This window comes from Corvus kubaryi, unplaced genomic scaffold, assembly GCF_017639235.1.
Source record: "Corvus kubaryi isolate FWS band 111438036 unplaced genomic scaffold, C.kubaryi_AGA036_p1.0 37394, whole genome shotgun sequence".
Taxonomy (NCBI): domain Eukaryota; kingdom Metazoa; phylum Chordata; class Aves; order Passeriformes; family Corvidae; genus Corvus; species Corvus kubaryi.
This window is the reverse complement of record NW_024581133.1, coordinates 13137591-13276279: the sequence shown is the minus strand read 5'-3', so window position 1 is coordinate 13276279 and position 138689 is coordinate 13137591. Positions and strand designations below refer to the sequence as shown.

General features: G+C 40.8%; 3 protein-coding genes and 3 long non-coding RNA genes across 9 annotated transcripts; 3 read left to right on the top strand and 3 right to left on the bottom strand.

Moving 5' to 3' along the window:
- Positions 1 to 11676: 11676 nt before the first annotated feature.
- LOC121669939 lies at positions 11677 to 20756 on the top strand. Its single transcript, XR_006017953.1, has 3 exons — positions 11677 to 13194; positions 13694 to 15099; positions 16279 to 20756. It is a non-coding gene; the product is annotated as an uncharacterized LOC121669939 (long non-coding RNA).
- Positions 14005 to 22809, bottom strand: LOC121669940. The gene is made up of 4 exons (XR_006017954.1): positions 22611 to 22809; positions 21616 to 21719; positions 14972 to 15070; positions 14005 to 14098 (listed from the first exon to the last, which is right to left on the bottom strand). It is a non-coding gene; the product is annotated as an uncharacterized LOC121669940 (long non-coding RNA).
- On the top strand, positions 21850 to 32163 carry MNS1 (meiosis specific nuclear structural 1). 2 transcript variants are annotated; one of them, XM_042039579.1, is made up of 10 exons: positions 21850 to 22010; positions 22406 to 22495; positions 22697 to 22824; positions 23300 to 23402; positions 24221 to 24450; positions 25175 to 25391; positions 25470 to 25577; positions 26434 to 26691; positions 27590 to 27715; positions 29336 to 32163. In XM_042039579.1, exons 1-10 carry the CDS (start codon positions 22008 to 22010, stop codon positions 29432 to 29434), a joined length of 1362 nt encoding a protein of 453 aa, XP_041895513.1. In that variant the 5' UTR covers positions 21850 to 22007; the 3' UTR covers positions 29435 to 32163. The 2 variants fall into 2 exon arrangements, with proteins under 2 accessions (XP_041895513.1, XP_041895512.1); XM_042039578.1 differs by lacking the exon at positions 21850 to 22010 and having other exon boundaries at positions 22701 to 22824.
- TEX9 (testis expressed 9) lies at positions 28422 to 52414 on the bottom strand. Of its 3 annotated transcripts, XM_042039574.1 has the most exons (12): positions 52334 to 52414; positions 52161 to 52246; positions 51280 to 51343; positions 50034 to 50104; positions 46230 to 46278; positions 45205 to 45290; positions 43533 to 43711; positions 39683 to 39765; positions 37205 to 37378; positions 33247 to 33381; positions 32624 to 32758; positions 28422 to 30977 (listed from the first exon to the last, which is right to left on the bottom strand). In XM_042039574.1, exons 1-12 carry the CDS (start codon positions 52376 to 52378, stop codon positions 30900 to 30902), a joined length of 1185 nt encoding a protein of 394 aa, XP_041895508.1. In that variant the 5' UTR covers positions 52379 to 52414; the 3' UTR covers positions 28422 to 30899. The 3 variants fall into 3 exon arrangements, with proteins under 3 accessions (XP_041895508.1, XP_041895509.1, XP_041895511.1); XM_042039575.1 differs by lacking the exons at positions 52161 to 52246; positions 52334 to 52414 and adding an exon at positions 51995 to 52151; XM_042039577.1 differs by lacking the exons at positions 43533 to 43711; positions 45205 to 45290; positions 46230 to 46278; positions 52161 to 52246; positions 52334 to 52414.
- A 13253-nt stretch (positions 52415 to 65667) lies between these two features.
- Positions 65668 to 78610, bottom strand: LOC121669941. The gene is made up of 3 exons (XR_006017955.1): positions 78359 to 78610; positions 75761 to 75896; positions 65668 to 65883 (listed from the first exon to the last, which is right to left on the bottom strand). It is a non-coding gene; the product is annotated as an uncharacterized LOC121669941 (long non-coding RNA).
- A 586-nt stretch (positions 78611 to 79196) lies between these two features.
- RFX7 (regulatory factor X7) lies at positions 79197 to 129360 on the top strand. The gene is made up of 9 exons (XM_042039216.1): positions 79197 to 79503; positions 101486 to 101519; positions 108645 to 108727; positions 109556 to 109678; positions 115688 to 115804; positions 117604 to 117688; positions 118368 to 118575; positions 120827 to 121122; positions 122030 to 129360. Exons 1-9 carry the CDS (start codon positions 79355 to 79357, stop codon positions 125339 to 125341), a joined length of 4407 nt encoding a protein of 1468 aa, XP_041895150.1. The 5' UTR covers positions 79197 to 79354; the 3' UTR covers positions 125342 to 129360.
- The last annotated feature ends 9329 nt before the right edge of the window (positions 129361 to 138689 follow it).

Below are 138689 nucleotides of genomic sequence, written 5' to 3'. Positions count from 1 at the left end.
AAATGAGGAGAATTCAGCAGCAATCCTGAGGCTGTTTTGAGTATAAAGTTGTCTAAACAAATTGTTCTAAAATTGCCATTATACTTGAATTAGAACATCTTGCTAATCCAAGCACGCTTCTGACTAGGTGACATACTCAGTGAAGGGAAATGGGATTTCATCTCCACTCTCCACAAAAGCAGGTGAGATGTGCAGTAAGGAAGCAGGGCTCCCTGAGGGCTCTGGGAAGCACTGTTCCTGTCCAGGACCACTGTGCCTCTCAGACTGTCGCTAGGTTTGTGCACTTCCACCAGGATAAAGCTGGCCCTTCGTAGTACAGTTGATTCATGAGTACTGGTATATATGTGAAGGTTTATTCATTGTTGAAATGAAATAAAATTAAAAATAATTCTGCATAGAAGTGGACCCCTTCCTGACTCTGAGCTATCACTGAGTGATTTAAGTGCACTGGGGAACTGGTGTTCAGCAGTGCTGTCTTGGAAGCTTTTAACATATTACTGCCTCTTTATTGCCATTTGTATTTTGCTAGTAATAAAAATATATCTGTTGTCCTCTCACATAATTAGTGGCTTATATTAATGTATTCTTTATTTAATGTGTTTACACAGTCCTTACAAATGTGTTGGTTCTTTCCATCAACAAAAAGTATTGTTTGAGAGAGCTTACAATCTGCTTGCACTGTTACAAGAATTTCTTGGTCACATCTGTTTTATATGTATGTTACCCTGCAAAACATACATGGAACAAGGAGAGGAAACTATGAAAAAAATGTTTAGAAGGTCAGTCTTTTGCTTATCCGTAATTAGAGTGGGTAAAATATATCCACTCTGAACTGACTCCATGCAATAACAGCCACATTCTCTTCCTTATAGGCGATGGTAAAGCTGATAGGAATTCTGAACAGAATCTCCAGAGAAAATGCAAAGCACCTAACAAAGAGTGTCATTGGATTATCAAGATGTCTCATTGCAATAAAAGATCAATAAGAAGCAGCAGCAAATGGGAACTTTACTGTGAGTGGAATATAGAACATGTACAAGCAAAATGCTTCTACTTTTAGTCTTTTATTTAGTGAGAGTTTGGTTAATGAGAGTAGATATATCTATCAAGAAGCATGAGATTCTGAGCAGCATCTGACAAAACTGTTACCAGCCACTTCACAGCACAAAGATTTGACCTGACTGTAAACTGGTAGTCTTGAGTATGATGTACACCAATTAGTTAAAGATCAGTAATTGACAAAGGTCACTTGGTCCAAACACAGTTCCTGTCCATCAAGTGAAGTATATATCATTGCAGTGTCTGGCTCAGGGGAGGTGAAAAGCACTTTCTGCACCTCACCTGTGTTATCCACTAGTGTCTTATGTTTCATTTACCCTGCTGAACATGCAGAGCAGGAAATGTTCATGCTTGCTGGAAATCCAGAGAAAACCCAACAAATACTTGGGTATAAACGTAAAAAAATTGACTTCCCTACTGTGCCAGCAGACAGAATGCTGTGATTGTAGAGGTCATGTCACAGAACCATTGATCAGGCTCTTCCACACAGTGTCTAGTGGAGCTCTAGAGGAAGTTACTGAAGCTGAAAACAGCTACAAAAAAAAGCAGATTCATCTGTTTAGGTTTCACAAGAGTGCCCTTTAAAATTCCAGTGGGTTCTGCGTCAGATGCTTATATTTTTGTTATTCCCATCCATCAGCAAGTTCTGTGTTGCAAATTGTGCATGACTAGAAAAGTCAAAAGGTAAAAGTTGATTTAAAAGAAGTTCACAGTAGAATTCTTTGTTCCACACGTAGTTGTGTGAGTAAACTGAATTGACTGGGAACATGCATACGAAAAGGTTCTCCATACAGGTGCTGAGCTGGAGCAAAGGTATGAGCAGCCCTTCTACTGCCTGGGAAAGGCTCTGCCTGCAGCTGCTGTGAAGGTGAAGCAGACAAGCTTCTGTGTGTAGAGAGATGGCTGCAGTAGGTGCCTATGAAGCCACAGCTCACTGGTATTTTCACCCTTTTATGGACTGTTGCAGTATGTGGTGGGGTAAATGAATTGCAGGGTTAACCAGTGACAGTTGTGAAATGGAGACATGCTTGACTAGATGTGATATGAGAGATCAGAACTGGAGTCCCTACAGGCAATCCAGACAACAACTTCTATTACTACAGAAGCAAGAGGGTGGTTTAGGGGTTTTTTTTATTGTTTTTTTTTGTTTGTTTGTTTTAACAATACAATATAATTTGCAAATTATTAGTGAAAATTTGGGTGAAACTCTCTGAGCTTCAACAAACTCAGTAATGGGCTAAGATAGTTTGGTTTGCAGTAGCTGTAGTGGTGATGGAGTCTCTAACCATTACAAGAGGATATTAGTGAAACTGAAAATAGGAGTAATTGGACCATCATCAGATGTTAAAAAGCTCTTTGCAAAAGGGCAAAGAAAACAACTGTAAAATATTCTGGTCTTCCTAAAATGGAATTTGAGAGTCTTCTTGTCAATGAAACATGATAGGTTTATTAAATATGCTGTAGAATGTATGAGAAAGTTGGTTTTATCTGCTACAGTTTTTCTCCTTAATTTCAGCTGTATGTATGCTACTGCAGCTTCAAAACATCTGGGTACAGTGATTTTTTTCTTTTCTGCACCTGCAAGTGTAAGTACACACATAAACAAAAAAGAAATTAAATCTTTCACAAAGCCAAAGAGAAAGAAAAAGCCCAACCAGGCATGAAGCTCAGGGGAGCAGTATGACAAGTGCTGAGCTGTAAACAAGCTTGAGAGGGATTTAATTCTTCTGACAAGTGCCAGTGGTAGCATCTCACATGGACTCAGCATATGCACACATTTCAGAGGGGGAATCACAGAGGACTTAATGCAAATATAAAAAAGCTCAGAGCACATCAGCCTATACCGTTCTAAAAATAGCCTCAAAAATCAGGATGAGCAAGGGTTGTAATTATCTTGATTTTTCGGAATTTTGCCACTTGTAGGAGGGTTTGTGGTTTATGCTCACACTATAATTAGGCTTTGTAACATACAAACTACAAACTCTTTAGGGCAGGGATTGGTTCATATATTTGTAGGGCAGGTACAGTAAGACTTCATTGGGTGGTATTTTCAGGGTGATAGTACAATACAGCCACTGAGTAATAGCTGCTGTTCTAGGTTTTAAAGAAGCTTATTTTAGGTCATAAGATTTTTGTTGCTGTTTGTTAAGGAAAGAGAAATAAGATGTAATTTGGTATCCAAATTAAATTTTAAAAGCCTCTAGTGCACACTTCTTCCCTAATTACAGTCAGGTCCTTTCTTTTTCAGATAAGCTTGTAATTCCCTCATTTCTCTAGCAACATTCTGAAAAGGACACACTACAAACCATCCCCAGCAGTCTACTTAAGCAGATTTCCCCATGGCAGTTGATGAGTTAGTGCTGCAAGATGTAGCCTGTTTTCACTTAACCTTCAGAAAGCTTTGGGATGAGTAGCACATGCTTCCTGTGCTCCAGCCACCGGATAGGTTTGGCTCATTTAAGAAATTAGACCAGTGCTCTATTCACCTTAGATCTTCAATCCGATGTTTTCTTTTCTGCTTTCCTCAGTCTGCAAAAAATTAATTTAAAGGTTACATTTACTAGCAAAGGGTTAATAATCCCTGGAGATCTGTAGGCTTAGCCAAATACTACTGTGTTGTATTGTAGTTAGCTAAAAACCTGGTTTTAACCATAGTTTAGATTTCATCGCAGAAGGTAGACTCTAGGAAGAGAGCCTCTCTTGGACCCAATCTTTCATGCTCACTTAGACGGCTGACAATTAGAAAAACATGTTCTTTTACGAAAGTTCTATTATGTTTTCAAAATGCTGAACTTTAAATTCCAGATATTTCTGGATTCAAATGTGAGATTTTGTGTGTGTGCAAATTACCTTTCATTTGTATGATGTTTCTTAACCCATTTCTGGATATGTGTTTTGGACATCCCTTTTATTGCAAGTGATTGAAAATGGCCCCGCATTTGCAATAGTTGTGAATAACCTTCAAAATAACAATTAACAGGCTTGACTTTACCAGTGGAGTAGTTTATCACCTTTGGCATGGAAAGTGAAAGCTACTCTTTCCTTCTCTCACAAACACATTAACATCAACTGCTTTAAAATATTTTTTTATTATTATTTTTATTTCTATAATTTTTCTTTTAAGGACAAGTGAGCATAGGAGGGTCTCATTTTGTTCTGCAGTGAGTATTCTAATGGATTGCAAAACTGTAAATAAGAATTATGTCGTCTTGGACCTGTAATTATTTACTAATTGAAAATTACCTGGGTAGATTAATGAAGAGAAGAAGAACACAATATCAGAATCTTTTTTAGCAAGTGACTAGAAAGAAAATTGTTTGTTACTAGAGCAGACAGAAACTCTGTCTGAAGCATCCATTATTTACAGAAGTTTTGAGAATCATGTGTATAGTTTCAAATACTGAATTAAAATCCAAGCATCTATGAATCTTGAAAGCCAAATCCTGCTGTAGTTTGGATCCTGTAGCATTTATTTTCTGTTTGAATATTGATATAGTGCTTCATATTGCAGAAAGCCACACAGTAGTTCTTGGCACAAAATGCTGGAACTTCGGAGAGCACTTGTGTGAAGGTAAGAAACGATGTTTCATAGCAGTGGGGATAAACATAAGGCAAATCTTTCTGTAACCAAGACAAATATCTCTTCTTAAGGAGAGTCTCTGGTTGTTTGGGGTTTTTTTGTAATTAACAGAAATTGAGTTCATTGAACATTATTGTATGCTCTATTATTGAAGCTTGCTCACACTTCTAGGGGGGTAACTAAAGCAAGTGAATAGCAAGCTACCAGTAGCTTACAACTTAAATCTTGCTACACTTAAGAGCAAGACAGTACTTTTAGTCCTCTGGTTGCATATATTGGTCTGAGCATTCAGAAGGTTGAAAATGCTAGATTTAATGGATTTCTCTTGGTAAAAGACAGACATTCATTCTGGGTGGTGAAGATGAGTTTTACCAGAATACAAAATTATCCTAAACCACCGACTGTGTTTAAACCTTGCTCCATTAATTTCAACCCTCTGTGGATGCATAGGCCAAACATCAGTAACCTGGAAGATTTGTTAAAGGCTTTACTCTTCTAATTCCCACTGGGGTATTTTAATGTTGACAGCTGTTAAAATTCTCAAACTGGAGCTTCACATCAGTATTCTCTTCCTCACAGACACCTGTAATGGGATTCATCTCTTTTCTTTGTTATTCCCTTTGCTCATTTAAATGTAATGTGCATTTCTCATCACACCACTGGATTAGTTCTATATAAATTACTAAAATACACACATACATGAACACACATACGTTTGTCCCAGAAGAACAGAGGATGGTATTTTGGTTTTGATTAAAAAGATGGACAAAGATAAATACAGCACTATAATTCTTGTGCATTTCTTTAAAACAAAAGACTTTTTTTATTATGTGGCCAGTAGGGTGTGGCCTCTTGAGGCTCTTCCTGAGATTTTCCTCTTCCCTATCCCTTCATCACTGAGCTATGTTCTAGGAGTGGAGAAATTAATTCCATTTATACTTCTGGTGCTTTACTACCACTCACAGGCTCCTCCCCTGCCCCTTCAGTTTATATTCATTGGAATTGCAGCTTTGCTAGTTTTACTTTCCTGGAGGGTTTAGGCAGATATTGGGCAAGTATTGTATTGCTTTAGGGATTACTAATTCCAGGGCCTTTGTTCTGCAAATTACGTGTAAATGGATGTGCTGATGGGTGTTTTCACCTGATGTCTGATTGAGATTCCTATTGAACCAGTCTTGTCTGCCTTCGTTCATCCACAGAGCAGGCAGCTCAGGATGCCAGCCTTGTATTTGCACGAGTGAACTCAAAATAACTCGGGCCCAGTGACTGGTAAAGCTGAGGGAGGGGTGGCTGAACAGTCCGAGACACAGCTGTGAAGCCGTGCAGCGTTGTCTATTGCCACAGGCTGGGTTGGCTGGGGCTTTGGGCAGCCTGGGCTAATGGAAGGTGTTCCTGCCCATGTAGGGGGGTTGGAGTGAGATGATCCCTAAGGTTCCTTCCTACCCAAACCATTCTATGATTCCATGATAATATTGGATTTTACAGCCTATATGAGGTTGGCTGCCTTCTCATCAGTCAAGGCTCACTTTTTGTGATAAAGTGGTACTTAATCACTTAGATGTTGACAAAGATGGGGATAGATTTTGGTAGTTTAGTAATTGATTTATGGTCTTGTGAGAAAGTAATGCAAGGAAAAGATGTAAAATACTTCATCTGTACAAAATCACTTCTAGTCTGTCCTGGCTTTTTATTTTAGCTACTGGTAATTACACACTGCTATTTTAACTGTGCAACTTCAGCCTTTTAATCCCAACCCTTACTGTCATTTTTCACTTCACAGCTGCATGCAGAAGCCCAACCCAGTATACATGGTATAAATATGGTATACTTTTCTTATCTAGTTAACAAAAAATCCTGTAAAAAGTTGACAGTGAGAGGTTGGAGAAAAGAAAGGATTTTAATGGATCCAAGTCTGAAATATGGAGAATAAGCAACTTTCTAAAATTAGCCCTCAATGAAAATCAGATTAAGCAGAGAATATATAGTACTTTTTGTAGAAACAAAGTATTTCCTTAATTTCCATTCCAGTGTTTTCATTTACAAGGATGTTCCTGAGCAAATGACCAAGGTGTAATTCTCCAAATACAGGGAGAAGCATCAGTCATATAGAACAGAAGATTTACTTTGGAACAGTACAGACAACTTCAGAGGTATAAAAAAAAAAAATCCCTACAACATATTTTGCATGAATAAAGAAGGTAGGTTTTGAATCTTGTTATTATTTTCGATGGTGTAAAACTCATTTACATATTTGAATAGCAAGATTTTGACATCTCATCGAAAACCTTTTCCTGACATAAAAGCAGAGTGTGCACAGTTTCTAATAATAAAAATCTTTACTCTCTTTTAACATAGGCACATAGTAGTATAAAGATACTACCTGTGCATTAAGCATAAAGAATATGTTGTCTTGTTATAATGTGTCAAAATATTCTTTAATGAAGGAAGGTATCTAAAATGTACAAAGCAGGATAAACCAGCTACTAATACCTTCGTTACTGTCTATCAACAAATGACAGTCCTATCAGTAAATGAATGAGCTAGAAGGGATGAATGGACAGGTTATAGAAATTGCTTTCACGGTGATCTCTGAACACAGAAGATGCAGTTTTAAGCTTTCAAATTTCAATGCAGTCATTTTGGCAATAGGAACATATGAACGTATCAGGTGTCAAAAAATGTCTTACTCTTTATCTTCCATAATTAAGCTTTGTAGTATTTTTTAAATTTTAAATACCCATTGTGAAATATCAGTGAGTTCTACCCTTTCAAACTGTGTGGCCGCTAGCATTATTATGGACTGTAGAATTCAACCTGCTAATTAGACTTCTAACAAGTATAGTTGACGGGGAGGGGTTGGCCTTCCAGAATTAATGGACCTCTTTGTCTTGCTTGAGGCATATCAGAGCTTAATACCATGAACAACATGCTGATCTGACCTTTGGTTCCAGGATGTGATGCTGGGTCATAATATTTTTGAGGTTCATTCCAATAATAAATTACAGTTTTAATGATGGCTCTGCAAACATATGGCAAACAGAAGACACTTTTCATAGATTAAAACAACATAGCTTCCATTAAACCTCTGGAATAACTAAACCCAGTAACTTGTTAAACACTGAAGTGTTTGTTTGTTGTACTTTGTTTAGTTATTTAACACCTGCCTCCTTCCTGCTTTTAGGTATAATCAGCATTAGAAATACTATTGCTAATCAGGTTGTCCAATCTTAAAGCATATATACAGTTCCTGCTACTTTGAAACTGTGCTGCTGCTGCTTCTTTAAAGCTCCATGTGATGTTTACCTGCGAAGCAGTGAGACTGTATTTCTCATAAATTAATTTATGAATATTTATATACCAGATGGTTTTTCAAGTGCTAGCCAAAACTGATGGTGTTTAAACCAGAGTAATTGAGAAAGATTGAAGAAACTCATGGAAATATCCATGATGGGGTAGTACATTTGTGACTTCTAACAGCCAAATTATTTATGCATTTGGAAGTACAATCCTTGAGCTTCTCATTCTTGATTGTACATTTGATCCTGTAGTTAGCCTGTGCTTTTAAGAGCATTCTTATTGCTGTATATAGCATAAGATTAGCAAAGGCTGAAGGTATGATGACGCCACTGATATGAGTATCTGTCCACAGTGTCCCTCAGAAGTCAGACCCTGACTGTGCACACTTTGAAAGACAAAGTCCTTGAGATGTGGGCAAAGAGGGAGCAGGGGAAAAGTGATGGTTTACTGTAAAAGGTGCATTCCATCCTCCCTTAAGTTGTGTCTATTTTATGCAGTTTAAATTAGCTACATGTCAGTACATATATTTTGATGTATTTGCCCAAACATTTTGTCAATTCCCAAGTAGCATTTGCTAACAGACTGAATTTTGGTGCCATCATCTGTTGGCCATGTACAATTGCAGCATGGGCAGATGGGGATCCTGAAATACTTCTTCTGTGCTTGTTTCACATCCAGTTTCATTTCTTGTGCTCACACCTTATGTATTGTGCTTTGAAAAAACAAACACATACAGAAGTCTATACAGTGGAGCAGCCGTTGTCTGTTGGGCTGGATGTCATGTGTGAATATTGGCACAGACAAAACAGGCTTTTTACAGGGAAATCAACTAGACAGTGTGGACTCTAGAACTGCATCTATAAAGCTGATTTACATAGCCACTTTATGTCAAAAACTTTAGGTGGTCCTGATATTTGGCAGCAACAGTATGTATTGTAGTTTTCTGTTTGGAAACTTTTGCTTTATTTCAGTAAAGAGTTTGACCTGCATGAGCAAAACTGTTTGAAAGTAGTTAATAGGGACTTAATTCTGCTCTAGAAATTAGAGCTAAAACTCCATTTTTTGGGGGGAGTAAAGTATCTTGCCAGTATTGTGTGCTCTCTTCAAGACTAGCTTCTGCAGAAAGATGATTAGTTTCTTTGCTTTATCAAAGTGGTGTCTTTACATCCAGCAGCTCATCCAGAGACAAGATTTAACATGATTCTTACTTGCTGGTAGTAGATATGTACACTGTAATCGGGCTTTTCTAGCTGTGAGGTGGTGTAGTAGTAATAATCCCTGTCACATTTGAAGCTTGTTATCACTAGGTGAAAAACTCTCTATTTGTAGCTTCAGCCTCCATTTATGAATTTCTATCCAAGTCAACAAAAGAAAGAAGTTTGAAGATGCTGGAGAGATGTCTGGCGTAAGAGTCACAGTTGTCACAATGAAGAATGAGCCTTGGCTACACCTCAGGGCTAAGAGCCTGATGTTTGTGAATGCAAGTCATTGTCCAAAGGTGTCTGTGTCTGAGTTGATCTTTTTCCATTAACAGCCAGTACAGAGAGCTGACATGACCTCACCCTGAGGTAGATGTTTCTAACTGACCGGCACACCTGCCTTCTATCCATCTTCAGTAGCAGGATTTCTGGAGATGCTATGGTCTGAACTTTGCTAGGATGGATCCCATACAATACAGCCATACTGTCACTACATTTCTGTCACAGAGAAAGAAACTCCATCATGAGTATTTACAAAGGATTGTCAACTGAAAATTAATTACTTGGAAAATCCCCAAGCAACGTACTGTAAACTGGCCCAGCTCTGAGCAGAGGGTCAGACCAGAACACTGCCAGAGTCCAGTCCACCCTCAGCTTGTGTTTCTGGGTTTAAAGCAGGTACCCTTTCTCAAGGGTGAGACTCGAGGGGAAAGTTTTCTGTTGTAATGTGTGTGGGATTGCTGTGTTTGATCCTTAGCAACCAAACAGATATATAACATTTATAACTCAGTGACAGATCTGTGCTGCACAGTAAGCTGCCCAGGTGGACTCAAAACTTGTCACTGATTTTTGCACTCTCTTAATCTTCCTGTTTAATCTGTGCTTCATTAAAGTCAATCTCTGCTGGACAGACTGTCACTCAGGCTAGGCCAGTCCTGCTGTCTGCACTCTCTGGGGATCACCCTTCATCCTGATAAATGGTCTATTAGGAGAGCACGTGTCAGAGAGAAACCCTTCGTGAAGCTAAATAGATTAGAGCCTCTTCCCTCTGAAAGATCTCAGTGGAATGGGGTAGGCGTGATCGTTAAAGCGGATTTAGAATGAGAAGACACTATTCCTCAGGATAGAAATTACTCTGAGTTTACAAAGGTATGGAGTAGTTCTAGTAAATATATAGAATGAAAACCCTCAACGTTAGCACTTGCCACCAGAACAGATGCAGTGTGATGATCTGGAAGTTGCTGAACTTTCTCATGGTACCCCACTGGGAATTGAATAGATCCAGCCTTTCTCTGTGCTTTTGTAATACCTTTCTTACCTAGTGCAATTGCCAGCATGAAGCAGCTATACAAATTTAATATTCTTGCAATGCAGTTTAGCAGCTGCAGGTACATTAGGACTGGTATAATGACCAGCAAAGGGAGGGGATTTCTGGTTCTTACAGACATCCTATCCCCCAGCTATGCCATTGTGTGAGTCATTGCTGCTCTGTCCTTGACCCTCTAAACACATCATGGTAACAGCAAGGCCAAAAAATCCCTTGCAAAAGCAAAACCTGCCTTTGAAATAATCTGTTTACGAGCGTGATTTATGTGGCATCACACACCCAAATGCCTCTGGTCCATCTTCTGGTGCTGCCTTTACCTGGTACAGGTTTCCTCAGGGTGGGACATGGGGAGAGGAGAAAGGGGCTCAGGTTGCTCCTCTTTGTTTCTCTGTGGAGTTTGGGTAGTGGTAGGGGCAGGAGGATGAGCTCAGTTAATGCTCTGAGATTAGTAGATGTTTAGCAGAGGTTGCATCTGTTTTGCAGACCCTCAGAAGCAGCTTCAAGCTCTCAAAGCTGCTCTTGTTTTAAATTGCTTTTTAAATAATTTTTTTCTCCCCCACTTTCATCTTCCCTTTTTCTGCATTACTGAGTGAGGGTAAAGGGAAAATGGATTCAGAGCTTTTCCACACAGCTTTCTGTGTCCTGAGCAGCCATTTCCATTGGCAGCACAAGTCTCCATATCTCTGGTCTTGAGCTTATTCACTGCTCTGTGGATGTTTGGTGTTGCAGGGATGCCTGTGGGAAAGGAAAAGCTTGTGCAAAGAGTAGGCAGGTGAGATCTTGATGCTTCTTTTTTGTTGCTTGAAGGAACATGCAGAAGCTCTGATTTTCACCCTTGTTGGAGCCAGTCCAACAGAAACCTCTCAGTTCTCTTGGCACCAAAGAGAGTGGCAGGTCCTCACCGGTGGCATTTGCACCAAAAATGGGGAGGGAGTGCTGCCAGAAGACTCTCTTGTGTGAAGAGTGGCTATCACTCAGGAAGAGGATAGAAAAATATTATGCTGAGGAAGTTAATTTTAAATGAATTAAAGGAAGATAAGTTCACATTTTCCAGATGAGCATCTTTCAGGAAAAAGAAATCAAATAAAATAACAAAAAAGTTATAAACGGCAAATTCAACATTAGTTTCAATGAAAGATTAAGCAAATATTGTAGACATTTTAATAATAGCAATAAAAACCGAACCTAAGTATCATAACAATATGCATGTTGTAAACTCATGTAATCACATGCAGTTATTGTTCCTAAATTGCATCTTGCTTTTTGCAACAGTAATATATTCTCTGTCTGCCTGGGAAGATTTGGTAGACAATGGCTGCAATGATGGTACAAAAGTTGAAGGAGGTGATGTGGGGGAGTTCTGGAAGGCTCTTTTCAGCTCTCTCTTTTGTTGTCATTTATTTAAATGCAAATCTTTCAGGGAAAAAAAAGTCCAAAATCTGATAAATATTCAGTAGCCTTGGTGCATTCATGAATGTGAGGCTGAATTTATGGAAATGGTGAGTCATACAGAAACTTGTCCAGGGAAACAAGGCATTTCTGTTAAAGGAAGAGCAGGGTACGGCAAAACTCTTAAATTAAGCCAAGGCCTAGAGTGTATTTTCATGTCTTCTAATTGGGAATTTTAAAGATATACTATGTAGGAAAACTGTCACTTTGGTCATCTTCAGGCAGACATAGGCAACACTGCATTCAGACAGCTGTAATCAGTGCAGCTTCTGCTCTCAGGTCCAAGGACAAGTGCCTGTGATAGCCCATGATGTTACTGTGAGAAAAGCAGGTGGTTACAAAGCCTGGGACCAGGTCATCACACACAACTGGAGTCACAATTGAGGGTGTAGAGGGTGGTGTCCAGGAATGTGGTTCTGCTGTGCTGTTTCAGGTTCTGGTTTGTGCCAATAGAAGAGCCCTCCCCTGTGGAGATACAGCTAGAAAGCAGAAGTGAGAGCACTGCTAAACTCATGTCAGAAGTGGACGTGCTAACGCTGCTGGGCCGCAAACCGTGGCAGGCAGTACGGCCTACCAGGAAATAGCTAGTATAAGGGAATGGCATGCTTGGTATGTACCTGTGCCGGTTAGTGCTAGCTTGTCGTTTTGCAATGTTATTAAGAAACATAGATATGGTTGTTATAGTGATTGCTGCGTATAGAAGAATCTATTTTTAGCTACTGCTCAAAAGGTATAAATACTTAGCTCTGTATCAATAAAATTGGCTTCTTGCATCCGAGCAATCTGCCCCGTCTCTTCCATCGCTGACCGTCACACGACACTCCCCAGGCCAGGATCCTCTCCCAGGGCTGGACACAGTCTGATGCAAATAGGTGCCAAAGCTCATTTTCCCTTTCTTTTCCTTGCTAAATCAGTGTTTGTACTGTGACTTTCACTCCCTGGGCAATATGCACCAAAAATGTGGCCTGAGGAGACCTTCTTTTCCTCTGTCAGTCCTGAAGAGGAATATGAGAGACAGCTCCTCCACCTGAAGAACATTATGGAATGCTATAAATATGTTAATTATCTAATTTATTAAGGTTAAAACTTACTTGACCCATTTAAAAAATGTCACTGTTTCCAGGGTATCAACAAATAAAAGGATACCTGAAAGAGACCTACAGAAAAGCCTGGGTGTATGTCATGAATGTCATGTTATTTCATGGCTTTACATTTAAGCATCTCAGTTACTGCATCTCCTTACTCTTAGAAGATTACCAACGAGAACAGGTTCAAAACTTTGTGTAAGTGAAATCTGCAGAGCGTAAAAAGAATTCACAGTAAACATCTTTTCCTTGTAGGTAGACATGACACAAAAATGTGGGGTTTGGTATTTGTTCTGTACTGATATTGTTATTCTTGTCTATTCGTTATGTTTCTGCCATAGTTCATTTTGAGTTCATTACAGAGCTTTGCCTTACAGTATGACATGACTAAGCTTATGCTTAGCATTATTATTATATCATTTGCTTGTAAGCTCTGCCTGTTTTATTGCTGAATTATCCATTTTTAGCAATATTATTTAGAAAATAACTGTCCGCAAATGTCTAGGATTTTTTTCAGGTTTTACTCAGATCAGTTTAAACTGTTCAAATCTTAGATAAAATAAAATACAGCTTAGTAGAGCCTATAGATATAACCTTAACATTTGTTTATCACTGACTAGGACTGGCCAGAAAATTACTATTTAGGGAGGGTTTCCATACATTTTGGGATGAAAATCATCTTAATTTTTTTTCACAGCTTCTTGAGGAAAATGGGACAAATTCTCTATCTGATGCAGTTGAAGGCATGGAAGATGGATCTTCTACATCCAAAACTACTGGCTATTTAGTATTATCTATTATTTAAGATACATCTCACTTTATAGTCTACATTTCCACATACCACTTTGAAGGCACAATTTGATTATTATTGGTTGGTTGTTTTCTTGCTTTCAGTTGAGGACAAGCTGCTACAAGGACTCAGGCTTCTGTCCTCAAGCTCAAGGTGTCCAGAGAAGGATTTGTGCAGGGGGACTTCCTTCTACACCTTAGGTCTAGTCTGGCTGGACACCTTTCCCATCCTAGGTTGTGTGCAGAGTAACAGGATGCTTTGCCATGACTTGCTAAGCCACCTTGGGAGCCAGGTAGGGTGGGTATTTGCTGCCTGGAAGGCAAAGAGAGTAAGTTTTTCAAATACTGAATAGCAAAATATTGAACTTCAGAAGAAGAAAGCCCCCCCCCACTGGAAATAAAATAAAAACATATAGTCCTTCAGGAAACTAGCCCATTGCATAACAAGCAGATAAGAATGAATTGTTCCTTTCAAGTCAGTTTTTAAAAGAGGAAAATATTTAGAAAGTAAATCTTGCAGTCTAGGTAAAAGCAATTTTGTTTTATGCAGCTGCCAGTGAGAAGAGTCCTGGTGCAGTGGTACTTGTAAGTCGTAATCAATAAACATGAATTATTTAGAAGACACAAGATAAAAATGAATGAGTATTAAACCAGAATTAATCCACCATATAAGCACTAAGCAATATGTATGTGTTCCTAGCAAATTGGTAGTGACATCCATTTGGAATCTCAGTTTACATGCATGAAAAAGGTATAAGTGAATGTTTCATCATCTAATTGTAAATAAATTTTAGCTAAAATGCATGAACTAACTGTTAAGGATCAAGTATCTTAAATTAGAATGTCTATAGTATATAAAAGCAGACATTCTGGCCAGATGGTGTGAGAATAAGAAGTGACTGCACTTCAAATAAATAACCAGAAATCATGTGCAATGGGGTTCACTCGAGCACCACACATTAAAACAACCTGCAAAGAAGAGATGAGGCAGTTTAGGAGAAAAGTTTTTGTGTTGGAGGGGCAATGAAAAATCTCATTTAACATAGATACTGTGTTAGTCCCACTTTTTGCTTCTTCTGTCTGCAGAAATGAGGTCTCAACAGAGCTTTTGGATCCTGAAGAAACATGATGAGAGATATCATTCCCAACCCACTGACAGAGAAGGAAGAGGAGTAATAGTACTCACATGTAAATGAAGTGAGGCAAGGCCTGAAAAATGCTTCATGACAAGAGGAAAAATTGAGGAATTAGGAGTGTCCAAAAGAGTACTTTGTAGTACAAAGACCTGTGGGATGGGAAGAAAATATTAAACAGGTAATGGAGATGACAGAGGGTAGAGATAATTCCTCCAAAAATACTAAAATGATGTACTTGAACTACAGTTGTATCTCTCTAATATACATCTGAATAGATATGGAGTCAGGAAATGGTTATTTATAAGCTAAAGCAAAAAGTCCATTGGTATTGCTTTCAAACATAGATACTATCTAGAAGGCAAGCCCATGTAAAATGTTTTCCGAATGAACTTGGTTAAAATTTCAGAAGTATGGGTGGTTGGGAATGAGAATTTCCAGCATATCTGATAGCAGAGGAAAAGTAGAAACTGCTCATCTTAACATATCCTGTAAAATTCTGTAGGTCACCCAGGTTCAGGTTGTGTGCCCTTATTAAAGCTCCAAGAATGTTTCTGGACTAATTACAGTAAAAGTGAAGTTGTTCAACAGTGGTGTTTATCTGTTACGACAGCATAGTGATCACTGATTCTTGCATGAGTGACAGAAAGGTTAAGTTAGAGATCTTCTGAAGGAGGACTTTTTTAGCCATAGGGGACAAAAGCAGAGGAAAAAAGGACTGCAAAGGTTGTATACAAAGAAGCCTTTAATGCAGATTTGCCATAAGGCAAGATATAGTGCTTGAGTGTTATGAACTGCAAAAACTGCATGAGCACATTATATTTTAAACACTTAATCTGTTTTACAAACTATATACATTCTTCTGCTAAATAAGATGAATTGGGATTCAAGAAGCAGCACATCCTGACAAATCTTCTCCTAAAGGCATCCATTAATATAAATCAACAGTAGCAATTTTGTTTGATCATTTATTTGCAAGAATCATTAAGGTTTATTAGCATAATTATTCCCTGTGGGACTTCATGTCACATAAATGAAAAATGGCATTATCAATATTTAAAAGATAAGTACGTAATGTTCAGAGTACTTAAACAGTACTCTGCAGGTGGTGTCCAGCTGTAGCAAATTAGATTAGGTTTGATTTTTAAATTCTAGAGATATAACTTGAGACAAAACTAGGCTCCTTATTGTGCAAGGCATAAGCACAACACTGAACTCTGTAGTTACTCATTACTCATGTGTGTAACACTGTTATCTAATTTCAAGGAAGCAACTTGTCCTAGGATACCAAAGGGGAAGAGAATATTGCTTACTGGTGGAAATCCTTCTATAATATCACTGCTTTTCTTACTTTTAACAGTTCTATATGATGACCTGAAATTTTCCCAGTGAAACGAGACAACTTTTTCCCTCATCTCAGTGGAGACATGGAGAAGGGCCTTGCTTTCCTGCAGGAGCTCTGAAACCAAAATCAGCTGGTTTCTCTGTAGTAACACTGTGATCATCTCAGTACTACCCATGAGGCTTGGCTTACAGGAGGACTTTTTGAAACAGACACAGGGACTGATGCATAGCAAAGCCTGTGGGTAACGCTGTGGCGGGGACATTTCATGGACAGAGATCTGTGGGCTTTGTCTGGCCCACAGCAGTGCAGAGCCAATTCACCGCTTCCATGAGGAATTTTTGTTGGAGCACAAAATTGCTGTTTTGTCAGCAGCAAAATGTATCGGTAACCACTGTGTACTCTTCTCCTCTCCTAAAGCTCTTGAATAAAACATCAATGATTTTACTAAACATGCCCCAGGACTCCTCCAGACATATCCCTGTGTGGGGCAGGGAAGCAGAGCCTGCACCAGCCTGGGGCTCATCACAAGGCTCTGCCAAGGCTGCTGGGCAGGAGGAAGAGCCAGTGTAAGAGATGGATGCAGGCAGCAGAATGACTTTCACCTTGCTCTCTGACCTTTTGGGACTGATGTTTGTTTTCTGTTACTGCCCTTCAGTTGCCCTCTCCATTGGTTGGCTTGAGGTTATGGCTACGGATTAGTTTGTTTAATACTCTGTTGTTTGCAAATGACATCTTTTTTCTTAGTATTCTGCTCTTTGCTAAGCTCCCCTTTGGAGCTCCTCAGTTTTTTAATTATTCACAAAAGCTGAACTGAACTCTTTGGAATTAATTGTGTTTGGTGGTATCTTGCAGGAATGAAAGGGGTTCTGCTTTCTTCTAAGTACGTTTCTTGGTGCTTTCAAGTCTGCACTCAAGTTAGAACACATGCCAACACCTGGACTTGGTGCTTCCCAGGAAATAGGCAGTCCCCAGGAAGAATATGCCATCTCACCCTTTTGCTTGGTGTGTACTTTTTTATGGGTGCTGCTATAGGAAGAGTAGTAAACCTTAGTACTTAACAGTTTATTTCTCAATATGTCGTTCACCTTTGGAAATTATAAATCTTCCTTCCAGAGGTGTATGTTCTGATGGCATTGCATACAAAATACTGAAAAGGAAACTGTGATCTGCTCAGTGCTTAATGACAGCCAAAATCTGCTGGGGGGATGATGATCACTGCGTGGAGGCCATGTCTGGTTTTAGTTTTCCCTCTGCCCATTCAGTTGGGCACTTTAGCAGACAAGCTTGCAGGCTGGTTACTCAAATGCCTCCTCTGCACCCTGCACAGAAAAGAAGGATAGACTAGAATAGGAAAAAATCTAATCTTTCTTTCAAACTAAAAGCTACAAATGAAGCTTGTTGTCTTGAAGGACACTTCTGACAAACACTTGTATCAGAGGTCCCATGTCAAAGTCTCAGTAAATAGATACCTTTTAAAAACCTTTTACAAACAGTACTTTCATGCTCATAAACATCCAGATTCTCTACTAAAAATCTTCTCCATTCACTTTCCTAAGTAAGGACTCGGTCCTTTTGCTTGAATTTACGATCTCTGTTCTCTTTCATTGGTTATGATAGGTAAGTGGATAAAGGTCTTGCTGCAAAAAACCAGAAGTGTCATTATAGCAATGTTTTACAACATTCTTTATAGAAGAACTATATTGCTGTACCTAGACCAGGTGTTTAAAAATAATTCGTAGAGGTGAAGCAGAAAGCCTGGTATGCTCAGCAGAAAGCACTTGCGTGCTCCCCAGTGTTTGCTAGTTGAATTAAAAGAAGCACGGTGGATGTGGCTCTCTAATTGGGTTCAAATCACTGAATGCTGGCAAAGTGGTGCCAAACTCACAGGAAAAGAAAACTGAGTTCTACAACTAAATACTTACTAAACCCACATTTGTCACATCAGAAACAGATGTATTTTTGTTGAACACATTAGAAGCACTGAGTATTTTTGTTCCTTGTAATATTTTTGTTTATTGTCTGTAATGTCATGAGTAAAAGATTGCTTCTGCCTACTGCTGCTATGGGACGTGTTTTCCCTACTACTGCAGTATAATTAAAAAAAAAAAAAATTAGTACTAAGACTTTGTTGACAGTGATAGCCCCTTAGCTCCTAAATCTGCTATCCCATCCATCACTAATCTCAAACAATGCAAGCATTAGTTTCTCTGTGACTTATCTGGATCCTTAGTAGATCAATAGCACAGCTCAGATGTTTCAGACTCTTCCCTGTTAATTTGCATTTATCTTTTCATCCAAAGAAGGTAAACTACCTCACAGAGAAGCTGTGTTATCCCCAATAGTGGTTTATAATGTTGCCAAGTCAGCATGACCCACATATCTCAGCTGGAATGCATTTGTCACTGTCTCATGTTATGATTATCTGGTAAAATGCCCTAGAAAAGATGTAAACTTGCAAAATGGCTTCACCGTTTTCATTTAATGACCTTTTCTGCCGTGTGTTCCTCCATCACCTTCAACTGAAACTGCTAAATAAAGGGAACTTACTTTTTCCCTTTAATGCTCCATTTCATCATTTTTGCCATTAGCTTTCCTCAGCAGTCTTCACTTCTGCTGTCAGGAGTTCATCAGTGGGTGCTGATACTGAATTTAAGAACTGACTCATTTATTAAGATGCTGTGTCAACCCTGAGATAGGACTGCTGAGTTTAACTCTACATTTGTACAATTGGCTGCTGATTACCTAAAGCTTTTCAGGCTCTAGGAGGGTTTAATGCTCTTAGGAAAAAGGAATGAGAATCAGGTCACTGACCTGTAGCTGTAACCAGGATGCTGCAAGAAGAAATGCTCTATGGAACAAGAGTTTGATTGCAATTATGCAGCAGGGACTCATTCCTTTCCATATTATAGGAAGGTAGATATTTCATTTATCTGGTTTTCTAAAAACTTCATAAGCTATGTAATGAAAGAAAACTGAAATATAAACACACTGGATTTCTAAGAAGTCTGACCCAGCTGGTTGCTAAAACAGTGCGTTTTTATTCTTCTTCAGAAGAGCAGAGCAACTCTGCCTGGACTGAACTCTGCTCTGTATGTGTGAAATTTGTAGGTCTTTAACTGAGAAATTAATCAGTGCTATCAAGGAGCTCTGCTTTTGACATGAGGAGAAGGTAGGTCTGTTTTCACCACAGTGCTTGATTTCTTCCCAAATAGGAAGGTACGAGGGAGGCCCCTCCAGGGAGGGGGGGTCACTTGCTGTGACTGCACAGCTGGGAAGAGGAGCAGCAAAAACAGATGCTTGCCTCTCAGGTGGAGGAGGAGCACCCAACTGAGATGACCTTGATGAGGAGAACGGGATGTGCTAAGAGGGCCTGGCACAGAAGTGCTTGGCCAGGTGCAGGTGTGTGGAGAGCCAACAGGGAGATGCAGCCAGTGCCGGAGAGCAGCAATGGTTGCAAACTGAAAAAGGGGAACTTCTGGCTGGATGTAAGGAAGGGAACAAAAAAAAAAGAAATTAAGATGCCCAAGCTTTAGGACCAGGAGTCTGCAGTTCCTGAGGGTGCTCTCAAGAAGAGATGAAACCAGTAGTTGCATCTAAATTGAGGGAAACAATTGTTTTCCATCTCTTATGTATTCCATTTAATGGAAGAACAAGACAAGGGCGTATTGGGTATTTCTGTGGAGTTTATGGGTTATTTTCCCCTCCTGGTTCTCTATGTGGGGTGACTGTGTGCTGAAAGGTTACTTACCTTCTTTTGGAAATCTGCAGGCACAGAACGTTTATTGAGCTGTCCCTGTGGCTTAACTTATGTTGGGGAAAACAATCAGGGCATTAAAGGTAAGAGTTTCTGAGCACAAACTGCCATAAGGTATTGAGGATAAAGGAATTCTCTGGTTGCATTTTTTTTCTTCTTTGTATTTTAAGCACACTTTAGCAGATGTGAAATGTATAGGAAATTAAAAGAATAGTGAGGTTCCAAGGACTGGAAACCTCAAAATATTTTCCCATTGGGAATCTTTCAGGATATTAGTCCTGTGGTCTGTCTCTTCTGTGAAAGATACGCTGCTAGCAAATAGTTTACATGCAAATATAAGCCACCTCTTAATTTTAAAAATAACTTTGTGAACTGACTCATTGGTCTCTGATATGTATTTTGTTCAAGCATTTTTACTCCCACTTTTCTGAGTACCTTGCTGTCCTGGAGACTGACTCAAGGTGCTCTCCTTTTAGAGGGTTGCTGTTCCAAAATGAGGGTGTCATGTGAGCAAAGATGACATTTTACGTCTCAAGGTTATTTGCTTTTATTTCCTAAAATGAAGGGCAGGGACTTGATTTTGTTCTTTTGTTTGGTAAGAAAGAAAATTCCATTTATTTCCAGTGAGGCTCATATCTGTTTACTGAGGAGAAGGAGCAGCAAAAGTACCTTTTGCACCTTTATCCCCCCCAGCCCTGCCACCTCCAAACCTTGAGCACTAAAAGTTACTGCTGTGCCAGAGTAGTTAAAAGATTCCTTCTTTCTAAGTCAATGCTTTAGAATCATTGGACGACTGGGGAATGGGGGGTGGGGTGGGGGTGGTGTTGACATTTATTTGTTTCCTTGCCTAATGGTGAAGAAAGTGATTTTTTTAATGTTTGGGGTGTTTCGGTTTTTTGTTTTTTGTTTTGTTTTGGTTTTTTGGTTTTGGTTTTTTTTTTTTTGTTTTTTTTTGTTTTTTTGTTTTTTTGTAAGAGAAGTATAGTGGTAGCACCACTTGCAAAGAACTAGGGAAAGTTTATGATCTTTTTCTGTCTCATCTCTTTCTGCTTGTATCCTTTTAAAGACATGGTCTCCTGTAGTTTATTCCTCCCTTCCCCAAGCATTGTGGGAAAACACTTTTCTTATTAAGAGGACAGAGAATAACCAAAGCTCCAGAAAGAATTCCACCATTGTGGGAAAATTTCTAAAAGATTTAAAATAGTGTTTTCATCCCAAAAATATATAGATATAGACACATCTAGCACTGCATCAGTAGAAACAAGCAGACTTCTAACCTAATTCTTTACCTTCTCTTAAGCTTTATTAATTTTAATTAATTTTATAAAGTAGGTGACATTAATGAGTTTGAAATACTGCTTTAAATAAGCTTAAATGTCTTTAGTTTTACTTAACTGTGTAGGAAGGAACATAAAGTTGAGGAAAGTGGGTAGGCTTGAGTTTGGGGAGTTGGGTGCCCCAAGGTTGATTTCCTTCCTGGAGCAGTCAATCCAGCCAAACTCTGGAGGGAGCAGTTGTGGTCTGTGTAAGGTCTCTTTCTGGAATATTAAAGGCTGGGTTTTCTTGAATAAATCATACTCTGTACCAAGTACCCTTACCAGAATCATGTAGAGTCATCTGTTTTGGTGATGTTCATGTTCTGTCTGTTGTGTTCTGCCCTGTGCCTGTATCTCCCACACCTGTTGGGGATCCATCGTCATAGCTATGAAGGAGAGAAATTCTTAATTAAACGCTGCCACCTGGAGTTTGTGTTTAGAGGTGAATCAAGTGCATTAATTCAAAATCACTACTCAAGAAATGCTTTTAAATAGCAACTTTCAAAGGTGCCCCTCGCCATGACGTCACGCGGCCCTGGCCCCGCCTGCTCCGGGGGTCACGTGCCAGGGTCGGGTCGCCATCTCGGCCAATCAGCGGGGGCAATTCCCCCGGAAGCGAAATCGCGCCCTGCAGGCCGGCGGCGCCACGCGTTGCCACGGCAACGGCCGGCAGGATGGTGAGGGGGAGCGGGACCGTGAGGGGAGCGGGATCGGGGGCGGCAGGGGGAGCGGGACCGTGAGGGGAGCGGGATCGGGGGCGGCAGGGGGAGCGGGACCGTGAGGAGAGCGGGATCGGGGGCGGCAGGGGGAGCGGGACCGTGGGGGGAGCGGGATCGGGGACGGCATGGGGAGCGGGATCGGGGACGGCATGGGGAGCGGGACCGTGAGGGGAGCGGGATCGGGGACGGCATGGGGAGCGGGACCGTGAGGGGAGCGGGATCGGGGGCGGCATGGGGAGCGGGACCGTGAGGGGAGCGGGACCGTGAGGGGAGCGGGATCGGGGACGGCATGGGGAGCGGGGGCGGGTCCCTGCGGCTGTCCTGCGCCACCGCTTCTCCCTTGTCGCCCGCAGGCGTCCGAGGAGCGGGACTGGGGCAGACGGGCGGCCCGGCTGCGGGCCGAACTGGAGCGGGAGCGGCGGCTGGATGAGGCGCTGCGGGCGGTAAGAACTGCTGGGGCGGCCGCGCTCGAGGGGGGTGGGAAGGCCAAGGAGAAGTGTTCGCCTGGCTTTACCTTTGCCCGTCAAAACCTTTCCCCAGTAACAATCATTTACTAACTTGTATAGTCTTGCTGACTGCACAGTCTCCTTGCCTTCTTCCAAATGTGCGTGTGCGAGAGTTGGTAAGGAAATTGTTCTGATCAGGCAGAAGAGAACAGAAAGCAGAGAGCACTGCAGCTGGAGCGAGAGCAAAAGCTGGCGGCTGAGCTGGCGAGGCGGGACCTCGAGAAAATGAAAGATGAGAAGATAAGGCAACAAGTCAGGGCAAACAGGTAATTCAGACATTTCCCAGCTATATCAAATTGGCTGCTTGTTATCATGATTTGGGAAAGTTGGAGTGGAGAGGACTCAGACCTGGAAGGAAAAGTTAGTTTGAGGTCCAGGTATAATAAAAAGTTAGTTTTAAGCAAATTTTGTCTATAAAAGATGTTGATCCACAAAATTTTCATTTTGAGGATATGTATATGTACATTTAGGCATATCCATGAGCATACATGTGTATGTATGTGTACCTGTGCTTATATAGTTAGAAGTCAAGGATGCAGAACTGTTGATAGCACATGTAGGAATATAGGAAACTCTTGTTTTTAAGTGGATTTTTTTTCTTTTTTTGCCCTTTAGCTAGAGCAGTACTTTTCATCAGGGTTGCCCCGATGAAAAATATTCTGTTTAAATAGTGATGGAAACTTAATTTTTTCCCCTAGATACCTACCCCCTTGTAATAGGATAATTTTTTTCCCCCTCCAGTCTTGAACTTCGAGAGTTAGAAAGAAAGCTGAAATCTGCTTATATGAATAAAGAACGAGCTGCACAGATTGCTGAAAAAAAAGCTATATACGATGAGAAAATGGTAATTAGTGCTTCCCAGCTCCTGAGTCCTGTAACTCTTTGTGTGGATTGTGCAGAAGATTTTTCCTTTGACATTTTTCATCTAAAATATTGTTCAGGCATTCGGTGTTATTGAAAATATATTTTGTGTTATGAAGGATTAATTAACCAGTAATAACTAGATGTAGAAAAAGGTTTACTTTGCCATTGCAATTGAAGGAGTAATGAATTAGCTGTATGACTGGTTATAGTTGTTATTTTACTGGTTTTGTAACATTTATCTGAGTAAAAACTATGATACCCTTTGTACAGTAAGTTTTTACAGTGGTGAATCCGTACCTCAGAGTCTGGTTGTTGAAAACAATGTTACTATTGTTAAACAGTGATCTGGGTAACTTCAGAAAGACTTGCAAATTTGTATTTATGTATAGAATAATATTGGTGATCAGGCAGATGCTTCTGATTACGTTAATGCTCTATACAGAGTTCAATGCAGGCAGCTCATTGAGGTTCAATGCAATGTGCTCATTGAGCGTGTTCTCTGTAGCCCAGCTTCATTCCAGTCACTGTGCTGATGTAAGTCCCACCTGTGCTCAATGCTTTGTCCCTTAAGTACTTTTAGTGCTCCTCAAGTTGGTTAAATCTTGAGGGTGCCCTTCAAGGGTTCTACTGACTAGATTAAGCTATTAAGCATGTTAAGGCTCTATATTTATAGACTGAGGTGGAAGACATTCCTTTCTGGTAATGCATCATAATTCCTTTTCATACTGTGCATTTTTTCATTACAAGTTGTAGTACAGGGAATGAAAAGAAATCTTGTGTTGCCTTTTTCCCCCCTAGAAATGGGAGGATGAAGTAGCCCAAGAGATGAAGGAAGAGTACAACAGGTTTCTGAAAGAAGAAATGTCTGCAGAACTGAGGCGAAACCAGGAGAAGAAAATGTACCATCAAGAACTGGACAAGCAGGTTGAGGAACAAGAGAAGAAGAAGCAAGAGGCTTATGAAGAGTTTCTAAGAGAGAAACTCATGATTGATGAAATTGTAAAAAAGATCTATGAAGAGGACCAAATGTTAGTTACTTTGAATTTTTATTATTTATTAATTTAAAACATAACAACTCATACAATTCTGCACAGAAAGCTGATTTGTATGCACCTATTCCATATAGAGTAAGGCCCATTTTAGTTTTCCTTGGTCACATTTTACTAATAAGAGACTGACTTGCATGAATTTTCCTGTTGAAACATCAGAATGTCCCAGTCAGTCTCGTGTCCTTGTTCCTCAAATATGAAATCCAGCTTTATTTGCAGGAGGGCTTCCAGTGGGCCCATCATGCTGGACACGACAGCATATTACATATTTCTGCCTTGCCTTGTGTCCCTGCCTTGCCACCAGATGCTTTGTTTGCATGTCTTAGGAACAGGGAAGGAGGTTTCTCAGGGCAGGGTATTGGCGGGGGGGGGGAGAGTTTTGTGTAAATAAAAAGTTTAGGAGTTGTGGTGCCATTTGGCTTTCTTTTCTTCTCTTTGATGGGGCATAAAATGCAGCAGCAGCGAGTAATTTTGTGTACAGTCTGTCCTCTGGAAAGGTGTTAGATATGAGATTCCCTTCTTCAGGCAATTCATTACTAACTATTTTCAATTTAGCTATCTAGTTTTTAGCCGAATGGTTAAGGAAAGTAATTTAAATGTTAGTTTCTGGAATATATTGTTAATGGCGAGCATCTGGTTGATTTAACGTTACTCTGCAGTATGTTAAATGACTATTTGAACTCTTTTTTTCCATCTTCTACAGGGAAAAACAACGGAAGTTAGATAAAATAAAAGAAACTCAGACATATATTGAAGAGTTTATAAAAGAACAAGCTATCTGGAGAAAAAGGAAACAGGAAGAGATGGAAGAAGAAAATAGGAAAATTATGGAGTTTGCCAACATGCAACAACAAAGAGAAGATGATTGGATGGCTAAAGTTCGAGACACTGAGGAGAAAAAACAGAGAGTTCAAAACATGGTATCAAAAATTGAAATTGTAGAAAAAATTGTTGTATGTTTTTGTCTTTCATTTAGAAACCTTTCCTTTTTGTTATAGGTTGCCAAGACCATGGAGAGAGAAGAACAGAGGCGTAAAGAACAGGAACAAATCCGCCAAGATCTGTATCTGGAAAAACAAGAAGAGGTTGAAAGGAAGAAGGAGATGGTAAGTGCTGGCAGGTACATGAAGGGTTTTTTTTACACCCTTTGGATATCTAAGTCTGCAGTGTTTTTTGTGACTTTGGGATGTGTTTGAGGGACACCTTGAGCCCGTTTTGGACTGTGAGCTATCTCAAAGCAAAAGGCTTAATTCTGATACGGTTTTAAGAGTCTTAAATGAATTTGAATTGTTCCCAATTCTGTTCTAGCACAAAGTATTTATTTTCAACTCTATTTCCTGAATGTTCTCAGTCAGACAGGCAGTTTGTACATTAGCTTAGGTTTTGGAGGGAAAAATTTGTACTTTGAGTTTCCTTTTCCATTCCTAATGTATTTGTTTTAATTTCAACCAGGAAGACAAGTGAAGGTTTTGAATACCCTTATGGCCCCATTTATACATTTACTTATCGTGTGAAGGAGAATACCAGTAACTTGGAAGTTTAGGTTTTAGCAAAGTAGTAAAATTATCTGCTTTTCTTCTGCATTTCCATTTCCTATGTGCCTGGCCACACTCTGTCTTACCTTGCTGTGGGTGAAAAACAAAACGTAACATAGGTTGAGATACCAAACACTGCTATTTTTAGAGTGTTGTTCAGGACGACTGTCTTGTTGATTCCCTTCATCATAGCGGGGGAAAAAAAATCTCCTTTTGTTTTGGACTTAATTTTCAGAATCATGTGATATTTGCCAAGCTGATTAATACTGGAGAGCACTGTCAGATATGGAATGTTTGCTCCAGTTAGTTATGCTAGAAGTTAAGAACTACAGTAAATTTATTCCAAGATAAATGGAGTAGATTGGCTGCTGCTGCTCAGAATTTTTCAATGTTCAGTAATACTGCATTTTACTAAATTCCTTTATAGGCAGAAATTGAAAAGAGAATAAGGCAGCGCCTAGACTTAAGGCAAACATATGAAGAGCAAGTTGCTCTGAAGGCAGCAGCACAACAAGCTATGAGAGAAGAGGAGGAAGCCCTCCGGCAGCAGATTTTGGCCAAGTTTGCCGAGGACGATCGCATTGAGCAGCTGAACGCGCAGAAACGGAGAATGAAACAGCTTGAACACAAAATGGCCGTGGAGAAAATTCTCGAGGACCGTCGCAAACAGTGTATAGCAGAAAAAGTAAGTGTTTCATATGCACCTTTGGTTTGAGCAGAGTGTTTAATATGGGAATACTTGTGCTATCCTAAGGGACAATGCTGGTGTTGCTAGGGAAAGGTGATGGGAATTGCAGGGGGGGAAGCAGGACTTTGTTTTGGTTTCTGACAAGAGAAAAGTATTTTTAGAGCTAACTGTTTCTTGTTGCTCAAGAGGCTGGGGTCAACACCATCCCTGGCCCACTGTGTAGCTGATGTGCTGTGCAAATACCTCTTCAGGAGCCATGAGATCAGCAACACAACTGCTGTCCAGTTCCACATCCCTGGTCAGCTGCACTGATAATGATGTCTGAGGAGTCTTTAGGTTAAGTCTCTTGAATTGAGATCTGAGGAAGAAAAGGTGATAGCTGAAAGCAAGACACAGAATCCCATACTGCTGTTTTCATAACTGTTTATAGGGTATAAATCACCTGTGTAATGTGAATTGCAATTTCCAGTCATCAATGTGAGAATTCATACCTATTGCACCTTTTCCTGGATTAGAGCAGTAGGACAGGAACAGACTAACTTGTCTGAGAGCCAAAAAGCCACCAGAACTGAACATTGCCTGCCTTCAAAATGGCTTCTGACACCAAACACTTGGACAGCAGACTCATCCCATGACTTGCCATTCAGTTTTCTGTTTTATCTAGATGAGATTGTTTTCCAGTTGCCAAACAGGTATTGTTTAAACAGTGCTTTGTGGGGTTTTTTTACATACACTTTCCATTCTTTTCAAGAGAATTTCCTGTGACCAGGAATTAGTAAGTGGAAGTTCAAAATTTACTCCACTAAAATTTTTGTCTTTATGCTGTGGTGGATAGTGGTGGAAACAAATGTTCACAAGAGCTGAAACAGAACTTGGGAAAACTTGTTTATTGTAGGAGCGTGAACTTGAAGAAAGAGAGTTAGAGAAGAGGAGACAAGCAAGTATCCGTGCAATTATTGAAGAAGAGAGACAGAAACTCTTGAAAGAGCATGCATGGAAACTGCTGGGTTATCTTCCTCGAGTAAGTGAATTGTATTTTAAACACCTTTAATATCTGTCCTGTAAATTGATATTCTCTTGGATAGTTCAAGGTGAAGTTGCAGAACTGTGCAAGTTCCTGGAGTCAGTGGATGTCCTTATTGTGTTAGCTCACTCGCACTCACCTCTTCCTTTTTCTTTTGAGGTGGGACGCATTTACAGTACTGCTCTTTCTGCTGAGGGGCGTTGGGCTCTCTGGCACTATTGATGCCTTGTACAGAACTCGCTGAAAGCTTCCACAGCATTTTGCACATCCAGTGTTTGAAATATGGAATGTGAGTTCTACAGCAGGGCTTCTCTAGCCAGAAAGGGGTCCACCACATCTTAAAACCTGTTTCCACCAAATTTCTCAGCTGGGGTTTTGGCAGCAATTTCTTGCAACTCTGGCTTGTCTGCCAAATATTCCATAACTATGGATTCTGCAGTAGTGCAACGAACTGCAGCATTTACAGAAGCATTTCCAAGCTTGCTCTGTTCGTCCCTGTATTTTTAAAAGTTAAAAAGATGGAAGCAGTTATTGCAATAGGAATAAACTACAATTTCTTTCGTATTGTGCTTCATAATTGGGAAGATCTCCTAATAGTACACAAATAAACAGAGAGCTGCCTTAGGGATGTAAAAAGGCATTTACAGTAGGGAGGGAGCTATCCAGCTGGTTAAAGAAATTCTGCAATCTGGAAAACATTAAGTAGAGCAGAGTTTCATTTTTATTCAAATATTAATACAATTATTGGTGCAGGAATTTGTAACACTTGGAGCGAGTTGTTATCTAATGTAGATTTCATTAAAGGATAACTCAGAGTGACAACATTTTGTATACTTCTCTGGTTTGAATTTGCTGCTGTAGGAAGCCTTGGCAATTTCCATGTCCAAGGTTCACATATGTGCCATGTATGATGTTCTACTTTTCTGTTCTCTGCTTCAACACTGTGTCTGAGTTGGGTGCTCCTACATCACATTACTTCACTGAAAATGGTTAAATAGCAAAGTTCTACCAAATCCAAAACTTTCCAATATAAATGCAGTTTGTAACTTTTTCCTCTTTTTTAAATGCTGCAAGGTATGTTCTGTGGGTCATACATATTTTTAGCTGTAAAATTACTTTAGAAATTTAGATTTCCAGGTGCCCCACTTCTCTTCTCAAAAACATAGTCTTTGATTAAGTTGTCCTGCATTACTTGATTTCCCAAGTTATTTCTTTGTATGAGCTAATACCAACACAGGTAAAGGTGGAGACAGAACCCCAGCCCAGCCAGGGCCTCTTTTCACTGCAGTTGCGTGATTTTACTAAACCTGCTCCTGTGCTGTACTGACTGCACTCACTCAGTGAGCAGTCACTCCTGTGAGCAAGAGAACGCAGCTAAATGTTGTCTTTTGGCAAAACAAAAAGGGTCTCTGGGTTAGCACCAATTTGTAACTCATCTGCTCAGGTTTTGTGATGGTTTTCAGGCTTGATTTTCAGGTTTGTTTTGAAGGTAACATAACAGTATTATGGATACCATTATGGATGCAGTATTTGCTTCCATGGAAGATTTCAGAGATCCATAGTAATCTCTCTACTTTGTTTTACCTTCTGATGTGTGTTTCTTTCCTATTAATGCAGGGAATACTCAAAGACGAAAATGACATTAACATGCTTGGAGAAGATTTCAGGTTGGCATACCAACAGAGAAGAGGTAATGAACTTCCAGAAGAGAGCTGAACCTTCCCCCAGCTCAGCTCCTGCTTTTACCACTAGGTGTCAGCTGCTTCCCAGTGAAAACTTCTATTTGCTGTTAACAGTGAGGAATTCCTCTTTAGCAGCATTAAAAGCCTTGCTTTTAAAACCGAAGTTCTAAACTGTGATGAGCAGTTAGTTTTACATAAGTGTGTGCTCCACTTGCATTTTTCACAAATAAACTGTTCTGGAGTTCTCAATTATTCTCAGTTAGTCATGTAGCAATGTTAGAAATGTTTTCTTCAGCAACACAGCAGAAACCTAAGCTCGCGTGTGTATTCCAGTCTGGACTAAAGGATTCTCCTAACGCACTACTTCTGGGAACATGTGGCTGTCCTGACATTACACTACTACAATCCTCATCCAAATGTAGTGTCTTATCTCCATGAAGTAGGTCTGAGGTCCTTCACTGGAAGGTTCTAAGCAGAGATGTTGTTCCATTCTGAGGTCAGAACCACTGTTTATACCTTTCTTTCAGTGCATAAACTGACTAATTTTTATCCCATGTTCTTTTTCACTTACTCTGAGGCAGGACTCCATTGCAATAGCTGAGGTCTGGCAGAAGTTCCTGCAAGCAGCACAGGCTTGTATTGCTCCTGTTCATTAATGTATGCACAACAGGCTCAGCTCATCTACCCTGAATCTGTTTTCTAGTTATTGATTACAATGATGACTAATGAAGTTGTTAAGGATGTAATGCTTGTAGAGCACCTGTGAATGTGGAGTCATCGCTCCTGCCTGTATCCCAAAGCAGCAGCTGATGGCCAGGGAAAGGTTTAATATTTTCACCTTGACTGAAGGAACACTTTTACACAATACAGCTCTATGGGACTGTGGAGGCAAGTCTCATGTATAGTTATGCCAGCCAGGGGCTAAGATGTAATGGCTAAAACAAGTTATGGTCGTTTCTATAAAAGAGCTGTTGGTGCTTAAATTAGATGCCAGACCAGCTAGCTTTGAGGGGAGATCTGTTACAGAGAACAGACAAGGCCAATTTTCCAACCATGTGTTTTAAAAAGGACATGACATTTTCTTCTCAACTGGATCACTGGTTAATTTATTTCTGTTGCAACAAGGAATTTTCTGAGACTAAATCCTGACTTCCTCGGACTGAATATTACCATAGGTAAGGTACAGTTTTAAATGCTAAAACAGAGCAAACTGATAACCAAGTTCACTTGTTGGACTATTCCTTGCATGGTCTGAGCTTCTCTGCTCCTTACAGAATGGGCAGTTTGGCCTGGCAATGAAGTAGAAATTTGTATTTCATATGACATTACAACACAAGCTATCAGGCTTACAAAAGTTAAACAATTTAAACGTAAGTAAAATCAACAAAATCAATTCAGTGGGATATACAGTTATTAACTATTAACAAGGACTCATATACAATCTCAAAATAATGTACTGGCTGACTCCTCTTTCGAACAGGAGTTGCTATTTAATGGGATCAATAATTTCCCCATTCAAGAGCTTTCATGAATTCCTCTTCGGTAAAAGAAAGCATCTTGGCAGCTTCAATGTGCATCTGGAAAAAAAAAAAGAGCAGAAGGTAAAATAGTGTGAATGACCAATACAAAATCCTGGATAACTGGGATATTTTATGTGTTTTAATGAAGCACAGAAATTCCTGAAAATCTGACAACTCTTGTCACTTCTAAAGAACACGTGTAAGAAAACTGGTCCACGTTCTTTCAAGCTGATCCATATACAATTTAACATTAAAGCTATTACAAAGCAAATCATCCTACTCCTGATATTTAATGTCTTTAGGGAATTTTTTCCCTCTATCATTCTTCAGGCTCTGTCTGCTCTGTGCATCTGAACCTGCCACACAAATACTACACAAACAGCCTAAATAAGGTTTTTCTAATTCATTCAACAAAAGGCCTGTTTGAAGCAGACTTGAAGTCCTTCCACTGATTGTGAGTATCGATCACATGTGAGCTTCAGCTGCCCTTCCCCAGCGCCTTTGGCCAGAAGCTGCAAGGCACAGGGTTAGCCCCAGTCTCATCCACGTTCCTCCAGTCACAGTCTCTTCAGAAAGGACAATTCACAGCATCCTTCATCTGTGAGTAACACTTTTTGTAAGAAAAGTTAAGTGGCTTTCTTTCCTATCTGCAGTTCTGATACAGCATTTGTAATTGTTTAAAAATGTATTTAATGCAGTTTGTGACACTTGTCTGAGACGATGGGTTTGGTTCCCAGTCAGAACAGAACAGAAATGCTGCTCTGTGACACCCATTTCAGTGAATTCACGTTCCAGAGGACAATGAACTACCTCATCTATAAGAACATATTTTGAGTGAATGCTGTGTAGCTTTAATTCTCAAAATAAACTTGCAGAGCTAGAAGGGCCAGCCAAAGGCTGAGCTAGTACTGCTGCTGTTAGATGAATCCCCAGGATCTACTCTGCATCCTGTTACTGCCAGAAAAATTCCCTTGCACTGGAAATGCACAAGCAGCCCTGGTTCCTTTTATTCCGTGTACCTGTCCTCCTTTGCCCTGTGTTGGGGAAGTATTCCAGATTCAAGGGTGTAGTTTCATATTGCAATTCCCAGTTCTTAGGATAAATGTGTGTATTTCGCTCCCTGAAGTTGCCACTTCATACAGAACTATTCTTCCTCTAGGGGCTCAACAGCTTCGAAAGTGTTTACTAAATGTCTGGTGATCACTGAGTACTCAAAGGGTAAATAAAATGTTCTACTTTCTTATCTCTAAGGCTGGCCTTTCTTAAAGGGGGTTCTGTTTAACAAGCCACCATACATTGCTTGCTTTAGCTGTCTTACAGCTTTGGTTTGAGAGTGTAAGAAATGCACTGACTCCATCACAAAATGAATCCCATGAGATTCAGCAGAGTAAGAAATTGGAGGTGACCCAGTCTGTTAAGGTCCTGTCCAGACAGCTATGCAGCCCATAGCTCTCCATGTCTCATGCAGCCTCAGAATGAAAACTGATAGAAATGGCTGCACACATCCCAAGTTTTTAAGTGAAAGCTGTGATGGAACTAGTAAGTGGAAAATTGTTCAATTTGGGCAACATCTCTTAGTATACTTTCCTCTCATTTTAATTTCCTTCCATGTAAACTCACAGTTTTCAATATTACTTTATTGGACAACAGACACATTTAGCTAGAGGTTGTTAACTGAAATACACCCCTACTCTGCTCCTTACCTTTTGTCTCTTCAAAATATCAATTAACTTTAACTGCTTTTTAAAACCTGTAATTAGCTCTCCTTTTTGTTTCTGCAGTTTCTTGTTTTCTGATTTTAAGTCTTCAATCGTTTTGAGTTCTTGGTTAACTACATCCTACCAAGGGAAGAAAAGGAGAAATGTATTAATTATGAAAGTGGTGCTTTAATCAATGAAACCTGGCATTACATAAGAAAATGACAAACAGTAGCCACACATGACACTTCTGAAAAGAAATGGGATTAATCAAAATACTCCCACATCAAAGCTTAAAAAAGAAAAGAAAATCTTGGCAGTAAGAGCTGTGGTTTGCCTTTGTATGTATTAGGTATGTATGTGTACTTCTCTTTCTAAACATGTCTCATTTTCACACAAATGAGGAAAATCAGAAAGGCTTTAACTTCATTCTGTACATCTCCTCCTCCTGCAGAGGTTGCAGTAGTGTCAGCTAAGATAACTTATTGGGCCTTTTGTGATTTGTTCCGAGTTAATTTTGGGGCTGCCTATAAGAGATATGATGCTTCCAAAGCCCATCAAGCTTTTTGTCTCATTCTAGCATTACTGAGTGATTACAGACTGGAATTTCTTTTCCTAAGCCACAGTACCTTGTTGCTTTGCTTCAGTTTATTAAGCTCCACTTTATACTTCTCCACTTCTTCCAAGGCCCTGTTTAAACGAACCTCTGTTGCACTCTGAGTGGCTGCAGCCTGCTTTTGGGCACGCTTTAGATTCTCCAATTCCTATTTAAGAAAGGACAAACCCAATAAAAACATCATGATATTAATGGTGTTTTAATGAATCCTGTATCAACAACACACTTACAAAAAGGCTCACCCTTGAAAGCTGAAGTATGTGAACTTCTTTGGCCTGCAGATAGAATCTGTCTCAAAGACAATTCTACTGTTAAAACATCCCCTTCTCCTTTGAAATCTTGAAAAAGGATCTTTCTCATCTTTTTTTTTTTTAAGCTTCTCTTGGAATAATTGTGAAGCTGATCATGTAAGACCACAGGACTGACTGAAAAACCTTGTATGATCAGTCAGAAAAAGAGAAAAAAATCACTGTGTCCACTCTGGGGCAGATTTTGGAATGGTGGCTCATGTTCCCAGCTGCTTCTTCCCACCTGTTCCTTTAACCTCTTTGCCCCAGAGATTACTACATGCAATTACCACCAAGAAGTTAAAGCAGCCTACTGAAGATGGCTGAGGGTAGTAACTATTTCATCTGGCAGAAAATAGTTCATCAAGTCTTATGGCACCCATCAAAACAGTTGTCTCTTGACTCTGCTGACAGTATTTCATAGTGCTGTAAGTGGGGAAATGAGAGAAAGAGACCAAGTTGAGGAACAGAATAATGAGACTAAAGATCAGGGAATATAGATAACAGACAAAGTAAAAGAAATAAACAATTCTGGCAGAAAGAGCACATCCTGTGTTTTATGAAAAAGAAATAAGACTTCTTCTTTAAACTATCAAACTTATAGTAATGGGCACAGAAAGCTTCTTTTAACCAACTCAAGGTAGAGAGGGGGCTTCCTGATAATGAGGCAGCCCTCAGACTGCCTCATTTCTGAGTAATTCTTCTATTTTCTCAATTCTACACCTGCTCTGTGGTGGTTACTTAAGACTTCGACATCATTTATCCAAGAAATACATACTAATTGACCTCTTTGTCTTGTATCAAGATGATGGAGCTGTGAATTAAGTCAACTGAATCTTTTGTGCTATGTATTTTATTCTGCATTAATATGAAAAGCTTTGGAATATAGTCTTTAAAGCATTAAATGACCAAAAAAAACCAGTCTATATGCAATGCAAATTACTTATCCACTAATCAGATCATTTAATGAAAGAATTCTAAGAATTCTTTTAGGGATTTTTGTCATTTACTGTCACACGTAACACCTTATCAAGGACTTTTCTGCAAGTCATCCAGTGAAGGTATCTTGTTAAATATAGTCAACTCCAAGTTTTTAATCTTAAAAATGCCTGAAATAAGTGTCTTATTTTGTAACTAGGCAAGGTTTCTGCCTAAGTCAAAGCTGGATTAGTTTTCTCACATAATGTTTCTCTAAGAGGGGAGAGAATAAACTACTTTGTTTTAAATTTGTATCCCATTTCAGTTGCTGGATTTTCCCCACTGTTCTGACAGGGCTGAGGCACATCATGGGACATCAGCAGGGGCTGTGATAGCCTATGAGTAACCCTCACCAGGCCGTCCATCCTCCCAGCAGCAGTGCAGGCAGCACTGCTACCTTTAGGAAGTTCTCCAACACCTCCCCAAAAAACAGTTGAGAGAGAACATGTACTTAACATCAAGCCTTTCTTCAAGGCAAGTGATAAACCCCTGCACAAAGGCCTAAAAAGAGTAAGAGAACAACTTTGGTGTTCCCCTGACTGCTATCTAATGTTAGAGCTGAGCTGAACACACAAAGGAAGGAATGTTCTTGTAGACCAGTGGTGAAAAAGAGATGGGAGAGGTGATAGCATTTATTAGATCAACTAGATAGAAAAAAATTTGAATGCTGGAAAGAAATGGATGAAAGTTTCTGGGAGCATCAGAATTCAGCTGCTGCCTTAGGTGAGTGCTGCAGCAGAAATGTTTACAGAGACCAAACACCAAAAAAATGAGATGTAAAAATAACAAAGTAGTTACCATGTTTCAGGTAAATTGTGAAAAGCAGGTGAGAATCTTTGCTTAGGCACATACAAAAAGTACCTGGGGCATTAATGAAGTTACAAAAACTTGATAATCTAGGGAGTATGGGGACGTATGTATCACAATGTAGGTCTACTATCATCTACATTGCAACAACAGAAATAGCAATAAAAGCCCCAAAATCAGAGGTTACATTTGTGCTCTCTCAGCTATACAGAAAACTTTCTTTAGACCGCAAGTAAGATTTGTGAGAGTTTAGCAGCACAGTAGCACCATTTCAAGCCTGTGTTCACAGGAAATTGCTTTTAAATGTCTAGAATTGAACTACACTACATTAATTAAGTAGGGTTGAATAATACTTCATATCTAAAAAATAGAGCAGTTTTCAGACTCCTAAGTCCACAAGAGATAAAAGCAGTTACTGCAAAATTATTTTTACATGCATGGTCTTTGCAGTTAGATAATTTATTATAGCAGAAAAACTATGTAAAATAACTTCTGAATTAGAGAACCTTTCATTACATCCATTTGGTTTTTTTGCTGTCTTAGTATTTTAAAGAATTACCACTATTTTTCATGATCATGACTGATGGGTAACTTTGGTGAATTCTAGAAAACACAACCTATGGGGAATAATTGAAGCAACTGAGGATGGTAAATCCAAAGCAAAGACCAGTGAGGGAAGTGACCATATTCTGGATATGGTACCAGTACACTGGAAGTGAATAAACTTTTCATCCCATTTCCTAAATACTTTGTGACTGTGTGCAAGGAAATGGTTGAAATTGCCATTCCAGAAGGCTTTAAGTACAGGTTAAACAATCTTATGTCCAGGATGGTTTGAATATAATTTGTTCTGTCTTGCTTTAAGATAAGGGACTAAATGACTGTAAATCTCTAGGCCCTATTTGCTGTGAGCTGATGAGTAGGATAAATACTGGTACTGAATATTTTTTCTGACAGAATCACAATCAGTGTAAGGGAACTTAAAACCTCCAAGTATCTGCACAAAAAGAACACGAAGACCATGTTAGTGTTAAAATGCCAGAACTAAGGAACAGTAAGATACAAGCATACCCACACAAATCCATAATATGATTTAATGGAAGTATGAGACTTTGATGGGCTGAGTTCTATTTCCCCCAAATTTTTAACTGAAACATTCTCCTGGTTCTATTACATGTACTACACAACATTATGTGTATTACGTGGTTTTGAAGTCAACCCCTCTAGCTCTGAGGAATTAAAGAAAAATATGTGCTGCCCTTAAGATTAAGTTCCAAACAAACAAAGCTGTGTATGCAGCCATCTGCTGTGCCAGGCACGGGCACCACTGTTCGTGTGTGGGACAGCAGCAGCCACGCTCACTTGGCCTCAGCCACTCTGGAGTGCCTGCTTGTCCAACAGTCCATTTGCAACAACAAAGACATCCCTTCCTTTACCTGCAGAAGATACTATTATAAGCTGCAGGTGCTTTTTAAGAAAATGTTCATTAGGTTCTACAGCTTACAATAGAACTTACAGAAGCAATTTTTAAAAAATTATAATTAAAACCCGAAAAATGGAATTTCCTTGCACTTTTCAGGATTCCTTTTTATATTTGACAGCAGTTTCTGAAAAGGTAGTTTTGTCTCTTGTGGGTCTTTTACATAGGAATTTAATTTTAAAACAAAGAAATATATAATGGTAGAAGCAGAAGATGAGCAGTTAGCAAAATATATTATTTCTTCCTTTTAAAAAAAATTATTAGGCCATTTAAAAATACAATTTATAAAGCTATTAACAGACATTGAGACGCTAATCAGGTCATTGGATACAGCTCTTACCAATCCATCAGGGAACAGCGGGTAACTTGATGTGGGTTTTTCCCTTATTTGAGATAAATGAGACTAATATCTACAATACCTTTTCTAGTGCAGTGACCTCTTGTTGTAACCCTTCATTTTTTTTGTTTGCTTCTTGTGACAACATTTTGTACTTCTCAGTCTGAGACTGCTGCAGGCTGATTGTTCGTTGCAGTCTTGTGTTTTCTTCTTCAGTATCTTTAAGCCGAGTTTCTAAATTCTGATTTTCATCATCCTGTATGGCAGTAATTAGCAAAAAAACCCAGCTAAATTATTGCAAGGAAGCAGAAGGGTAATGCAGTAATAATGTCTTGTAAATAAAAGGTAGTAAGAATATATATGCTGTAGATCTAGAAATAGCAACAAGTAAGACTAAGGAAACAAAACACTGTTGTACCAAGCTAATACTTTAAAAACCAGTAACACTTGTCTCATTTAATTTTCTGCAGTCTTTTACTTGAAAGTGTCTTGTAGCACTATGTAAAACATTTCTCATAGGCCCAAAGGTTTTGCAAATAATCAAAATGTTATAGAGTAATATGAATAACAGTGGCACATAGGTATTTTGTGGCAATTTCATGAGAATAGCTAAATGCACACATTAGGAAAAATTATGGGAAAAGGAAGAGAATGTAATTACTGATAAACCAATCCATTATGTTTTAGGATATTATCTGGTTTTGACTTAAAAGCAAGCTAATGATCCAGGCTACATCAAGTATTCAAATTTAAGATTCTCTTAACATGAAGTGAATCCCGTACTAGATTCATGACCTACTGGCAATTACATCCCACATTAAGCATTATAATTCAAGGCATTTTTCTTTTATAACCTTTCAAACTTTATAAGTGAATACTAATTTAGATTATTTCAGAGACACATTATGCCCTGCTTTTCTTTAAGAAAAAGAAACCAGGCACGTACAGAAATGGAACTTATGTGAAAAAAGTCTCTGCTGTTCTCTCAGCCCCTTGGAATACAAGCTTCCCACCTGGGAAATCTGTGCTTTATCCTAAGCTTCTCATGACTTCATGCACCTCAGAAACTCCCACCTCTTTATATTTAAACAGAATTACTGCTTCCTTATAACAACTGGACTGTGAATTGGAACCAAACTCAGAATCTATCTCAAGGCTTTGTCAAAATGAAATTTTTGGGACCTTCTATGTAATAAAGTTACTTTCACACCAGAGAAACTAGAACCCAAAATGATACATTTACATACAAAGTGCTAAGGGAACAGGACAAGAATAAGTACAAGGTTGTCTGTCATCTGCTACAGTAACTGAATTCTGTAGTGGTTTTGGCATGGAATGATGAAGTTCAATAGCTACTGACAAAATTATACTTGATTTGAAAATGAAGATGTCTTTAAAATCTAATGTAACAACTTTCTTCCGATCACAGCATAAAAGTATTGAAATGCAGAAGCACCTGTGTTGATAAAAATAAAGTACAGATATAAAATATCAAAATCTAATTACTTCTGAAGATCTTCTTCATGTACTTATCTCAAAAAACTCATTTAATATCATCCTGCTCCTTAATGCTAAATTAAAAGCTTGTAAGAAAACATATAGGTGTTTTGCCATATGTTCTTAATGTCATAATCACATTTGGGCCTGGGGAATAGGTGGGAAAAAACATTCTGAAGTTAAGAGACCACAACTAAAAATAATCCAGTTATGTAAAATGGAAAGTTTGTTCAAAAGCCTTGCTTGATTACAAATACATGAATAAGAAGTGATCTCTCTGGCAGACAGATATGAACTACTTAAGGTTTTACAGCTCAAGAGCTGTTTGAGCATCACTTTAAAATATATTGCCAGACAGTGCAGATCATAAAACTCACTTGTACATTCTAACTGTGAAATATCAGTGTAGCTTCACAATGCCTTAAGTTCAGTCTAATCTGCCCAAATATGTAATTCCAAATATTGTCCTCTGCATCAACTGTACTACTCTTGAGAACAGAGACTCATCTCTGTTTGGATTACAGTACTCCACTTAAAATGGAAGCTCTTTCCACACTTGATCCACTGAATACACCGAAAGCACCCAACTGTATTTTTCAAGCTTTTGTATTTCTCAAGCTGTTCTATTTCTCATTCTACCCTAAACATCCATCTCATCCCAGCGGCTGGCTCTGGGCACCACTCTCTTTCTCTCTGCATACCACACTCTGCATTTCACTGCTACTGTTTCTTCCTTCTTTTTCTCAGGCTCTGCTCTCCTTCCCAGCAGTGATGGTTTAGGACTTTGCAGCACCATACTGGCCCTACAGCTGGGGCATATCTTCATTCCCAGTGGTTCTTTCTGGCCCCAAATTATTTTCCATTAAGTGCCTTTTGCAAGCTTTTAGCCCAAGATCACATACAGAAACTACCACCCCTGACCCTAAATTCATAGGGTATTTAAAAAAAAATAGAACTTTTAACTCTTAATATTTGAAAAGGAAAGGTTGAGAGAATTCTGTTTTGTGTTTATTTGTTAAAGAGGAACCTATTCCATTTCTACATTAAAAAATTAATCTCTTACCTTTTTTCTGCATTCAAACACTACACTTGCCAGGTCTTCCTGTGTCACACGTAACTTTGCCTTAAGAAATCTGATTTGGGCTTCTGTGAACATAAAAAGTTACATTTAATATACTTATACAAGTACTCATTATTCAATGCAGAAAAGAACCAAAACTGATGCAAGAACTCACTTTCATCTTGTATTTAAAAACACAATACATTGTTTATAATTATTGAAGAGAAATAGACAAAAACTCAGATTTCTATAAAGGTGTTGTGGGTTTCTCACTCTTAGGCAGAGCTTTGTACAGATTTTTTTCTTTTAATGACTGAACTTGACATCTTTAAAAGACTCATAATTCTCAAAATTGAAACTTGCATCGTACCATGCTGTACATGACAGAACTTACTGAGTTTGAAGTCAACAAAACTATATTGTAGGGCATGCCTACCTTGCAATCCAGCTGGAGCTGCAACTTCTGTAGTTACAACCAAAGTAATTTTAAACTCTGCACAACAAGGAACTCGATGTAGACTGCAAACCCCTCTTAACAGGTAAATATCCCTCCCACACAGTAGTCTATGCTTTTTTAAAGTACACTGCTAACATTCTTCAACTAATAGTTTAAAATTAAATCCATTTAATCAGATGGTTTTTTCAAATGAAATACTTTCTTGCTCCTGGACAGCTAAGAAATGGACTGGCATGATGAAACAAGCTGTATGTGAACAGTCTGTTCTCATACTTCCTATTCCCCAGATCATTCACAAGGAACTTCCACAGGCATAAAGCATGGAAACAGTCTGAGGATCAAGTTGACTAACACAGGAATAACCATTATTCACAGTAGCTACAAGGGGAAAAGAATAAAGTGGAGGAGGAATATCTGGATCTAAGAGTGGAGAAATGGATGGGTACATGTGTTCATTTGCTGTAACAGGAATTCATTTACTTTCCCTCACCTTCCCTCATCAATTGCAGCTTAAGCTCTAACTCTGCAGAGGCCAGTAGTAAGTACAATTTAGGAAAACACCATGAAAAAATACGATACAGACTGACTTTTGTTCCTCCCATTGTATCCTTGCTAGCTTCTGGTAACTAGTGGCTATCAAGATGGAGACTATAATGAAGCCTTCATGTTCCCACAATCTCCTTTCACGTACTTCTATACAATTGTTTGATTTACTTCATAAAACATACTGTAGTTTGGCATTTACCATATCCTTTGGCAATGAGCTGGCTAATTTAATTATGCATTATGTGAAACACTTAGTATAGCTCCCTTTAAATCCAATTTAATGTGGCATTTACTAGTGTTTGCACTAGAGAAAGACAGCTTTCCCTTTACCATTACTGTTTTCATTACAGATCTTTCATATTGCCTTTAATTGTTTTGTTTTCAAACTAAAGATTCAAATTCAAGCTGTTCTACACTTCTAATTGCACTGTACACTCTGAACTGTATCTTTGCTAGTTCTACATCCTGGATTTGAGATGGGGTGTGCAGAACTCTGTGCCATTCTCAAGATGGGGTAGCATCAATTATATAATAGCATAATGGTAACAGTACAATATTGTTTTCTGTTATCTTCTGAAGGACTTCTAAAACTTAATTTGCCTTTTCCACTGGGAACAGGCAATAAGTTTATGCTTTTGGAGATTGTTTAGTTATCACTAATTAAGGTAAATCCACTCAGTAGTAGGTGTAACTGGAGCTGTGTAGTAGGTGGGATTGGATAGCTGTGTTTTCTGTCAGTGTTACTCAGCACTCTTTAATAGAGAATACAAACTTGTACTCCATCACCTCACTCAGTACCATGAGATTCTTTTGCAATACTTCAGCATCAGTTTTAACTACCCTAAAATCATTGTTTCACAGACAAATTTCTTTACCAGCTCTCAATGTAAGCTCCATGACAGATTCCTCTAGGGCTATACCACTACCTGTAAAAACTGGTTATTTTTCACCATTTTGTTTCCTCTTTTACTCAGCTATTAGTCCACAGAAAACTTCTGTCTTATCCAGCTGTGTGTCATTAAGAGCACTTCGTAGTAAAACTTGTGAAAATTCAAGGGCACAACTAGAACCAGATCACTCTTGGGAGGTGCCTATAATCCAGATAATTTGAATTCTGACAAGGGGTAAAGATAATTAAACAATTAGCTTCCTAACTGGTCAATTTTAATCACCTGATGAGGCTGATAAGGGGGAGTATCCCTTCATAGGATGGTCTTAGGTTATAAAGTAACCAATGATTTAGGGACTGGTAAAGAAGAAAAGGACATCTGAGAGACTCTGATACCCTACAAAAAAGAATCGCTGTCTTGAATTCTTGAGATAAGCTGAAGATTAACATGAAGTGCAACAATTCAGATAGTTATTCATATGTGTTTTATCATTAGATAAAAATAGACTTTCATGTTTCAGCCTTCTTTATGTCTGTGTGCTTCTATCATTGCTGGTTACTGCAGACTTGAATTATAACCCACAAAAACAGTCCCAGACTAAAATGATGTCTGAGCTACTGTGTTGGCAGAAAAATGGCTGCACTGTGCTAACCTGTGATCATGAAATACAGGGAACCCAATTCTAGGAGGAGTGCTGCAAGAAACTCAGGGAAAGGACAGTGCTATGAAATCTTATCAGCACGTTGGCCTAAACAGATGGGCACAGGCACACAGGCCTAAGGAATCCATTATGGATTATACCTCTCTGTAACAGGGCCTGGTTAATACCTGTGTCTGCTTCCTTGTGAACACTCTAACTGTTCGAGGAGTCTGGCACTGCTGGAATGCTCTGTAATAGCTTATTCATCACATTAAGGAGACATTCAGAGTGTTCTAAACAGTCAATATCAAATTCAAAATGCAAAAATTAATCCAGAGGATTTTTATTTAATCATTAAAGTTACAGAAACAATCCTCAATACTCCAATACATACCCTTGGTCCCTGATTACAAGGCACTAGCAATAACTCTTCTTGAGTTGCCTTGAATTAATTTGGTTTAAGTTTCCAATGCAAGGCAAAACGATTGTTTTTTGGTTCAGGAAGAGAACGATAAAAAAGTTATCTGAGGGTATGGTTAGGGAGACTTGGTAACAGAAGATATGCACAGAATTATATGAGGTTAGAAACCAAGCTACCTCTATGTTGGCATGCTTGTTGACATCAAGCTGTTAGATTAAAAGGAGAGGGCTCGGGCACTTCGTGCTACTGCAGTGAGTCTCTGACTTCATGCTCACTTTAGCATTGTAAGGAACTACACAAACTCACTTTTATCACACCGGAGCCACAAAGACAGATGTGTGTCATGCCTTTAGCCTTGCTGGCAAATGCTGCAATCCCTTCCCTGCTCTGTTTCTAGGACAGACATTAACACACCATTGGGAGTGAGAAAATATCTGGAGGATTCGAATTCAAGCACTGTAGCTGAAACATTACCTCGTTTCAGCCACTTGCTAAGATCCACAGCACTGGTCTGAGGAAAGGCTTTTGCCTCTAAAGGCAGAGTCTGTGCAGAGACTGAAGCTCATCTTTTTGGAAATACAAGCTTAGCATCATGTACTTCTGTTTCCCCAGTGAAACGAATCAAATGTTATGCATTTATTCAACATACATAACCATCCAAACACCCCCCTACAAAGGTGAAAAGGAAGATAATAATTCACTTTTCCACATAATCATTCATATGTGACCTGATCTTCCTCTAGGACTATGTAAAGAGGAAAAACCTTCTTTCCCTTTAAGTTAAGGGCTTTAGAATTTCTGTAATTTTTACAGAAACTCCTTTTGTCTCTCCCCAGGAAAACCCATTTCTAACAGTCACGAAGCAAGAATAAAGGTAGTAACCATGGAAGGAAACTTACCCATTCCCATTTCATTTCCAACCCTTGGAATAATATCATCATCTTGACAGTCTGGTAAGACTCCTTTCTTTAGTTTTTCTTCAACTTTGCTTATTGTTTTTGTTAAAGAAAAACCTATGCAGTCTTCCAGTACTGCAACACCATCAGCACTTTGTACTTCCATGTTTCTTATTTTTGAACTAAAAAATGAAAAATCTAGATTTTAAATTTATAATACATTATATTTTTGTAATTTTTTTTGTATTTGCTATTTTTAAGAGTGTAAAGTTATTTACATAGTGCAATTTCATTACCTGCATTCATATGAAAGATGCATCAATGGCAATTTCTCATTTTCTTTCTGTAAGATACCTTTACCATATTCCACATAAATAATTATAGGATTCTTACATACTGTAATGTAGAAGACACAGAAACCACTACCATTTTCAACTGAGAAGATTCTGGCATGGTCTTCTCGTCTCAACAAATCTGTAACTAAATCAGAGTAAAGCAAAGAAACAGAGGAATGTTCTATTGGCTTTGGATACTATCCTCTGTTTTAATTTCTGCTCTTTCCACCCCCCACCACATAATCTTGTAGAACTCTGTTGCCCCTGGATGTACTCCTACCCTACCACAATTTCTGCATCATTATGCCCAGCCTAGGAAACTTCACTGATCCTAGAGGTTGCATATCAATATTTTCATAAAACCAGAACACAGGGTAACACATCACCTACACAGGGTATCTCCTCTGCTTTCTCCTATAGAAAGGTAATCTTAGTTCTCACAGGATCTGAAGCTCCTAACTTCTTATTCCAACATATGCTCATTCCAGTGCAGCCTCCAAGCTCCTTCTAGCTCCTAACTTTCTCCCATAAATTTGGGGTTGCCCCACAGGCTCTTCATCTGCACAATTCCACTTCTAAATCTCATGATGGGGGGTGCCAGCATGACAGCCTCCCCTGAACTGCCCAAAGGAGGTCTGAAGGGCCTCCAGGGATTTCCAACTCCTGTAAGACAGTCTCGGCCTCTGTCAATTCCATGTCCTGCCACCTTGAAGACAATTTTCATCCTATTTTGGTATTATGCCATATCCCATGGGAGTTTTAATTTGCTCCCAGGATCTTATGGATTTTTTGACTCTTCTCTCTTTGTCCAGATCTCCATTTTTTGGTTTTACAACCTTGAATTTGCTACCTACAGAGCTGAAGCTTCTCAGCTTGGAGCCCCTGACAGCTGTGTTGTATTACTGAGCCTCTTGTCCTGTGAGCCCAAGATTCACTACAATAGAGGAGGCCCTTCAAGGCCTCATGTTTCCCAGCACCAGTCTGATCACAAATCAGGCTGTAGCACCCAAGTGTGCTCTCCCAGGTTGCCTCAGGCGCTCTATTTTTGCTCGTTGGACTTCCTTTCATTGAAGGAGTTTACAGAATTTAGCTGTCAGCCTTGAGAAGTGCTAAAGCAGAAAGCAACAGTTTCATTGGTGTATTATTAATCACATATGTTCACTGATAATTTTTGGTGCAAGTAAACAAAGATAGCCACATGGTGGAGCTGACTGAGGAGGACCAAAAGTTTGATACATTTATTTGTATAAATATAAAAGCATACATGTATAAAATAACTTGATAGACAAAAATAGCAACTACAAGATTTCATGACAAACCAAATGAGATGTTTGGTATACCTTGAAGTTGTTCTTTTTCCCTTACTTGCAGACCATGGTCTGTTCTGACCTGTGGGCGCAGAAGGAAATTTCTTCTTGTTTTCTACCTAAAAGTTTTTTCAGAAATGAGTGGGGCATTATTATTACTGAAATACTTTTTTCTAGGGTTTTTTTATGGTTTTTTTTCCTTCTTCATATATCCATACTCAAGAATAGTTTTCCAAGTATGCTTTTCAAACTTTCAAAATGACGTCTCAGTTTTATTTGCACTCATCTTTAGCTTGCAACTTCTATGTCTCTATGCCCTAAATGTAGTATACCCAATAGTCATTGGCTTGTGAGAGTTTTTCCACACATACTCATAATAAATCTATGCACAAGCAAGGCTCTGAGCTTTTATCAAGGTATTAATTACTGGACGTCATTATACCTTCAAAAATATGGTATTTTATGAATTATTTTAATCTTATAATGTCCCCATTGAAGGAAGACTTAACAATATTTCTGTTACTTTCACCCAAATATTCTTAAGAAATAAAAGGGTTTTCGACTGTATTCTGATAAATAACTGCAGACGGTATTTTAGAAGCTTCAGCTCACCTCATGAAAGCTTCAATATAGTTGTAGTTAGAGACTATTGAGATTGTTCCTAATCTCATTTTTCCATTATATTTTCTAAATTCAGTTACTCTGACTGTTTATTATTACATCTAGAAGACACTAGTACTGCCTTTAGTAGTATACAAGTGAGGGAGGAAAGAAAGCAAGAAATTAATTATATTCGAATATTTTGCACTTGGAATTCTTAATCTGATGTTCAAAACACAGTATTTCTCTCTCAGCTGAAGAGACAACAAAATATAAACATTAAGCATGATGTAAGTTCCCTTGACCACCAGTGGCAGTGAGGAGCCCTGGTAACATTGTCCCTGCATCACTTCCCTTTGTCTTGCCACCCACATAAGCCCCAGTGTAGCCTCAAAATCACTAGTTATTATATATTGAAATTATGCTAGAAAATAAATTAACCAGGATAGTTTTGGTACCTTGGCAAGTGAGTGTGTAAGAGATGAAACTGTGGGACAGAGTGGATCTCTGCATTAAAAAAAAAAATAAATTAATTCACTGAACATCTATAATACTGTAAAAACACTTTGCAGTTAAAATACAACCCCCCCTCTCAGAATCAGGAGAATAACATTTTATATGTCTAGAATAAACAATACAGCTAAGGTAGGAACATACTGAGGTCAAGCATAAATTCAGTCTCATCCGCTGTCTGCCCAGTCTACCTCATCTGCGACCCAAATCACCTGGTGAGTCTATGGTATCTAATACAACAGTACTTATGTACCAGAATCCTGATCTTGTCTCTTGGAATTCAGGCTACTGGCTTGTTAGATCAATGATTCCCTGTACCAGGGAGTACTCAGCCAGGAAGCAGAGAGTTACAGCTTCCCCAGGACAATCCAGTACCAAAAATTGCCAGCAGCTCACTGAGTAACACCTACCTGACACACAAACCCCTAAACTCATACAAACGAAGTGAAGATAAACCAGCATCCTCTACATCCTGTGAGCAGGTAGCTCCACCTGTCCTAGCAGGGTCAGACTGACTGTTGTCAGGTCAATTGACAGGGACTGTCAAAGGAATATGAGGTGGAGCAATTTATAAATAAAGCCTCACAGAATTTTCTCTGAAATAAGTATTATAAATATGGTATGCATTTTACAGGCACGGAATAAAACCAGGAATAAAAAAAGCAGCTTTCTTATCTGCTTATTTGGCTGAAAACTGTGCTTCTTAGTAACTGAATTTCAGGTTAAATTATTATTTTTCAAGTCTATTGAAATTAAGTAGAAAGATTGAGCATGCTGTCTACTAGTCAGGTCAAATACCTTGTCAGATATAGATAGATATATATATATGTAGATAAATACATTAAATTTTGCTTTCAAAATGAGTTACGTGAATGTATATTATTGCAATGAAAGGCTATTTTTTAACTACCCTTTATAAATTTTTTACTTCAATTAAAATGCTGGCTTATAAAAGATTTTGAATAAAATTTTAATTTCTGGCTCATCAAATCACCTAATTTTTTTGCCAGGCTGATTTGAGCAAATGTTTAGATCTTGCCTTTAAAAATTTCACAGACATTCATCAACAAGAATTATCTGCACAAAGCTCCATATTTTATTAATCCAAAAAAAAAAAAAAAAATCCCCAAAAACCAACCCCCCCCCCCCCCGAAAAAAAAAAACCTGGAGAAATCATCTGTGTGTAGCTGGCAACAGACTTCAAGAATAGGATGATTAGTTTTTCTCTATTTACCCTATTTTCCTCATGCTTCCTCCCTATTGGTTAGCTCTAGGAGCATGCAGAAGGTGAGGATTTGCTGCCACAGAAATAGCAGTTATATGTTATTCTGAAAAAACCTGAAAATACAACATGCTCTATACTCAAGAAAACAAGTATGTTCTTTCCCCCAATAGACTAATTTTTTCATACTGTATCTGTTGTCTTAGGGTCGCCTCAAAAAATACAAAATAGAAAAAACCCAAACACGAACAAAGCAAAACAAAAAACCCAGCCTCACTGTATCTCTCAAATCCTCTAGCTTGTTTAACCCTAATGGTTTCTTTCCTGTTCCCCATTCCTGACACCCCATTTTGAAAGCCTGCTTTCCAGCTGTGTGGCTGTACGGTCGGTGAAATGACTGTGTAAATCCCACAGAGGCACACAGACAAGCAGCCCGGGCTGTGGAAATCCCGCAGAAGCGCACAGATGAGCAGCCCGAGGCCGTGGCAGCCGGGGTCACGCGCTGCTGCTCCCGCTCCATCCCGATCCAGCCCTTTCCGCCGCCTGCTCCCGGCCCGCCCCAGCCCCCAGCCCGGGCCGTGGCTGCCCATGCGCGGCCCGGCCCAGCGCCCGCCGGGCGATGGCTGGAGAGGGAAAGTGTAAACAAAAGCTCATTGCAGTGCGCTCTCACCGGCGCTGCTGTGTTGCTACGTAAATCAAATTTCCCTGCAAAAAATATCCTGTAAGAACTCCAGAACAACTTCATTTAAAATACACGCTGACTTGGAGAGTGACTCAAGTATTTGTTGTCTTTTTTTCTACTTCGCTTACTCATTTGTTTTTTCCTTTCAACCTGTCATTTTTTTCCCCTCGATACCACCTCTTTCTTTGCTTCAGTTCCTCCCTTTCTTTCCAGTTGCTTTAGTGTTCATTCTCCTTAAAGGAATCAATAGAAATTTCAAGGAGATATTTCAAAAATACCTCAAGTGCTTCCTTTAGATTTAAGGCCCATCTGCTTGCACACTTCAGAAAGAAAAGAATTTTTAATTAAATATTAAATGCTTGGAACTAATCTAATTGAATGGCCTCAGTGTTCACTCATGGATAATCAGTGTGCCTAATTGCTAGCACACATTTCCAGTTTTTTTCACAACAGCATGCGATTTCCAATCTTCTCTCACGTAAATGTTTATCAGAACACTATGTTTACCAGACTGTGGTTGTTTTAAGGTGTTTTAATTTAAGTTCGTAATTGGTAGGCCAGTTGATACTCTGACATGCTAATTGCCCTTCTTGTTTCTTTTTTTAAATTCTTCCAACACTTTAATTTCTAATGTGTACCATCAAAGCTAGTAATTCCCTTTGTGCGGCTGAATCTTCCAATCACATTACTTAATAAAGCAGCCCTAAAACTCAACTCCAGTTTGAAGTTCTTAAAAATTCTCCGTCTAATGTTCAAAATCTATCTAACAGAACATAAAGTGAGATCCAGAATTTGTTTAAAGAGCATGATTATACAGATGGATAACACATTAAGTTTCTTGCCCATCACTCCCTCGGCTATGGCTTTAAAATAGGTCAGGAACAATTTTAATTGTAGTAACAAACTTTTGCTGGTAGTCAGGCTTCTATCATAGAAGCTGACTTGCTGTCACACCTTTTTGTGTACGGAAAACTCCTTTTACTTTCAGAAAAAATGTCTTTGCTTTTATTCTACACAAAAGTAACTATTTGATCATCTTTATCAGACTTTCATATACACTATTTGAAAAGTTTCCCAACTGCAGCTTAATATTTGAAGCATTTTGTAGTCTGTTCCTGTATCCTTCTTATCCCGATTAGTGGCATCATAAATTTAGGAACCTACAGATCAGATCCTTGATAAACTGTGTATTAATCTATCTTAAATTCACCCATTTCCCACACTACCAATATACAAACCCTTGAACAACTAAGAAATAATAATGCCCCTGAATGACTAAGAGAATACAGCCATGTCCCCACTCCTGAGCTGAGGGGTTTGAACACTCAGGTTGTGATCATCCAGGCCAAAGGCATGCGGGCCCCAGCACTGTAATGGTATCCACATTCCAGAGGGTGGCAGCTCAATGTTTTCGGGTCTTAGGGTTTTGTGTTTGTATTCATCAGGCATTTCCTGTCCCAGGAACACTTAGGCCAAGTTAAATGTGAACCAGGATCTATTCCTTCACTTTGTCAGCTGAATTGTTAAAAACCATCCACTGCCAAGTGCCTACTGTTTGGTACTGCAGTGAAACCTGTTACCTTACCTTGCTCTTTTACAAGTAGTAAGTATCTTAGTATCTTAGATAGAACATTCCAGCAAAATTAAGCCTTCCTTGAAATAACAAGGAACAACACTTGCTTAGGATCACTTTTTTTTAAATAATAGAAAAAAATTTAAGACTTCACCAATGCAGTATGCAGCAAAGACAGATAAAACAGGAGCATGATTAGGACACAATTTAGGGTGTGCAGAATCAGTGTGAGGTTCCTCACCAATTATGCACAGCAGTTGTAAAGCACATACCTTTGTCTGTCATCTTCAGGTGACTTACTCTGTACTGAAACTGGCTGGGATAGTATCTTCTGTTGGCCTTTCTTCATTAAGAAAAGAAAAAAATCTGGTTGATTTTGGGGGAATATAATCTATTAAAGATGAATTACCTATTTGTAAATCACAAATCACAGTAACTACAGTCTACTATGAAAAAGAATGGAAGCTATAGTCTACTGTGGAAAAGAACTTTTGAAACACAGGAAAAGATGTCTAAAAATGAAAATGCTGTTGCTATTTTGTTGTTAAATGTATATCTGTGCAATCTGGCAGTGCCATGTGGTATATTAAGTGTCCTAAGAATATTTCATCTTCTGCTATATTTAGAGAAGAAAAAACCAGTGGTTTTGTTGTTGCTGTTTTCTAAAGGAAAGAGACTAGATGCTATTTTGGCTGTTTCATCCGCTCCTGTACAAATGCCAAGCATTTAGGCTCAGCTTGTCACTGCTCAAGAGAAGAATATGTTTTCACAGGCCATAAAATTGAAGTTTCAACAGTAGGAGAAGTACATACAAGTACAACTTTCCAGAATACTTACTAATTTGCTTTTTAAGCCTTGTTTATTTGAATGAATGTACTTACAATGAATATTTCTAATATGCAGAACACCTTCTCCAAACTGTTTTGGGTATAAACCGTAACTTCCCCGTTCCCTTTTTATTCATTTTTCCAACTTTCATATAAAGTCTTGACTCTCTCTGGTACACAGCCACACCAATGTTAAACGATAATACTGATAATAAACAGGAACTTTTTCTGTTTTGAGAAAGTTTCCTTCTTACAAAGTTCATGTTACCTATTTATGTTGCTTATTCTTTGTATCTCTTTCAGCTTGAACAATGTAGATCCTATTTCACTAGGAGGTTACTGTAACAGTATCTGGTTTTCAAATACTAATTTTTAGTATTTAAGGCATAAAACCACCTACAGATACTTTTCTTAAGCAACTAAACAAGTTTTTTATGAGGTTTTATGTATGTATCTGCACAAATGCTGTAGGCAGCTGTGTGAATACCTACCTGATGAAATTATATAGAAACTATTTTTGAATGTGTTTTCAATAGAAGTTTACAACTTTGAAAAGAAATAAAGTAAAGCTTACCTTGCATTTGAAAGCAACATGCTTTTAGTAGTCATGGTCTAAATTTCTTTTGAAGCTCAGCCCTGTGTGCATGCGAATCCAGACTAAATTATGTAACAGTCTGCATAATCTACTCACCATTAGTTCTTCAGCCTGACGCACCAGTTTTTCTGTTTTGGCTTCTAATTCTGCATTCAGTCGCCTGAAAGAGTAAGAATATTTGTCACTAAGTTTTTGAAAGATTTAAAAGGAATAAATATGAGCATGACAGTATTTTTGCCTGAACTAAGTGAAATTTTAATCATTCCTACAAAGGAATGCCGAAATACACTTCAGGGTATTAGCAAAGTTATGTTTCAACAATTTCCTGTGTTTCAGCCAAATCAGTAGTAATAAAACATATACCCATTAAACAGCAAGGTTTAGACTATAATTGTGGGAGGTGAAGGATGTCTTTGGTTTTGGACATTCCATTTCTTAATACACATTGTATGTCTTTATTTCCTAAAGGTTTTCCGCGTTTAACACAATCCTTCCCTTCAGTATACCCAGCAGCAGGGGTTGGGGAAGGACTCATGTATGACATTGCTTATCATGTAATTAAAGAGGTGTTGCTATATGGATGTACAGATTACAGTAGTGTGGTGTTCCTGCATGTTCACACACAGCCCCTGGTGCTGTGACTGCCAGAGTTTGAGACGTAGCTCTCTGTACACCCTCACCATTCACAGGGGCTGAGCACTAACAGGTAACAGGGCCAGAGCTTCCATGCTTTTAAGCTGTTTTTAACAGGCTTAAGCTTTTATATAGTCATAATTTAGAACTCAAGTCAGTGTTCAAAGTGCAGAAGAACCTCATGTCCGGGCCTAGAGCCTGCCTGGGGCGGCGGTGTCCAGCGGCGCTGGGCGCTGTGCCGCGGCCCCGGGCAGTGCCATCCGCCCTCTGCGGGACCCGAGCCGCGGCACCCGGGTACAGGGGACCGACTGTGCGCTGGTCCCAGCGGGGCAGGGCCTCCTTACTTGTACTGCTCCTCCTTGGCCAGCCATGCTCCGCTCAGCGCGCCGGGCCCCGCGAACGCCGGGGGGCTGCCGGCCGCTCTCCGCACCTGCGGGGAGGATGCGATAGTGAGCGGGGCGGGCCGGGCACGGCGCCGCTGCCCCGAGTCCGAGCCCAGCCCGAGCTGCCGCCTTACCCCGGGGAAATCCCCGCCCCGCCGGGTCGCGCCGACCGCCGACATTTTGTCCGCGCTGAAGCCGCTATGGCGTCGCCTTCTCCCGGGCAACCGGCGGCCGCCCTCCCCCGCTCCTTCCCTCCTTCTTTCCCTCTCTCCTCCCTTCCCTCCGTATCAGGGTCCCAGCGACAGCCGCGGGGACAGGATCGTGCGCAGGGACCGGCTGGCACCCGGCATGGTGCTGGGCTGCCACGGATTCAGGTGAGGGGCAGGTGAAAAGGGCTGAGGGGCCATTACAATTGTTAGTGTAATAAATATTTATTACAGCCCTTCTGGACTTGCTAGACGTTGTCCTGCCAGCGTCCCCTCATTTCAGTGCATTAAACTCCTGTTTGCGGCATGACGGCAACTGTGCCACCCTCTCTATAGCTCTACGGTGCTGTCATGCCTCTGCATTTCCTGTACCCACTTTTCTGTGATTGTCGCCTGGTTTTAGTCTCGTCCTCCACCACTGGTTTGAATCCCTCCATTATTTTTGTCCCTCACCCCCACAGAGCTTGATTGTACAGAGCTTGATTGTGCTACATTTCTCCTCCAATCACCCATGAGCCTGTTTCCACTCTGGTCTGTCACAAAGTCTGAGAGACACAGAACAGGTCAGGTTGGAAGGGACCACAGTGGGGTCATCCCTGAGCGCGTGGCACAGGATTGAGTCCAGATGGTTCTGGAATATCTCCAGTGAGGGAGACTCCACGCCCTCTGTGGGCAGCCTGTTCCAGTGCTCTCTCACTGCGCAGCGGAGAAGTTCTTCCTCAGTTCAGCTGGAACTTTCTGTGTGTCAGTTTCTGCCCGTTGCCTCGTGTCCCATTGCTCAGCACCACGAAGGAGGTTGCAGGTTACTTGCCCACTCATCTGCTCATTCACTCCCATGTCCTTTCCCAAGTTCCTAGCGGATTCTGCTACTCCATGTGACAGCAGGCCAACTGTCCTGCACGAGATATCTATAGAGCAAGAATAACATAGTTCAATACTGAGTTACGTGGGCTGTATATGATTTTAATTAAGAGATTTGCACAAGGGAAATCAGAAGGGCTTAGCTGGCTGGAAATAAAAGGTCTGTGCTGAAGGATTTCTGCAGAAGTATTACTTGCGAGACAGAAGAAATACTTGGAGATTTTGAGCATTGAGACAGGCAATGTTATGGGATAAATAAGGTGAAATGAAAGGACAAATGTGATTAGTGGAAGGCAAAAAATAGAAATACCAATATAGAAAATGAAAGTGTTTAACACTAATGTTGAATCAAAAGTATTGACACATGGGGAAAACAGTGAGCCTATGAAAAATGTTATGGGGATTTTGAAAAAAGTGATCTATCAAGAAGTCAGTCCATTTCCATAATTTTTGTGTTTTTACTAAAAAGAATAGCAAGAGGTTAATGGTGGCATTTAAAAAAAAAAAAAAACAACAAACAAACCAAACCAGAATTAAACTCCATAATTTGTGCTTTTGGTTTGGAAAAACAAAAAGGATGAGGTCAATAGTAGAGATTTAACCTCCACAGGGAAAAGACAGATTTTGTTAAGAAATAAATTGTAGATTCTATGAGACATTAACACATCATAACCAAAGCCACATTTTAGAAACCTCTCTAGTGACATCCTGGGGGATTTTAAGAGAAACAGAGGAACTAGAGAAGGAAACAAAGGTTGGCAGGATGAAAGCTAAGAGGAGAAATATGCTCTTTCCAAACAGGAACTTTTTTTCCCCAAAAGTACTATTTCTTTTTGCAGAACTAAAATATTGTCTTATTAATGTCTTTACTGGTTTTAAAGTTCTTGTACAAAATAGCTACAAAAGCATGACACCTTAAAATGCCAAAAGTATTAGCTAGAAGATCTCTGCTAGTTAGATACTGAGGAAACAAAATCACTGGTTGAGATGAGAGAGATTAGAGCAACAGGTTTTCTAGCCAGCTTTTAGCTAAGACTTAATAAACAAAAGAGGGGTAATTTATTATATCATAAATTATTAAATATGTTAACAAACACAGCAAACAAGGTTCTTCTTGTTTAAAACCCCCTGGGATTAATAACATATGTACATTTTAGGATTGCAGATTTGCACAATATTTCTAAGATCCACAGCATGATTTATTTAATATGATTTATTTTTGGAAATATTATATCAATTGGATTTAGAATTCAACTACCTATATTTGAAACAATATTATAAGATCAGTATATTTGGATATGTATTTCTTAGTCAACTTTGAAGCATTTCTCCAGAGATGTAGAAAACAAAATTAGAAAAAATAAGAGATTTCGTTACATTCTTGATCCCTTACTCCATTAAGGTTTTATCACTTTAAAGTTGACCTAATGTGACCTTAACAGTTGTGGTTAATTCTCTAATACATAGTTGGTAACTGGGTAGAGAATAGGCTTATATTAGAGACCCCAACCAATAGGAAGATACATACGGAGATAGGAAAATTTATCTCAGTATTTATTTGGAGGGAAAAAAAAAAAGGCACTTGAAAGCATAGCATTGGTAAATGGTATTAGATTTAGCCAACAATATTTGTTAGCAAATTCCCATTTTCCGTTTAATCATTTTTAAGGGTTGACTCAAACATAGTGACTGTAAAATGAAAATGTTTTTGTCATTTTGAGGTGAAGTGTACAGCAGGTTAGAGACAGGTTTTGACCAGAGTGATATTTGTGATCATAACGAGCTGTACTTGGGACCTCTTTCTAGGGACCTCGTGATTACAGTAGTGATTAGAGTAGTACATCATAGAGTAGTACATCATCATTCCGTATTTTTCAAGTGTTTCAATTTTTATTTTCTGAGGATTATAAGATCCCAGAATTAAATTACTCCAACAGAAACGTTAGATTCAAAATGAAGTTGTTCACTATGTTGCCTTTGTTTTTCTTCCAGCAAAGGAGGAGATAGGATAGAGAACAGAAGAAAAGTAAAGCTGCTGGGAGTGGTTTGGGACAGAAGGGTGTGTGTAGCTGCTGGGATGTTAGAATAGTTTACTGCAGAGGACTGCTGAGGATCAATATACAGTGTTTACTTTTGATTAAACCACAGCACATGCATTATTTAGTTGTTACCCATGGCCCTCTTCCTTCCACAGGCACACTTTTTGTGATCTCTCTTTCCTCCTTCAACAAAAATACAAAGGCATGAAATTTTTATATGAGCCTATTATCTTCATGCTTTTAGACACAATTTTTCTTCATAATATCTTCTTATTGGCTTAGAGATTCATTACACAGAATTTTCCTTTCTTTTCATAAAAGTTGTGATACTTAGTAGAGACCTAGAAAACTATCAATGGGGAGGGACAATGACAGGATTTCACTGTATATCACCTTACTTGTCAGAAACAGAGGAACAGTAGTGGTTTGGCACAGTGTTTTCTTCCATAAAAATCGTTGCAAATGTATCAGGCCAAAGAGATAACAGCTGATACCCTGGCGCAAGCTCTTTGTTTTTGTGGGTTTTTTTATTTTAAGGCCCGTTGTAAACAAATAAATAGCACATATAGATGCTACAAATGCATACTATTTTTAGACCACGAATCACATTAAGGGCTATATATTGTCTTTGGTATGTGGTAGAGCTAAATTTGATTAACCTTCTGTTACTACAGGCCTCTCTCATTTGTACAACTGTTGATTCCACTTCTAGAAGAAAAAGTCTTTCATAGGACTTGCTGCTGCCTGCTGTACCTCCATCCTAGGGAAGAGGGATGCTTCACTGAGGCAGTATGATTCAAAATGTTCCATGCTTCCTTGTCAGCGAGTTCGTTTGCCCAGGACCGTTTTTACTGCTTAGATTACCCTGCTCCGGGCCAGGCAGCCCCAGAAGGACTGTTTCCCACACCATATTTCCTCTCTCAGGCCCGAGCACTGGTGCTTCCCTCAGTGAGCAGCCCTGTTTCCAGGCACGGGGCTCCAGAGCAGAGCGCTGAGCCCTCGCAGGGGTGTGTGTTGCCACGGGGCTGCTCCATTGCATCGCTGCCACGTCTCTGGTCGGCGTGACGTGAGCTGCTCTTCACAGCATCCTCCTCCAAGAAGGGCATGCACAGGGAGCTTCACACTGCACAAACCCCACAGCCTGTGCAGGCTCAGCCCAGCCACAAGGAAGGAAACCAGAGACAGGCTGACTGCAGCGCTCGCACATGAAGGCAAATAATGTCAAGCTAGCAGGCAGTTGTTTGTTTACTTATTTATTCTGAGTGTGCAACAGAGGATGTCAAATCCAAAGCATATCACTGTAACCTAAGCAACTGTAACCATTACAGCCACTTTACCCTTGAATAGTTTCCCTTCCTTAAATTTCTCCTTCATTTTTCTAGTTCCAATTTCCGGGAGGGGAGAGAGGGAAGAGCAGAATTTTGGAATGAATTGTAAGTGGAATTTAATACTTAGCAGATTTCTGGAAACCTGGATGGGTTTTGGTTGGTTTGGTTTGGTTTGCGGTTGGTTTTTTGTTTGTTTGTTTGTTTTGCTTTTTGATTTTTTTTTCTTGTTAGCTTTAAATACTTATCTTGGTTTTTACTTTAAAAGATAAAATTGCTATTTCATATTTCTGTTGTGTGGAGTGTATAATAGCTAATCTCGAATTCACCTAAAAATCAGACTGAAATACATTATTATTGTGCAATCATAGGGGAAAAAACCCAAAAACTTGTGTACAGTATTTTCAAACATTAGTGGAATGGTAGGATCTAGACAATATATAGCTATTAAATCAATAATCCAGATGTCGAGGGAATTCCCCAGACAGCTGTTGGATATTTCCCCCTAATCAGTAATAATAATCCAATGGTGTTTGAAATGGCGTGATTATATATTGGAACATATTTTTGTGCTGATATTTTCTCATGCGTCTCTAATGGCTCCCTAAAATATGAAGAAGACCAAGTATTATTCATAGGCATGGATCTCCTGTAAAAAAGCTGCTGTTTGAATACATGAAGTCCGTGCAAGTTTTTTAGCCCTTACTTACAGACACTAAGCTGGTTTAGCACCACTATACCCTGGTATCTTTTGTTTCCTGGCAGGATAACCCTGATGGATGTCAGTGGTGTATGCCAAGTTTTGTGTGGCAGAAGTCAGGGAGGTATGTGGGAACCAGGTACACAGATTTTGAGGGACAACAGAGCTGGGGGATGGGCAGGCTGACCTATTAAGTCTCTTCCATCTCCAGTGTCTCCAGTTTTGCTTTCATATCGATTTCAGTGCCATGGAAATGTTTGGGTTTTTTTTTTCTATTTCTAGTACTTGTGTAGACATATACAATACCTAGTTTCTAGGCTGGTCTAATGTTTTGGTTTTTTTTTTATGTAACTATAACCAGCATACTTGTGCTATCCAGATTCCTATTTAAAAATATAAACATTTTTCTTTGTTCTTCTCTGCTTCACTGCACTATGGGGGCTTACTTATTTCAGTGTCATCCTTCCTAACCTAATCCAAACAATAACCTTGGCTCAACAATTTAAACATATTGAATCCCCAACCAGAGTAGTTTTCCCTAGTAATACTCTGATTACAGCAGCTTTTATGTCTGAACAGGAAAGGACCTTAAACACTAAATCTCATCAGTACTGTAAAAAATAAGTGGTGAGCATCAGTCACATTTTCTTGAAATACCACAAGTCTTTTTTGAGGCCTAATCCTTTAATCTCTGGATTTTGGGCACTTCTGTTCTGATTACTAGGGATCAAAAGGTTTGGCAAATACTCTTCAGACCACTCTTCAAAGTGGCCACTGTAATATTATCAGGTTGTTGTGACAATTGTATGATTTTTTTGTTGTTGTGGTAGCTGGTATTTTTGGAAAAAAAAAAAGTTAGTTTATCAATGCGATGGTCTGCCACGTGGAAAATTTTTAAAAAAGCAGATGGTCCTCCAGTATAGAGGTTCAGAGGATTTGAGAACATGGCAATGTCAAAGTAAAGGAGAAATACCTTTCACTGATGATGGAAATTCCTCCTACTGTGTAAGAGGCAACCTTTCTAATGGAGGGTACCCTTAGAGGGCTGCTGCAACATATGCTAAGGCTTTTCCAAGCTTGTTCCCAAAGCTACAGAGTGACCTTTCATTTCACTGCAAATGGAAATCTTATGCCATTTCCTGCCTGAAACACTGTCATGTGTGAAGTTACATAGAAAAAAGGAAAGAATTTTGTATGTCACTCATGGACCAAAATCTACTTCTTAGACCCTCCTACCAGATAGTTTTGTTAGATGTTCATTGGTCTGCTCTGGAAGTATACAGTTTTTCCCTAAATGAGATCATTTCCTCATCCTGTTTTAAACAAAGGCAACATGAGTTGAAGCAGATCAGTGACTCCTCCACAAATTTAATTTTACTTATTGCAAACTAGAAACAAAATTAAACTGAATTTTTCCCACTATATTTGATCACTGAAATTCCAAAAGACTGTCACTTTACATCTTAGATCTCTGTCTAAGGAAGACAACCCCTCCTGACTTAAAGAGAGCTACCAAGGTGCTTTTAAGAAATCACTGATTTTCAACAGAGAGGCTTTCAATTAACAGGGTAGATTTGGAAAAAGAAACAATCTTGTCACCTAGATGCAGGGCCCTGCAGTTATAACAGTAGCAAGTGCAAATCTCTCCATGCTATTCCTGTTCATTACAGCGTTCATTGCTGGGCTGCATTTATTGTTTCTGTCCCTGCTGTTGTCAGTAAGAAACCCAACTGAGTATTTAGAACCAAAACCCCAGAGACTGAAAGAGCCAAATACTCTTGTGCTCATTATGAATATTTTATCTGCATAGGTGTGTCATCACCTGCATCCAGTTCCTCTCCACTTGGAAGATTATGTTCTGCTACACAGCGTAAATTCATTTGGAAAAAGCATTTTGTACTGTTGCTTTCATGGGATTTGCCATGTTATATATTTGAGTATGTATATCAAGGGTGAATGCAGGTGAGGGCTTTCAAAGTTACTTTGCTGTGTTGACAACACCACAACAGATCTGGCCTTTACTATCAAATTGCATGTTTTTATTAATTTTTCATTCAGTGAAATATTCTGAAATATTCAGTGACTATAGTGGGCTATGGCCAAGCAAATTAATATTATGTATCAAGTACAAACAAGTTCTAACATTTTCAATGTGCCAATGTTAGCATCCAATGTTAGCCTTAAACTAGAATCACACATGTTTTTGTGCATACTGTGTTGCTTGATAAAAGAAGTGCTCGTTGAGCCTGTAGTGCCAGTTCAGGCCTTGGCGTCCCTGATAATGCCTGCTCTCTGTGAGAAAACTTGTGCCAGTATAAGAAAAGGAATTAAAAGTCAAGCACTGTGCCCCTGTGTAAACCCCCAGTATGCATACACATGACTTGTTTGTGTATTAAACTGCACTGAAAAGTTTTTTAGCTTGTGGGAGGTAGGAACTTTTTTGCTAGCTGGAGGAAAAGATGTGCAGCTCCCTGTCAGCTTGGGGGAGAAGGCTGGTTTGTTATCTTTTCCCTGTTTTCATAAACAAATGCCGACAGCAATTGTTGTTTTTGCAGAGCCAGCAGAAATTCATAGGAGGTTTCTTTTTGTTGTACTGCCACACTAAAAAGAGATGTTATTTTAACAACAGAATGTTTGATAGCTTTTAAAAATACAAGGCCTAGTTTTTAGGCATGCTGAGCCCCATAATTTCTATTGAAGTCAGCTCTTGCTGCAGATGCCCCAGAGCACTCTAAGAAGTCCCTCAGATTCAAGATCCAAGTACAGCATTAGGGAACATCTGTGATGTGAGCACAGTCACCAGGAAAAGCACAGAGGCTTTGTTTTCTCTACATGAACACAAATTGGACTGAGTCTTTTGGGAGATGCATATATTGAATGTGTTCATTAAACTTGCCGGGTTATCATCTCAGCAGTCAGCCTTAGTAGTAAGGTGCAAGTTAGCTTACACTAGAGCAGAATTTCTCTAATGGGAATTGCTTTGTGGGATGGAATGGAGAGGTAAGATTGCAGTATAACCACTATGGGACACTCAGGCACAGGGAAACATCTGTCCTATGAAGAAACTATCTATGGCAAAAATAACCCCAGACTGAACATTGAGCTCAATTCCGAGGCTAGACCTATCTGACAGAGCTTTAAAGATTTCTGTTGTGTGGTCAAAATGGTTTTTTTCCCTTATTGCAACTCAGGTTTTCCCAGGATTTGTGCCTCATGAGGTAACAGTTAGTGGAGAAAGTCTTCTGTGAAAAAAAACCAAACAAAACCAAAGTATTTAAGATTTCAAATCTGTAACAAAAACAAGTACATAAATACAAAATGTATTAGTTGCATATGCAAATAAAATGGGAAAATTCCCTTGCTTCCATCCCATTACTCCTTACTGTTTTCTTTCTCAAACAAAGATTAATCCCTGCTTAATTTAGGTGTTGTATATTCATTGAGTGTTTTTGGACAGATATACAAACATTGTAGTAACAGATAAATGACTCTTCAATCCTTTAAAATTTGTTGTCAACTGGTTTATTAGCATTATTAAGTGAATGTCTGTGTTCAAGTGTTCTGAACCTTTAGATAAGAAGGTAGGAGAGAATAAAACACTGGCTGAAGTTCATTTTGAATGAATTCAACTCTTACACCTTTTGCTATCCTGAGTAAAAAGAGCACTCCAAAGGTGTTGAAGTTCAAAGACTAGGTGGTGGGTTCTTTTCCCTAAAACCTGATGAAAATAAAAAGATCCATTGGAACAGCTATTTTGTTTACTTAGATTTGGACATTCTTCTTCAGTGTTGGCAGCTCAGATTTTGCAAGATCATGCCATTGCATAAGAAGCAGCAAGGGGAATGTAGAGATAAAAGCAAATGTTTGCAATAAAAGAAAAGTTGAATTCTTACTGTAAAGAGATAGCTTGAAGAGTGAAAATATTAATTGCAAAATTATTGCTGGTATCAATAAATTGAAAATTTGACACTTGGCATTAAGTGTAAAGTTGCATTTAATAATTTTTAATGCTTATTGAACAGCTCTGGTTATAAGCATAATTCTGTAGTACATATTTTCATTGTAAAATGAGTCTTAAAAGATACTTAAGTAGAATTAAAACTTAAAATTATAAATTCTGGATTGAGATTGTCATAAACTGATACCTCCAGAATGACGATTTCACTTCTGTGAGGATCACCTGCCTATCATTTCTTAACCAGGCTGAACTAAGAGCTGTATAGCAGAAGATAGCCTTAATGCAAAATTAGTCCAAAAGTGCACTAAAAACCCCCACAGCTGATACTGTGAAGCATGAAAAGCTACTGTACTCACTGTAAATGCACTGTTTATAGAGGAAGTCATTATCTCTGACATGAATTTTAATGCATTCAGTGGCAACAAACATCAAGACTTTTCCTAGGAACTATCTAGTTAAAAGTAATGTGTTAAAAGTGTGATGCTGGTCATGGAAAGTTGCTGAAGTCTATTAATTAATCTTTCTCCTCTTTTTAAATATTAGAAGATTAGTAGTTCAAGTAGAAGTGGAGTAGTTTTAAACTAAAATCAGGTTAAGGAGATACTGAATACAATAAAATCATCGTATTATTTTGTACAACCCAGTCTAGCAGAGGAGTTTCTGAGACAGTATCAGACTCTCAGGGGCTTGCTCACAGTGTGCCTGGTTTCTGTTCTCTTGCTGTCTAACAACTCTGCAGCAGGCCTGAGTTACTCCTGTGTTCTTCTGCTCCATTCACTGGCCTGAGGCACCGTACAATACTGTCTGTCCCATGTGCAGAGGAAATCAGAGAACGAACTTTCTCTGGCTGATTTGGGAGATGATGCTAGAGATCACACGAACTGAGCAAAAGGAAAACAGATCCCCAGAAAGGGTTGTCAGAGCTCATTTAGCCTTGGTGAATGATCTAAAGAAAGGGTCTCCAAAGCCAGGCTGGGACAGCAAAGAGAGAGCTGTTAAGAGTTGAGCACCCAAGTTGTGAGTAGCAATGAGCAGAGTTAGTGGAAGTTTGCTTGATGACTCTTTCAAATCAAGCACATGAAGAGAAGAAATCACTTAACCAGCACACAGTGGAAAATTAAGGCCTTCAAAAATCTTTGTAACGTATTGCTTATGAAAGAAGAAAAAGGCAGGTAATGGCAGTAAAAAATAAGTTCATTTTTCCTTTTTATTTTTGAAGTCAGTACAGCATTAACAGCAATCATGCATCCTTTCTCTGTGCTCCTCTAGCACCATGAGCAAGTGCTGGCCTGTAGGAGAGAAACCACCTCCACTAAGGCTGTAGTTTAATTTCCAGCCTTTCCAACTGTGTTGACATTAACCATGAAGCTGCATGTAATGTTATTCCATGCTATGTATAATTATGTTTTTCTTTATGTGGTCAGCTGTCCAACAGGAAATGAAAATTAACTTCCTCTTTTCTGGGCTGTGTTGAACAACTTTTTGATAAGTGCCGGCCGCTTGTGTGTCTGAGCATTCAGTGTTTCACAGAGCAGCACCCAGGTTTATGTCAGCAGAGTTTTACAAAGCTACCCGAGTGACAAGGGCATTTGTCCACCTGAAGGGGCTATGCTGAAGAAAGAAATACTTGTGTAAACCTGAAAATACAGTTTTCCCAACTTGCATAATATTTTTTAGATTTCATCTAACAAAGATTTGAGTTTTGTTGGAGATTCATTCTAATGTTGGAACTCTGTTTGAGGAAAGTGGTTAAGCTCCTATATAGTAATAAGCATGTGAGCTGTTACCTAACTAGGTTGCTGAATCAGATTTGTTTCATTTCTTTTTGACTGGAAATTGATCCATCTTCTGAAATACTGCTCACGCTAATCAAAATATATTTATTTTTCCAGAAAGCCATGCTAGTTGAGTTAATATTTGCCTTTAAAGTTTGGTTTCTCCTGGCAGAGGGAATAGTTTAAATTGTGTCTGGGCTACAGTAGAACAAATTTCGTAATGAATATGTAAGAGATCTGAGAAGCATGTCTAGTTCCTGCAAGTAATATGAGGCACCCTATTTTATTGTTTTAACTACGGCTATGCTGTACTGTTTGAAATTAAAAAATATTTCTTATTTTGCTTTAAATCTGTTTGTAATGTTTCAGTTTGTCAAATTATTTATCCTTTGAGTTAGTAACATGGTATGAAACAGTACGGTCTCTTTCCAAGTTCTTTTAGAATTTACTTTTTTACATGAGTTTAGCTCAATTTGTAAAAAAGTGTTTATGTTAACTGTTTTCTACCTGCATTCCTTCACTTGCCTTATCTATTTGTCAAGTTTTTCTATTCTGTATGTAATTTTTGTGGCGGAGGCTAAGATGCAGAGACCCACTTTGGGACTGGTGCTGTGTGATCTGGAGTCTTTGCAATGCATATTGCAGTCATTGAGACAGGGTAGACCTGAGCTCATTAACTCAGCTTTGCAGTCATGCTGTGATATTTGTGTCTAGGTGACTTTAAGCTTTTACTCTTAAAATATCTCATTGTTGCCACCGCTGGTTCAGCTTCATGAGAGCTTTAGTCCACAGACAGTTCATGTAACAACCAAACTTTTGTGTTGTAGGTCAGCTGGTTTTCAGACATTCATCACTAAAGCAGACAAAATAGTGGCAGAAATAGTGAGAAATTGCTCCTTTGGTAGAGGGAGAAAAACTGAAGAATGGAACGGGCGTTTCATTATCTCAAACACCAGAGTGCTGACACTGCGATGTGTTGGCACATGCGCATGGTTTGACAATAACAGCTATCATGCCCAAATTTCCATGGCATTTATTCATAATAATCCCTCTTTCTCAGTAAAAAAGCGAGGTTTTGGTGACTTACCAGAATTTGTTTTCTGCCAAAAACTATGTATCTTAAAATCTGGATTCAACTGAACTCCCTGGCTAAGACTGATCTGTTTGTTTGTTCGTACTTTGACCAAAGGATTATATTGATGGTTTCCCAGGATCCAAAATTACATTTAATCTGTTTACAGAGCTACAAATATTATTTGAATGAGAAAGAGGGAAATGAAAGTGGCCATATCTACATCAGCTGGTAGCTGTTCACAGGAAGCAGCAATTACTGTCTAGCCTTCTTCCCCAGGAAAGGCCTCCTGACTGCTTCCCGTACCACGGAGCTGCACCGTGCATTGGCACACAGCATGGCCACACAAAATAGCAAATAAAGCACCACAGAGCAAGAAAAACTACTACATTGGGATAGATTAATAAGGATGACAATAATTCCCGCATGAACAGGACTGAAGCTAATTTCACTTGCAGTTGTCAAACCGAGCTAAACTGGCAAGGGAAGGAATGTGTGTTTGTAATCAGTAGCTGTGCGCTTGCAGTGGAGGAGGGAATTGGGCATGGCACACTTGGACATGGCACATTTGGAAGAGTCTCACCTCTTCCAAATTTGCTCAGCCTGTACAGTACCCTGCCTTTTTCCTCTTTGCTTTTTTTGGTCCCAGCTCACATATGTGTGAATCATCCGGGGGGAAGTTTGAGAGATGCTGTGTGTCAGGTCAGTCCAGGTTCATTCACCGTTTATCCTTAGAAAGCCAGAAACACTGGTGTGTAAACAAGGGGGGAGGGGAAAGGAAGGTTTAATAAGACAATCAGGGTTAATCTTTTCTTTCAATATTGCATATAATTTGGTTTTCTGATTATACACTAAACAGCCGTTGTATTTTCTTTAATTCAGTTATACAAACACAGCCAATTAATATTCTTGCTCTCTCTATGTTGTGAAGGGTGCACAGAGAAAACCTTTGTTATTTTTCTAGTGCTAAAGCTGTTCCTGTTAAACCATATTCCTCTACACAGCAACAGCAAAGTAAATGACAGCGTTAATTCAATCCAGAATGCTTGATAAATTGAGAGGAGTTGTTTACCTAGTGTATGAAAAAGTCCCGTGGGGATGGGTTTTATTGCGATCTGCATAGTCATCCGTATTCCTATACTGTCTGTGCTCATGTTTGTGAGTTAAACATATACAGTAATTTAGCATTCAGATAATCCCATGGCTATAATCCAGACAGATTTAGCTCAAATTTCTCTGGGATTTCTATTATCTAGATTTAGCAGTGTGGTGTTGACTGGATATTTTAAATTGCTGCAAATGCTTTTTTTCTGCAATAAACAACATATTTTGATGTTCTCATAATTGAAGCTGTAAATTCTTTCTGGCATTAACCACACGTAAAAAATGCATCTTTTTGAGGACAGTGATTGCACAGCTGGAGCATGCTTTTAATGGATTCCAGCTATTTAACTACATACTACATAAGATCATACAGTGTTTATATGAAAACCAGTATAGTGTATGTGAAAATAGTAATGAGAATAATCTGAAGAACGTTTATCTCCACACATTATCCATTTGAAAATGAACTCAACTGTTTCAGTTTTAATGATGTTTTATTACAATATATTGGACAGTATAATAATATAGAGCCTGGCTCTCTTACAGCACTTTTCCTAAGTAGACCATAGCTTTTATTGTTTTCAGTTTCCTCAGACAGAACTTCCAGTCTTTCTCGCTCAGCAGTTTTGAGGAAAAGAGAGAATCTGGGGGGAAGAAAGAGCATCATTATCCACATGAAATGAGGGGATATTAAGTCCAAGTGCACTGGGTACCTTTCACAGCAGACCACCCTTTGTCATACGTTGCTCTGATTAAGTGCAAATGTATTCAAGGGAGCAGAGCAGACACTATAGAGGGTCCAAATGTTCGTGTACCAAAAGTGCCAGCCCTCCCACAGGCACCAGCATTGATGGGGCTGCAGGAGTAAGAATGCTTGTGTGGGAGATTTTTAGGAGGGAAGTGTACTGTGGGAAAAATTGTAAAGCTGCTTCTTCTACCCGAGTAGCTCAAGTTGAGAGTGTCTGAATTGAGGCAAACTGCAGAGCAGGGCAATGCATGCTCTGTCCTCTGCCTTGTAATTGTGTTGCAAATGCACCAAACACATTATTCACCCCCGGGCCAGATCTTCTGGGAAGAGGCTTGTGCACACTTGGCAATAATTTGATGCTAAGATTGTGTCATCCATAAGTGTCTCAGAAATTCAAAATAAGCAAACCACTTGGAAATATTTGGAAAACAAACTATTTGGAACCATTTATGGGATCTTTGAAGCTGTGTGTCATATTTTTGTTCCCTGAACTGGAGGATTCAGACACCAGTTCAGTAAGTGAATTCAGGTATGCTGTCCCTGAAAGCACCCCCATCATGCTGTGTTCCAGAGCCTTCTCTGACTGTGAATTATTGCCAGCCCCAGTAACTGTAAAAATTTTTAGAAGTATTTTCAATGTGAAGAAAGAAAGAGGATGTTCATTTAATCAGTTGTGATAAAACTGTTCCATGTATAAAATTTATTTGCTTAGTCTCCAAGCAGCAGGTTTGCAAGAATGATGGAAAAAAAAACCCCAACCAAAACTAAAAAGCATGAATGAGAAAGACTTTTATAGCTAACAACCATACTTCTGGGTAAAAACCTTCTGAAAGAAATATGCCGTGTCTGTGTGGCAGTACTTTTGGTTTCATACTTGCTCTGAGTTATTCTTTGCAATACTACAGCAGCTGGGTTTCAGAAGCAGCAGCAGCACTCAGGTACTTGCCACGAAAAAGAGTCTGAGCGTTCACTGGCCTTGCTTCAGTGCCCTGCTAAAGCAGTGGGCCCGCTCCTTTCGCACTGAAAGCCCCCACTTCTGGTCTGAGAAGTCATGCTTATGCTCAAATAGCTATCAATATCTGTGTTTGATCCCTAATAAGTCAGAACTATGAAGCTGTAATGCCGGTGAGATGGAAAAGCCATCTGATAGCTCTTAAACTGCTCTTCTTCCAGACAATGCCTGTGGCACCAGCTGTTGTAGCTGGGAGTTTTCAAGGTCCAATCCTTTTCTTTCTCAGGAGAATTTCTTTAGGCCCCTAAAGAGTGATACCAAAACCCCAGATGAGCAGAGGAGTTTTAAATGGACCTGACATAGCTATGTATTAGCTGCATCTTTTTTGAAAAGAAGTATAAATCAATTTAAAGTTTTACAGTCAGTGTCTGAGGAAGTTGCCAGTGCACCCACAGACCTTCTCATTGCTGCACATAGCAGCTCAACTCACCAGACTCACCAGTTGGATTCTGGCTGCCTGCTTTATTTTCCTTTGCATTTTTTTTTCATCCTATTATATCCTGACCTCTCATTCAGCAATTATTTTGAATCATGCTGAGGACACTTCTCCTTACTCCCTTTGGATTTTCTCTTGCTGATGCAAATGCATCTCAAAATACCATCTTCCCAAGTTATTAGATCCAGGGCTTGGTGATGCATGCTGGGCTTAGCTGAAGTATCAAACCAGCAAAGAAAGACCAAGAAATGAAAGAGCACCATGTAAATATTGACAGATTGTTTTTATGACTAAGCTATGATTATCCTTCATTAATTTGTCTATGCTTTCAGAAAGAGAGGAGATTGCTGAAAAGCAGAATAATATTTTTTTGCAACAGACAACTGTGTGCTGTGATTGTTGAAATTTCTATTCAAGAAATCCCTCAAAATGAACACAAAATCAGAAAAAAACCCCACTCTCTTACAGAGATGCAGGTCTGCAATGTTTAAAAGTAACACCAGTGTGTTCTATATCTACATCTATAATTTGAGATTAAATACACTGTGGATAAGGTTAAAACCAGAATCTTTTCTAACCACCTACCAGGCATTTATGCAGTATATTGTTTCCTTTTTGACAGTTAAATTACTAGTAATAAAGCTCTGTAACTGTGCCATGACAGTGTTTGTCCTCTAACATGGCTGTGCAACTGCATCACCTCCTCTAAGCTGCACCAGCGGTGAGGGCAGAATCTAGGCCTGTAACGTTTAGTTAATCAAACCTATGTGCCATTAGGAGAGCTGATACCTTTCTACCCCCTCCCTTACCTTGGTGCTGGAGGAATAAAGCAACTCAAACTAGTCAATTGTGCAAATCTGAAAACAGATTTTCTGTGCACAAACTTGCCATCTGCACAATCATCCTTTTCCTCTTCAAGCAGCAAACAGCCAGAAGGTATCAAGCCGTCTCTCTGTGTTGCAGAGGGAAGAATCCCAGACATGGCTTTGGTAGCTGAGACCTGCTGGTTTTTTTAACCCATTGAAGTATTTTCTAAAGATCTTCTTTCCATGTGCTTGGCTGGTGTTATGGTGACCATGAGTGAACGTATCAAGTTACTGGTATGGGAGTAGCCCTGCCAGGAAGCCAGAGGGCACGGTTAGTGCAAACTGTTTTTAGACGCCTGAACAGGCACAGCTCTAAGTTGGGTGCCTGCTAAGTTAATAAAAGGACTAAACAGTATTTTTCCTACATCCTGCATGTGGACAGAACACAGCCTGTATCTGAGACAAGCCTTACTTCTGGGCTGATGTCACACTTGGCTAATTGGCCCTTACAACATTGTGTAAATAGCAATATTCTAAAACTGTGGTTGAAATTTTTGAGCTTGGGTTCTGCTAGAATTTGAGGAGAGGACTTTTGAAAAACTGAAAGGGGAAAATCTAAGAAAAGAAGTGAACAAAGAAATGCCCCAACATGAGAAATTTTTATGAACAAAATGTGATCAATTCATTCTCAAAGTTAAGGCAAGTGAGCAGAGGGAAAGCTGCCCCTACATCCTTTTTCTTAATGCTGAAAGAGATTTGTTCCTTGCTTCATGAAGGAAAGAAAATTATTTGTGTCAGGAAAATCAAGTTAAAGGTGACCTACCAATTTATTTATTTTACTCTTTGCATGGTGGTATAAAAGATCCAGCTGCAAAGTGTACTGGTTTGTAAACTGGGCCACTCCACTAGAAATTGTTCAGATTAGAAATGCTGAAGAACCCGGAGCACCATCCCGAATAGTAAAGTCCAGTATTTTATTAATTATAAGCTACACACTTTCCTCCTATCCCCAGATCATATAAGTTGTAAAGTGGCAGCTTTTTATGTAAATTTCCATAATTTCACACATATTTCTTAAAAAGTTATTTAAATACATGAGTCATCCCTTAGGTTCACTTAAAAACAGCAGAGGACATGAAGTGCTTCTTGTATTGAACTTTATACCTTTTTTTCTTTCTTCTTTTGAATTGTTAGGGCAATGTTAGAAACCTGATAGTGTGGGAGCAGCTTCTTTCTTGGCTGTATGCGGTATTGATTTGTAAGAGTAGTGATACAGAACTGTTCCACTAATTAAGTGGAAAATTGATAAAGCATCTTGATAAAGGATGCCATTCTCTTATCTGAACTGATTTGATACTGGGTTTCTTGCTGGGTTGAGCATCCAACCCAAACACAGTTAAGACCACAGGTACTGAGAAGACCATAACCACCACTGCTGACTCATTCACTGCCATGCTCATCTGACATGGGAGCTGCTCCCCAGCCTTTTCCTGTCACCCTGTTCACATGTTCTTATCTGCCCAGGGACCGGGTTCTCTCAACAGCTTTCTGGCTTCATCCCCATCTGACTGGTACCTCTCTTGATAGTCTAATTTTGGCTCTGAACTACATCTAGTGCTTAGATAGGATAAGATTTCAGCCAGATGGATTATGAACAACATTTTCTTTTCAACGTTCTTGGCTCCAACCCCACAGATGATTGCTTTAGCCCAACAGAATAAAGTCCCATCCTTCAGAGAGCTGAGCCAGTTCCCTCACTTTAGCATGCAGTGTAATTATTCTGCATGTTCCACAGAACAGGCATTCCACTCACAGCTTCTGTTTTGCACCTGGAATCTGAATGTGCTGCTGACATCAGGACCCCACAGTGCTTTATGAGGGCAGATGAAGGCATGAAAAATCTGGACCTTTGTACAGTATCCTAAATAAACCATCTTTCATTTCTTATATTTCACCCTGATAAGAGAGTATAATGTCTCTGCTCCACTGAGCTCTATGCTGGTGAGTAAAACTCTGTGTGAAGCTTATAAATTCATGCAAATAAATAATATGACTTTTCCCCACCTTGATCCAGATTATAAATTAATGAAATTTAGTCCACCACTCCTTACTGAGTAATTCTGCTGTCACATATTCATGCTGAGGAAAACTTTTCAGTGAGATTCTTTTCAAGATAAGTCTTTGCCAGCTAGTGGAAGTGCAATCATTGCAGAGCCACTAACATTTTCCTGCTCTATATCAAGTGCATCACAAATCTGCCCAGCATCTTTGTCAATCATTTAAAGTGTAGCAGACAAAAATAATATTCTTAGAATTATTATTGGAAGAATTTATGTTTTCTTATGAAGTGAAAGTGATTTTGATATATGAACAGCATTGGGAGGAACTGCCAGTGTGAAAACTCAAACCAAACCTGTGTGTGTAATATTCTTGTCTCACAGGAAGTAGTGGGAGTAGTATGTGAAAAAAAAGTTGTTCACAAGTCAGAATCCTTAGGAGCTCTCTAGATGACTTTTCCTGCATTTTGTGATATTCTGCTAGGAGAAAGTTCCTCTTTCTCCTTCTTGAGCCTTTTTATGTCACAAACTGTGCACACAAAGGCATGTGTGTAACAGCTCATACTGGTTGCTCAGCAAAGGATGTAGAGTAGGATCAGGTACAAAACAAAGGTTCCACTCATGATGGTGGTTACAACTACAAATCTCTGTGCAAAATAATGATAATCATTAAAAGAAAGGTATTCTTAAAACTGTCTCCATTATTAAAGGTTGATTTATCTTTCCACACTATAGTGAGATGAATACCAGAGAAGCCTTTGCATTGCCTTCACTCACAGCTTAACTGGAATCACAAACAGTTTTCATAATGAAGTATACAGCCTGCAAAAATTTTGTATTCCAAGTGTGTGCACAGGCCCTGTTGTTCCAGACTGTACTTCTTTCCCAAAGTGTGCATTGACAAGCTCTTCAGTGTGTTTATTACTGTACAACACTGTAAGCCAACTGATGTTTACTATTGGCTGTGCAGTAGGTCAATCCAGAGTTTCACCACAACAAGGTACATTCTAAATGGCTGTGCCTGAAGGGCACTATCCCTTATGGATCAGCTTAGTGGGGAGAAAAATGTGCATCTTAGTAGGGATGTGCTGAGCACCCGTCTCAGCCTCAGGGGAGAGCAGGTAAAGTGACAAGTCCTGTCCTTGTAGTCTCCAAACACAACCACTCTTGATTTGTATCTGGCCTTTTTTCAGGTCTCTGTGGTGGAGGAAATCCTCCTCATGTCCTGCCTCACTCCATATAGCTGCACTAAGGCCACCTGCAATTACTGGTATGTGTATTATGTGGAATAATTAAGTCTATGTAACATAATAAATACATATGTATTATACCTGTTATGTTCATAGAGCAAAGACGCAGCCATTAAAATACACACCAGACTGCTCTGTACAAAGAAGACAGATGGTATTTATTCCATATTAATTAATATTGCTTGCAGAATTTCCTCCCTCTTTAAATATCTTGAACATCCTTTTTCAGAATTTAAATGTACACATACAGATTCTTTTTGTTTTGACAGCTGACTGTTGTATTTTATCTCCATTCAACATAGGTGGCCTTGGTTTGTTCTTACAAGTGCTATCTTGTGTATCTTCAGTCTGCCTGTCATTATTATAGTTCTCCGTTCTGCTTAAATCAAGTTAATCAATTGATTTAATCAATTTAAAGATGGAAAGCAAACAACAGTGCAAACCCTCCTGAAATTTGGAGGGTTAATAGATTAGGTTTGACAGGATTTGTGTCTGCAGGTTTTGGCTTCACTGGCCATGATCTTATTTAACAGTTTGTTTTTTCTCAGTCGCTTGTTTCAGAATAACATTACCCATAAGGATGAAATGCAGCCACTGCTGAGATTTTATTGTTCAGTGTAACTTGTTCACAAATACTCCTGGAGATATGTGGTCTTTGCCATCAGAGTTTTACACTGGAACATTTCTGTGTTACAACTAGACCCACACAGAGACATGGCTAAAAACAAAAAAAAGCAATGGCACTATCATGGATATTCCAACCCCATTGCTTTAAGGGATGCTCTAAAGGAAACTAGGCCAAAAACTTGACCTATTTTAAAAGACATGGCAATCTGTTCTTTTAAAAAATCTTTCACACTTCATTGAGTCCTCCTCTCTCTCCTATACCATGAAAAATATTGTACAGTAGCAAGATTCAGAACTCTTCTCTCTGTACTGTTACCCATACAAATATTTCAAGCTGAAATCTCCAGTTTAACAAATTTATTTTTCTCCATCGCTGATCTTGAGAAAGAAATCATCTTAAAAATTACCAAATGCATAAATTGAACTAATTAGGTGTAACTAACTAAAATTGCTACATCACTGCACTTTCTCCGTAGTGTTAGCTGCAATGGATCCATTTGGCAACCAGGAGGTCTTAGGATCCATAAAGGATTTTTGCTTCTAGGGACTTCAGTGTTTTGAATTTGAAAACCAGAAGCAGCGAGCCATATTTCTCAGTTATTTTGCTGTTTGAAATCTGGCTGTGAAACTCTGTTTACTTTGTGTTGGACTCCTGCCAGAGGAGGCCTGGTTTTAGCAGATGGTCGTGGAGAGGAGGCCAGACGTTTCCTGCTGAGTCCTGACGAGGCACTGATAGCACCGCTCCCAGGCACAGCACTGATGCCTTCAGCAGCCACCGAGGCTGGAGAGCAGGCGCTGCTGACAGAAAAGTTGTGAAGAGTCCATGAAGCAGCCCCTGGGGCAAAAGCATTTGTGGAAAAGAGGGTCCTGAAGTGGTGCTCAGAAGTGGTGGAGCTGTCAGCCAGAAGATGAGCAGGGGAAGGACTGGACTTTTGACCAAGAGGAACTGAAGTGTTAAAACGAGATGGGCATAAACCAGTAGTGAAGAGATGTGATTGCTTTGATCTTTGACAGGGCACGCCACTGTCTTGTCAGGGAGAGAGCTGAAAGAAGAAGGTCCGAATGGAAGGCTTTACTGTGGTGTGGGTTTACCCGTCTGCTCTATAGTCAAAATATGCAGGGAGCATTTTCCTTTCCCCCATTTCTGGGGGCAACTTCTCTCAGAACAAATATCCTTAATATGTCCTCAGGCTGGGTTTGATCTTTCAAGATGCTACCTGCTCTCAGGATGGGGAATCAAAGGGCAATGCCATAATCGCAAGCACTTGAGTATTGCTGGATTGCTGCCTTGGCAATTTGCATACAGGAGAAAATGCAAACAAGTTTCTCAGGAGGCTGTATGACTTGGAAATCTTGCAGAAATCCTTCAGGCGTCAGTAAGATTGAGGACATCCATAGTTTATCTGAGGATTCAAATACTGAACCAATGTAGCTAAAATTCATGGTTCCCATGCCACGTGGCTCTGTGTTTGGGGATTTGGTGCTCTCCCATTTCCTGCCATCAGATACCTGGAGCCACTGCTTTACTGTGTCAGGCTAATTTGGGTGATGATTTTGTGCAGGTGGCAAGGCCCCTGTGAACTGTAGCTGACCCCTTCCTTGCACTCCAACTGTTCTGCAGGTAGGCAATGTTGGATTTTTTTTTTTTTTTTGCTTGTACCTCTCCAGTTTACTACTGGATCTCAAAAGGAAAGAAATCCCAGGAAGACTGAAGTGTTGGTTGCTTTGTTACATGTCACTTGCATATATTTCTCCCTCCTTGGCCATTATTCAGTCAAAATCTCCCCAGAACTGAGTCTCTGGGTCAGCACAAGAGACAACTTACAAGATCAGGCATCTACATAGGGGTCTGACTGAAAATATTTTTCCCTGAGCTTCTACCTGCAGAACATTAACATTCAACAACCCCAAAAATGGGGGAAAAAAAAAAAAAAAGTTTAAAACCTCATTCAGCCTAGTACCAAACTTCGGTATTTCTTTCTGTGACAGCCCTTCCTTTCTACTTAACAGGACAGTCTGAATCACCACTTTCCTGACCCACTGCCCTCTTTGATGTAGTTTTCTTAGGCTGTAGTAGTTGGTGCCTTTTTCTACCTTACTGACTTCCAGCTTGAAGACAAGAATGCAGTGTCTAGGAACACCACGCTCCATTTTTAACAGCTCGGCAGCTGAGCCCGTTTGACATTACACTGACACAAAGATTTATTGTACTGTACAGAGAAGACAGTCTACAGAAATGAAATTTCAAACTGTCTGTATCAGCAAAGAACATGGATAGACCTTGGGAATTTAATCTGGTCATCATAACTTACGGAATGCAAGTGATCTGTGTCTTACCCCAGCAAAATGCCACACCCTCATCTGACCAGCCATGGCAAGCCATAGCCAGGCTGGGAGCCTGGGCCTCGCTGTCTTGCGCCTTGTGATCGTCCACATCCGCACAGAGGAAGTGCTCTTTTAGGCACTAGTGAAAGGGATATAATGAATATCCCTTTCACTAGTGCCCTAAAGTTGCCCTGCAGAGGTCTAAAGCCCATTTCCATCACTAGGCAGAGGGGTGGTCAATGCTCATCCTTTGCTGGAGATGGACTCATGATCACGGGGCCTATCTCAGACTTCCCTGGCACATTTTTAACATTTCTGTTTGCCAAGTGGCCATACTGTGCACCACACAACTCTCCTTCCCACTCCAAACAGATGCTGCAAGACCCAGCAAAGCTTAGAAAATTTCTGGTCAAGCAGGCTTTCATTGTAATTAAAGGAGCCCTCTTTTCACTGCCCAGTTTGAACACAGACCAGTTTCTTCTGTCAGCTGGGATGATGTGAGTTTGAAGCTGGGAAAACTGGCTTTTTTTTTTTTTTTTTTTTAATAATTGAAACCATAAAAGCTAGAGTTTTCATTAAAATTTGTTAGGTGAATTACTAGTTATTGCACTTTGATTTTACAGATACTACACATGAATGGAGGTAACAAAACAAACAGAACCAGAGCTAAATGTCTTGGGAATAGCTCAGGATATACAGAGACAGATCCCTAGGGAAGGAGAGTTGCAAAAAGGCATCAAAATGGAGTTCACTGAACTGGTGTTTAAAGCTTTTGGGAAGTGTCTTTTTTTAGCAAGCCTTTAAAGTCAATTATCCTCACAGAATGTGCTTCATGTTTGTCTTGAGGATAAAGATAGTGAGATTTCATAATTTATCTGGCTCATACCTCAGGTTAGCCTCTGAGCATGCAGGTCCCTGGCTCTGTGCTAGACAAGAGGCGGCAGATCCCTCTCTACTGACAGGGAAAAGCGCCTTCCCCTCTGTGCTGGCTGTGAGCTGGAGAAAGGGCAGCGAGGCATTCCTCCCTGAAAGTGAGAGATGCTGTATTCCCCAACTGTCAGACACAATTCATAATGGAAAAAAACCAAAACAAAGCCACGCTAAAGTGCAGTAGAGAAAATCCTGGGAAATCGCGTAGACAATACTTAAGCACAACTTTTCTCCACAGAGAGGGCTTGTGTTAGATCCCAAGCTCCAGAAATGGAAGGGAAATAAACAGAGCTTTTGGAATTAACCTGGCAAAATGGAGTTGGTTCTCACCTGTCACAGGACTGCACAGTGGAGATTGTCCTCATGCAGACAGCCAGCTCTTTCTTTCTCCGAAATGGCTCTTTCATTTTCTTTTGAAGATCATCCTTGAATGAATATGTCTGTCCAGCACAGGACACTTCCAGTGCTTTTGAGTTAGAAAAGACAGGAATTTTTAGTACTAGTACAGCAACAACAGTTTCTAGACAAGTAAAATCTGTCTGCAGAAGGAGAGAGGAAGCCCCCACCTACTCAACAGTTCAGCTGCTGTGCTCTTCAGTAAGGGCAGATATTTGGAAAATGGGAAAGAACAGGAAAGATCCTGGTCGTGCCAACACTAGTCTGATTTCTGACATGCTTAAACTTTCACACATGTCTTTCTTTACAGTAATGGGTCTTTAAATGAACTCTTTTGTATTACTTTTGGTGTGTTTCTTATACAGTGCTGACCAGGAGCTAAATCTCTGCATCAATGAAGATCTTCAGAGCCATTAGGTACAAGAACTCCAGCAGGTGGTTATAGTGGTCCTTGGTGGATAATCCCTGGAGATGTCCAGTCAGTCCATATCATAGCTGTTTATCTCATAGCTGTTAAATAATTCCCTTCAGTATCTTCAAGTTAACTCTGTCAGCATGAGCTCTTTGTCGCCACAGTAATTCGGGATCTATTTGTTCTTTGCTGCAGTTATGGCCATGTAAACTGTGTATGAGTTACCACCATTTTTGCCCATTTTGCACAGGTGCAGGGATGGTACCAAACACAAGGCAAGTTGAGCTGGTTGTGTGGGAGGCAGCCAGAATGGCCCCCATTTATGAGCCCACTGCTGTGTAAAGGGCAAGACTCTCTGCTCAGTGTGGAAACAGGCGTGTAACAAACCTGTGCCAATGCCAGGAAAACACTGAGGGAGAATTACTCCTAACAGGAAAAGGCTCGTGGAAAGCAGAGTGTGAGCTTCTCTGCTGTACTTATACACAACACAGCCCCATTTCTTCCAAGTATCACACTGTGAAAAAATGTTGAATTCTTTTTTATTGCTAGGCCTGAGAAGGAAATCTCTACACAAAATAGTACCTCGATCTCATTTTGGGCCTTTGTGGAGTCTTATTTTGGGCCTGATGCTCAAACCCAGCAATAACAGGCTTACAGCTGAAAGGCTTCACACCAAAGGGCACAGAAAAAAAAGAGGTTTTTTTTATAGAACAGTTGATTGATGGTGAGATATGGGAGCATAAACATAGCTATTGAAGCCCATGGACCATTTTGACCACAGAAATGCAACCTGGGAATCTGGCTCACTTGTTTAATCTCTCTGCCAGTTTAATCCCGGTCTCCCCTAAAACACCTGGTGTGATTTCAGGGTGGCACTGGTGGCCCTTGGGTGCCAGCCTGGCATGGCATTGCAGATTTTGCAGAAGAGAAGTGACTCATTAATATTCTTTTTGTCATATGATGCCCATACAGCTGTAAATAAACATGCTTACAAGGACGTATCTGGGAACTAAATTCATAAGGAACTAAATAATAAACTTGTCTTCAAGCTGCTGGTTTAGACTGAAAGCAACACTGAAATAATGTGTATTTTTTACAATTTATTGTAATAGTCTCTGATCCTACAAACATTATGCACATCTGTCAAACTTTATTCTGAGATGTAGGGCCATCAGTTTCAATCTGGGGCTAATAGATAGGCATTGGCCAGAATGATTTTATGGCTTGGATCCCTGTGGCTTAAGTTCTGACTAGGCAGATGTGACAGAGTCCAACAAAAGATCTCAACAGAAGCAACCCTGGCTGTGTTGATACAGTTGCTATTAAGTGGAAATTGCCACAAAACTAGAAAATATCACCAAGGACATTCACCCTTGTCTTCCTGTGCTAGTTTACCTGCATAGTGATGCAGTTTTCTTGCAAAAAGCCTAGCAGTTAGAGATTTAAAATTGATTACTTTTCTGTTTACTTCTGATTACAATTTTACTTGTATTTTTTTTTCTTCTTTATTTTTTGGATGACCTTCAGAAATTTTCAATTAACATTAAAAAATGTTTTTAATAAGAGGCAAGAACAAGAGAGCTTAGGTTTTTTTCTGATGAAAGGTTTTGTAAGGGTAAGATCATCATTGTCATAGCCATTAATGTTCTGATTTTGGAGCAGTGGAGACGTAAGCAAATATTTATTTTTGAAAGGCCTTTGCTTTGGTTGATGACAAAATACTCATCTCCTAAATTTAGCAATGCTGTGTCTCCATGTGTATATTTATATTATTAGTCACCTTTAAGCCCACATTTTCTGTGATCTGCACAGGCTGGGGAGTCACTCCATCCTTGTGTCAGAGGGGGGTACCTGCATGTCCATGCCCCTGCCAAGTGGGCTGAGTGTCCAAGTTGTGAATTCCAGTGGGAACAGACCAGAACTGGAGTGGCTGGGAAAATAGGGGCAACAGGGGGGGCAGCTTGAGCAGTCTTTGTTTCCATAACCCTAGTAGGAAGAGAAACAATAACCATGGAATACCCAGAGTTGGAAGGGACCCATATGGGTCAGCGAGTCCAACTCCTAATAATTACTTTAATAATGGTCACCTTGTATCAGAGTCCCTGAATTCAGGTATTTACCTGTCCACTATCCCAGGCTGTGCAGTTCCTCTGGCTTTTTACATGGAAAGCCACGATCCCGAGGAGCAGAAATATGGTTTGTGCCCGTCGTTCAGAGAAAGCAGTTGTGCTAGCTGGACAATTTACATTTTGGGAAAACGTTGTTAACAAAAAGGTTGTGAGTAAAGGCAGCCCAGCCCCACTTATGTTTAGGGGACACACAGGGAGCCCGAGGACAAGCGATGACCCGGCCTACCGCCGCCCGTGCCGGTGTCTGGCTTCCTCAGGGCCATGTGAGCACGGCGCCACCTGTTATTTTGTGGGGGGGGGCTGCGGGGCGCACCCGGCCGCGGTGCCGCAGCTGATGTAATGCTGCTGCCGCCGCAGCGCCTTCACGTGTCTGCGGCGCGCCCGGACAGCGGGGCAGCGGCGTGTGCCGCACGGCTGTGTGCGCTGTGACACACGGGGACACACACACACGCAGGCAGGCACGCACACACACACACACACACGTGTGTTATTTGCGCCGCTCCGGGCGCAGTCCACCCTCTCCCCACCGCGGCCGGGGTCCCGGGGCTGGCGGAGGGGCCGCCCCCCCGCTCTGGCTGCACTCGCCGCCCCCGACTCCAGTCGTGGTCCCGGACCCGGCCCCAGCCCCCTCCCCAGCGGCAGCGGCGGCAGCGGCGCGGGGCGGCCCGAGTGTCGGGCACGCCGAGCCTGCGCACTCGGCGGCCGGGCGGGCACGGCGTTCCGCGGGGCGAGGAGCAGCGCGGGGCGGGCCGGGGCGGGCCGGGCCAGGCCAGGCCAGGTGCTGCTGCGGGGCGGGGGAGCGCGGAGCGACCCTGCGCGGGGGCGGCGGGGGCCGGGCGCCATGCGCCGAGCCGCGGGCCGGGCTCGCCATCCTGCGGCGTAGCGGCGGGACGGGTTCCGCCCGTGATGTCCCCCGGGCAGCGGGGGAAGGCGACTCACTCGAGCGCTGCGGCAGAGGCCTAGTGCGGCCAGCGCCGCTTACGTCCCATGGCCGAGGAGCAGCAGCCGGAGGGAGGGCAGCCGCCGCGGCGGCTCGCCGGCACCCCCGCCCCCGGCGGGGCCCTGCCGGCCCTGGTGCCGGGGCTGCAGGGTGGCGAGGCCAGCGCGCTGCAGCACAAGATCCGCAGCTCCATCTGGTAAGGGCCGGGCCGGGGGAGCGGGGCAAGGGCCGGGGGGCTGCGTGGGTGCGGGGGGGGGGCGCGGCCCCTTTGTGTGGGCAGCGCGGAGCACACGCGTGTTCGCGGGCGGGGGTCGCGGCCGGGCCGTGCCCGCGGGTGATGCCACCCGGGCAGGACCAGCCCCGTGTGCGGGCGGTCGGCGGCGCTGCCCGGCTGTGGTGGGGCGGTGGGCACGGGTCACCTGCCGCGGGCGCTGGAGCCGGGCGCATCTTCCGCGGCGCTCCCGGCCGTGTTTGTAGCGCGCACATGAGCCCCCACCACGGCGCTGGTGCAGCGGGGGTTGCGGAGCCGGGCAGGAAGGGTGCGATTGTCCAGCCTTCTGTAAACCTCTGCTCTTCTGAAGTCCCAGTCAGGCAGTTCAAATGCAGTTTCGGCTGGAGCTTACGATGGTTTTCAAGTTTCTGCATAGGAAGCCAGGTTATTTTTTGTTGATTTTTTCCCCTAAAATTTCAAATTCCTAGTAAAACCAGCATTTTAATTAAGAATTTTATTTTATGTGTATTGAGGGAACGAGGTGAATCGAGTTTAGCTTGCTGCACATAAAGCACTTTATCGTTTTTTGTTGTTTTTTTCTTAAATACCTGTAAGAGGCTGTCGCCTGCAGCATTTGTATTTTATGTATGTTTTTAAAAGCTGCTTTTGGCTGAGGGCACTGATAAAGAGTAGTGAAAGTTAAGAGTTGTGAATACAGGTTACTCATATAATGTTTTCCTTTATATACACACACACCATGTGTATTTTATACATATACTCATCCCAAGAAAAACATACTGATCTGTCTTGCATATTACGTCATATTACAGTTAGATTGTATGGTTTGAATGGATGTCACTAGAAAATAAAGAGAATCTAAATATAATTTTACCTTCAGATTCTTTTATTGTATGGCATACTGAAATTGCATTTATTATTGGGATGGTAGTTGTTTTATTTTTATTTATTTAAACGGTAAATAATAGTTCATTCTCCTTAATCCACACTTGCTACCTTTTGTTTTGGTTTTCTCTGCAATGTGACCTAGAGAAGGAATATGAACTGCAGAATTTTCTGTCTTTCTAGATCATGAAATCTTCACACCCTCCTAATATATTATGGTATTTAATGGTGGCCTTTTCATGTTTTCTTCTCTTTGCATGAACATGCTGTTTGGAAATGAGCCTCGGAGAGCATGTTTACATTGCATTCAGATTAGGTATCATGTCCAAGTTGAAGACAAAATGGCTACTAAGTAAAACCTCTGCTTTTATTGTGGGTTTTCTTTTCAAGGAAAAAGAGCACATATGTTAGCTTCTGAAATGAAAGCTGCTTGTTTGATTCAGGTGAACTTGTTGAATAGCCCAAGCCCACATTTGCTACGAAGGAATGTAGCGTTTTGCCCGGGGTGAGTGGCTTGCCTGGTGCCAAGTGCCTGTGACCAGCAGAGGTTTTGCCAGCACCTTGCAGCCCTGTCTCCTGGTACTTTCACAGGCGTTCCTCACCTTCACAGAGTGTTCCTCCTGGCTACCTGCTTCCTGCACCGGGCTTCAACTTCCCTGCTGCTCTCAGGCAGCATCCATTCCCTGCAGGCTGTGCTGTTGAAATGCAGTATTTGAAGATAAGGTTATTTTTTTATAAGAAAAGCTTTTCTTTTGATGTCTTCAAATCTTACGTTTCTCTGTTGTGATTAAGCAGTCTTCATTTGAGGTTGGAGTTTAACGTTAATTTGCGTCTTCCTGGAGATGCGGTGGTTGTTCTGGAGCACCCAGGATGAAGAGCACTGCTGGAGCCGTTGTGCACACTGCGCCCCAGTAAACAGTGAAAAGTCTCCTGTTCTGGCAGTCTGGGGTCTGCTCTTTGTTCAGTGGGTGCTGGTGATGGATAAACAGCGGGAGGGATTGTGGAAGGCTGGTTGTGAAAATGGCAATACGCTGCTGTTAACAGAACGAGCTGTAATGTGTGGAGCAGAGCTTCCTCTTTTCTCCTTCCCTCCTCTTCCTCCCCTCTTCCCTTGCCGTGCCAGTTTCACATGCTGGCAGGTTGGTGCATTCAGTTTCCCCCTTGCTTTCCAGTGGGTTTAACACATCCAGATCAGTACTCTGTTGTTTTCCCCCTACCTCCTTTTTTCCTACACGTGTTTGTGCATAGTGGATGGAGGGTTTTAGTTGGTTGTGTTTGTTACAGGGTTGTTTTGTTTGGTTGGTTTTTTAAAAGGATTCAGTTTTCAAATTGTATTGTCAATGAAAATAGTAGTATAGCAAAATATAGCAGCTACTGAAATACTGGACTTGAGGATCACAGACAAGTCTGTGCTTGTCCCTCTACTTTACACACAAATGTAAATATAGAGAGTGATGCAGGCCGCGAGTGGGACAATGAGCTATTCATTATCTCAACTCATACTTAGTTTATTCTGTTTATTAAATTAAAATGTAGGTTGACAAAAACATATTAAGTAATTGTGTACATCTGGAGTGCCTTGTATGAAACAACAGGTTATGTCCTGCTGGTTGCATTTGCAGACGTGGTGAGTGAAGACTTAAAAATGTGCAATTTAGGTGTCCAGTCTGTTGGGTTTGGTGGTTTGTTTTTTGGGTTTTTTTTTGTTTTTTTTTTTTTTTTTTGGTCGGGGTGGTTTTTAGCATATAAAGTGACCACTAGTTTGAGCTAAGGAGGGGAAGATAAAGGAGTGACCTAGCTGTGCTTAAGAACAAATCAGGAAGTATTTATTTGCATTGCAGCATCCCATACAGGTATTTAACTGCTATTTGGTTACAGTAATTGAAGCTCATCACTGTCTATCTGTATTTGTGTCCTGCCTGCCCCACTGAAACACATGCAGCAAAGTGGTGTCTGGTTTTGTTTTGTGCTGTGCATGTGAGTTGCTGAGGCGGTTGGATGTGTTCTTACGGTGTGGGTGAAGCAGGCAGAAATAATACTGGATGTCTTTTCCCATTGACGGATTAGAAGTCTAGACAGAGAGAACACGTCTTTGGGAGCCCAGCCTGGCTGATTAGTGTCGGCATGGGTGGGTTTGTAAATTGCCCTGGTCCTCGCTGGACACTGGGCCTTAATCTGTCTGTTTTTATTTCTCTTTAGATTCATTAAACCTTTCATATTTATTAATAGCTTTTTGTCCAGACGTTAGAGCCCGAGGCGGGAAAACCTCCCTAGTCAGCTGTCTGAGCATATAGACTAATGGGGTTTCAATTATTTCTTCGGGTGAGGGTGCTGTATTACCAAATGTGTGTTATTTGTATATGATGTTTCTGTACCCAAACATATGGTGGTGAAGACAGAGTCTACTCAGTATCACATTGACTTGCCAAGGAATATCTTACAGCTGAAGACAGCCAGCAAAGTATGGATGTAAAAGCAGCGTGGCATGAGGATTGAAATGCAGAGATGGCCCAGGGAGGGTGGTGTCAGCTGAGGGTCTGTCATCACTGGCATAAAAGAAAAAGACCAACAGTTTTAGGCAATTTAATCCCTCCACTCACTGTATTAATCCAAAATCCAGTAGCTGTGAACACTGAAGGAACAGACAGGTTTGTTTTCTTGTTCACTGTTGCGAATAACTGGTGATGATTCTGCAATGAGCACTTGTTTACTGTTGTAAATAGTAATCTGGTGCTTGCATCTGTGCATGGATTGGCCCCAGCTTCTTTCACCTTGCCTGCATCTCAGCTCTTTTTGTCCTAAAAGCATCTGTTAGGATTTGAATATAGCAATTCTGCTCGAGAGATTAATTTCTGTCCTTCCCCGCCCCAGTGTCTCGTGTGTAAACCAAGCTGAGGACCAGGCAGTGTGGAGTGGCAAACACAAAGCATTGCATTTGCAGCCATTTCAGCTGGACGTGGGTGTGGGTTTCTGACCAATAATTTTTGTCCTCAAATCACTCTTCTAGCTAGAAGTTGTATTGGAAAACCATGAGCGAGTCCAGGCAGTGCCGAAATTATGTGTCCTAAGGCCCAGTTTGTCTCATGTTGAGAAGGAGTAGGAGGTGAATTGTGCCCTTGTTAGTTTTGGGCTCTTGGTATTGTGCTAGAAAACCAGATTAGCTGGTTGTAACACCAGTGTTTTCTAATCTTTGGAAGGCTCCATTCTTTCTTATGACTTAGAACATTCCTGCTCCCTCCTGCAGTTGCATCCATCACTCCTCATTAGGCATTGTCAGCAAACATGGATTGTCACTTAGCTGTTGGCAGAGCAAATGTTCTGCAACTTGGGAAATGCAGTCAAGGTTTTTCATAATAAGAATTGCTACTTATTTGTATAGTTAGGTCGGCAGAAAAAATTGATATCAGTCTTGATATTTTTGATAAAATGCCTGGCAATGAAGAGGGAAGCTTGAGGGGTATGTGTTTCAGGCTTTTAGCAAATGCAGGTGGATATACCTTTCTGGTAGTTTTTTTCTGCAGTTGAAATTTCTGTATGTATTTTTTTAAAACAAATATTTCTTGAGTCAAGTTGGATTAACATGTAAACCAATCCATCTGCATTTTTTCTCGTAGCTTGGGAGAGGGAGACAGGAAATAAAGGAAAAAAACCCCAACGTAACCTTCAGTATTTTGTTAAGTAGCCTGTCAAAATTGAGAGAACTCAAAATTTCCTCTGATTACAGAGTAATTGTGGTTATTCTGTGTCCTCAGCCCAAAATGCAATGGCCGTCATTCCCTCCTTCATCCTGGTTAATTCATTGTTGGAGGTGAGAAACACAGGTTATAATTCTTCAATTACAGATTACTGATTTCTGTGAGGAAAATCAAATCATTATCATTGACTGGTGTACAGGCTGCACTCATTTCACTAAATCTATGCGACATCAGAAGTGTGTTTATCTCCTTTGAAAAAGGACCTTGAGCTCCTCAGCTGAGAGATGATGTGTAAAACTGCAAAGATTTCTTGTCACTAACTCAGTTTTCCCTGGCTTTTTGGTTCCACTGTTTCCAGGTGATGGGGAGGTTTGCCTGTCCTGAATGTATTGCCTGCTATGGTGTATAAGCAGTCAAATACATAGGAAAAAATTGAACTGTGGACCATATTTTAGAGTAGTTCATGGTAATTTCAGGGAAGGTCACCCCTCCTTGGGCAAAGCATTTAGGAGCTTGTCGTTCTCCTTCACACTCTGCTTCCCCAAATGGATAGGAACAGAAAGTGGAATTTGTTTCATTTCACTCCACCTTGTTCTGTACAAGTTCCCATGTAGTTATTGTGGAGGAAAAAAAATGCATTTCTGAGGTGAGGGCCAGCTCTTAGGAAAGATGTTTTCATAAAACAATCCATCCCATCACTTCATGTGCCTAATTCTCTGACTGCAAACAAATTTTAAACCGGCATGTAGCCATCTGTGGTGCAGAACTCATGAATTGGACAGAATAAATCCTACACCATTTGTCACTTTCTCAGCTCGACGACTTCTCCTGAAGATGGCCTCCGTGGGTTGTTTGGAGACCTTCCACTCCTCTGAACAAGGGCCAGGTGCACCCGTTACCTGTTACTACACATTCCTGTGTACAGGAAACTCTTCTTTTGGGGGGAAGCCTTCCAGAAGAATTCCTTCTCAGCAAAGCAGCATTCAGATGCTTTTGCTGTTCCCTGCTGCAGTGCATCCCTGTGCTGTTGGGAAAGCCTCCGGGTGCCAGGAGCGGGCAGGTCAGCGGTGCAGCAGTCGGTGCCAGGGCGGCGTGGGAGGAGAAGCAACTTTCCAAAACGGGGCACGGCTGCCACAGTGGTGGAGTTTCTAGGTCAGCAGGTGTGGAAGCCAATTTGGTCTGCAGGCGTTTTTACAAGGTTAGAAAATAAACCTGAGTAAAATGAATGGTGACCTTTATGTAACCTTTGGAGAATGGAGCTGAGGTTTTATTGAATATCCTGGCTCCAAGTTGGAGGGAATAGCTTTGCAGAAGAAAGGTCTTTATAAACCTGCTTTTAGGAAGAGTGGATTTTTCACTCTTGTTTGTGGGTTTTGTTTGTCTTTGTTTCTTGAAACAATAGAATCTAAAAACTATACAGGGGGAAAGCACTATTCAAGTAATAAAAGATTTGGAGAAGTTTTACTGCTGTTCATTTGGAATGCATTGGAGTGCATGGAATTGTTGACTTCACAGCATCAAACATACGCAATTCCTTGTTTCATAAACATTTTACTTTCCACTGCAGGAGTTTCTTCATTGAAGCAAGTTAGATGGTGTGACTTTGTGATTCAGAGCAGCAGTTCTAATGAGTTCTTAATAAGCACAGAATTGCAGGATTGTCATCCCAGGCCTCTGTAACTGGGTTGCTTGCCACTTGGGAGAGTTCTGTGTGATTTACATGTGTCTGTATGCCCTTGCCAAGTAGGAATCCAAATCTCTACCTGAGAAGAACACTTGGAAATCCTCCCTAAAAGTTTCTGGGTACTGTATAAATTAATCAGAAAAAAATTGTATAATTGGGTGAGATGACAGTACTGCTCAGGTTGGGGTAATCAGACTTACACTGAAGCACTGATTAATCTTTTAATTAATTGGAGCTTGGGGTGGTTTTGTTAGTCTTTTTCTCTGTGTGTGTGTGTGTAGTTTTGAGAGCAGGGGTTGAGCTTAATGTTTTTATACAGATCCCATAACTTATGTATGTTGCCTTCTCTTGTTACTCTCCTCAGCCGCTTGCCAAACAGAAGTATTTGGAGAAGGGCCAGAGCTGCAAAATTCAGATCGGAATCCAAATTTGGATTTTTGGTTCAAGCCTTTCTAATATCTAATATTACAAAGCCTCTTATATAAATAAGGAACTCTTTATTTTTAAACTGGCAACGGGGATAGGGAGGAAGCTTCCTGGCTTCCCTCTGGAGCAGTCCAGGTGGAATGCTGGACTGTGTGTTACAAAGCTATCAGCAGGTGATTCAAAAGGTAAATTGAATAGGTGAAAAAGCAGTGAGTGCACTGTCACCCAGAAAGAGCCTGAGCAAAAGGCCAGCACAAATTGGTGCTTTCAAGCCAGCAAGAAGAATCCCCTAAATCTAAAAATTCTGGAAGTGGCGGGATGTTTTATGGTGTTCCATTAGATCTTTGGGAATTTTGAGGGTTTGTTTTGTTTTGTTCCGAATGGAGTTAGCCATATCTCAATTTTAATGCTTTCTTGATTTAATGGAAAAAGGATTATCTTTCATCAAGTAGGATGCTTGTTAACGGCTGCTGTGCCATCAAGAGGCTTTCAGTAAGCTGCCAAGTGTTTTGTGTTGTTGAATGTTTAATCATTAAGACAGTGGAAAAACCATTCAAAACTTTCCAAATATTTTCCTTGTTGCTTCTTTTTAATTGCTTGTGGTTGCTGTGGTGACACTGTACCTGTCAAAGGGAGGGGAGGCCGGGTGTTGCTGCAGGGCTGAGGATGGGGTGGCTCTAGCTGGTGGGACCTGCACTCAGTGAGGGGCATTGTCTTTATTGTATTTATTGTCTTTATTGCTTGTGTGACGTGAGCTGTTGTTCCTCCCCAGCTGTAACCCACAGACACCCTGCATGGGCAGCACTGGCTGTTCCAGGGCAGGGGGTGTGTCCGTGGGTTTCTGGAGGTGTACCTGTGTTTCTCCGCAGCAATGAGTCCTGCTTAGCTTTTCCCTGGAGCTGGCTGGGACTGCTATCACTTGCCCATTGTCAGGTACTTCAAGTTTGGGAAGAAAATCTTGTTCCTGGGGAGAACTTGTTTATTAAATGAGGCATGTTTGTATCTCCCCCTGAGAGGAAGTTTGTGGTTAAATGTCAGGGTCCATGATCGATGGCTGTCCTTTCTGATGGATGGCCTTACAGGCATGCAGGCAATCTGTATTTCTTTGTCAGAAATTCCTAAGTGCCATTATAAGGTTGTTGGAACACCTGTGCATAAAAAAGTTGGATTGCACTGGACAGTAGGAATTACAGTTCATGACTTTGCCTATAAAGCAGTGAATTATAACTGTTTTTAAAGTGGTCAGCAATACAAACTGTTGGAACTTTTTCTTAGTATGAACGAGGTTGCCTTGTAAGTATCTACCACAAGCATCCTTTGGACAAACAAGAATTAGTTTGTCAGCAAAGTGTGCTCTGTAATAGGATGGGGAGTTTGTTCTCCTGTGTTTGCCTTACTGCCTTCTTGAAAATACCTGGAGTAGTCTTTCTGACTTCCTCTTCAGAGACACTGCTACAGTAAAATACAGACTGGAAAGGCACTTACTCAGTACCACAAGTGGTAACTCTTTCAAGGCCTCTAAACTGAAAAGCTTTAACATTTATTTAATATTTTTTGTGGATGGAATTTTAGTCTTGTTTTTTAATCTGCTCTGAAAAATGGTGACAACTCCTTTTTCCAGAACCACATGTTAGTTTTATTGCTAATTCATTGGAGGGAAGTACTCAAGAGGCTTGGCTGCTTATTAAACCAGGGGGAGAATTCTGCAAGGGGATTCTGGATCCTGTGTGAATTCGGTGTCTGGAGGCAATCTGAAATTGAGACTCAAAGCTTCTACTTCTGGGCTGGACATCCTCTGGCAGAACCAGTTTGTTGCCTGTGCTGAGGGTGTGAAGGCAGTAGTTTCCTGGGAAGAGCACACAGGATGCTCTGCCAAAGAGAGCTGTGCTCGTTGGTGCTTGGCACCATCCACTCAGGGCTCCCATCTCCCACACCCTGCTTGGTTCAGATGCTTTGTGCTTCAGTGCAAGGTCAGTGATTGCTCTGTGGTCCATGCGCTGCTTCTGTGGAAGTTGGTTGCTGTGGGTGAGACATCTGTGAGGCCAGCCAGCCCTTGGTGAAAGCTGCAGCTCCTTCTGCTATGATGGGACTGTCTGAAGAAAAGGCCAAAAATAATTTTGAACTAATCTTGTGGGAGTCAGACTGGGCCACAAAAACCTTTTATCCAAGCTCTGACAAAGTGTGACAAAATTCCTTTCATTAAGGGCGTATAAAAAATTGGTCTATTTTCTTTATGGTTTGACTTTTTTAATGTATTAGCATGATAAATGATGAGGGCCTACAGTTGCTGTTAGTGGTCATATAAACTAAATGAATTAGTTGATATTTAAAAGACAGTCGGGTTACTCACTGGCAGTAATTGGAAGCTGCACACCTGGAACCACTGTTTGCTGAAGAGCTAAGCCAGCTTTTGGCTCCAGGAGCCTGCTCTGCATTACCTTCATTATGCTTGATTCCAGTGGTATAGTTCAATCACTGACTCCTAAAAAGTTGAGAAATGAAGTGGCAGCTGAGGGAAAAGTGTATTTTCCTCTTCCATTCAACAAGTGAGCGAAATTGGAATGATAGATATAGTTTTAAAATGCTAGAAATATCCCTGGAAAAGGATATTTTGAACATAATCTATCAAATTTTGGGAGATAGCTTGCTGAATCAAATAAAATATTTGGAAATGCTGGTGGTTTGTGTGTGTTTAATTACACTGGACAAAGGTTTGTCTAAATGCAGTTTATAGTGAATTTTCAGTTAAAAATTAATCTTGAACATCATTTTATCATTCAAAAAAATGCCAAAATGCTGACCCTTAAGATTTGGTAACCTATATAATTAAGTCTGTGTTCCACAAAGATATCCACACACCTATCTCTTATTGATTACTTCTGAGTAGAAGCCAGCTGTCTGATTACCCTGTAGATCCATGCCTGAATGTACTGAGTAGTCAGTTTTCAGTTAATAGCAGCTAAAAAAATGGTAATAGTCCTGAGCTCTAAGGCTAAGAATAAAAATGAAACACAAAATACTTTGTTGTGTTTAGTACCAGTGAGTTTAAGCAGTCCCCCTTTAGCTGTCATGGAACATATCTGCATGGACTGCTGCTTTTTCTTGCTAGCTTGGTTCTCTTGGAGGAGTTAGGAATGTGGGTTCATATATCACCATGGTTTGTACAATAAAGTTGGTGAGACTTGTAACTTAATTGAAAACCAAAGTTTAGGTCATGCGTACCATGGTTCACATGTGTGGAAGCCCTTCTGTGAACGCTTAAATCACCCATGTGTGCACTGGGGTGCTGTTGGTGAGTAGCTCCAGCTGTTCAGGGTGAAAATACTTGCAGTGGGTAAGTGTTTGCAGTGCGAAACTAATAATTGTTATTTGTCACTTCACAGTGATTCTTGTCACTTTAGTGAAGTTCTTAGTTACTGCTGAGTACTTTAAATAGCAGTAGCTTTGTGGTGAGGTCCAGTGTAGGATCAGGAGATAGCTTGAGTGTGTTGTATTCTTCTGGAATTTGTCAAACTCAGGTGAGCTGCAGTTTTGTCTTGATTAGTTCAGCTGCTGAGCAAAGGAGTGGCAAAGCAGCATATAGTTCACCTTGAAAATTGAAATCAAACTGTGTTAATAATCAGGAAAGGACATTTTCATTCTCTTAATGCGGACATCTGCTCTCCCACTGGAATGTTTACACATGATGTGATTCACAGGAATGAAAATCCAGACTGATTAATTCTGTTGTGCTCTTAAGCAATGTCTCCTTCTGGAAGGACCCCTCAGACAAGTAATTGTGGGTGACATTAGCATGAAACTTTTACAGAAACATAATTCAGTGTATTGTTAGATGCTGAAAACGTGCTGCGGCCTACAGGTGAATGTCAACAGTGTGGCGACCTCAGTTAGTATTGCTTTAGAACTGTCTACATATATCTTAAATATAATTCTCTGGCGTTACGATTTTTGGAAAGTCAGAAGTTTAGTACAGCTTTTCTGAAATCTGATCTAGATTTAATCAAGGACAGCCTTTTCTGGTTTTGACTCTTTTACTAAGTAAGTTGTGGTGTAATTGTGCAGTTCCCTGGGATGTTTGGAGTATAAATGCTATGAATAATGAATCTATGCAAGTGTTCTGTAAGTTGTCTGAATAGGGTGCTAAACTCAGTGGCCTGTGTGGCTGTGGCTTCAGTACTTTGTACTAGAATGGGTCACATGCCCTCTGCTGCATTTTCAAAAGAAAACCATGACAATGTGAAAACTTCTGAAATATATATCAAAATGCTTATGGATGAGGCTGTGCCTGCAAAGCAGGTATGTTACTTGAGAAGAAAATGGCTAAGTTCTGAGGTTTTTGGGTCCTGTCCCCCTGGTTGCCTGTAGAGGCACCAAACTGGCTGCATGCATTGTTCCCTGTTCTGAGGACTCAGAGAACTGAACGCTAAAGTTGTGGGTATTAAATACTCGTCAGATGCTTGCTGTTTGTAATTTCCATTCGTTAACAGGTTTTAGATGAAGTATTCTGATAGACTCACTTGTTCATTCATCATGGCTGCAGAGGCAGCCTGGCAGGAAAGGAGGCAGTGGGTGGAGTGGATGGTGTTGGCCTGCCCCACGCTGCAGGTTCTGCAGTGCTGCTCTGGAGCTCTGTGCTGCTGCTGTGGAGCTGGGCTGGCCTGATGGTTGCAGCCCCAGAGCTGACAAACATGATCCAGGTGGGAGCAGCCAGTCCTGCCTTGCAGGGCTGTGTAAGGTACCTGTTGGACAGTTAATTTGCCACCTAGGAGTGAGTGCAGTTGTGTTTAAACTCAGCTTTGTAGGTGCAAACTGATATGGATGCATGCACATATGAGCTTACAAGGCTTTAGGCTAATTAAATTTTGTGCAGCTTTAATTTTAAGCAAGTGCAGCTTACAGGTTTAGACAACCTTTGAGTCTGCAAGGAAACTAAAGTTTACCTGGTTTGTAGGCTAGGGGAACTCAAATGTTTCAAAATAAATCCATGAGAATTGGAGTAGCATGTGTTTGTAACTCTTCTGAAGGTACTAGTTTAGGGTTTAAAACCATTTAAAAAGCTGCCACGTGGATTATTTTTTCTGTCCCCCAGAAGTAGAGGATGGAAAGCTGATGAGTTACATTGCTTTAGCATTCAGTGAACTGACCTTTGAGATAGGCAAGAGTCTTCTGGCTACTTGCAGCTCTTTATTTGCCAAGACCAGACAGTTTCTGTGCCTAGAGTGGGTTGAAGCTGATAAGCAGAGGTGAGTGAGAAGTGCCTCGGTGCAGGTGCAAGGCTGAAGGATGGATGCCTGTGAGAACCTGTGGGAGGTCGTATGGTCACCATCAGGCAGCAGTGCCATGTTCATCCTGCATATGTTCAGCTTTAAATTTTCAGCTGACGATAAAAGTCAAGGACAGGAGAGGGTTCTGCAATGTACCAGTGAGCAACATGGCACAGGTTGGAGAGGGAAGTTGCCTTTCCTATGGCAGTGAAGCCATGTCCATCTAGCAGGAAAGAAGTGAGTGACCCTTTTAGTAGGCAGGTGCTTGGAGAGTGCATGTAGATACTCAGAGCATTACTCAGCACAGGGAAACCTAAGGGGTTGCAAGAATTGCATTCCGTGGGAGTCAGCAATCGGGTACAGGTTCCTCAAGTGGAAAAAAGGGTGCAGAGGAGCTGTGTGGTGGGCAGCTATGAGAGAAAAGGGAGCAAGGAGAAAGACGAATGCATGTGTCCAGAAATCAGGGCAGAAGCAGGGATAATAGGATGTTGCAAGCAGCATTGGGAGGAGAGGGCTAGATAAAAGCTGGATTTGCTTGCAGAAAGACAGGCTGATGCCTATGGGGGAGCTGTTCAGTGTGGAAGGGAGAGATGGATCTCTGTGGCATGGAGGAGGGACGAAGAGTGTGCCAGGGAAACCCTGTGGGTTAAGCTGGGCCTCCTCAGTGCAGTGTCTGTGAAAGGCCTGGGCAGCCCCAGATTGCTTCTCTGCTTCTCCGTGCGTGCCAGGCCCAGGGAGCATCGAGATGGCAGTGCCTTGTGGAGGCTGGGGCTCCTTTCCAGCCTGACAGTGGGACACCTGCAGCTGCTGACCCTGCAGGTGTTGGAGAGGGGATGGCTGTGTGCGGTGTTTGAGTGCTGGCTTGTCGTGACTTGAGCGGTGTGTGGGCTCGGCGGGGCAGGGGGGTCTTGTCTGCTCCCTCAGGATAAAGCCACAGAAGGGCTTGGAGGGGACTGGGTTGTGGCACTGCAAAACAGATGACACCCCCCTGGGTATCAAATGAATAGGGGAAATAAAAAGGTACAACCAGTAGCAGCAAATCTCTCTGTTAATAGAACATAACTAGGATAGCTGTGGGTCATGAAAATGTTGAAGGAAATAATGTGAAGTAAAGAAGAAACACAGTTTTTATCAGCAGGCTTAAATCTGCCATCTGGGCACCTGTGCCAGCATTGGAAAACGTGTGGTAGGAAAGCCTTGCTGCTGCAGAGCTGCTGACACTGGGAGCTGTTCTGCTGTTCTGTTGGATTCCGCTGAGCTCTGAGCTATGTACGACAAACACAGCCCTATGCAGACTTGTACATTCATGGGTGTGTATTACGTGTAAACAGTGTAGAACTCTTCCTGTTTTCTTGCATGAGTGTTGTTTTGCTTTGCCATCAGCTGTCTGTAGCCACCATTTCCCAAGGGAAAGGCAGCAGAGGACCAGGTCTGTGCCCCGTGGCTGGCTGTGATGCACAGCAAGGTGCTGCCTTCCTCCTCAGCTTGTTGGCTCTGCAGGCATGGAAGGGAAACAATTTTGTGCATGTGTTTTATAGGTACACTTAATTTCCTGTTTGGTTTTCAAGTGCTGCTGAGGAGTGTCACCCCCTTGGTTTCACTAGGCATCCTTTTTGGAGCCATGTGGGACAAAGGCTGGAGAAGAATGCCGGTGTCTCATAGTTGGCTTTACAGCACCTCGAGTTCAGACCCTTCAGTAATAATGTGATGGGGCTTCTGCTGACCATGGCTGAAAATAGCACAGCAGATCTCTTAGCTATCTATAGACTGGATTCTGAAGCAACCAAAGGTTGATTTGTTTTTTCATAATTAGTTTTAAACCCAACAGTTTTCATTGTGGAATACGTGAGTTGTTGGAATGGATTATTTGCTGCTTAGCCACAAACCTGCATGTCTGGTGACTGTTTCTGTCTTTCTGCTTTCAGTGGGACATTCCTGAGATAAAATTTCTACTGAAACAATCTTTTTTCATACTGCTTTGTTGAGATCGTAGATTGTTAGTAATAAATATAGGCTGCGGCTCCTCTGAAGTCATATTATCTTCCCACATCCTGTACAGAGGGCACCGCATCCTTGGAACAGAATCTCCTGCCTGAATGTAACAATATGTACTGATTTTAATTCAGAGCAGTGCTGAAAGAACCAGGAGAGCGGTGTAAAAGCATTTTCTTTGTCTCTTCTCAGAGTTCATTACAGTAACTTGTGGCTTTTACATTTAAATAAATGTAAAAAAAACCCCAACTCCAGGAACTTAAATGACTGTCTTGTTGGAATAGAGCACCTGGCAGTGTGTGGTTGTTGCAAGTTCTTCCCAGTTATTTTAAGAACAGTGGAACAAGCCTTTAGCATTGAATACAACTAGATTTCTTCAGAGAGCTGAAAGAGATGTTTATAGACCTACATTTCAGACGCAGGTATTCTGATGTCTGCTGGCTAATTATTTCTTGGCAGTTCATTACAATGGGCTACATTTGAGATTTGGGCATTTCATTAGCAGCCTTATCTTCCTTCTTTGTTCAGCTGTTTGTATAGTTGGCATTATTTATACTCATAAAATGATCATAGTGTCAGAAATGGTGAAGGGATTAAATTTTTATCCTCTATGAACTATTTTAATTGCATTTATTTTAGTAACAAGTATTGAAGTCACGTGTTTGACACATTTTAACCTGCATTAACTTCAAGGCATGCCTAACCGCTACATTTTTCAGCACTGTGATATAGCATTGCTCCTTCCTGTGTCTGATGGAAAACTGGTCTGGCTTATTCTCTCTGGCAAGTGGAAGGAGGTGGATTAGGTTACAGGGAGGATGAAGTAATTGCAGCTCACCCTTCTCGTTGCACTCTTCTATTGGCTTGCTGAGCTTTTGCTTCCTGATTTTGCTGAGGAGGGTGGTTTGCCTGGGATTGAGTAGGAATCTGCCTTCAAACTGAAAGAGACAATATTTACCAGTTGGTGAATACCTGCTTTGTTTATTTTTTGAGGCCTGCGAGTTGGACACTTTTCTACATTTCCAGTGGACACTGCTCTATTTTTATACTTCAGGGAATTAACGATACTTCATCATGATTCTAGGATGCAATTATGGTCCCTGTGGCTTTTATATGGAATAAAAGTATATCTGCATTTGAATCCTGAAAGACCTAATTTGTCCTGTATTAAATGTTTTGCCGCTATTTGCCTGTGTTTGTGCTAGGCTCAAGTGCCTGGTGTCTGGGGCATGACACTGGATTTTCCCGGGGGAGGGAGCAGTGCAGGCAGGGACAGAGCCCCTAGGTGGCATCAGAAGCCACCTGATTTTTGGCTGCTGCATGCCCGAGGGTGAGAGATGTGGATGGGAGGGGAGTCCTGGCCCTGGGGTGCAGGGCCTTGCCCGGCTGGGGTGTGCTTTCCTTTCTCAGTGCCCTGTGCTAAAGCTCTTACACCATTAGCTGAGCAGTATGGATAGTCGTCATTTTGCTAATTCAAACATGTTTCAACCTTGTGCAGCTCTGCTTTCTAAATATTTAATTGAAATGCTTTTACAGCCATTTTACTTCTTTATCACCGTGAGCCAAGCCAGACAATGTAACATGGCATATGTTAAGATGTTAATTGAGTAGCAGCACACATAGGCGGCTGTTTCATAATTTTCTCCTTAGATGATCCTTGGCTCCAGTTTAACATTTCTTTGTGCTTCTGAGTGGAAGGTTATATAAAGATATATTTAGAGCTGTTAGTCTAAGAAAGAGAAGCATTAATTCAGTAAGATTAAGAATTAAGAGCTGATTCCTGCAGGCGCTGCTGGGACACAGTGCTTGTCGTGGTAAGGATGTGATAATAGTACCTTTCTGATAGTACCACTTACTGTAATGGGGTTGGTAATCCTTTTATTGAGTGGTTTCTCACAGCGTGCAGAGTAAATAGAGAGATTTTTTTTTTTTAATGTCACCTGATGTCATCAGAGTTGTGGAATTCAGATTGAATCTTTCCAAAAGGATACGTGGTCAGTTTAATAATGACCCACCCTATTTTAACATGGCTTTTAGAAACATGACTTTGCCGAAACTGTCACTGTTGGTACTTTGTAGTGCAGTCTGACTTGCTTTCCTTGGGGACTTAAGTGGGTTTTTGCAAGAGGCAAGGAGGCAGCAGGACACTGCACAGGAGAAGGAGTTCCCGGGTGTTGTCAACACCCAAATGCCTCCTGTGCCTTGGAGACACGTGCCTGGCAGTGCTGCTCAGGTGCTACTGCTCCCGACAGGAGCAGCCCTTCCAGACTACCTGCAGGCCCTGCTGCTAAGAGGTTTGACAAACAGCCTGTGGGGATGGTTTGGGGGAACAACTGATACAGTGGGAAATGGAGGCTTTTTAGAGGCTTTCCTCAGTAATTTTTGAAAGGCCATGTGGCCAAGACAATCCTCCTTGGCAGACAGCTCTAACTGCTGTCTTGGGTATCCTTCTGTTGTGGAAGGCTTGTTTTCAGGTGTGAGAAAAATACCAGGGCAGCAGTGTCACCATGCACTGTCAGGGTTATGTGCGCTGCATGTGAGCCACTCAGAGGTTTTCTGTGGCCTGAACAGATCCTGGTGGGTTTTTGATTTTGTTTTGGTTTTTCCATTTTTCCAAAGAAAGTTTATTTTTATAACTTTGTAAACATTTTCTCTCTCAGATGGCTGAAAGGGTGGTTTGCAGTCTTAACGATAACTAGGTAACTGTGCCCACAGTAAGTAACTGCACACTAGGCTTTTCCATTAGTTGCAACTTTTTGCTATAAGTCCTGCATGTTGGGTAATAATGTAACTTAATACACCAGTACTGGAAACTGGAACCCTGCAGAGGGGGAACCCTTGCTGTCTGGTCAGGAGTTAGGCCCTGCCTTCCTGATGTATGGCTCAGCTCTCAGCAGTGATGGAAAGTAGTTCCTTTTCATCAATTGTGTTATGGTTTGGCAGAAATAATATTTTCTCTGGGCTGTCCAATGAGTGCCAAGCACATGAAGCACAGCTATCCGGAGGCTGGTTTTGGGAGGATTTTTCAGTTCATGCAAATATTTTCAGTCTTGGGCTGAATGGGATACAGAGTATCTCCGGCAATTTCACTGAATGCACCAAACTTCTAATGATAATATCACTCCAGGCTTCCAACATTTGACCACCCACTCAAACCATTACTAAATTTTGCACAATAAATTGTAGCTCCACTGCTCTTCTGAGTTTGGTTGAACTGGATCTGTTGTTGACATATTCCTCCATTTGAGGAATGAGTCCACTGCCAGTGCCTGAATGGTGAGAGCCAGGTCTTGTGTGACTTTTGGGGTTGGGAGATCTCTCCTGACTGAACAGAACAGTGGTGTCCTGGAGGTGCTGCTGTCCCTCATCAGCCCGTGAGCCCCTTTGGCAGCATCCTGCTCTGCACACGTGTCCCAGGAGAGGAGCTGTGCTGCGGGGTGGGTGTTGAGAGGTGTGTTCACTGTGCTTCCACAGTGTTGGTTATGCTGCTGCCTATCGTAGGGGCTGAATGCTCCCAACTAGAAAGCTGCTAAGGGTTACTTTCAGTGCTGTGCAGGCTTTGGGAAGGCTCAGGGTTAGCTAGGCAGTAGCTAATAAACTTGAGGGCTTTCTTTTACTTCTTCCAATGACCTCCCTTCTGCTCTTACAGACATAAGGCTTCTCTTATCCCTTGTGGTTATATGGCTTCTAGTATTTGCAACATTAAGGAGGTACTTGGTGTGCTCAGAGGAACTGAATTCTGCCACTTCTGGTAATACAATAGTCCCAAATTGCTCAGTGCAATTCAGCTGCCTATTCCTGAAAGTAAAGTATTGCTTAATTAGAGGAAGGTTGGCAGCATCTGGTTTACGCCGCTTGAAAAAAGAGTTGCATCTCCTTGCCTTATCTTCCTGCTTTTTTCCCCTCTCTCTCCATCAGTTCAAGGTAAACTCAGCAGCTCACCTGGGAAGAGAACACACTCCTCATTCTGCCCATGCCAAGTTAGGGCTGTTCTGAGCAGAAATATATAAATAGGTCAGGGAAAACAGAAATGCATACTTTGGCAGAAGATAGAAGAGGAGTTTGAGGAAATACTTTCATCTGATTTCTCCCCGTCTCATTCTCCCAAAGATAATTTCAGGAGTTTGTCTTCAGCATTTAGAAACTTCAATTGCTACAGCCTTCAAAAGTTACCTTCAAGAATCCTTCAAAGGTCTTGGTCCTAAAAGTCAAAAGCTGAGGCTTTTAAGGTGGGCTGGAGCCTTTCCTGTAAGGCTTTTTCTGCAGACCCAAAGCAGCCAACACATGTTCCCTGGGAAGTTGTAGGTCTGGGGTTCTCCATAAAACTCCGCAGCTTTTGCAGGGAGCTGCCCTGCGTGGCTTTTTCGAGCACAGCCTAAGAAACCTCCTTTCTCTGCTGTTTTACTAATTAGTAGAAGTGGGGTGCATGTTTTTGAGTGGCTGATGGGTCGGTGACTAGAGGTGACCAAAGGTGACCAGATTGATTCACACTGGTGGTGTTTGGAGCAGAATTGACATTTTTTGAGGACCGTTGCTGTAGACAGTACAACAAGGCACACTCAGTGTGCCTTGACTTTGAAACAGTCAATAGGATGGTACCCACTGAATAAATGTATCATTGTTGTGATAGCATCTCTAATTTTTGGTTGGAGAGGGGCACATACAAGGTTTTGATATAAAATTCTATGCTCCAAGGTTCTTGTGTTGCATCATTGGGCACAAGTTGGTAAATTCAAGGCAGCTGTAAAAGCAGCCACCTTTGTTACTACTCACAAGAGACAGCTACCCCCAGAATCATAAATCTTGTCCTGGATAAAACTGCATGAGGTAGCCTGAATTAAGTTTTGTATCAAGTAAGTGAACTAGTTTAACTGGAGGGAGACTGTCATCATGAAGAGCTACATAAGAGAGAGTAACACCAGCTGCACTTCTAGATGGGGGTGAATCTCGATGAGCCCCCAGGAGCAGCTTCAGGAGGAGCAATGCTGGCTGTGGGCTTAAGGTGCAGTTTGTGAGTTTCCAATGGGCTCAGGTTCTGAATAGATTCAAATGGTTATTTTCATTAGAAAAGAACATCATTCCTGCTACTCTCCTGCAGCTACTCCTAGGCTTACAGCAAAGCATGTGGGTAATGGCCTCTAGATGTTAGAAATGGCTCTGTGTAGGGCCTGATTCAGCCTGGTTGTTAGGATTGCTGGTTGCAGGCACTGTAATTGCAGTAGTAATTAGGTAAGGGATGCACTTGACAGAGACAGAAGCAGACTTACTTGTAAATGAAACTTCAGCTTTCAAAGCATGTATGTCCTATTAGTGAAGAAGAAGCAGGGCAAAATAAACAAAGGTGGCAGGTATAATCTGGGATGGCTGTCCCCTTCCCACCTTTATCACTTGTCCTTTTATCTCCTGATGTGATGTCCTGCAGTGTCACCAAATGGAGTGTTTCTGTACAGTGCTCAGGACCATGAGAAGGTCACTGTCCCAGTACCATCCCAGTCAAAGGGCTCATTCCTCAGAGTTGCCACTGCTTGATTTTGATGTGGATCACCTCCACTGGAAGGGAAATAAGAAGCATTTTAATCGTTAGGCACAAGCTTAATAAAATGAAACAATGTTAACCTGTGCTCTGGTTAGGAAGCGAGAAACCTCAGTTTACCACTAATAGATTTTAATTATGTCCTCCCAGTATACTCGAGAGCATGGAGCAGGAGATGAAAAAAATTGCTTTTTAAATAGAGATCACACTTATCCCTGCTGAAGCAGTGGGACCTTTCCCTTTTAAAATGTCACAATATCTGCTTGCAGATTGGAGGACATGAACTTGACTGTCCTTTTCGTGCCACCAGTTGACGAAAAGGAAACATAGCGAAGCTGTACTTACTGGCCCTATTATTGCTCCTCTGCTGCAGCTTCTCAACACTGTTGATCAGTGCTGTAGGAGCAGAGATCACAGCTGGAAGAGCCTGAACTAAATTTGAGAGTTTATATTTCCTGACTCAGACTGATATTTGGAGATAAAAGGACAGCTCTAGGGATCTCCTGTCCAGCTGCCTTCTGGCAACTTGCCTCTTTCTCTTTGCAAGAAGAAAATGTTAATGCAAATAGGCATGCTGATGCTCAGTTTGGCAGAAGGGAAGCTGTGCTGGCTGGAGTGTGCTCTCCTGAAAAGCCCAGTGCATGGTGTTGTCTGCAAGTCTGTAGAGGCTGTATTTGGGCTAAGTTTGCTATATCTTTACCCTGCATCCCCTTGTCCTTTATGCACTCTTTCTGCATAAGCTGTCATGTGAAGCTGTAGAAGAGGTTTAGGTAGAAGAATGAGTACACAGGCCTGATTCTTGTTGCCTGCTGCTTTGTAGGAGAGGCTGTTGATCTGTAGCAGCATGGGGACTGTGGGACCGTGCTAGGGGTTGGAGGCAGTGAATAGGTGGAGTCTGGGGTGAAGAAGTGCTGCTGGAGCAGCTGTGTCCCCATGAATTTGGTCAGCTTTGGGTCAGACACACCCTGGCAAAGTTCAGCAGCAGCAGGTTTCTGTGCTTGGTGTCCTTTGACTTTTCTGGTAAAACGGTGGTTTTTGATGAGTGAAATGACATTTAGGTTCCCTTCTTCAGTTGCTACAGTATATGTGAGCATCTTTTCCAAGGCAAGGCAAAGCTTCCATTTTACCATCCTTAGTATTCCCTGTTCTTAAAAATCCCCAGCAGCTCTGCTTTACTGTCTCTTTGGTGTTCTGAGTGTCTACCCACCTGATGGCTTCTCCTACACAAAGTCAGCTGGAGGGGATGTCTGCTGACGTATCTACTTCAGTGAACTTGTAAAATATTTTTACCTGTTGAAATATTTTACTGTATTCTGTCACTCTAACATGAGCAGTTCTTGTATGGGAAGGGGCATCACTATTAGCAGCCTCTACAAACCAGATTTTTAGACTGTCTTGTTCCAAAATGGAAGTCATGTAACAAGCAGGACAACCAAACTCCTGCCTCTGAGCATTTAATGCAACAGTAGATGCTGGTTCCTATCACCACCAGACACTAGAGGCGTTTGTTTTGCTTGTTTCTTACAGTTTTAGTATATCCATCAGCTGCCTTAGTCTAGCTTTGTATGTGATAGCATCCATACAGAAGTAAAATAACTTCCATGAGATGTTTTGTTGTGTGAGGAGATTGAATTATGTTTTATTTCACTAGGAAAAGAATTGCTCTCTGAACTCAAAAAGATGGTTGGTTGATGCTTGTTCAGTGTTCAGGTGTTCAGACTGGGGTTTTCTGTATGGGAAACCTCCTGCTCCCCTTCAGAGCAGTGATAAAATGCCTTCAACTAATGCTGTCAGACCAAGCATGTGAAGTACAGCACCCTTAAGAAGCACAAAAGCTGCTCATGGGTGTGGATATAGGAAGTATAATAAGTTCCATACTGATTGCCCACCTTGGCACATGCACTGAGGTCATTCATGGCACATTTCAATTCAGTCCCCACCCAGTGTCATCTTAAAAAGCCAACTGGGAGGTAGAGAGATTAACTTGGAAAACTCCAAAGTTAACAGTGGAATAATAGTTGTGTGCCTTGTAGCAGCTCTTTGGAAAGCTAGAAATAAGTGCCTTGAAGTGGTGGGATTTACTGTAATATGGGGAGAGGGGGATGTTAATTGTGTTTACGGATAAACAAGTCAAATGCATTTGAATTGTGTAAGAGCTACAATAAAAATGTTGCATGCATCCAGGATGGATATCACTTTGGGATAATAGCTCCTAGTTGCAATGGTATTTCATTAAAAAAATACAGTTCTTATGTAAAAGAACAGAACAGCAAGAATTCTAATAGTTATGTTTGGGTGACATTATATGTAAAAATAGCTGACTGAGTATTATTCTGTAGACTAGCAGGATATTTCAGAGCAAGATATAAAGCCTGTAGTGCAGTGATAGAAATTCTAATATGTAATGGTTTTGTCATTGATTTTAGACTAATTCAGTATTTCTTTTCTCTCTTTCTTCCCTCACATCTAGCAAAACTGTACAATCTAAAGTGGACTGCATTTTGGTAAGTACAACTCCAGAATGCTTTTCAATATTTAATGAGCTGCAGGACCAAAATAGATGACTCTGGAGACTGACAGCTATTATGAAACCTTTCCTTAACAGTACTTCAAGGTACTACCACTAAATGTGATCAAAATTAGTTACCATCTCAGGTACCTTCCCAGAAATGTGCAACACTACAGGTCCTGTTAACTCTGCTGTGCTGCTTAGGGCAGAGAGATCGTTTTTTGAAGAGGGGAAAGGCCCTTGGATTGCAAAAACATCATCTTCATTTGTGCATTAAAATAACAGGATCTAGGCAGTGATAAGAGATTATTTTTGGGAAGCACTAGTTCACAAAGAGGTTTTATTTGGTTTTAATAGTGAGCAGGTTGCGAGTTTCTTTAAATCAGAGTCTGGAGTTTATAAATCTTAGGACTGGAAGGGACTGCTTATCCTGACTTTCTGCCTTCAGCACTTCATCCAGAAGTACCAGTGGATAAGATAAAAAAGTGTGATAGACAACCACCTGGATACTATCAAATAGTATGGCTGAGTTAACTAAGAGTACTCCTCAAAGTCACATTATCAAAGGCTAATTCAGACAGTACTGAATTCTCTTGCCTTAAAATGTCTTAATTTATTGTTGTATAAGATTTAAAGCTGTATTGTGTTGCAAACAAACTTTGGACCCCATTTAACCTCTGTTTAAAAGTTCTTGGATGCACCCAATGTAAATAGGGATGCAGAATGTAATTTTTTTCAACTTTATTCCTCATTGACATTTGTGAACACCAAGCAGGTGCCTTAAGATCTTAACTGTTTTGTATGTGAGTCTTCAGTGCATTTGTAAAACTTTTAACACCAGGTATTTCTGTAGAAAAAAGATGGGAGTTGGTGTAGGTGTTTCTAAGTAGCATTGGAGAGGGAGTAAATAAATAGGAGATTAACCAGTCATCTGCTTTTGTCAGTCTGTTTTAAGAAAATGGAATTACACTAGGACTATTTTTGCATTAAATTATGCAGATTTATGGACTTTATGTACTGAGGTAGGGATTATCAGTTTGTGTGAGGGTACTGGGTAGGTCTCATCCATTGGATTGACAGAGAAGTCTTGGACACAAAGCCGTCTCCATGGCTTGACTTGGAACAGAGCAGCAGTGTCCTGATGATCTAATTTTCTGTTCCAGATGCCTCCTTGTCTGTCCTGCTGATGAGTTCAGAGGAGTCGTGTCAACAGTGGAAAAGCCACTCTAGGTTAGCAAAGGTAGATCTAATGCTGTTCAGGTAGTTTAAAAAAGAAAAATCCAAGATCAGAATAGTTTGACGAAATCAAAATTTAGCTGAATTCTAGCAAAATGGTTTCTGTGTTTTTAGGTGCTTTGGAAAGCTGCGAGCTGCAAGACAGAATCTAAAAGCACGTTGAACTGAAAAGCTGTGGCTGTGTAGCTCTGAATCCCTCTTTTGGTAGCACCAGTCACAGCCCCCATGTGCAGAGCCACACACAAATGTTTGTAGGCTGCCAAGTTCAACACAGTTCAGCAAGGAGAGAACTAGGAAGAAACAGAGGTTGGTGGCAACAGCCTGTTGTGGAGGTTGCCCATAGCAGAGGGCTGTGGAAAGCAGCCAGTGCAAGGGCACTGGGACTGCAACTGCTCATGCAAGAGTCTAGAGTTACCTGCCTTTCACTTGTTACACTGCACCACTCACATTCCGACATACTGTCAGTTTCTAGGAGATCATAAGAAAATCATTGTATACTGTGCAATCCAAAAAAGATAATTAGCAAGAATTGTGGTGTAAACAGTCATTAAAAATTCATTATAACATCTTTTTAACTGTAGTAAACATGTCTAGCAGTAGATTCTCTTAAGACTTTGTTTGTTATATTTGTAGCCACATACTAAGTGAACTTTTGAACCCGATTTTTAGACTGGGCTGCTCCATATAATCACTCAGCAAGAAGGCCAAGGTTTCTTTCCTTAGTCCTCTGGAAAGAGGTCAGTGCTGGTGTGAGAGTGCTGGATCGATGGCCATGGAAACCAGAGCTGCTGGTGGTGCAGGGTGTGTTGGGTCAGCGTCCATCGGTCCTGTGGCAGCAAAGGTGCCACTTGTCTGTTGGGCCCTACAGGAGACAGGCAGAAGCTCTATGAAGCCTTGGCAGCTATGCTTGGGCATTGTCAGAAGAAAGCTGCCATGTATTTTTAGGGCTTGTTTGGAATGTTTAGCACCTGAAATATGTTCCTGCTTCTGCTCAGATAAAGCATATCAAATGTGTTTGTTAGATGCTTTCTAGAATAAAAGGGTGTTTACAGTATTAGTTATTTTCTGTCTTGGTAATATTTCAGACAAGCCATCTGACCTAGAGTAACTTATTTAACCTTTGCTTTTTGTTTCTCTATTCATAGAGTGGGGAGATGATTGCTTGACTACTTCGCTATTTTTAGTTCTAGTTGTTAAATAATAGATGTTTGTTCTGCTGAAGTATGACAAATTTTAGGGCCTTTCCGCCCATAGGTGCAGGTTACATTGCCATTGGCACAGCCTTTTTTACTTTGATTAGAGTGTAACTATAAATACTCAAAATGTGGAAAGAAATAGAGCAGTCCATGCTCTCTAAAACAGTAGTCTTGTGTAAAGCTTGCAGAGTCCCCCTGGCCTTCAGCTCTCCTTACCCAAACTCGAGGGCAGAAATAACCTGTAATTCTGCTTTCATTATGGACATTTGAAATAGTTCAAATTTGAATGACATTTGCACTGTGTACATTACAGAAGTTGCAGGTCTTCTGACTGTTCCTTAGTATATTCTTCCTCTATCTTATTTAAAGTTTGGCCTGACTAGGTAAACAATCCAGAAAAAGCACATGCTTATTTTCTTGTCAACATAGGAGTTGTCCTATGGTAATCCCTTCTGACAACTTTAAAATGAAGCTTGACTAATGTTTGTGACCTGACAGTAGATGAGCAGTCAGAGAAAACAAGGAGAGAACCAATCCACCAAGGTCAGGAAACCTGAAAGATATTAGTTGATTTTGGGGACTCATGTTCAAATCTCTAGGTTCTCTGGTTCAAGCAGAAACATGAATAAATTCTGTTTCCTGAAACACAGATGAAGTCCTTAACCTCATTCTACGCTGAATAGGTCTTTGTCTCTTTGTGCTGTGGAAACCTGCAGTGGCAAGTTAGTGTCTCCCAGAATGGAAACAGATAATCAAAACCTGGTATTTTCATTAAAAAAACCCCTACCCCACAACATTTTGGTCATCCTGGTTTATTTCACAGGTGTTTATTTAGCTCAATCAAAATGCCTGTTAGAAGGAAAAAGAAAGTTGCATCTGTTTATATGAAAATCTTGTTCTATGTCAGTCTTAGGCAGCAAAAGGACATTCATTTGGAGCAGATCTGTGTGGCCATTGATTTGTGGTTTAATTTGTTTGCTGCTTATTTTAAGCATTTCTGTAGTTACCTATCTATATTTGGTAACTGTCAAAACAGAAATAGTAGATATCTGTTCCTTTATATGTTACTGAAAGTCTTTGCTTAGCTGTGACTTGAGGTTTCTAATTCCTTGTTCTTAGTTTTTCTGTCTCAGAATATAAGATCACTGAGATATTTTGAGTACTTGATAGATTTTTGGCTACATTGAAGCCAAGTTGGGAAAATCAGTATGAGCACTGCCTTCTCCCCATCTTCATTGAATCTTCCTTTGTTTTATATGATTGCAGTTGCAGGAGATAAAGGTAACATGTGAAGAGCAAGAGTACCAGAGGCGATGCTTTGTGCTGGCTTTATACCTCAGTCCTGCAAGCAGTTTAGCATGCTTGTGCATTTTTCTAATGCAACTTCAAGAAATATGATTTATAAGTAGCCTTTGGAGAATTAGACCGTCTTCATCTGATGTGATAGAACCTGTCAATTAAGGTCAGGATACTTCAAGCAGGATTTTTACTTAGATCCTTTTAAGTAGCAGAAAAGGTTTCCCCAGACGTTGCACAGGCTCTGTGGTTTTTAGAACAGTAGCATAAACTTCAACGGGCTGAACAAAGGGGAGTTTGTCCAAGATGGTGCCAGCATCATGTTCTTCCTTTTGATGCTGTGACCCTCTTCCACTCTAATGACCTATTTTTTCCACTCTATTGACCTATTTGGAGATTGGGGAGGGAATTTATAGTATATTTTGTGTTGTTGTTTCTTTTTATTTATTTCCACATGCATGCAACCTAGCACAAAGAAAAGCTCAGAATGAATGAACCTTTTTCTTGGTCAGTTAGTAGGCCAGCTGAAGTGTTCCTCCAATTTCCCAAATTCTGTGATTCTGATTACATTAAAAAATTGGAAAGTTTTGATGCTTTGAACAATTGCAGTAACAGTAACTGCAGTTACTACTGAATTCACCAGACCTTTAGCATTGAGAACTGGTGGATGTCAGCTGAGATTGAAGAAGAAACTGTACTTAACAAGACTAACCAAGTTTTGAGGGTTTCAGAAATGTGTAGAGAAAACAGCCTAAACAAAACAACGTTTAACAAATTTTAACTAAACAAAATGCAGTGTTTCCTGAATGTACTTGCACTGACTGTCACACTCCATCTCCTTGCTGCCACTTCTTCAGTTTTAAGATGATTTTCTCTAAATAGATTCAGTCTCATCTAATAAGCTTAGGTTTATCTAATTATCACCCAGGTAGGATTACTTCTGTGAACTGCCTGTGACTCCTCTTAACTCTCCTGTTCTGAGGAGGTCCTGCCTTCCCAGGGCTTCTCTGCTACTGTTACTGAAAGCTGAAGGACTTGTGCAGAAAGTGCTGCCTTGGGCCAGGCATGGAAAGGAGTGGGGTGTGAGTGCAAACAGTGAGATACCATCACTCTCCAGCTGCCTCTGCTAAAGATGTGAGGAAGCCATAATCCTCAGCCACCTCATCTGTAGGGATGCAGTTTTGCTCATGGGAGAGTCACCAGCTCACTCACATCCTTTGAAAAAGGTTCTGCTAACATAATCCCAGTCAAATCTTTCCCTTTTTGTTGGGGATTTTTGAAGTTTTGTTTTTCTTTAATTAGGGGGGTTGACAGGTGGGACCTGTGTAGTAGAGTGGCTCAGACAGGGCCCTTCACGCAGCCCCTTCCTCCTGCCATGACACAGGAATGGCTTCAACTGCGGTGGGCACTGAGACTACTGCAGTGTATTTTGATAAAAGGTTTAATATTTCTTCTAAACCCTTGCCTTCTGTGTTGTGCTCGGGCACATTAGATTTGGAAGGGAGAACTTGTCTTCCACTTCAGTGTTGGAGTCATGGGGCGGGGGTGGGGGGGGAGGGGGGCAGGATTTATTTTGCCTGGGATGCTTTTTTCTCATGGATTAGTGCTTACCATGCAAGGTAATCCTACCCAGAGAGTGCCCTTTGGTGTGCTGCTTGGGCTTTTGCCATTTAAAACAAAAAGAGCTAAGTTCCTTGGACAAGAGAATGTCTAATAATGAAGTAAAAATTTTCTTGTTAAATTTCTGTCTTCTCAAAAATTACTAATTTTCTGTAAATTCTTTCTTTGGAGAACATTGACTTTGCAGTAATGGGCTTGCTAAAGTAACACCCACCAGTTTAAATGCTGTGATTCATACAGGAAAGGAAGAACAGAGAATTTGACAAAATGCACCCATTATTAAGAAATACCTCTCTGGATACTTGGTGGTCTGAGTACCACTGCGGTGTAAGCTGCTGCAGAGCCACACAGAAATTGATGTCAGCAAATTTCAGGAGTTTGAGGAAAAAAACCCCAACCAAATGGTGTGGTTTGATGCAGCTTATAAAAGCAGCACATCCAGTGTCTGTTACCTGTGTGCTGCTGGAAGTGTTTCTCTTGGCTCTGGGAAGGTCTGTTGCATCGCTGGTGGCCCCATTCTGTGCAGCAGTTCTGCAGTGTGGTTTGCTCGCCGGGATTATTGAGGCCCTGCGCTCTCCCAGCATCCTTCCCTGGATACTGTGTCCCACCAGTCCTTTCCCAGGGTCTGGGGTTAGGGAGGAGGAAGTGGGACCTCCTCTTTCTGGTACTGTTGTCAGTTTTGTCCCAGTAAGGTTGGTCTGGACATGACTGGGTCTGGTAGGGAGCCCCAGTTTAAAGTGAAGTTTATGTTTTTAGTTTCCCCACTCCATTCTGCTGAAGTGAGCCACTCCATGTTGGTCCCTCCTCTTTTCTCTTCCTTCTGGAAAATGTTACATTGGCAGTAAGACACCAGTAAAGACAAAGAGAATTAGCAGTAATCCAGAAGCTGCATTCTGACTTAAAAAAGGATCATGTGAGTCTCCAACTCTACTGATGGTGCACCGCCTTGGGCACTGCTTCTGTAGCATCTTCCCGAAGGAAACCCCCTGTGCTCCCTGCTGCATGGCTTTCCTTGCACTGCTGCCAAGCAAGCCCTGAGCATCTTACCTCAACTGATTTTCCTTCTATTTCTAAGTCCATGTAGCTGGTTTCAAATGACCAAAAGCTGGTCTCTGTGTAGGAATCACTGGCTGCGTACACTGGGTAAAACCGCCCCTCATGTCTGATCCTCAGCTGGTGTCCTCTGGAGGACTCTGGCATCACTGAGATGGATGTTAACTGAAGGGCTTGTGTGCATTAACAGTTTCAAATAACTGATTTCCAGAGGAAACAAAGAAATACATGTGTATATAGATAGGTTTTAAAATGACTTCATTAAAGCCTGTGACACTTAACTATTAGTAAATATAGTGGATCACTGTGTCAGGTCTGGTATTCCATGTTGTTACATCATAGCTGGATTCTCAGAGGTGCTTCATGTGTGCTCTGACAAGACCAAGTTTTCGTGTTACATGTCTGGTTACAGAAGTGATCAGTTGTTGACATTTTTTCAGATTCTACTTTTATTGCATGTGAATTTTGTAATTGTAACAAGTGCTTTCTGGTGTGTGATGATGTGTAAATAAAATAGGAAATCACATTTCTAGTCACATAGTGCTCACAGTCATGTTCTTTCATGTAAGTAAATATATTCTTGTTTGAAATTACATTATTTAGGAATACACTTGTCAGATGACAGTTTTTAGCTGTCAAGCTCAACTATTCTTATTTGCTTTTTTCTCCCCTGCCTCTCTCCACCTTTTGTTTTTTCCAAACCAAAACACCTTATCTAGCAAGAAGTTGAGAAGTTTACAGATCTAGAGAAACTCTACCTCTACCTTCAGCTGCCTTCGGGTCCCAACAATGGAGACAAAAGGTATGTGTGTGAGTGGAAGGGTGAGCAGCTAGTACTGAAGAGTTGCTTTACTTCCTGTGGCACCTAACTGCTGAGGAGTCATTCACATGACGTTGGTAGCAGAAGCAACCTTTATTAAACATTAAGTACTCTTGTTTTCCTGAAGATCAGGTGTTGGGGTTTTTTTAAAACTTTAGGTTATTTTATTGCATGAAAAGGTGTAATTATAAATCTCCTAAAATGCAAGAGTCATCAGAGAAAGTGTTTCACAGTGTAAGTGTAATTGTTCCTTCACTGTTTATGTATGAAGTCATAAAATAGCAACACAAATGTGATGGTGGATGAAAGAAAAAACTGATGGTATTTCTGGTAATGCTTGTTTGACTAAAGGAAGTTCTAGAAAACCAACCTGCAGATCAGTGTCACAAAATAAACGTGTTCCTGGTAGGATGGTTATAGGCAGGCAGGTGCCTATAGGAAGCACATTGAATATCTCCTGGGAAAACTGGGTGATTCCAGAGGACAGCTGGCAAACTAAGTGGGCAGAAGCTTAGAGGTGGCCAGTAAGGAATAATAAATTTAAGAGGGGAGGTAGACCTCTTACCTGTCACTGTGTACTGGGAGCTGTGTATCAGTCAAGAAGCGGAGCATGGAGTCTCTTTGTTAAACTGTGGATGAAAGAGGGAGAAACTGCTGCCCATGGCTCAAGGAATAGGTAAATGCAGGAGGTGCAGGCCCTCTTTGTCTCTGGTGTCTCTCCATCTGTGTGGGCAGACAGTTATTAAGTCTTGTAAGTGAGGAGGAGCTGTAGAGCCATGTCTTCATCAGCACTTCTCGTTCTCTCCCCAGTGATCAGATCTCCATGTCGTCCAGCCGTGCCCAGCAGATGCATGCCTTCTCGTGGATACGCAACACCCTGGAAGAGCACCCTGAGACATCCCTTCCCAAGCAGGAGGTTTATGATGAATACAAGTGAGTGCCATACATAGGACTTTAGCCAGTGCAGCGTTGTGTGACACTGACTCTGCAGGTACCCCACTGGTGTGCGTGGATGCGGCCTGATGGACCATGCTGCTGTACCTGAGAATACGGTAGCTGCTCTGTGGCAAACTATATTCATTACTACTGCCTCTGGAGATAAGACTGTGGTGTTTAAATTGTGCATTACATGTACAATTGCTGAAGGAAGTACTTCTTAACAAGTAAATATCTGTATGAATATTGGTTTTGTGGGCAGTGTCACAGTTAAAAAGCATCGGTTACTATCTTACAATATGTGTTGGTCTGCTTGTTTGCATACGTATATGACTGCCTTGACAAGGGTGAGGGGTTGAATTGTTCCCTATAGATGCAGCTATTTTGCACGTACAATCTTGCCCATCACACCTTTCTTTCCAGAATAATGCATAAATATTGGGCCTTCCTGCAGCAAGCCTGATTTCTACAGAGGCACAATGTATCTGAATATGTATGAAACCAGTAACCAAGGCCACTGTGAGTCTATGTTGTCAAGTCTCAAAGCTACCGTGTAATGAGAAAGCAATTAGAAGCAAGGGAGAGGGAGCTGTCTGATGAAAGCTGGATTTGAATTCATTTACAGAATGTACCCTGTGGGGGAGGGGGAAAGAAATAATCATCCTCAGCCCAGTTGCCTGAAGATGAGTAACAGATTTATGATCTAGTATGAGTATTTCCATAATCTGAACGATTACAGTAATTTGCAGGGAGCTGAATCCCTTCACCTCCTAAGTGCCTACAGGATTCACCCCATAGTAATTGTTATTGCAGGGTTGCCTTCTGCAAATATCTCGTTTTAATTAACTCTCTCTGCTGAAGTGTTTTACTCTGATTGAGCTGAAGCATGATGGCATTGGCTTGCCTGGGGTTGATAAACATGCACACACCTATTTCTGAGCTCCTGCCACGGCCGGGAGCGGTGACGCAGCCTGGCAGTGCAGCCAATGGCACAGACGTGCCGGGGTGGCCAATCCCTGAGCAGCAGCCACTCGCACAGACACAGCAACAGTGGCAGCTGCTGTGCGGGAGAGAGATGGGAGCCTTATTCTTAAATATATTTCTTATTAAATAATTTATGGCCTGCTTCAGCAACAAATCTGCTTGGCTTCCATGCTGTGCCAAGCTGCAGATGCCCGGAAATATCATCATCTACAGATTGCGGAGTGTGAAATTTGGATGGCTTTGTATGTAGCTGCATCAAGTATTTGTGTATTGTATTTTTTTCCCTAACAAAATAAGGGTGGTAAGCAAATATTCAGGAAAATATCAAATGTTTGGAATCTGTTCTCCTTTGAAAGCTTCTGTTCTGTTTTTAAAACATTCAGTTTCTTTGAATATTTTCATGAGCTATTCTTACACACCAAAGGAGAAGTAGTCTTGGAGTGCGATGTGGGGAACAGGCATATAAATATGTGAGTTAGTTTTGATAAGTCCTTTTTCTTTACCTAAGGGTGCTAAGACCTCTCAAAATTCATTTCTGTTATATTAACCAGTTACCATTTCTCTCTTCTGTGTGCAGAGATGGATGTTGCATGAGCTCACAGTGAGTAAGCTTATGCACTCTGCATGTGTAAATCAAAAGTGCAAGGCTTCAGAAGAGTGCTGCATCATACCAGCATCTTCATTCCTGCTGTATATTTTGGTCGAAATAAATTTTGCAAAACTACTGGCCTTCTGCATCACCTTTCATATGGTTTGGGTTTTTTTATGAAGAGGGAAAGACAGAAGCTTGCACTCCACACAGGTTCACCTTTGGCAAGTGTTGATAGTATTTTCAGCTCCTCCACATTTCAGTAGCCTCTTCTCACTGGGCTTATTCCGTACAGCAACTCTTCTTTCTGTTTTGTTGCTCTTCAATTTAAGTGTGAATTCATCTCTCTAACTGGATAAAAGTGAGTGGATTCATCTTTCTTTTGAAAGGGATAAAATAACTTAAAAATGCATCACAGTATAAGGCAGTAGCACTTGGGAAGGCTGAGAGCTTGCAGCTGAATTTTAGAAAGGGGGTAGATGAGAGCTGGTTCACCTCTTGTTGGTGCTGTGATGCTGCTTGTACTGACAGAATACATTGAGCTGTAAGAAGCTGGGTTTCTGTTGGGTGCTCACAGTTCTGTCAGTTTCCTCTGGGAGTTATGTGGGAATACAGGCTGGAAAGTGTGGGAGCTTAAGGGGAAGTGCCCAGCATGTTATCCAGTCTGCAGTGAATGGGTGCTGCTTCCCATCAGATCCTTTCAATGTTTTCTTGTAAGTCAATTTTACTTGGATATCTTGTCCCTGTTAAAAAACATTCTTCTGCACACAGCCATGTATAGATTTAGCTGAGTTTATTATTTCAAGTCTAAATGCAGTCCTGCAGTACTTACGCAGCCAAAATCCCTATTTGCCCACAAAACAGTTTGTTGAGCCTTCAGTAAACACTTGAGTCCTCTTATCTTACTTTACTGCCATGACGCAAGGGAAGAAAGTCATTCATATTTAAGTGTGGTGTCCTGAAGATTCACTTGATACGCTTAATATGGATTAGGAGGTCTTTGAGTCATCCTGTATCTCCTTCCTTTAGTCTGTAAATCATTAATCCTTGCTTTACTGGCTGCTGGGCCACTTGGTGCCACCTGATGCATAGATTACATGTACTAAGTGTTAAGAATATTAACCAACAAGTTAGAAGAACATTCAGAAGCTAACACAGAAAAGGGCAGTAGGTATAGGTATACCATGTCTGTTGAACACATAAAGGACACACGGTACATACTAATCTTGTTGGTTAGTGCTTATCCAGTATTTTTATATAAAATTCCCGGATAGGAATAGGATGGGACCTCTTGTGTTGCAAAGTCTAGTCCCATGTCATAAGCAACTATCCATATATTCCTTTGAAAGCCAATCAAACTCCATCTAAAGCAGTTGTTTCTCACCTCTGCTGCTGTTCTTGGGAGTCCACCTGCAATTTCATTTCTCTTATGGTTTTCAGACATCTGGTTTTCATCCTACCTGATTATTTGGACTGATTTATGTGCCAGCATTGTTTGTCAGTTTAATGAGAGCCTACCTCTTTCTAAGGTTCTTGGCTCTAACCCATTTTTGGAGACCAGTTGTTTTGGGGATTGGATAAACCAAGAACTCTGTTTTGTTTCATTTAATAGGTTCTTAATCATTTGCTATTCATGCTGTTTTTTTCTGCCCAGGAAGCTGTGTAAGCTGGGCTGCATAGCCTGTCTTTATCAGCTTTTTGGTTAATTTTTTTTTTCTTGTGGTTTAATTGAGGTGCATTGCCAGAGTATTTAATGTCTGGAGTACATTCAATTCAAACATCTTACCAAAAAAAAAAAAAAATCATTTTCTTCTTATCATGTAGGGGAGCTCTATACAAAGGAACAAAGTGTCCGCGTGTCTGTTGTCATTCCTGTCTCTGCTTAGACCTTCCCTCCAACCCCCCCCCCCCCCGCCCCGGTCTGTTTCCCTCCCACCCACCCTTCAAAGAGCAAAACAGCTCCTGGGCTCAGCGATGTGCCAAGAGTGCAAGTAGCAGAGAGAAGAGCTTCAGGGGAGAGACTCCTGGTATGTGTTGTCAAGTCAATGAGAGACCACAGATGAACATGGAGGTCCTCGGCTAAGCCAGGAGGGGGAGGGGTGATGTGGGATGATCTGTCTGAAAACTGAAATTCCATTATAATACTGATGGCTCAGAAATTACAAGCTTGCAGGAGCTGCCACTATGGATACAAGGGGACTGTGTAGACTGTATGTTTTTGCTGCTGGCAAGTGATTGTCTTAAACCAGATGTGCTAGACTTGAGGAATGGATAATTTTATTCCCTTTTTATTTATTTATTTTCTCCTAGGGAGGGAATAATTTTAACTTTGAAGTTAATAGATTGGTAGGTCCCTAATCCTGGTGTTTCACTAGCTTGTTCTTTTGGGTTTTTTATTTTGCTGACATTGTTGAGTTTCAAAGATACTGCTGACTGTGGCAGAGAAATTTGGAGAGTCCTCCTTTGAATGGTATTTGAGACTTAAAGTCTTGTAATCAGTATCAGTAAGCAACAGAGACCCACCTTCCAGGAATTTTCAGACCAAAGTTTGAATCCATGGAGGCCTGGCAAGATGCAAGGGACAAAAACCACACAGAGATCTATTTGCATATCTTTACACAGAAAGCAGTGTGATTCGTGTGAGGATACAGTGAAGCAGGAAGAGAATTCCTTTGTAATAACTTCAGAGGGACATATCTAGAATCCAGCTTCTGAGTGACATTCATTGAAATGTGTAGGTATATAAATTGGATATAGAGCTTCTTGATGTTCCACATAAAAACTAGACTGATGCCTGACATAGTGTACCAGGTTGTAGGCAACGTGTCCTGGTTTGGACAGAGTGGCCCCAAGACATGGGGGGAGGCTCTACAGGGGAGTGTCAGAACCAAAGAGCGTTGGTCATCATCAAAATCATTACATCTGTGGTGGCGCTTTCTGAGCGGAGGATACCAACCTACAGCCAGGGAAAAAGCAGCAGATACTTGCTCTGTAGTAACTAGTGTTTTTACTGAGAAAGTAAAGGCAATGGAAGTATCTCAAGAAATATGTACAGCTTTCTACAGAGCTACAGATTGAAGAGAAAACATTTTGACTGGCCTCCTTGGATGCAGGTTGTGACTAGGTGATGCTGGGGATGAAGTATCTGTTTCAGACTGCTGCTTTTTCTTTGCATCTGCCTGAGTTTCCAGGGGTTTGTTTGTGTGTATGTACCTGATTAGAGCAGCAGGCAACTCTGGGGTGTGAAGTCATTGTTTTTCTGCTCTCCTGCTGATAACCACACTGGATCATGTACAGTCACCTTTTCAGAGGCAGGTTGTTTTTGTATATTGCTGGTAGGATTTCTCACAGGAAAGGAGGTCATTGCTATCTGGTGCTGATGCTGTGGCTGTTGGAAATCTCACTGAGAAGGTTTTACTGGTACGTTTTAGGCCACAGCACATCAACGTGAAACAGTGCAGGGAGTTGCTGTCTTTGTGCAGCCTTAAGCACTTCCAGTTCAGGTCCTGGTTTTCTCCTTTGCTTTATGTTTCTGATTTTCCAGAACATTCACCTTCTGCAGCAAAATCAACAGTTCTTGTTCTCTGCCTCAAGTATTTTTTAAATGTCTCAGATGCTGAAACAAAATTCTTCCTGCTGCTTTTGAGAACTGAAGACAGAAAACAGTGCCCATTTGACTAGAATAAGTAAAGTTGGCAAAATAATTACTTTTTGTTTCTTTATTCCCCTATATCTTCGGGTTGTATACTGAGTCGCATGATGACGTTCATTTGCAGCAGCAGTTGGAATCTCTGTTAATTTAGGACTGTTAAATAGGGTCCTGTAATCAAGCAGCTCTCATGGTTCAGTAGGGTCACAGTGGTAGGAGGACTGGGTCCTCAGTATGTGCTTATGTTACACCTATAAAGCTGGTTCCCTGGGAAGGCATCTTTTAAGTTTAGTTCTGTTAAGGTCTATTAAATTGAAGTTGTATATGCAAAATCTTTCTCTGGACACTGACACATCTCTTACCTACTGCTTTTCAAATATTCCTGCAGGACTTCAGGCCTTACCACACTCAAGTTGTGCTTCTGGCTAGAACAGGGTCTCTACTTTATCATGTCCTGAAATAAGTGAATTGAAACATATGCTTCAAACTGAATTGTGGAAGTAAATCTTAACTGTGCTCTAGATAATGCCACTACTTGTTATTTCTTCACATGACTTGTCTTTGAACTCAGTAGAGAACAAGGCAAAAACTATGGTATAAATAGCTCTGTTTATACATTTTTAATGCATTCAATTCGTTGTGGATAGCTTCATTAATGTTAAATGTGGTTCTAAATATGGACGGGGATAAGTGTTTTCTTTTGAAAACCTTTGGAGTCTAGCATGTAGGCTGGCCTCTTGTATTAACTTCGATTCCATTCACGCTTTCTTTCTCTTTGTTGCAGGAGCTATTGTGACAATCTTGGCTACCACCCATTAAGTGCTGCTGACTTTGGAAAGATCATGAAAAATGTCTTTCCAAATATGAAGGCCCGTCGTCTAGGCACAAGAGGCAAATCAAAATATCCTTTGCTAGAACGCTTCTCAGTAACTTGTTTTGCACTTGCTTGGAGAACATCTGTCGTTATGGCTTAACTACCAGCTAAATGTAGAAGTAATGTTGAATAAAAAATGCCGACACTTTTCCAACGTTCTTTAAAAATTATTAATTGCAGTAGTGTTAGGTTGCAAGATACAACTTTGGAAACGAGTACTTATATTTAGATTCTGACACTCAGTTTTCACAGCAGCGAGGCATCCAGAAAGTTTTATAATTTAGTACAAAGAGATACTGGAATAAAGGAACCAAAATTGTTAGTGATTTTCAAACCATTTTTTTCATTGGCAGCAATTTTTTCTTTTCCAAGCTGAGAATTACACCTTCCCATGAAAACCCTTAGAAGCTGTGGTGAAGTAATGTACTACCTTCTGCATTCCCCAGGACTGGCTCTTGCTGCATCCTGACATACTGGGTAGGCAAAGCCACTGCAGTAAGCAGAGAAGGGAGAGCGTGAAGAGGCTAAAAGGCACTGAGGTGTTCGTAGGTTCTAATTAAAAACCACTCAAAAGAAGTAACAGCAATGATACGGGTGTGCTGTAATACTGGTCTTTGCCAGGTCTCACTTGAAGCATGCACTTAAAAAGAGAATTAAATTCTAGCGGGCAGCCCAGAATTGCTTGTCTTCCATTGAGGGAAAAAAAACCTTCCATGTCATAGTAAATGGAAAAGTTACGTGTCAGTTAAACTGTTTCATAAAATACAGTGTTGGATTATCTAGTAGTGAAATCCAAAACTCAGTACTCATGTTCTGGATAGAGCTAGAGAAATGTTAAGGAAGAAATCATATGATGTAATTGTAGCTTGACCCAGGGGATCTCTTTAAGTTCTATTTCCACTGTTTCTAATTCAGAATGATTGAAGTGTGACCTTGTCTCACACCTACCGTAATTCCCAGGCTCCTTAGATTTCTTTTACTGTAATTATGCTCCATCCAGATTAATGCAAGCAATGTCAAGCTCCATGGCCTAGGACAGAATACAGACATGTTTACAGAATGTGAAAAATTAGTGATCCTGGAAGGGATTTGTGTGTCATGGCAAAAAGACACTGTGTGTCAACTCCCAGAGTAATGTTGTGGAGAGGAAAAAAAAGGTTGATTTGATTTCTAGACCTATAAACAAGTGAGTACGAGTAATAAAGGGAGTATATTTTTGTGTACCAATTTGATTAGATCAGTGTAAGAAAAAGTCTGGGTCTTTATGTCTGTGTTTTTACAGAAAAATTATCATGAGTGAGGAGAGAGTGCCTCAAAAATTGTGTGAAATTGTAGGAAGAAATGTACTCATCAGGCACTTTGTCTTGTCCTGGGAAACTCCAGTTTGAGGAAGTCCTTTAGGAGAAGGAAATAAAGTAGAACCTAAATTCGAGAATGCATTTTTTAGTAGTGATTAACTTTTGGAAATTTTTTCTCCCATTTTGTTTTAGAAAGAGAGTTTAGTCCAAATTTATGTTAATGATTTGAATATTGAGTAGCTAATCGAAATTGCCTGGCGTGGTTTAGTGCTTGTTCTAAGTCATCCCATGAAATTCATCATACCTAGCATCTTTGCATAGATGGAGAAGCCCAATGACCTGGCCAAGAATGCAGCCATTGATAGGCTTTTGATTCTGGCTGGCTGTGAGATCATGCTAATGACAGGAATTCTTAGTTCTGTGTTGAGTTTGCTTTTAAAGCTTATGAGGATTATCGGAATAATTACTGCTCTTCTCTCCTATCCCCCAACTAACAAGCAGACAATTTAGACCTTAATTGTTGTTCACATATTGCTACAGTGGACTGAGGAAGAAGGCTTTTGTGCATATGCCAACACTGCCCAACCTTGACTTTCATAAAACTGGAGATGGGGTATGATATATATTTGCTTATTTATATATCTTTCTGCAAGTTAACATTTATTATGCTGTTTTTCTGTCAGAACTTTTCAAAACAAAGTGAAGATCTCTGCAGCTTTTAAGATTTTTCTTTATGATTCTTATATTCTGAATCATTGTTTGATTTTTTTTTTCTGTAAAGTTCACAATGAATTGCAATACTCTTGAACTAATTTTAATTTAGCAAGTGAAGTAGACTTCCACAGTGTTCCCATCCACCATATACATGTTTTTAACTCTGACTCTCTTTTGATTTTACTGTATTTTTTTAAGTCAATGCTAGGGAAGAGATACCCCAGTGAAAGTAGCAGTTCCTGGGTAACAGTGATTACTGATTTGATAAGACTCTGGATACAGGGAAAATCAATTGTTGGTGGTCCAAATATTAGGATTCTGTCTGTGATTTTCTTCCAGAAATGTCAGTTCCATATAATGCCTTTGGAAACAACCTGTAGATTATTGTCAAGACATTTAATTTTGAAGGATATTGATGTTGTGATCTCATTCTCATAACTTCATGTAAAAAAAACTGTGAACATACTATTCAACCTTTTGTGTGATTCTGATAATAATTTGCTTTCTATTTTTGTTTTCATGCCTTAATGACCCTTATTAATTAAAGTAACCTTTCCTCCTTTGTTTGTTTGGTTTAGTTGGATGGAGCAGAGCCATCTGGGCAGCTGCAAAGTGCTGATGAGGAAGTCGTCTCTGCAGCCTGTCGGCTTGTTTGTGAATGGGCCCAGAAAGTGCTGAGCCAGCCTTTTGATACAGTCTTGGAATTGGCTCGTTTTCTTGTCAAAAGTCACTATATTGGTACCAAGTCAATGGCAGCTTTAACAGTAATGGCAGGGGCACCAGCAGGTAATGAGATAATGCTGGATGTTGAAATGGGGGATCTTCCTACTGAGAGTAGTAACAGCTTGCTTTGAGGAAGCACTTCTCTTCAGGGCAAACTTTAACACTGACTCTGAGCATTGAGCATTCATTTACCTGATTTTAGTCACATTGCTGCAAATTACTGTTCGTGCTGGTAGTCTGGATAAAGATCTGAAAATCAACACTGGTCTCAGGTTTAGTTGATGATCCTCCCATTCCTCTGGTGAGGACCCTGGTCTTCAGGGCATGTGAGTACTTTTGCTGAATTTATATACTTGGCTAGAACAGGAGTTTGGTGCTGCTACAATGCTGGTTTGTAGACAGACTGCTCGTGTAGCTGTGTTTCTGTCTGATAACTTGCCCTAATTCGGAAAACATTTTCTGTCAAGAGCAGATTTTTTCTGTGGTTTGTTTCCTTCTGCATGCTCGAAATCGGTCGCTTAATCATTTAAAGTGTGTTTTGGTGACTGTGGATACAAAAACGAAGGATGAGAAGGGAAATGCAGGTGCACAACATGCCCCCAGACTTGCCTCTGAGAAGTTCTGCTTAGGCCTATCAAGCAAAATGAGTTCAGATCAAGGCCAGCCTCTTGAGACTGGCAATTTTAAATGGAGGAGTGGTGTTCAGATGATCCCCTTCTGGATCACATCCTTTCTCCTTCCGGCTCTCTTTCCTTTATTCCAACTTGGACCTGACAGGTGGCAGTGCTGGGTGGTTTTTTTGCTGCCTGTGTGCTCTATTGTGACCTATTGCTTGGCTACACTGGTTCTGCTTGCTGTGCTGCTAGAAGGGACACTCAGTGTATTCACGTAGCTTCTCCCCCTCACTTCCTTCAAGACAAGATGATTTCCTTCAAGGAAAAGGGCACTTACTTCTAGTGCATGCCTCTATGGCTTGGATAGTCATTTTAGAAGACGTTCTTCCTGGCATGGCAAACAAAATATTTCCATTCCTCTTGCAGGGAACTGCAGTGTCTCTGTGCATTAACTGAGGAAAAAGCAAACTTTTACCCTCAAAGAAAAGTTTGAGGTTTTTTTCTTATCAGTATTGCTTGCCCATATAGAAGAATTGTGTGCCAGTAATTGCAATATATTTGGGCATTTCACTGCTCTGTGAAGAAGAAATTGTGAAAGTGGAGATGTGTTGTGACATTCAACCCCTTGTGGTACATGCAGACTGCTCCTGAGAAAGTGGGGTCCCAGACCACAGTTGCTAAGCATGTGCTGGGCATCTAAAACCAAACAATTTGGTTTAGTATTGTAAAATTAGTATTAGTAAAACTAGTAAAGTAGTAAAATGGTGTTGATTCATTTATAATTAGGAGTTACTTTAAAGCTGTGTAACCTCAAAGTGTAAATGAAACAATATTGGAGCATTTCTAAAGGGGTATTTCAGCAAGGTTATTTGGTCTCTAAAGAACACGCTAATCCTCTTGACTGTTAATAAACAAAAGATCATAAATGTGATGTGATTTTGTAAGGGAAATTATTACTAGCTGCACAGAGGACACTAATTCTGTTTTCTCCCCGAAAGCAGCACTTGCTTGCTATGTGATCAGCAAAGTAATTTCTCAAAAAAAAAATGTTCTTCTGTTCTAATTTTCATTGTTTTTTCAACTTTTTCTTCTTATCTTTTTTCTTTTTTTTTTCCTGAACACTTCTCTTACTGCCCTTTTTTCACCATTATCCCTGATAACACAGAGGCTTTGATCCATTCTGATATTAGATGCACCGTATTTAATGCCTTGGCCATCAGATAATGTCATCTGCTCAGAGCTGCTCCTCTGTGACACAGGCCCACAGCTTTCTGGAAACATTTTTCATTTAAAGCTGCCTTAGAAGAGGTAACAAAACAAAACCACAGCAGATGATGGATTTTAAAGGCTCATCTGAAACGTGCCCGCCGCCCTCTGCTGCCAGTTCAGTGAAGTGCACCGGGCTCAGGTTGTGCTGACACACGTTGCCATTTGACAGTACTAGAAACAAGAGGCCCATTAAAAGTATTTTAGCAGCTAATGCCCAGCTTGTCTAACAGACAGAGATTTTGCCACAAATGTGGAAATAAACTGAAGCTGAATAGAATTAAGCATGAAGTGGATGGGAGCACCTCATGGAGGAGGTGTTCTCAGAATGGTTTTGGAGATGCCTGCTATGTATTCTCTGTTAGAGACAGAAGCAACACCACAGCGGACAGGGTATGTTTGGTCGTAATTCATTCTCCTTCTTTTGTTTTCAGGAATAAAAGGGATCCCCCAGCCCTCAGCTTTTATACCTACTGCTGAAAGTAATTCCTTTCAACCACAAGTGAAAACTCTGCCATCTCCTGTTGATGCTAAGCAGCAGCTGCAGCGTAAGATCCAGAAGAAGCAGCAAGAACAGAAACTGCAGTCTCCTTTGCCAGGAGAGTCTCCAGTAAAGAAAACAGAAGGCGCTGCAACCAACGGTGTGACCAGTATATCTAATGGAAGTCCTGCCATTCTGTCCCCTCCACCTATTGGCATTGTTGTGGCTGCTGTCCCCAGCCCCATACCGGTAATGCTCTCCAGCAGTTCTCTAGAGAATCCACCCTATGAAATTGCTGTACACTGCCAGTACCTAAGCAGTGATGTCAGTGGGATAGAAGAACAATTTCCATTCAAAGGCTTGGGTGCCTTGACGCTTCTCTGTCTGGGCTGTGTTGTACCACATTAGTTACAGGGTTGATACAGAGGCAGCAGAATTCTGATCACATAACATAGGCCAAGTTCATCTCTGAAGGCATTAAAGTGAGCCTTGAGATGAAGTTTAACCAGATGAGAGAGCTGACACCAGTTGTGTGGGTTACTGAGACCCTAATATGGAATCTAAATTACCTTTTATTGGTCCAGTACATTTAGTGACAGGTGCAATTTTATTTTGAATGAATTTCTGTAATACAGAACATTTTTGTCTTTCAGTCATACAAAATTGGGCTGGGGAGCACAGCAAGGTTATTTGGTTTTAAGATGTTCACTGTGCTGTTCATTTCGATAGGTAAGCCAGTTCTTCTGCCTGATAGTGAGTTTGTATTTAAATCACTTTTGAAACCTTAACAATGAGCAGTATTTTGAACACATCCTCCCCTCTTTAGCCTTCGTATGTCTGTCTTTTTGTCCCAGGTGGTGAAGGATTGTATGAGAACGACCCTTTCATTAGCAGAAGAGCAGACTAGTGTGTAGACCAGTGCCTCACACCTTAAAAATAGGAGGCATGTGTCTGACTGCCAATCCTTAGGCAGAGAAATAGAAATCGTCTTGGATAAGAAGAGGAGCTTATTTTGTTTCAAACTGACATGCACTAGCTTTGGTGTATTGAGCTGTGTTGTCTTTCTCACCTTTGAAATGCTTAGGGCTGAGGTGGTGTGTGGGCTTTGGGGAATTCCTGCTTCATTGCCACACCTTTTCTTTTTCTCTCTCTACAGGTGCCAAGAACCAGGCAATTGGTGACATCTCCAAGTCCTATGGGATCATCTGATAGCAAGGTCCTGCCGCTCAATGTTCAGGTGGTCACTCAGCACATGCAATCAGTCAAGCAGCCACCAAAGACTCCCCAGAACGTTCCTGCCAGCCCTGTTGGTGACCGCTCTGCCCGGCATCGCTACCAGCAGATCTTACCGAAGCCAGCAAACACCAGTGCTCTCACCATCCGCTCTCCCACAACGGTGCTATTTGCCAGTAGCCCAATCAAGACTGTTGTGCCAGCTCCACATGTGAATTCCTTAAATGTGGTGAAAATGACAGCAATATCTCTTGCCCCGAGCAGCAGTAGTGTGCCCGTTAAACAGTCGCCTTCAGTTAGCACTAGTGCAGGAGCAGTGGAAGAAGGGAGGACTGGTCCACAGATCAAAAATGGATCTGTTGTTTCACTTCAGTCTCCAGGATCCAAGCCTAGTACTGTTGTAGCCACACCTGCAGTCAAGATCAAAACGGAACCGGAAGCATTGCTGGATGAGAACTCGGTGCAGGGCCAAGAGAGCTCTGACGTGTCTAAATCCATAAAGGCAACCCCTGACCTGCCTCCTGCACAGCTAATTAATTTTGAGGTTGCAGCCTTGAAGGTTTCAACAGACGATGTCATGGACCTAAAACCAGGTAAGGGCTGTGATCAGGAAGCTGAAGAAGCAGGGACCAAATATAAGACACAGTCTAATGAAATCACGCCAGTTTCTTCAGCAGGCAATAATCAAAGCACTCATAAACTCACAGTTGCCAGTCAAAACTTGTCCAGCACCAGCATCAGTTCACCTCCTACTGGTGAGTCTATGATTAAAGACAAAATATGCACTAAAAGTCCAAGAAAGCGACAACCTTCCACACTTCAGGATTCCCAGTTACCACCTGTAAAGAAACCACTAGTGGAGCAGTTTTCGACTGGTAATGCTGCGGAGGGTCAAAAAGCTAACAATGTTAAGAAGGCTCTGAAGGTTGGATCATTAGCTAACAGTGACAATACAGCAACACTTGCTCAAATTCCCGGCAAGGTACCTGTGACAGTATCTGTACCTTCTGCAGCTGCTGCAAACTTAGCAACAGACCTTTCTCTGAGCACCAATTTAAATACCTGTGATCCTGCTTTAGAACAGCAGCTTGCATCAGCATCATCTCCAGATATAAAAGTAAAATTGGAAGGAAACTTGTTTATCATAGAAAATGATTCAAAATCTGATGGCAGCTTTAACCCAAATACGTGGCACCATATCACCAAAACCTCTGACTTTGCATCTGTGAATTGTGATCAGCAGCAAGATATCAGTGTTATGGCTATTGCTGGGCACTCTGGCTCTAGTGACTTACAGGAATCGGCGTGGGAGCCGGTGCACTGCGAAGGTATACAGCAGGATGTGTACAGCCAGCAGTTACAGAGCCAGATCCAGGACTCCTTGGATCAAATACAAGCACAGTCTTCAAATCAGTTACCTCTGCAGTCTGAGCTGAAAGAGTTTGAGCATACAGTCCCTCAGTCAAATGAAAACTTCTTTTCATTTGATGATGACCTTACCCAGGACAGCATTGTGGAGGAGCTGGTGCTCATGGAGGAGCAAATGTCCATGAATAATTCCCATCCTTATGGTGGTTGTCTAGGAATGGCACTTCAGAGTCAGGCCACAGCTCAAGGAGCTCCTGTGTCATCTCATCCAAGCAGCACGCACTTTTACCATTCGATCCATAACAACAGCACTCCAATTCACACTCCCACCCCCACCCCCACCCCAACTCCCACCCCCACCCCGACTCCAACACCCACCTCCGAAATGATTGCTGGATCTCAGACCATGTCTCGAGAGAGCCCTTGTTCAAGACTGGCTCAGACGACTCCTGTAGACAGTGCCCTAGGAAGCAGCCGGCACACACCCATTGGCACGCCCCATTCCAACTGCAGCAGTAGTGTCCCTCCAAGTCCTGTGGAATGCCGAAACCCATTTGCATTTACTCCCATCAGCTCCAGTATGGCTTACCATGATGCCAGCATCATATCAAGTAGCCCTGTGAAGCCAATGCAGCGGCCTATGGCTACCCATCCCGACAAAACCAAGCTCGAGTGGATGAATAACGGCTACAGTGGGGTTAGTAATTCATCGGTTGCAAACCATGGCATCCTTACGAGCTACCAGGAGCTGGTGGAAGATCGCTTCAGGAAACCTCACGCTTTTGCAGTTCCCGGCCAGTCATACCAGTCTCAGCCGCGCCACCACGACACTCACTTCGGTCGCGTGACTCCTGTTTCACCTGTGCAGCACCAGGCAGCCCCTGTCAGTAGCACTACCAAGCAGGAGGGCTTTGCTGTTCCTGCTCCTTTGGACAGCAAAGGAACTGGTTCATCTCTCAACAACAGTCTGAGATGCCGAAGTGTGAGCCCTGCTGTCCATCGCCAGCGTAATCTCAGTGGAAGCACTGTTTACCCTGTGTCAAATATACCACGCTCTAATCTGACACCTTTTGGAAGTCCAGTGACTCCTGAAGTTCACAATGTATTTGCTAATATCCATGCAGACACCAGTGCCAATAATATAGCACAGAGAAGCCAGTCAGTCCCGTTGACTGTGATGATGCAGACGGCCTTCCCGTCTCTTCAGAAACAAACAAACACTAAAAAAATAACCAATGTGTTGTTAAACAAACTTGATTCTGATAGCGATGATGCAGTGAGAGGTTTGGGAATGAACAACATGCCCTCAAATTACACAGCCAGGATGAATCTCACTCAGATTTTGGAGACATCCACTGCTTTTCCTAGTGCCAACCCACAAAGTATGATCAATTCCAGCACTTCAGTTTATGAATTCCAAACACCAAATTACCTCACAAAAAATAGCAGCACCGATCAGATCAGTTTTTCTTCTGGAGATAACCAAGCACAATCAGACATCGGAGAGCAGCAATTAGATTTTAGCAGCACTGTAAAAGACCTTTTAGGGGAGGACAGTCTGCCAACAAACCAGCAGCTGGTGAATCAGGTGGCATCAGATCTCAATAATGTTGCATCTGTCTTTCCCAGTGACATCAGGTTGTCTTCCGAGCTCTCAGGCAGCATTAACGATCTGAACACTTTAGACACAAGTCTACTGTTTGATCCAGGTCGTCAGCAGGGACAAGATGATGATGCTACACTGGAGGAATTAAAAAATGACCCCTTGTTTCAACAAATCTGCAATGAATCCATTAACTCAATGACTGCTTCAGGTTTTGAGTGGATGGAGAGTAAGGATCATCCTGCTGTTGAAATGTTGGGTTAATCTTGTTTTATAATATGTATGTAGCACACTGTATCTAAAAGACAGACGTATTGTATTTGTCTTAATGGAAGTGCCTCCTGCAGCAGAAACACTTGCTATGTATTGTGGCATTTTTGAAAAAAGTTTGCTGTACCTGTTTGCTCATTCTTCAGTAAGGAAAAGGCAGTCTTACCAATTTTAAACAAATCTGAAGCTGATAGGCTATCAAAGAGCCAGTATTAAAATTTGAATTTTGGAGTGTTTCCCATTCAACATTTCTTGTTTTAGCAAATAAAGAAGTGGTTAATGGCAGCCAGTGATTACAGCTCTGGTTGATGCTTTGGGAGGGTTTTAATTCAAGCTCCTTAGTAGGCTTTCCATACTTTGTATTGGTAGTTACTTCTTAGTAGGTGATCTTTACTGACCTTTGTCATCCAGGTTTGCAATGCAGGGTGCCTGCAGGTAGGTAGGTGGTGGGGAGCGGGTACAAGTGGACCAGGTGACATGCAGATGCCTGATCATTGTGTAGCTGTCTGGAGCACTGCTTCATGGTGAACTTCGGGAAATCTCTGTAGCACTGGTGCCACTGGCATCTCCAGTAAAACACAGAGATGGGAAAAGCTAACAGGAATGATCAAGGAAAAAGATGCACTAAATTTTTTTATTTAAGAGAAATAAATCCATGTAGTTATTCATTAATATTCATGACATACTTGATATTTTAGTTCTCATGTCAATGTTTTTATATTAGGTAAAATTAATGCAAAAATATTTTGAGCACTGAGATTTAATCTAGGCATAACACCCTATTTTAAAGTGATAGGTACTGTTTATCAATGCTAGAGAAGGAACATGATATTTTCCCTCTTTTTTTTTTTTTCCTTTTTTTTAATAGAGAGCTGCTGGAGCTCATTAAAATACTGTTTCTAAAGGTTTATTTTTTTTTTTAAGTTTGCTCTTTCCTAACCTAGTGGAGGGTGTAGGAAGATGTTATTTTCTCTCTCTTTCGGTAGGTTGAGCCTTTCTGTCTTTCTTGCTCACTCTCTCTCAAACAAAAGATTATTAAAATATTAGAAAATACGGTTAATCTAAAAACATTTCATGTAGAGCCATAATACTGCCAGGCACTTTACAGATACACAGTAAGACGTGTTCTTTCTTTTGGTAAAACTTCTTTTAAAAGTACTTACTGTTTTAGAAGCCTGAATTCCATTTTCAAAAGTGATTTGACAGGGTTGATGAGTCTAATTTTTATTTTTTTAAGATAAAAAACCTGCTGCCCCTCTAGAAAATGAGAATTAGACTTCTGCCTCACTAGTTCACTCAAACCAAAAAGACCTTTTATTTTATCAGCATGGCACACATGGATCTCTCTAATGGTCAAAAAAGAGAGGTATTTAACCAGCCATGGCCCTGATGCTACAAGGAGGACTTGCAAAGGCAGGTTTTTACAAAAGAAGTGGTGCACTGAGTATGCTACAATATCGTCCCTTAAGCCTAGTATAAAATGGATTACTTTTCCTGTAATCAAAGTAGAAAATAGAGCAGGAAAAATTTTCTTCTTTTACGTTTCTTTGAATGAGTGGTCATCAGTTTATGAAGGGGGAGATGCAGTGAGCCCCCCCTAGATTTCTTTAAGGGGAAGATGCTCAGATTTTTCATGTGATTGGTGTTTTTAAGTGTCTCAGTGGTCTTCTGTTTCTTCAGTTTTGGCAAATGACTCAAGAGCCCAGTACTAGTCAATTTTTTTTGTCAGTGCTGATTCAATTTGTGCTGCTGCATTGGCACTGGAGGTGCTGGTATATCATGGCTTCTCTTGCCCTTGCCCCAGTTCATCACCAGTTCATGGCCTCTTCTGCAGGGACAAACAGTTGTGCCAAGCTATAGCACCTTATGGGGGCCTGATTTCACTGTGCTTGCATGAGAAGTTTTGCCACTTCATCAGGAACAAACTTGGAGAGTTCTGATCCCTCCTTGAAGCACAAGGATGTTTCGATAACGTGGTTTGCTTTAAGACCAAGTGATTCTTCCAAGGCAATGGGGAGGAGACTAAAAGCTGCATAGTAACCTTCTGCTTGTTGTCCTGCCAGGTGTCTGTCAGTAAGACTTGAACCATTTTTCTTGTAGACTAAAGTTGCTGAAGGCAGGGCTTGAATCCTGTACTTGCCCATGGCCTTTTGACAGAGATGTGCTGAACATACTCTCACCCTGGTGGGAGGATGGGTCTGAGAGACACTCAGCACCTTTTTGTTTCTGTTTCCCGACCCTGTGTGAAGTGCCAGCACTACTGTGAATAGGTGAAACCTGCTTCGATGAAGGGGGGAGGGTCCCGTCCAACTGGGCTATTGTGTGACTCTGTGACTCAGTGGCAGCGCTGCGGGAGGAGCTGCCCGGGTGCTTCAGCAGCCCGTGTTCCATGGCGGGCTGGCCTCACCTCGGGTCGCTGACACTGACACTGAGGGGGGCTTGGGGGAAGGAAGGTTTAGCCTAACTACTAGTTTTTTTAAAAAGATTTCTCACAAAAGCAAGAGTAGGTTTAATGTTGATGCATTCTAAATTATGCAGCCATCACCAAAGGTTTTTAAAAGTGCATTTAAAAGTATCTTTAAATGCAAGCATTACATTGGGCCTAACATGTGACTTAATTAGCAGAAATATTCTATAATCAGTGAGTTTAAAGCAAATATATGTTTAATTTTAAAAGTATTAAATTCGTTAAGAATTGTTTCAAGTAAAATCCAAGGCACAGGCACAGCTTTGTACATTGGTATGTATCATTTTAGAGATGTTTGTGTGTTGGTGTTATAATTAATGTTAGGTCCCTGTACTTAGTGCTAGTTAGTTCTTTATGATACATTGAGACAGAGCACTACTGCACACCAAAGTATGCAATACCCAAAGGAAAATTCTGTGATCCTAACAAATGGAAGCCTGTCTTTGTCAGATACTCCAAAACTATAAATTTGAGACAGTTCTGACCCCTTGTTTACATTATTGGCTTCCTACTAACATAAGAAATAAATTATTTTGATAGCAGTTTTTGAAGTATACAAACTAGTGAATTTGTACCCTGTGTACAGTATTGCAGCAAACACTTTAAATTTGATTGCTTGGTTAGTCCAGCAAACTTTCTGGGTTCATATATTGCACTAAAATTCTGTTGAACCTGTGGCAGGCACATTCCTTAGGATAAATGCAACAAATACGGCCCACAGATTTAAAAAAAAAAAAAAAGGCAAAACAACAAAAAAAACTTTTTAATGTGTTTCATTATTAAAAGGCAAAATGTCATTAAAAGTGACAGGTGAAATTGTCTTATGTAGCAATGTGCATTGATCTCAATGAGATATTTCTATTTTTGATTCTCTTACATGAGAATATTGCAGCAGGAAAAATTAAGTTTAGTTTGCTTCACCATGTTAATACATGATCACAAAACGTGCATGAGTGTTAATGACTTAATCTTGTACAGTACTAGATATATTCCTGTAACCACTTTTATTTTTTTTATTCTTTTGCTGTATTGAAGCTGGTTCAGTGTTAACCAGGTGAGCATAGTTATTCACAAGTTATTTACTTTTTTTATGTTAACTAATTCAGCTTAGTTATTGTTGAATATGTTCCTTTCTTGGATTATTTTTTATTGTTCTGGTGTTGAAAAACATTTTTGCATCATTTTATCATGATAAGAATTCATGAAGTAAATAATTTGCAAATAATTGCAATAAGCACTGACTTCCGAACTGAAAAGAAGGAAAGCGTTTCTTGTGCAGTGCATCTGAGGATCATATAATAGTCTTGTACTATACTGTGCTTTATTTACTGCACCGTAAGGAAAGAAAAATCCCTGTTACACATTTTCATTTAGTGCAGGAAATCCAGTTTCTCCCCTCTTCCCCAGTGTTTTGTTGTCTGTTGTACTGCTGAAACTACAGTAGTTGAATATTGCAGTAGCATTTCAGTTATTTTTTTTATTGAAAGTGCTCAAAAATTGTTTTTTAAATGTTTTCAAAAACAATAAAAACATTTTATATTAAAATTATTTCTGGAGTTTTTTCTTTATGTGGAAAATGTGCTTTAGGGCTGACCTAAAATACAAAACTTTCTAGTTTGTGCGATGACAGATGACAGCTGCCCAGTTGAACCGTTCTGCATTTGCTGAGCCCAGTAAAGCTGAGCATGAAGGTAAATCTTCCTCGCTGGGGTGCCTTGGTCAGTCTGTCTTAGCCTAAGTGTTGGTTTCATGCCTGGGTGCTGGCTCTTGCTGTTGTGACATACAACATCCCATTGCTGGTGTTGCCATCCACTGTGTTGGTGCTTGCATGCTTACTCTGCTGGTAAGGCACTCTTACAAGATGGTGTTAGGGTGGCTTGACTTGCTAACATAAAGAGGAGAATGTGTGCTTTGATCTATGGAGTCCTGTATTTGGATTGTAAAATTGCATGTAAACCCATCAGTGTACCCAGCACAGTCTGTGTGAACAGGATGGAAAGGCATTGCCACAGAGCAGGAACTGGCTACAAAATAATGAGGATAAATATTCAGGTTTTCATGCCAAAGAGATGGCACTGGTTGACAGACTACATCCCACACTATAGAGGTGCTGAGATGAGCTGGTGGGCAGCAAGATTTGATGGTGGCATAGAATCACTTAGGCTCATCAACAAAGAAAAAGAATTACCAGGGAGACATGAGACAACATACATGAAAGAGAATCAGAAGGAGATGAATTTTAACATGTCATTGGAGGAAATACTGTTAATATATCTCACTGGATTCTAAACATGCTTTACAAAGAGTTCTCAATGAACAATTGACAGACACTCTTTATGTTCCACAGTCATAAAAAATGCAAATTAAAAACCCCCAAAGTGTGAGATGAAATATAATGTAGGAGATAATAGAAGAATACTTTAGAAATGTATAGTTCATCTGAAGTGATAATGGGTTTTAATTGGCACCTCTCAGCTGTAAATTTGAAAGAATATGGCTTAATGGTTAATAAAAAGATCAAAATAACAAACAAATCTGTGAAGGGAAATGTCCTAACAGGAAAGATTTAAGAAGGTAGAAATGTTGGAACTGAAATAATGAGCTTTGTAGGTTTCAAATTATTAGATGCTTACATGCTTAACAAAGACATCCAGAGTAAGTCCTAAATAATTGCTTTGAAATATTTTTACATCTCCAGAAATACAAATCTGTATGTATGAATGCAACTGGTATTCCAGTAAACAGAATTCCACCTCTGGGATTAAGGATTGCTGTGTCACATGAGGCAGTGGTTCATGTAGTCCATACAGTGTCTCTGCAAATGATACCACCATGTTCTCTAGAGAAGAAGACCTGCATTATTAGGTGGTCACAGAGTAAGTGGCCTCTGTGGAAACTGTTCTAGACTCAAGAGACAGAAGCTCCATCTGAAGACAGTGCATTAGAGCTGGCATTAGAGTGGGGAAATGGGTTAGGAGACCTCTGGAGCTCCCTTACAACCTCACTTTAGCAGCATGTGCATCTAGGCAGGACGGTTGAGTAAACCTAACTGGATCTGACTGTGCAGCATGGCTGCTCTCAGGTAAAGTTTAAGCATAATATTTGATGACTATCAAATTCATTTGACAGAAAACTTGTAAATATCTGGGCCTCCTCTGATGCATTAAGTCAGAGTTAACCAAGGCTTGGATCTTGCTGCCCTTCTCCCTCTCTTAAAAATGGTACCAGTTAAGCTTGAAAAGAGACAAAATTGAAGAAAGATATATAGTGAGGCTTACAAATTGGAGCAGTACTGGGAAGTTATTCCAAACTTAAGGAAGGAGCAGTGACCTGACTGTATGCTTAAGCTGCTTCTGAGCTGGGGATCCACATAATAGTTAACAATTAACCCAAATGTGCCCAGGCCTGGGCTATGCTGTCCCTGTACTGTGCTGTGTTTGTCCTCTGGCTGCAGGGAAACCGCGGCTAGGTAGCCATAGCAGCAGAGCCTGCAGGCAGCTCCCACTCAGTGCCAGCAGTGATGCCACTTGTGTGTCCTTGCCTCTTATCTTAAAGTGCAGCTAGAAGTTCTCATGTGAATATCCTTTCTGCTTGACCTTTGAAGTAATGAGCAGAGTTGTTTTCTGGTAGCAAAGTCCTGTAAAAGCTCAAATAAGACAGCCCTTCCATGGACAAGATGTGTGTGTGGATTGGAGGCCCATTCCGTGCTGCACAGTTGGGGGATATGAAGGGGCGTAAGGCTGTTTCTACTGTCCTCTCTTTCTTTGTAGTGCTCACCCCAGCAAATGGCATTTTAAGCATTACTTCACAGGATCTGAGCGCCTTTGTTACTGCTGTTGTAACAAACCAACACCTCCTAGTGCATAATTAACATTACCTGATGAAATCACAAATCTTTCAGTCTCTTTTGCTTTTCCTACCCAACTTGTTAAAAAAAAAAAAAGAGTGAAATATAAACTCAGGAAAGCCAGATCAATTAAGTTGGAAGTGAACTGAGGACATGGAAAAAATTGTTTAGAAAGCATTTAGTGCTAAAAAGACAGCTGTTTCTTGCAGATTACAGTGTTTAAATACCCCAAATAAAAGACCACCTTGATATAATGCAGAATACATAACTGAATGATTATAGTTCGTGATAGGTCATAACATTTCTGCTATGTGCTTTGGATATGTAGGAAATATCCTACTAGTGATGTAAATACATTAAATGTGTTCGAACATTTGCATATCTATTCTCCAATGGCTTTGTCGTGCCTCCTCCTGAATCTGTTCTTCCTGGGCCTGCCTACCCATTTTCTATATCTGGTAATACCTCAGCTCTGAAATCATTAAAAGGGTCCATTTTTGTCCCTGTGGCTCATCTTTTCTCTGCTGTCAGCTTCCTTTTAAATAAACTGCTTTTATATGGATTATAATAAATTATGTATCATTGGAACTTTGCCTACCCACACTACCTAATTAGATGAGGCCTATTAGAATAAAATTTTCAGTGGATCTCAAGCTGCTGGTTCAAGCAATGTTAGCAGTATGCTACTGATCCAAAGCATACGCTGCTGTGTAGGGGGGTTTTGAGTCAAATGTTAAAATTGTACTTGAAAAATTGGCCCAAGGACAGAAATGAGCCTCAGCAGCTTGTTTCATTTTAGCGTACCTAGGCATACAAGGGGCCACTTTTTGATGGAATTATTTTTAAAGTTGTGTATATATTATACCTAATAAGCTGAATGTGCTTTTAAAACCTTCATATGTGATAAAGGTAGGAAGAAGAAGGTGCATAGGAAACTGAAAATGCCTTTTTATTTCTTCAGGGGTTGATAGCCTTATGTCCACTTATTAACTTGTTGGTAGTGGATTTTTGCGATGACTAAACAGAACAGGGCATACCTGACTGGTGCTGGGGCTGAGTCCATCTGTAGCCTCAAGTTTTCGAAGCACTTTGTGGAGGAGGTGGCTAGTGGGAATCAAGAGAATCTGTCCCTGCAGCCTTCCTCAGGTAGCCAACCTACCTGTTGCTTCAAATCTGTACTTCTCAACATACTTACTTTAGAGAGCTGTTGAGCTCTCTTTTTGACAATATTCTCCTTTTGTTTCTAGTATAGAGGGGAAAACACAGCCCTGTAACTTATACTACATTATAAACTAACTGATAAGGACTTGGTCATTTCCTTTCCCTATCAAGAATACCCTTGAGTGTTCTATTTGCCTGCAGTGTATCAGTACTTCAAAGCAACACTTGTTCCAAGGGCTACGATAATTTCCCAGAGAGATCAAGCCAAATCACTCCTTGCTCAGAGACAAGAAGAGGCATATTGAAATGTGCTGTTTAAAAAGCTGTGTATAAGCAATGATTATTTCTGACTGGAAAAAAAATTTTCCTTGATTCTATTTCAAATTGCTTTGAAAAATTAAAACCATCTCTCCTGCTACATATATAGAGATGAGAAGGATGATGAAGTGCCTGTGTCCAAGAGGCCCTGCTCAAAGACTCTTGGTTCTTGCACCAATGGCATAACTAAAATCTACTCTGACAAGGATTAGTTGTGGACAGCAAAACTAATGCTGGGGCCTAAAATGGCTGTCTCTGCAAAAGCTAAATAGGCGATCTCAGTGCTTACTAATAAGGAATTGCTGGAGACCTGTTATGGTGCACGTAACTTTAAATTACTTTAGTGTTTTAAGAATTATCTGAGGTTACCTTTTTATCAAAAACAGTGGCTGTATAATAACAGGAGGATATTTGCATTTCCCTTTGCTTTTGGCAGAGTAATACTCTAATAATTAATAAATATCATTTTACAGCATGCACAAAACCCTACATTCTTCTCAGTCATCCTGGTTTTTAGGAGTACCTTCTTGTGGGATTACTTTCTATGCCAGCCAGACCTGAAGATATGTGGACATTTCTTGGATAGTGGGCTATTAAGTGTCGTTTGGCATTATTGGTAATTAATTCCCAGTGACAAAACTTTCAAGGTCGTTGGAAGTCAGTCAGTGGACCAAAGATAACACATTGAAAATCTGTGTAGTCAAAAGTATTTGAACATAAAAAACACCTCAGAACTAATTCTAACCAACTAAAACCAGCAATTATTTACTATTCCCATTTTCCTAATGAAATAAGAGAGAAACACTGTAAGAAGTGTGAAAATTATGTGAAAATGGGTTGTAGAAAGATAGGAGTGCATTAATGATGCTCAGTCACACACCACATCAGAACATAGCTTCTCCTGGTCTTAGCAATGTTTTAGGCACTGGCAAAGAGCATATAGCACATATTACTTCATACACATATGGAGAAGGATAATTTCAAGGTATTTAAAGAAGAAAAGCCCAAGTATATGATGCCCGGAAAGTTCTTACTTTTCTAACATTGCAATGGGTTGAGCTGTTAGCAAAAATATCCACAATTACTGTGTTAAACATGGGATCACTGGTGGATAATTAATCTGGGAACAGTGTGACAGCAGTTGACTGGAGCTCAGCACCTCCGGGTTTCTGTTCTGGCAGCTCTCCTCCCCCTCAAGCTGAAAATAGGGGGAGAAAGATGACATCTGAGTGGTGGTGATTCAGACAAGTGTTTACCATTTCATTCAAATGCATATGCACAAAATGAGTGTGACTTTCCACCTCCACTACAGTTGCTCTTCTTACTATGCAAGTTTGCTCATCAAGACAGATATTTCCAAAAGAAATTGCTTGTAAACTGTTATACTAGTCACAGAAATTAGGAAAAACATTTTTTATATCTTTCTCTTCTACCCTGTGGGAGGTGGAGATCTCAGCATCTTTCCTGGGAGACAGGGAAGAAGGGAGCTGGCCCAGGGCAGGTGTTGGTGCCTTGGGAACACAGGCCCACGCTTGGAGAGCAGTGTTAAATTTTGTCTGCAGGTTGCCCTGGAAAGGAGCTGTTTGAGCAGAGGATTTCTGGTTCACATCTGGTCTGTCCCTGGGTGATGGTCACACCTTGCTGTCAACCTGCAGGAGCAAGTAGAGCTGCAGGACTTGAGATAGCTGAAGGCAGTGACCTGGCTTCAGGCAACACAGAAAGCAAGGATATCCAAACAAGGATATTTTGCTTTTAAGGGAAAGAAGAAAAGCTAAGGAAAACAGAACCCGTGACTTTGGAGAACTGAGAGTGAAAAGGAGCAGGAAGGGGCTGGTGAAAACCTGAGAATGAGCTAACACCAGCCCAGTTGCAATGCAATGCAGAGACAGCTGCCAGCCTGGAGTGACTATCAGACTGAAGTTCTTGCTAACAAAATTTAAGCCTTCATGTTTGTATCAGTTTTGCATCTTGTTGTCATGGTGTTTGAAATCTAGTACTAATTGCCAGGATCTAGCCCATATTTAACAGTAGAGCCAACAAGAGTGTTAAGTCTTGGGCTCTTAACTACATCTCTACATTAGTCTCTTTACTGAGACATTGCCTTGATAACAAAGAAATTTAGATTAGGATACCAATAGCTGTTTACTTCTCTTAGTCATAGCAATGACTCATGGCCAATACAAATTTTTTCTATTAATTCCCTGTTGTACACAGTTTTCAGTTTACCTGTCACTGTGACATTGTGAGTGGCTCATAACATTTTCTATGGTATGACTCAGTAGAACAAAAGACAATAGGACAAAAATCTGTTTCTGCCATTTGTATCTTTTTTGTTTAGTTGCAGTTAAAATGACTTCTATTCCTTTGGTTTAAAGGAAGACCAGTGAAGATAATATATCCAGTTTGATTTAAAACCCTCTGTAGCAAAAGTGTATCCTATATTTAATAAGTTAAAACATACTTTGATGTTACTTGATGTCCTAGCTTTTGTCACTTAACCATCACTGTAGTTAACATATATTCTTAAATGAAAGACTATTGTGATAATCCTTTGGAATTCTGAAACAAATCTCCTTTATCCACATAATTTCCTCCTTTAAAAAGAAACACTGTTGGATTTTTTTCAAAGTAGTTCAGTATTATGGTGTACAGGTTCTCTTTGGCCTAGAAAAGCACTTGTGATAAGGAAAGACACAAACCATATATCATAAGTGTCTATAAAATTCAAACCACAAACTGGGTCTATCAGGATGAATGCCATCAGCTTAGAAATGGATTTTTTTTTAAACTTTGTAAATTTTTGATCTTTCATGGGACTGAAGATTAATTTAGACGGGAAGAGAAGTCAAATTTGTTACCAGATAAGAAGTCACTATCGGGATGAAGTAATGAGATAAAATATTAACAGATTTTTAATGGTGCGGACATGCAAAGTGCTCCATTGCACTCAGATGATCCAAATTCAGTTTATTCTCTGCAACTGCAAATCAATTATTTGCTTTCAGAACAGCTCTTTTCCACTAGTAGTTTGTAATAGCATAAGACCATAAAATATTAAATGCTGGAGATATATATCTAACATAAGAACTGAATGTTTGTTAACGAACATATTGTGGTTTATGTTCCCCTGTTTTTTAAGTAAAAGAATAATTTGGGTGAAGTGATAGATGTCTTGCTGGAATATTGGAGATAACTATTGATCCCACTGAAAATGCACATAGGCCTTACCTTAATATATGGATGCCTCCGGGTAACAAACCCAGAAACACAAGTTCTGTTTTTCAGAAATGTTCATAGCAGGTCATCTGCTTATGGATTTGGGCATTGACAGTGTTCTAACTCCTATTCTGGACAATCAGTGGTCTTTCCACACAAAAAATTAGTGCTGTGTTACTCTGCTACTTTAAAAAAATAATATAACAAAATGACTGTTAATGTCCTGTTGTGAATTTCAAAAGGACATTATTTTAAATTTCAAAGTTATTGAAAAGAGACATTACTTAAAATTAAGTGTTTGAATTTTGATGTCCTACAGAAAAGCCCAGTAAGTAATGTGCTAATAAAATATTCATAATGAAAACCTTTATTAAACAAGAATTTAGGATGATTCTTGTTATAGGCTTTACTGTACAGAAAAGCTGAGACTGCAGAAAGCCAGACAGAGTTCTGGCTAGTGACAGTAATGTGTAGTAAGATATTTATAGGGAGAAATAAAAGAGCATCTTTTGTTATACTAACCAATACAATTCTGAAAAAAAAATTAACAAAAAACCTCAGCTGTGAGCTTTTGGGGCTCTGATGCTCTCTCTCTGACATGGTTTGTACACTCTAGCAGAGTATAAGAGGCAGCACTGCAAAACCCAGTGTTCATGTTTGACAGCCACAAACCCACATGCTTTTTCAAGCAAGCTGTAACAACAGTTTACTAATCATCGTTATACTCAATCCCAAAAAAACTGGACCTGGAAATCATGCCTGCTGTAACTTAGGCAGGTTTTCCTTCCTTGGCTGTCACCCAGAAACTTAAATTTGGACAAACCTCTAAACTTGTGCTGGAAGACTCACGTAGGCAAAGCTGAGAGAAAGGAATTGGAAACTTTGGGTGTCCAGAGGGTCAATCCAGAAACAGAAGAGGGCTGTTTACTTTGAAATACCCAAAAAGCTTTTCTGGGTCTTTTTTCCAAACTTTTTTGGTTGGTCTTATAACAGACACTGTTTCCCCAAGTAAATCTACCAATTCATATGAAGCCACTTGCCTGAATGCCACTCTGTCTGTCAGATACTCGCCTGAATTTTCGTGGGTAATACACTACATTGATTTTGGGACGTGCACAAACTGATGTTGCTATTGAGATTGCCTTTCCTTGGAGCATCTGGTTCGCTTCTGGAAGGAGAATGTGAGTGTGTGTGATAATGGGCACAGGTTTGCCTGAGCCTTTCTGAGGAGGAGTTACCTGAGAGTTTCTGTGATCTGCTTGCGGCATAGTCCAAAGAGCTGAGCCTGGGTCTGTGTTTGTTTTGGAAAGGGAAGAGTTTCTCATCAGATGATGATGGCAGAAGTAGGGCCATCAGGGCGTGAGGGGCCAGGCTGGATGAGTTGAAAGGCGGCGCAAGACCCTGGTTCCTTGCCAGTACAGGTGCTGCTGTATTTGTTTGTTGTTAGTGACCCGTGATTTTCAACATGTTCATCCTAAGAGGGAGGTATGCTCTTTGCACTCCTAGACTGTGCAGTGCCTGGAGGAGTTTGGCTTAGGCTTGCAGAAAGGCTCATGGCTACAAAGCTCAGACTAAATCACTCTACTTTATTTACAGCTTTTTTTTTGCACAGCTCTTGCTGTTGTCCTCTGCCTGCTGGAAAGGCAGGTGGGCATGGAGGGATTCCTGAGGGATTGATTCAAAGGCTTGAATGGGGTGTGGGGGGCAAGCAGATTTTTTTCTCAAGAAAAGTCTTGATAACGTTGTTGTTTTGATTTCAGACACGGCTTTTACAGTTTATTTTTTTCTGTCCCCTGGCATTCTCCCTGCTTGGGTGTTAGGTCAGCTCCTCACACAGCTGGGACTTCCTTCTTCCTCAGAGCACCCTGAAGGCAGCACTGCCTCATCCTAGTGGGCAAAGTCCTTTTTTCCTCTCGGTTTTCCCCAAATTTTTGCAATTCCAGGTTCCCTGAGTACAAGGGGTTAGGCAAGAGCTCCATAACTTGGGCCTGGCTCTCAGAGGTCCAAAAATAATCTTAAGATGCGGCAGGGGAGGTTTAGGTTGAACATTCCGAAGAATTTGTTCACACAAAGGGTGATTAGATATGGGAACGGGTTGCCCAGGGAGGTGGTAGAGTCACCATCCCTGGAGGTGTTACAAGAAAAAACTGGACACTTGGTGCCATAGTCTAGTTGACACGATGGTATTGTCGTAGGTTGTACCCGATGATCCTAGGGGTCTTTCTCAACATAATCGACTCGGTGATTCTGTAAAGAAAGACCTCGACAGTGTAAACCACCGGGGAAAATTTTAGAAAGGCGACGTTAGCCCGCCGAGGCCCTGGGTAAGGCTG

What these genes read in the sequence shown, in the direction of transcription:
- MNS1 (XM_042039579.1), top strand. An exon ending in CTATATACGATGAGAAAATG is followed by an intron (nt 23,403 to 24,220) that starts GTAATTAGTGCT and finishes TTTCCCCCCTAG; the next exon opens with AAATGGGAGGATGAAGTAGC. An exon ending in ATCTATGAAGAGGACCAAAT is followed by an intron (nt 24,451 to 25,174) that starts GTTAGTTACTTT and finishes CATCTTCTACAG; the next exon opens with GGAAAAACAACGGAAGTTAG.
- TEX9 (XM_042039574.1), bottom strand. Translation starts at nt 52,378, where the DNA reads ATGTCGGCGGTCGGCGCGACCCGGCGGGGCGGGGATTTCCCCGGG. An exon ending in GCCAAGGAGGAGCAGTACAA is followed by an intron (nt 51,344 to 52,160) that starts GTAAGGAGGCCC and finishes TTACTCTTTCAG; the next exon opens with GCGACTGAATGCAGAATTAG. An exon ending in AACTGAAGCAAAGCAACAAG is followed by an intron (nt 32,759 to 33,246) that starts GTACTGTGGCTT and finishes TTCCCTTGGTAG; the next exon opens with GATGTAGTTAACCAAGAACT.
- RFX7 (XM_042039216.1), top strand. Translation starts at nt 79,355, where the DNA reads ATGGCCGAGGAGCAGCAGCCGGAGGGAGGGCAGCCGCCGCGGCGGCTC. An exon ending in GAGGTTTATGATGAATACAA is followed by an intron (nt 109,679 to 115,687) that starts GTGAGTGCCATA and finishes TCTTTGTTGCAG; the next exon opens with GAGCTATTGTGACAATCTTG. An exon ending in GGCACAAGAGGCAAATCAAA is followed by an intron (nt 115,805 to 117,603) that starts ATATCCTTTGCT and finishes ATTGTTGTTCAC; the next exon opens with ATATTGCTACAGTGGACTGA.